Raw genomic sequence first — 144179 nt, forward strand, 5'->3', positions numbered from 1 at the left:
TTTACCTTGAACATGTAACCAATAAAATGGTAAACTAGGCATCAAAACCTGAGCATACCTGCACTTTGAGAAATCTATCTATCTCTACATCCTGCTGCTGCAACTCACGCTCAATGTCATCACCAATGAGCGACAACAAAGCTGAGTCTCCGGTGGATGTCAGGCGAGTATTGTCCAGTGACAAGCCTAACCCAGTTGAAACTGATCGTGGTTGGAGAAAATCAACAGAAGATATCTGAGAATTGTTCTCCAAAAAGTCCTGTTCTTTAAGTCTCTTCCTCTCTGGCTCCAAACCATAATTCCATTGCAATTGCAAATCAACTCCACCATCACTGCCATCAGCAGGAGGAACAGGACCCGGAGCAAACCCAACAACATGAACTAGATAACAACATAAGAAAAAAAAAGTCATGACACATGAAACCTACTACTTAACTTGCTATGTCAACCCCACAACTACACCATGAGAAATGTTTAGGAAAAACACACAAAAAAGACTTTAAAAAAATCTAAACTTTTCCAGCGGTTGAATCACCCCACAATACAAAAGAAACAACTTTGACTAAAAATGAACAAAAGAGGTGCCCCCAACAAGTCTAGCTAGGGTAATTTCCTAAAGGGTTAATATTTTTCAGAGCATTAAACATATGCAACTAAAAATACAAAGAAAAGAAAACTGAACAGAAAGAAAGGTAAAGGTAAAGATGAAGAATTTCATACAGGGAGGTATGTAGGGTGGATGCTGGGACTGATCTTGCAAATCAGTAGGGTTGTAAAACGCCACCTGCTGTGGCATCTGAGCATCGATTGCTTGCAGATTTCTGAAAGCAAAAGAAAACAATAAAGGGGAGAAATATAAAGAGGAAAAGCAGGTGAAATTGTAAATAGAAATTAAGAAAAAAGAAATGAAAAGGGTTGAAATGAAGGGAAATGGTTTCGATTTCATTAAAAATTGAGAGGAAATTTATAGTAAATACCTGAAGGGTTTGGTCTGTGGCTGTTGTTGCTGGGTTTGGTAGTGTCGTTGGAAGTGGTGCTGAGGGAAAGCCATGGGTGGGAATTGAAGAACACCACCGAGAAATGGAGATGGAAATGACGAGGTGTGGTCGATGCAGAAGTTTCTTTTAATTTCCACACTTGCCCCTGATCTTTTTTTTTTTATTCATTCATCTCATAAAATAAAATGTTTGGACTAACCCAAATGTGAGAATATGGCCCAAAAGTACAACTAGGAATTTCTTGTTCCACCTCAAATTTTCAACCTACACTTTCATAAATTTTAAAATTATAAATTTATATTTTGAACCATATTATTCAAAAGTATTCTGACCGTACAATATAAAACATTGAATATCAATATTTTTATATTTTATAACGTACAATATAAAATATAAATTTATGTTAGATATTAAAATTCATAATATAAATTTGTATTTTAAATTATAAATACCAGAATACAAAATAAAAAATTGATTTTAAATTATATAACTTAAAATGTATTTGTCAATGAGTAAAAATCTAAAGGAGATAATATTTGATTAGTGGAGCAGTGATTAAAAGAAGAGTTTGTTGACTATAGCGAATGAAGTATAGAAAATGAGGATAAATTAGTCATTTCATCACCTCTGGGGTGCATATTGAAGTCATGGGGGTACATGAAGAAATTCCCATACAACTAACATAATGGGTGACTTGTTCTTTTAGATCAAAATCTGGTGGCTGCTTGGACACATTTTGTTAAATAATTTAATTATATGTTCATTTAATAATTTTTAATAATAAGAGTTTAGTCATAAGTTAAAAATAATTTTCTATGATAAACTTTTTCTTAAAGCTTAGAGAACCTCTAAAGGTAAGGGGATAGTAGGGTTGCTTAACTTTTTTATTTATAATTTTATATCATTCTTAGTATAACACATCAATTGTTATACGGAACCTAAAAATAAAATAAATTAAATATATAAGTAGGTACAAACTTAATTTTATAAACCAATTTTATTGTATCGAATTAACCTACAAATCCACTTTAAGAAAAGCGTAAAGAGTTGCATCGAGTATTGTTAATTATAGAAAAAGAAGAATGTATAGTCAACATGTTTAAGGAAAGCTCAAATTTCCAAACATCTTAGAGACCACGTCTGAAGTTAGAGGTAGAAATGATGGAACATGATTAGTGATCATTCGTAGGTAGAAGGAATTTTGATGAACATGCATGTCTTAATCTTCATCTCATGCTCCAAGTCCTTTTCATTTTCGACACTCCACAAACTCCTTCTTAGCTAGGTAGACGGTTGGCTACTCATTGCATGTTTTTCTTCCATAACTATGCACTGCTAACGGTTCATGCTTTCCCCGTAAGTGCACATGCTTCTTCTCTTTCTCTTAATATTCTGTCTCTATTCCTTTAAGACAACTTTTTCCAATTTTGCAATCATTATCCACACTCTTCTAGACAATAGATTCCAACAAGCCCACCAACTTTAAGGACAAAACAAAATCATGTGTAGCTTGTTTGCTTCTGCATACACAATTCACGTTCCTAAGAGATTCACATCAAAAATAACGCAAAAAACAACTATATAGTGCTAAGGTGACGCATGTCCAAAGTACACATGGCAAATCCAAACATGCATTTGTGTTCTAATTTGATTAATGAAGCTTTGTGCAGTTGTTTCCACTTTAAATAGAACATTAACTGATATTACAAGGCATAGATTTAATAATGTTTTCTCTGCTCTAGCATATTGTAGATCGATATGTAGCCTATAGCATATATCCAATAATCCAAGAATGTAACAGATCCAAAAACATCACAAGTTGCAATGTTGCATAATGTTCATTTGCTTCATTTTGCAATTGATGAAGTTATAATATACTTGTTCATCTTTATGGTAGAGTCGATGAGGGCACAAAGATTCTGTCAAATGGTTACCAACAGCACCAAGATCAATCAACCCAATGGAGTGTTTGCAGTCAGAAGATTTAAATGTAGATTATAATTCCTGAACAAAGCTACCCTTTTACAAGGTGACTTGCCATCTCTAAAATAAATCCATTTATCCCTCGAACTGATCAAGACAAGTCTGAAGAAGGGTCCTTTCCGATCTTTGGTGCATCCATAAAGAGTTGGGGCATGTTGTCGTAGAGTGTTGTATCCTTCACATTGCACCAAGAGTTGTTAAGCTCAACATATATCAAAACAATAAAGTACTGAGCATGACGAGAAATTATTATATGATTCTGAATCATGACACGTCTATGATTCTTTCTGATTAATCTCCACATATATAACATATAGATAGAGTTTTGGAATTTGTACTATGAGCACATGATGATCTCAGAACACAATGATATCGAGGAGTTGAGGTATTAAGCATGAACCTTAATAGGAGGCTGAAAAGTGGATGGTGCATTCGAGGTGGCTAATCTTGTCACTGAGGGTACAACAAGGGACTGATCTGAGATGCTGCATTGCTTTGGGAAACTAAAAGCATGCCGAACCAAGCTTTCTTCATTTGAAGATGATGCAATTGCACTAGTAGAATTCTGAAGTCCATCATTCTCATCAAGGTTCAACCCAGTCTGAGGCATCATCACAGGTCTTAGTTCTCCTGGCAAAGACATTGGATGCAAGCTCAAACCATTTCTCATCATTAACATCTGCAGAATCAATCACAGGCACTAAAGTAACCATTAGTCAATGAATGAGTAATAGACTCAAATAACCTAAATCTGGCAACACCAACTTCCAAGCCTTCTCTTTTCTTTTTTCCCCCATCAATTAACTAAAGTGAGTCAATTAGTATTCAGCCACTTGGCCATTTTACATGTTCAAGATGTTGTACCTACTCTAAAACGTGTTAGAGGTGTGATATAAAAACAGGTATGTGTCTTAGCCTAAAAGTTTAAACTTTTTAGGATAGATGGTTTATAAACCAAAGCCTCTGGGGCCTAGTGGTCTAGAGTGTGATCATTGTTGTTCTTTTCTTATAATAGAAAGTTAAATTTCAGAAGGAGGTGGTAAACCTATGCATTGTTCGTGCTTCAATTGCAAGGGCTCTTGAGAAGGAAGTAATATAAAAACCATGTGTGTCTTCACCTAACCACCTAGGCTATGTCTGAATTGAAGTTAAGAAAATATTTTTATGAATTGTAATATATAGTAACAAATTCTAATGTACCATATGAAGAAGGACAAAGTAATTGCTTTGAAAGTAACAGTGCTTTTGGTTTTTCCAACTTTAATCAAAACAAACACTCTCAAGTTTTTTGAAAAAATTCAGTTTGTGAACAAAGGTACCTAAAAGAGTTGAAACAACTTTAAGAGGACATTTAGTCCTTTGTTCATCGACGGCACATGCTGTGGTTAAGGTCAATGTGTACAACAAGAATATTCAGGAGTTCACCGACCCTCTCAACTCTCAAGTTAGTACTGATGTAAAGTTTATCTTTTGGTGACTAACAAAAGAAACTCTCTATGTCAAATCATGCTTGAGCATGCGAACAAACAGTTATAATATCTGCTGGTTATTGATTCTGTGATTCAACTTAGCAGAATGATTGATTACACTGCCCAAAACAGGTTATGAAGTTCTCACTGTTCATCTCAAGTGAAAATGTAAAAGGAAAATTTGTCCTTTCATTGATCACAAAAATACAAGAAAAGAGTACTTGTAAGCAACACAATCTTAATAAGTTACTGTATGGTTCAGGACCACTATGTGTAAATGGTCCCATCCCAGCCAATCTCTGTGTGACTTAACCGGGGATCATACAATAACTTTTACTCCCTAACATACTCTTTAATTATTGGTGAAAATTCCATAGAAACTAGAAAATTATGAGTGAGCTAAGTAACAAAAGAATTTCACAAGAAGTATTCATGAAAAATATCATAAGCCCAGTGAAGGAAAACTCACTTGCACTTGAAGTTGAAGCTGCTTTAAATATTCTATGGCCTCATCTAGCATTGAAGCTTTGTCTGTCTGTTGACAACAAACACCAAGGACTCATCCAGAAGAAAATAATCCGTAAAAGCGGAGAGAAAAACCTTTGTAATATAAATTAGCTTAAAGAAAAGGAAAAGGATTAGATGAATATATGTAGAGATTAGAGAGACAGTACCTTGTTAGAATTTGGAATTAAATTCTGCAAGGCTTTCATTTTCTCGTTAATCCTACTCCTTCTTCTCTGCACACATCAAAATCATCAATAAAAACAAAGAAAATAGAAAAGTTTCTCATAAAGTTGAAGAATAAAAGAACCTTTTCAGACAAATTATGGAACTCTGCAGCTCTACTCCTCTTTGACGAAGAACGTGGTGGTGGGACAGGTTTCCTTGCCTCCACACTCTTCTATCAAAAACAAAAAGAAAGTTCCACTCAATAACAGAAAAAGACATCAAAAATGCAATTTTTAATTTTCGAAAGATCTACCCAACTGTGTTCCAAGTTTCTTCAAAGCTATGAGGGTAAAAAGGCATTAACTATCAGCAAAATTTTACAAAAACAAAAAACTTTGAAAGGCTTTTTTCTGTTTTCACAATCACAATTATGACCACATCAGTCATATTCATGTAAAATTTTTCATGATACCAATCATCCCACTGAAAACGCAACTGGGGGTGATCAGAATATAAAACCTCGACCAATATAGCATTAGAGAATTCAGATGTTGAGCAAGTTTGAATTTTGATATTTAAATTGAAGAGTTGGGTCCAAAGGGTGTGCGCAACGGATGACAGTTTTTTGTGGGGGGAGCCAAAAATAAACATTGGAGGGGAGGTACCTCAGCAGAAGTGAAATCAGGGTTGTGATTATGGTTGTGTTGTTTGAAGGTGTTGGCATCAGTTGCAGGGATGTAGTGATGGGGGTGAGAGAAATGAAAAGTTGAGGGAGGGGAAGGAACATGGATGTTGTTGTTGTTGTTGTTGAGGTTGTTTGGGGTGAAATCAGAAGCAGAATGATTAGGGTCCATTCCTAGTGTGGGAGGGTTGTGGAGGAGTTGGTTGAAGAAGGTTGAGAAATCTTCTGAATTAGGAGGGAAGGTTCTGCCATGAGAGGGTTGTGGTTGGTGCATGTCACCACCAGCCATTGAACTTGAAAGTTGAGAGATCAAAGAAATGAAAGAGGAGAGAGAAGGGAGAGAGAGAGAGAGAGAGAATGAGAATGTTGATGATGTTGTGTTCTGTTATGCCATGTTATGCTCTGCCCAGCAGGTTGGAAATAGTAGCAGATAGGACAAGAGGATTTGTTTAAGCGGGATTAACGTTTTAAACTGGTTTTATTAATACTGTTTGTTTGTACGAGGTCATTTATTAATAACTTTCCCTATTCAGTTATCACGACAAAAATATAAACAATTAAACTAATCAAGAAATCACTTGAGAAAAGATAGATAAATAGATTAAGTAATTAGTTATTTAATAGAGTGAGAATAAAAAAATGTAATTTAATTGATAAGAAAATAGATAAATAAATAAAATCATATGAAAAAAAAAACAATAACATCTATTTCTCTCAAAGTTTAATCATAATTTGTAATTAAGAGGGCTAAACATGTATGTAGTGTCTGATTAGTCAATCAAAAGGAATTTTAACTGAATTTTAAAATATTGAATGATTTTCGAAGCATAATAATTACTTATCTTTATTATTATTGTTTAGTATTTAATAATAATTGATGTTAAAACAAGCTAAACGTATTCTCCTTTTTATCTTGTTTGGACATTAAAATTCTATATTATTATTGTTTAGTATTTAATAATAATTGATGTTAAAACAAGCTAAACGTATTCTCCTTTTTATCTTGTTTGGACATTAAAATTCTATATTATTCACTATTTTTTTTACTTTATCTTAATTTATACTGAATTCTTTACTATAACTACAAAATTACTGACTCTTATATAATTTTATTTTAATTCATTTATTAGTTGATAAATAAATATATTTACACTAATAATGTGTGAAAAGTAGAATTTGTTTCCTTTTGGTTTTAAAACTAAATAAAAACACGTATTTTGGTTGTGATTTCTAATAACAAAAAATGAGATATTTAAATTATTTTGAAAAAATAAATAATAAACACATATAAATGATTGAGGACTAATTTATTTTGGTAGTCTGCTAAATATTTTTAACTAATTATTTATTGCAGTGTCTGAAAGAGTTTATTTTTTATTGTTATTTTATGTTTCCGTGTTGAATTTTATCAGCTGTTTAAATAGTTTGACCTGTGTGTTTTCAATCCTGGCCTTAACCTCTGAGACAGTTCAAAAATTGATGAGAATAAAGAAAGAGAATACAGTCATCATATCAAAAAATATTTAATGATTTTCGGAATGATTCATATTATAATTTTCCTTTGTAATAATTACACTGGTTATCTATACTTAAAAAACAACTACCACTCAATAATAATAATAATAATAATAATAATATTAGTAGTAGTAGTAGTAAAATATAACTGTCATGATTATGTAATTTTATAACTCTTTATTAATAAAGTTATATGTATTACTGTTTCTTATCTTTTGTAATTTTATTTATTATATACGCTATATTGAAGTTAAATTGTAATAAAACATTTGAATTGTATAGTAACTTTTTTTTGTTTACGAAGGATTTATTTCTAACAAATATGTTAGTGAGTTTCTTGTTTGTTTCATCTCTTTTCGCCTTATGTTTTTTAACTTTTCTCGTCTGTTTTCTGTTTTTTTAAATCGATATATTTATTGAAAATTTTGTGTTATTACTTAAAAATATTATTGAAAATAAAACTATCAGTATATATCAAATGGAAGTATTATTATTATTATATATTTTTTGTTATTATTATTATTATTATTAAAATTTATAATAATTGGTAGTAATTTATACAATAATTTTATTTTATTGCCTCTTATTACATATCAAAATAGTGAAGAAATAAAAACAGTGCCGTATAAATTACACTAGACATTTATCACATTTTATATCTTTTTATTTTTATCTAATCATTTTTAATCAATTTTAAAGAACAAAAAAATATATAATTTGAGCGTCTCTATTTTATTGAATTTGTAATCTTCATTTCCCATATATTTATCACATTTTTTTAGTTTTATTCATCTTTTGTCTATTATGCATAATTTTATTTATTTCTATATATCTACCATAAATTCGAATATGACTCAAATAAACATTTTTCTTAAATTTAAAACAAGTATAATTTAATCTCCCAAATTTACTCACTGTGTAAGTTTGACGGTTTATGTTTTACAATGTGTAATTTTTTATTCAAATGTTAATTTTATTTATATTTCAATCAATTGAAATTATGTTAATGGGTCTTAAATAAATACGTCATATTTACATTGAATTTAAAAAGTAAGAAATAAAATAAAAAAATATATAATTTTAAAATTAAAAGAGGAAAATGAGGAATAGAGAGAAAAAAAAAAAGAGAAAAGTCAAAAGACGTCATAGTAATCTTCACCGCTTATCCAACCAATTAATTAGAGATAGAAAATGTGGAATTCCCGAGGCTACTTTTTTGGTAACGTCTTCTCTCAATTTTCCAAATTCAACAACTCTACAACTAGACCTCACAAAATGTGTTTGCTACCAAGGACACAAAAAACTTGTACAAGGGTAAACATCAAATAAATTTAACTGCCTTACTTCTACTTTAATTCATTATTTAAATGACTTCTAATTGATTTTATAAAAAGATGTTATTATATATAATTATTTTTTAAATTTTTTAAAGTGGATCAAAATAATTTGTTAATATGGCATGAGATTTGAAAGAGTTTAAAAATTAAAAATTTTCTACAAATTGTAATAGATGGTATAATAGGAGGGTATATCATAAAAGTTGTGGCGGATTGTCATTTGTTAAGGAATGTCATAAAATATAAAATTTGTGATAAATATTAAATAGATATTTAATATATATATATATATATATATATATATATATATATGGTTAAAAATTTTATTTGAATTTAATTTTTATGTTAATTATTTAATTTGGTTTTTTTATTTTTTTATTTTTTAGTTAAATATGTTTAGTTTCTTAACTTTAAGTGAAAATTATAATTAGTCAATTTTAAAAACTTTAATTTAATATAGTTTTTCAACTCTTAAAATGTGTGAAATTATGTGAAATTAGTTATTTCAACCAAAATCACAGTATTCTTCATTTTGCACAAATATAAACATCTTGAGTGTTGAGAGAAGCGGTTAAGAATGTTGAAAAACTTTTCTTCTTTTTTTTGTGTATAGGAGTTTCATCCTCATTTTCATACAAAAACTCAAAGGATATTAAATTTTTATCTCATGCTCGCTCTCATCGAGTAATGATATATACTCATACCCGTTTTTTACTATTTTAATATCAATTAATTACTTTTACAAAAAATATTATGACAAATGAAACATGATATTATCAAATATTCAATATCAAAAGGAGAATACTCTCATTTATTTACTATCAAATATTTAAAAATAAATGATAATTATATACATTTCAAATTAGAGTTTCAAATAATATTTTATGAGAATCAAAATATTTATTAAATTTGAAAACGTCAATGAAACCTAATTGATAAAATTTAAAAATATTTTTTTAAAAATATAAAAGAAAAACAAATAATCAAATTAAAAAAATATTTTAAATATCTCTTTTATTTCAAATTTTTAAACTAATGAAATCTCTTTTTTATACACTACTAAAAATTATAATACACCACTTAATCAAAATCACACAAAGAACAAAGATTAAATTAATAATAATTAAAATTTAATATAGATATTTCATCATTGAAATTTCAATATATGTTGGATAATGATAAAAAATATTCATGTCAATTACATTAAATTATTATATTGTAGTAACAAAAATTATTTATAAAATTATAATAATAAATGATATTGAGTTAGAAAATAAAATCAGTTATATAAAAATATAAAAAAAGTATTATACATGATAAAAATAAATAACAACTAAAAATATTATCACCTCCGTCAAACCGTTAAAAGATAATGGAAATTATTTTAACAAAAAAAATATTCAATGAAATAAAGATTAATAATAAGAGAATAAACAAGATAAGTTTTTATATTACTTGGTAAATGATAGATTTATGTTATTTAAAACTTAAAATGGGAGTTAAGCATTCTCGTGTGAAAATAAAAATACACAATAAATAAATTTTTTAGAAATTTTAGAAAAAGAATAGAAATATTCAAGTGTGAGACATAACAAAACAAAAATGTAAATGAATATTTTTAACAAGACAAACAATTGAAGAAATAAAAATCCAAACTTGTAGTGTGTGTATATATATATATATATATATATATATATATATATATATATATATATATATATATATATAAAATGTTACTTAACAAATTGTTAGCACTTTAATAATTTAAACGAAGATGAGAATGAGTACTCGATGAGTATTATGACGACTATAGAGACAAAATATCATGATTATGTACATACTCATTCACCTCTCCATACCCAATTAAAAATATTGGATATTATACTCAATTAATGTAGGAATCGTCTATCAAATTAGAAACCGATTCGAAAAATACCGAAAAGAATATATTTATTTGTCATACCTGAGTGAGCTCAAATATTTAAATAATTCAATATTAAAATTTAGAATTTTCAAGTGATTTAGAAAATGAGATGTGTGAAATTCTTCACACAAGAAACATGGAACATGAGTTGAGATAAAATTCAGAAAGAATTACGTTAAACTTTGGAATATTCAAAATTAACTTAAATTTTACCATCAAAATGATTTTTATAAAAAGTTACTGAATTCTAATAGTGCCTGTACAATTCTTCTCACAAAATTGCTTGAATTGCTGTTTGTTTTTAATAATTATGAATGAAATTAAGAAAAAAGAAGGTTAAGTTATTGAAAAGGTCCTCTACTTTAATATTTGGTTCATCTGGTCGTTATATTTTACTTATATTTATAACTAATATTATAAACGTATTGTGATAATATATATTATCAATTTAATTAATTCAACAATATGTTTACGATATATCAAAATATTCCTTTGTTATAATTAATTTTAAATATGCATATATATATATATATATATATATATATATATATATATATATATATATTCCTAACTTAATCTATTTTAATTTCTACTAAGTTAAACAAAAAATCAGGATGTATTAAAAGTCCCACATATAAAAACATTCAAGGAAATCGAAATTGCAATTTGATGAGAATTTTACCATAAAAATTATTTTTGATAAAAAATTCCTGAATTCAAATGGTGCGTGTACAATTCTTCTCACAAAATTGTTAAAAAAGTTATGGATCGAAGCTTGAACTGCTTTATTTTAAACAATTATGAATCAAAATTAGAAAGAAAAAAAAAGTCTACTTTAATGTTTCGTTCATCCTGGTTGTTATATTTTAAGAAGTTCAATTTAATTATAATCTCATCTATAAAATTCTCTAAATATAGTTCCGTTTTTTTTTAAGTTTATTTGAATTTTAAAAAAAAAAATCACCTAAAAAATCTATTGTCCTTAAAATTTTAAAAATAATTTAAAAGTACCCTTCTATGAATTTAAAATCAACTCTGTTAATAATTTAAATACATCAACGATTTAGAAGTGTGAGTAGTAATTTGTAAACCTAAAAAACAACCTTCATATCTAAGTCCTTTTGTGAAGAACCAAGTTTCATGCTGTGATAGAAAATATAGTAAAATCTTGTATAGTTAAATCATTAAATTAAAATTATGCACTATGTGCATTTAGGTTTATATGTAAATAATATTTACTAGTACGAGAGATATTAAAAAAACGAATAATTGTATCATTGGTTGAGATTTCTCGCTAGTAAAATTATGATCAATAAATAAGTCTTCATAGGACTCTGATAAATCAATAAATATAATAAAAAATTTAAAGCATCATACTTCTCATTCTCACATAATCATGATAATGTAAATTTAAAATATATAATATATATAAAAAATATAAATGTACGGTTTAATAATTATATTCACACATACTACTCAAATAAATAGTAAAAAATAATATTTCATTCACTTATACACAAGTTCAATTTAGATTGGATTGGTACTCAACCAACTCCAAAATCAAGTCTATTCCAACAAAATATTTGTAATTTCTAATAAATCGATGTTTTTAGTTCCACAATTATAAAATAGATAATAAGATAAAACTATTTTTTTACAACCTATAATCTATTTTCATAAACCATTCTAACAAGATGAAAACATCTCATAAAGATAGAGTATTTTCCCAAAAACTCTTTCACTCGCATAACATAAAATGCAGATAAACTCTTCCAACCACAGATAAAATTTGATACTATTTCACATTGAATCATTTACCTTGAATCCATAGATCAATCACATGATAAACTGAAACAAAAGCAAAAGAATGAGCAATGTGTAAAAAATTTCATAAATGTATAGAAACAAGCCTTGTAAACTACAGTTAAGAAATGTTCCTTTATCCACACCAATCATCTCATGTGTCACTTTAACCGGAGATCATTGGCTTCTTCTACAAATAAACAAAAAATGATAATAAGAAATTTGGCTAAGGCTTAAGAAGATGGGTCATTTAGAAAGTAGCATAGCACCAGAAACTTCAGCTACAATTCAGCAGAAAATTCTGATTAATTGTGCCACTTTCCTTGACCTCAATGTTCATCTTCTAAGCTAAAATGTTTTGATACAGGTCTCATGTTTTCCAAGCCCTTCATACAAGTCTCATGTTGCCAACCCTGTTGTCTTACAAATGGGACACAAATTCTTATGCATTAGCCACTGCTTAATACATTCCGTATGGTAATCATGCCCACAATCCAGTGATCCTAAATCATCTCCATCTTTGTACTCCTCCTGCACATAACATAACACAACTTTTATTATGCATAGAACAAAAGTATCATAATTTATTAGGTTAAATATGTTTCTGACCCTTAAACTTCACGCAAAATTAAAATTCATCCATGTCTCAAATTTTGATACAATTTGATCTCCAAACATAAAAATAAATGAATATAGTCTTTTTAACCTAACAACGTTAACTTTTTCTTTTTTACGTGTTAAATGATGTTTTAGCTCACATTTGAGCTGAAATATGTCAAATGATATAAACAGCTCAAATGTTAGCCTAGAACACCGTTGAACATGTCAAAAACAGTTGAAGTCATTGGTTTAAAAAGACTATATTCATTTATTAATTTTAAAAGTTTGAAACCAAAATGTATCAAAGTTTGTGACAATGATAAATTCCAATTTTACATATAGGGACTAAAAATATAACTTAACCCTAATTTATAATATGAACATGCAAAGTTTACCTGACAAACACAACAGGGTTCTGCCTCATGCTGAGAACCTGGTTCAGCTGAATACTTCTTATTTTTCATGTGCTTCAATATTGTCTCCTCACTCAAGCCAGTGCTCACATTTCCAATGCGTTCTTCCAAAGCAAGTAGCTCCTGTTACATTCATAGATGTTACACAATAAGAAACTCTCATCAGCAAAGGGACTAAAAGGACACACAGGAGTACTTTGAAACAAGTGTTTATTACCTCATAAGACATGTTATCAACATCAAGTCGCATATCTCTGTGTCGATCATGCATATCAGCAATTCCAGCGAACACTGAATGGTCGAGGATCATAACATCCTGTCATGAAACCAAACCAAAACCTCTTACAACACTAGCTTAGTATCAGTTCAAAGAGCTCAAACACAACTTGTGGATGTTGGTTGCAGATGTGATTTCCACAAATCAAAACAAAATCCATTGAAATATATAAATTTCGAATACATCCTAAGCAGTTTCCATTTCCAGACTCCCCAACTCTTCGACAAAGAAACACAACACTAGATCTTTTATGTTTTGCAAGACACCTAACTCCACAACCAGATTTCATGGCCTCAACATCAGTTCAACATCCTAATATTTCTTGAATTCCAAGCAACATTCTAAAACAACATTAGCACACTGAGACCAATACAGATTACATAACAGAATTTCATATAGGAAAACTCAAGCTTATTTTGTATACAAGAACAAAGTATAAAATTTCTTTAGCTATAACCTTTCTTACAAACCCTCAAGCACTTGACGCCAGGATTCCATTCTGTTTGCATTCTGATAATATTCTTACATACAATAGTTTTTTCCCATTGTTATAAAAGTGTATTTGGTAATGTTTCATAGGATATGAACAGAAATATCCTTGGCAACTTAAGAATTACATGGTTATAGCTAAACAAAAAAAGAGGACAAGTAAACATATACAGAAATTGAACCAGTTAGAAGCAACTTTGCAACTTTTAACAGAAGTTAAAAAGGGAGCCAACAAAGCTTTACTCAATATCAGTGCATTTTCAACATATATCATTAATTTGAAACAAAACTAACCTCAAATCGTAGGTTTCCACCCCTACGCATGAGGCCCAATACATTGCGGAGCTGCACAAAAGCAAATGTAAGTCCAAGAGAACAATTATTCGTAAAAGAAAGTAAAATTACTGCAACTCAAAAGGGTAGCAATAACAGAGCTTGGAAATTGTCATCGTTTAGCCAAAGTGATTATTGAGAAACGTTAGGAGTAAAATCTGACATACTTTCTCTTAGACTTCATATTCTGCTTAATAGAAATGATTATAAATTGTTAAATTCAAAACCCTGCTCCATCCAGCATGGAGTTTTCTTCAAATATTCATTTAAATAAAAAAAAGAAGTAATTTTTTCAAATCAAAGAAAAAGAAGCTGATATCTGAGATGTCTCCATACATATATCAAAGACGCATAATAAAGAAAGAATCTTTTCCAGCAGTTAAAACTGCATGCATAATGATATGCAAGAGAAGAGCCGAATACATTGTTCATACCTCAGATACAAGTCTACTACTTCCTTCACCACCAGCAGCCAAAGAACGTAATGAATACTGAATTCCAAATTCACCATCACCTTGCCTCTCAAATGGGTTTACCCCAGATGAAGTAGAAGGACCACGGAAGGAAGCATAATTGTTGCTCGAACTTCCAGCAGCTTCCAAACCAGGAGAAAACAAGGACCGACGAACATACTCAGATAACCTGCGAGGATACTGCTGAGGATTAGGCCGAGAAACCCACGCCGCTGCCGCCGGAGCAGACGGAGGGTTGACAGCTGAATTTGAGGCTGCCCTCGATGAAGAACCAACATTTCCTGGAATACTTAAATTTGCACTATTTGAAGCTCTAGCTGGATTCCTAACCACATTTCTTAAATTGGTTGCAGGCACAAACATAGGGTATTCTACAATGTTTCTCGGCATACTTCTTGAACTCGGTTCCTCGTTTGGCAAATTATTTCTATCCGCACATATAACTGTGTTTGGTGGATGATTGTTTGTTGAGCTGGAACCTCCATTCCACCTGAATGGCTGCACATTCCTTGGTAAAGCTGGAACATGAATCACAAGAGGCTGCTGGCTTTGAGCAACCATGGTATCAACAACAGGTGGTGCTGACCTCAAGTCCAGAGAATTATCGACAGAATGAAACCGTTGCAACATCGGAGAGGATGAAGAAACACCAGAATTCCTAAGAACACCCCCACTTGGGATTGCAGGGGGTGGAACCGAAATTTGTTGACTTGAAGGATTTATCCTCACACGAAAATTTCTGTGGAAGCTTTCTGAGCCTCCTGCAACATTTGACCAAGTAATGCTCTCAGAGGCTCCATCCCCAGTACTCAAACCAAGTCTCGCATTCACCTGTTCTGTTGAGGCAGATCTGTTGAAACTGTTTCCACCATAATCCTGAGTAGGAAGAGTGTTCCAAGTACTACCATCTGTATGCTGACTATAGCTAGAACTTCCACCACCTGAAGATTGCCCAACACTTCGTTCAACAGCCTTTCTTTTACATGATACACGGCGTGTGTCTAGAGAACAACCAGGCCTAGCATCAGTAGTATCCTCAACCAAAAAACCATTAGTGCCAGAAGGAAGCAGAAAAGGACCAGAACCAAGTGAAGGTTGAATATGCTCATTCACCGGTCCACTAGACTTGTTCAAGTTAGGAGGATGTTCCACACGATAGCCATTATCAGTGCCACTATCTGCTAAGCTTGCATTCAGGTTGAGATTCTGAGGCACCAAGTGAGAATTGGAGCTGCGCATATACATTGAACTTGTATTGACATTGTCCAACGAAAAAGTACTGTTTGGTTCAAAGCGCCTTTCTTCAAGTCTTGGAGCAGCTATAGCACCAGAACTTATTGAAGATGATAATCCTAGCTCCCCTTTCTGCTCATTGTTCGTAACCTCGTTCTGAGTATTACTGGAACTTGGCTCACCTAAGCTCCATCCACTTAGGTTCTGCCATTCATGGTTTATAGGATTTGGGTAAGACGGGTTCAAATCACTTGGGGGAAGTGCAAAATGGTTTTCTGCAGGATTTCGCATATTGTTCCAGAAAATATGTTGATCAACTGCAGCAGTAGTTGATGTATCAAATTCTATGGTTTCTTGCAAGGAACCAATTGTACCTCTCTGCCCTTGCATTGAAGATATATCAAGTTTCCAAACACAAAAAAGGTTAACTGTATGAGAGGAATCCTCAATGAAAAAGCACGTCACACACTCAGCTTAGCAAATCTGTCCAACAAGAAAGAAGGTGAACATTAGGCACTGAAAATGGACATATCCAATTAGCTTCAAGTAAAATGCTGTAAAAATCACATCAAATGGTGATCATTGTTGGCAACTCAGGTTCAGATAATTAGTTCTAAATGCATAATGTCACTAGAACTCTAAAACCAACAGTTATTCTAAGCTTGAAAGCTCCCATTTCCTCTATAATGCACCACGGTCACAATTGCATGTCCACTAGTAAACTTAAAATTGTGGTGGCAGCAGCTTGAGCTCTGTGTTCATTCCCTTCATACACTAGCACTGAAATCCATTGGGTGGATAGCATACCAGATTCATATCAATCTACAGATACATTAGGTAGCATCTGTTGAAAGCTGAAGGGCTGAAACCATAATGGTGGAAGGTTGAAGTCACCATTAAGCAGAGAACCTACCCACCTAAGAGGCAATCATCTATATTTGTTTAAGAAGATTGTCATACATCAACAGCAATAGTTGACAACAGATTAGCTCATTTGTTGTGCACACAGATTTTACATCATGGCACAAACCAATGAAATGAAAACACCCTTTTATCATGTACACCAATGAATCAATGTAAAACTAAACTTCCAAAACACTAAGCCAGGGGTGGAGAACAAGGAGAGTATTTTTCGAAAACCACAGGCACCAACCATCACAACTCAAACACCTCCTTCATCAGCTAAGGAACCCTACAGTACAAAACCCAATAATGCAGCATTACCAATTGATTAACACCTTAGAAAATTATCCACCCAGCAGAGAAAGAAGACCATAACCCTCAAGAATAACAATAAAGTCAACTCCTTTTTTACAGAACATGATGAACAAGACAGAAAAGAAAAACAAAAAAAAATGAAAATTTTCGGAGATCAGCAAAACTTTTGCAACGTTTCAAACCAGGCTGGATTAAACATTTCAACACCCAGCAAAAAACCAATACAGTTTGTTAGAGGGGAGGAAAAGCAGTAAAATGTTAGGTGACCATTTACCCAGCCCAAAAACATTGGGGAAAAGCTGAATACTACAATCAAACCCCAAAAACATTTTAAAAAAACCCAGAAAAATTCAAACTTGATAGGTTTTGAATCCTGGAAAACCACAGAGTGATCAGACCAAAGGAGATTGAAGAAAAGGGTGCAGGAAACTTACAGAAGAAAATGAAACAACGCCGATCTAAGGGGAAAAAAATCACAGGATGACTAATTGAGAGAATAAGCAAAGAAAGCACCCCACCCCATGTTTTGTTGTGGATGCTTTTTTTTTCTTTTTTTATTGGATTTGTTTATTCTTTCCCGTTTCCACACTTGAGGTGAAAAAATAAAAAAACAAAGAGGGATAAGAACAAGAACTGGAAATGGAAAGGGGAAGAAGAAAGAAGAAGAGAAGAAACGGTGTTGTTGCTCTTGGTAGAGGATGAAGAAATGATATCAAAAAACTATGAGATAGGAAAAATGAAAATTTGTGAGGAGAGATTAAAGAGGAGCAGTAATCTTCAATTTAGGAAATAAAATAAAATAAAATAAAAGTTGCCCAATAGATGAGAGAGTGTATGCAAAAGTCATAGCCTTGGTGGTGGTGGAGACAGACACACAGCAGCTTCCATTCCAAAATCAATTTCACCATTTTACTATTATTCATCACTATTCACACACACACATAAAAAAAAAAAGCATTTTTTTTAGTATAAATAAATAAAACAGAAAATCTTAAATGAAATATTACCAGCACTTATTATATTATTTGATAGTCATGATTATAGATAATCTCAATAGCTACTGTTATAAAAGATCTCATCAAATAATACCTCTCCCCTTCTTCTTTATTGTTAACTAGTTTATTAAGATTAAAGAAAGTAGTAATTAATTTAGTTTATGATAATAAATTCATTCCAAATTTACATTTTTTTTTTCAAACCATCATCTTCTTCTGCAATGTCTGTTCAATGCATCCCCACACAGATTAAATAAAAAAGTCTTTACGGAAAACAAAAAAAATATCTTTTTTTTATTTACTAAGTAAATAATTAATTAAAGTTTATTACTTTCTTTTTCACTGGGTAATTGGTAATGTGACCACAGGCTGAAAGGGTGTGTCTGTTTGGCAGCTTACCAAATGGGTCCTTCTTTCTTCTGATTTTTCTTCATGAAATTAACAAATGCATCATCTTTTCCTCTGCCTTCTGTCTCCAAACCCAACAAAATAACATAATGCTAATAAATGAATAAATGGTGTTGTTGTTAATAAAAATTCAAACTTTAATTAATTTCATTATTATTGCACTGTTATTTTTAATTCAACTGTTTCAAAAAATATTTTTTTTTACAAATTCATAAAAGGGGCACAAAATAATAATAATAATAATCTTGGTTGTTGTTGTATTACATCTCCTTCACGCCAAGCACCCACTTCTCCATGACCATTTCTCTCTTACCATGTCTTTCACATTTATACTCTCTCACATGCTCTTTCTTTTTCCTTTTCTATTTATATGATTATTTTATTTTTTGGTTTATTAAATAAAAAATTGTGCACGTGGCTTTGGTAATAATAATATCTTGGGTCCACAAGGGGAGGACTTGCATTTTTTGCATTCTTTTCTGTATTTGTTGTGCCCAAAATCTTGGTGTTTGCTTGGATGAATTTTGACTAACTATTTATGGACTTATTTTTTTGTTGGTGTTGTTTTGTCTTTCTCCCCACACATGATAATGATATATGTTCATACCCCTCTTTTTGGTTGGGTGAAGAAATTGGGAGGGATGAATAGTAAATAAAAATGACCAAATGTGAAACATCCTAGGAGGCTCACTAAATTTTGTGTCGGTACAATTTTAGCTCAAACTTAGCCAAAGTGTTCATATGTTCTTCCCTAATGTGGTTCCATGGATTTTGATGATGTTTCAAGAACCAACAAATAAGGATGTTGTTAATTTATAGGAATATTTTTGAAAATATATATGAATTTTGGATTAAACAAATGGATTTCATAACTGATGACAAACATTAATATTTCACTTATGTTCACTGGTAATATTAATAATTTTACTGGGATTAATAATGGTAAAATTAAATTTTTGGAATCATGAATAAATTAATAATGGCGCGGTTAATTTTATAAAATTATAAATGAATTAGTAATGGCAAGGTTACTTCAATAAAATCATAAATGAAGTAATTATGATAATATTAAATTTGTAACATTATCACTCTTGTCATCAGTTAACTAATTTATATTGATACGTTTAAACAATTAATGTAACATTTATTATCCATTGATGAACTAATTGTGGCTTTATAATTCAAATATTTGAATTTTTATTTACTGTTGATAATTGCCTTTTGGTCCTCGTAATATTTTTTTTTCATGATTTAAAATTTGAAAATTATAACTGAGTTCTCATTGAATTTTAATTTAGTTTCGACAAAACATTCTTTTATTTGTATCCTAATGTTTGTTTGTGATACACATAATAATATATTTTGTTCATAGTTTTTTTTTAAGATATCACATATTAATATATGAGAATACTAGTAAATATTATTTAAGAGTAATAATGCATATGATAACATTATATCAAATATCATATTAACACTAAAGATTGAATGTGTGATTGTGGTACATAATACATAATTGCTCCTTTTCTGGGACATTTTATTTTATTCTTTTCTCAACTTCATCATCTTTCTCACTTTTTTTTTTCTCTTCTCATATGTGATTTTCAGATTACTATATAGTTTATCCTGTTACTAATTTCAGTTTGTGTTATTATATGCATGGTACCTACCTCAATTTTGTTCCACTAGAAAAAAAAATTGGAAATTAGTTGTTGTAGATTTCATTATACTTATCTTAATTTCTTATGTAAACATTTTTTTTCATCTTTTATATATATATATATATATATATATATATATATATATATATATATTCGTGTGTGTTTACATGTTTATATTTTGTAAAATGTTTATTAAATATTTTAATAAAAATAAAACTTATGAAAGGATATAATAAATTGTTGAGTTGTTTGAGAGTAAAGTGATAAAATTGAAAATGAAGTATTTATATTTTATTATTTAAGTATAAAGTCTATAAATAGAAAACATAATTATTCAAATTTCATTTAAAAAAATTGTCATTTTTTCAAAAATGATAATTTTTATTTGTGTGATATTATATGCATGGTGAATTAAGTTGTCAAAATTTACGTATAACCTGTGAACATTGTGTCTGACGCTTATAGATTAGACATAAATCTGTTAAAAGAAAATCTTAAAACGTTCCTTTTTCCTTCACTTTCATCACTCTGTCACGAACAAAAGTTTTATTTGTGTGATAAACATTGTTACGTGCCTACAAGTTGCATTTTTTGTTCATTGAGTTTGATTTTTCTCATCTTCTCCCTTGTATGTGACTGTTTTAGCCCAACTCATCTGATCATGATTTTGTAAAATTCACTAAAAATATATATAAAATCATTTTTGACTCAATTTTTGTTGTGTGATTACTTCTATCAGGTTGCATTCAAATGTTGGGGGTATGGAATTTTAAAATTTTCATCATTAATGTTATGTTTTTTATTTTCTTAGTATTTTTATCCACTTTCCTATAGTTTATATCTTTATTTGACACACATACTACTTACAAAATTTACAAAGGTATATTTTTATATTATATAAAGATTTTCCATGCTTATATATATATATATATATATATATATATATATATATATATATATTTGTTATATATGCACTTAACATAAATTTACTTCTTCCTACATGACCTAAGTCAGACACAAAAAGCCTAAATATTAAATTTACAAAGCATTTTTTTTGTTAGTGATATATACATGTTTAGCTTTCGTGTTATAATAAACAAGTCTATAACTTAAGTTTCAGCAAATAAGTCATGAAAATACAAGGAAAACTAGTTAAGTATCGATAATAACTTAGGGTGTGAATTTGATGGTGAAAATTACAAATTTTGAGTCTAATTCAATATATTTCAGAAATATAATAAAATATATGAAATGGTTGAAGTCCATAATATTTTTACATGAGATATAGTTAATAGACTAATTTGATTAGATACTTGATTTTAATGTTTATTAAGTAAATGAATTGAAATTGTATCTATTAGATTATATAAAGCTATGTGATCGTAATATGTATATAATTTAATATATACATAAGTGAAAGTTGTTTTTACAAAAAAATTAGTTTATTTTATTTCGTGTGATTATGTTATTTATCGACTATGATAATCATTTGTTAGATAGAAATGTTGAAAGATAACAATTTCAAAAGACGTTTGAGAAAAAATAATCATATTTTATGTAAGACCTTAGAAAATGGCGTTTTAAAAGTGATAGTGGTTTAAAAATAGTGAGACTCGATTATTTTAATATTAAAAGATTTTAGTATAAATAGAATTGTTATAAACGAGTTTCATTATTTTAAAACACACCATTTCTAGAAAGCACTTTTCTAGAGTTCTCTGACTTCTCTCTAGAGGTTCTGTCTCTTTGGTCGTCTGATTGAAGAACCGAGACCGTAGGATTGATCCTCTCGGCGAGCTCTTCAAATTGGACCGATCAGTTTCTTCGTTCGCGTAAGTTGAGTTTTTGCTATTTATTTTAGTCTTTTTCTATTTTCTGTTGCATGCAGGCCCTCTTACGCTTGCATGCGACGTTTTAATCATCAGTATGAGTCTCTGCTGATCAGTGATCATAACGGTATGTCCTGATCGTTCTTGTGATGTTTCTATGTGTAGATAGAACATCCTGTGGAGTTAGAGGTGTTGACGTTTTTAAGGCGTTGACATTTATAAAGTTGTCTAAACAGGATAACAGGTAAGGGAAGCTAACTGTTTTACTTGAATTTCATCTAGAAATCATTCTGATGACTTTGAATTGCATGATTGATTGTTGTATGAGTGCTTGAATTGTGTAATTGAGTGTATGCTTGGATTGTGCTAGATTTCTTTACTGTTGCATGTGAGAACAGATTGGGAATCTGGTATTTTCGCCTAAGCGAGCAGCTCTCGCCTGAGCGAAAACTCCAGAAACTCATCCCCTGTTTCTGCGCGAGATCTCGCCTAGACGAGTCAGTCTCGCTTGAGCGAGAGTCACTCTCGTCTAAGCGAGACAACTTAGCCTGAGCGAGAATTCGCCCAAAGTTTGGGTTGTTCTCTGTTTTGAGTCTCGCTCAGACGAGAATGACTCGCCTAAGCGAGAGAGCCTTTTTGCTTAGGCGAGACCTTCTAGCTTGGGCGAGAAACCCTGCAGTTGAGTGTTATTTCTTTGTTTCTAATGGATGAAGCTATGTTTGAATGTTAAAATATGAACTTAGTTATGATATGCATGAATTGTTATGACTGGTAATATGTGCGGTGAAATTGCATGAAGTTGGAATATGAGAAGAAGTGGTTGAACTAGGATTTCAAGGGAAATTCTAAGAGGAATGTTTTAGTATATGTAAGGATATAAGGACTCAGTTTTGGTTGGTATCCTGACGCTCCTAGTAACCATTAAGACTCATGTAGAGTATGATGGATTACGTCGGGGGGAGTAGCAGGAGGTCCTGGTCTATGGACCCGATCCGCCATAGAGGTGATGGGACTTACCCTGAGAGTGGTTGGGTGATAATCCCTTGTGTCCAAACTCTGCAGAGTTTGGGAACCATCGCAGGTGCAAGCCACCAAGAGATCCGATGTCGCTTACATAATCCAGATATTGAGTCTAGAGTCATGTAAATGTGTTGTGGTGGTCTATATGATTCTGGTGATAATGAGAAAGATTGCGTGGTTTCTGTTTATAATTGAACTGCATGATTCCTTAATCAGATTAGCTTACCCTTGCTTTTTGTGTTCCTGTCTTGTGTTGTATGTTTCCTTTTGCGATGATCACCTATTCGGTGGGAGCAGATGTGGTTGCAGTGTCAAAGGCACTTCTGGAGGATGAAGAGCCATCGTGTTAGTGTTGAAGAGGAGGTTTCCAGTGGGAGCTTTAGCAGTGATCAGTAGTACAGAATTTATTAGTTTAGTTTAAGTGTATAAGTAATATATTTTTATAGTCGTACCTTTTGTAAAACTGTATTAATATATTGGGTACACTGGATTATCTGTTTTGGAACTATGATGAAACTCCCTATTTTTATTAGTTTTAAGCTGCTGAAATTGGGATGTTACATTTTATGTTATTATTTCCTTCTCTTAAAAGTAAAGTGTAGATGTGTGTAGACAGGTTACATGTGGAAAAAAAACCTTATTTTGAAAAATTTGAAAGAAAAAAAAAAAATATATATATATATATATATATATATGTATATATATATATATATATATATATATATATATATATATATATATATTCTCATATGTTATTTTAGAAAAACAACTGTGATATATTATTTTTTACAGAAAAGGAAAACATTATGCGTTTAAAGTAAATAAAATGATACTTTGATAAACCCGAGCTTAGTTTTCCAGATTGGAAAGTAAAGTAATTTGTTTAAAATCGAAAATTTGTTAACTCACAAGTCAATAAATAAAAAATATATTAATATTTGTTATATTTTAAGAGATTATAATGTATTACTGGCGATAAATTATATATAAGTTTCAAGTATATTAGAACATTTAGTATTGAGTAAGTATTTCATATAATATTGTGATATTCTATAATTTCTTAGTAAGTTAAAAATATAAGATAAAAAATATTTATATATTATTGGAAATGGATTATTATAATATTTTACCTGATAAAACTTTCCATGTGTCACCAGTGGCACCAAGTAACTATTTTATTATATAATTATATAATTTGATTCTGACCATTTGGTTTATGATGGCATTAGAAAAACCTAACACAGCCATTAAGTAATTGAATGGAATATGGATATCCACAAAGGAATATCTAAAGTTTTTCATGATTCTGACATTTCTGGAACCTTATGCAGATTATTGGAATAAAAATGACAAATATAATGACATATGTCTATAACTATTTGCTTTTAAAATCACTATTTAAATTTTCACGTAATTGTTGCATACGTTTTCTTCTCAATAATTAATCTAAGGTCAGAACAAAAAAAGTTGTATATGCTTTGCCAATTGTTTTTTTTTTTTCTTTCGGATTTAATTTCCAATTGTTATGAAATATTTATAGCTTTGCTGTATATACAAATTATGTATGGTAAAAAAAGTAAGCCACATTAACAATTTTACCCCCGAGGTTTTGCTATTATTATTATTACGCAGAATTATAATTTTAGTTTTCATTAACTTATAATTCATAATTTTTCTTTGATTTTTGAATTTAGTTTCATTTTTTTAAAATCGCATTTTTTAATCTTTAATTTTTATACGCTTTTTTTTTTTTTTAGTTTAGTCTATATGGACTCTACAACAGTCAAATTCTTTTATGATATTACTAAAAAAATAATTTAAGTATTTGAATGTAAGGAAAACACAAGATTGAAGACAAATGGAAATTTCAGATTTTTAGAATTATGAGAAGGAATAACATACCACAATGTTTATCACAGACTAATGGAGAATAATAAAAAAGACAAATACGTCTCATTTTTACTAAATAAAGAAAAAGAAATTAAATTCTTAGAAAAGAAACTCAAATTCTCTTAATTTAGTTTGAACTTGAGGTAAGTATTTATAAAAAAAATTAAATGCGTTAATATGTAATTAACTTTTAAACCAGTTTTTTTTTATTTTTTTTACTTTTATTTTGTAAATTCAAAATTTTCAATAATTCCTTCAAAGTTAATTACATTCAATTCTTTTAATAAATATATATAACAATTTCAAAAGATCTCAAAATTATTTTTTTATTATACTAAAAATAAAATATATCAATATTGACTATATTGAATCCACTGTTTAATGTAATAATATGAAAAAATAATAATAATTTTGAATTAATTAAAAGTTGTGTCCATTTTGTTATGATTAGCCGTAATAAATAAAGGAAGGTTTTGTTGAAATTTGAAATGTGATGCCTTCAAACACGGTTTAGTGGTTTTCATCTTTTCATGCCTAACTTGCCCTCTCTCCCCACGTCTCACCCAAGAACAGGACAGAACATTTTCTATTTTTTTACGTCATATATTATTATAATCAAGGTTAAATATCTTCTTATCCCTTAATTTTTAGTAAATTTTGAAATTAGTTCATTTTGAAAATTTGGACTAATTTAACTTTTCATCTTTTAAAATATGTGGATTTAGTCTTTTTAATCAAATTTTGCTATTTTGTTAGGTTTATTTGATATTACATACGTATTTTAAAATTATATTTGAGTTGTTTATAATGTTTGACACATTGTTGCTTTAACGTTAAATTAAATATTATTATGAAACGCGTTTGAAATGTCATATAAATTTACCAAGATTTGATTAAAAAAACTAAATTCACATCTTTCGAATGATGAAGAACTGAATTGGTCTTTCGATGTAACTGTGTTTCAACTTCCTACAAACTTATTAAATGTGTCTTTTGCGATAAACATTTAATTCAAACATCTAATTTATTTCATAATTTTATCATCTCTTACATATGAACTTTTTAATTAATTTCATCTTTATGTAAAATAAACAATTGATTAAAACTTATTGCTTTATAATATTATGATACATGTACATGAACTAAATTAAGAATGTGTAGTAGGTAACAATGATAAAAATCAAACTGATAATGTTTTACTCTAAAAGGATCGTTTAATAAGTTTTTAAGTATAGAGATATCAAATTGATGGTTGACTATAAATGGAGTGACTAAATTAAATTTTAATTAAAAAAATAATTATTTTAATTATATTTGAGTTGGTTAGAATATACAGAAAAAAATGGATAATCTCCCATGTCTTCTTTTAAATTGACATTGACAAAAAAAATTAATTTAAGGAATTTTACTTTTTGTTTAAAGCGTATCATTTGATTTTTTAAAGAGTATCATTTGATTTTGATGTGTTTATAAATATAATTAAGACATTATAAAAAATGACAATCAAGAACTAACCTATTATATATATATATATATATATATATATATATATATATATATATATATATATATATATATATATATATATATATATATATATATATATATATATAAAGTATTATTGATTCAAACTCAAGTGGAAAATGTCGTATTATTTGTTTTAAAAAATATAAAACTCTTTTTCTAAAAAAATGATATATTTAAATTAATTTTAATCTGGATTCCTAATGTACATAAAACTATTGGATATATTAGAATAATGTTTATTCCAATTAAATTAAGTAAAATTATAAGAAGAATATATTTTAAAACTTCCAAAGATGATTAAATACTTATGTAAAGATGATTTTAATTTTTTTAAGAAATATATTCTAAAGTTAATCAACATCATTAAATTCGTATATTATAACTTAAATCTATATTTAATTACACATGTAATCTTAACACACCATCATTACATTAAGAAGCAGATGTTTCCATCAATGAAACTAAAAAATTTATGTATAGTTTATACTATCATTTAACACAATGAATAGAAAATTTCTATCAGGATAATTTCTAATACTATTACATGAAATGAACTTTAAAATCAGACTTAATCTCATATACTATAGTTAAATTCAGCTTAATTTCAGAAATCATATGATAAGATATAATTTGTACCTATTTATATATCTTATAATTTAATTACATTCATAATCCAAAACCACCAATGAAGTGTGGAAGATCCAGATGTAAATGAAAACATTGGACAGCTCACAGCACTATAAAGTTGATTTTGCGAAAGCATTCTTGCACCCAATAATTGAGCCACAGACTCCCAATAAAACAAAACTAAACAAAATTTCAAAGAAATGAACAAAAAATCAGCATCCAAAATTAGGGTTTTTATAGAAATTAAAAGCAGAGAGAAAGAGAGAGAGTAATTGAGGATGCAGCAGTAAGGAGAAGTTTGACCTTAATGTATGCACATGAATTATTAAAAGTGACACTAAACAACAAAAGAAGGATCAAAGTTGAGACAAAGGGTTAGGTGATGAATTCAAGATGTTGAGCCACCCACATAATTCTACATATACTACTCCTATACTATACGATTTACTTTTATGTCTTACTAACAAAACCATGTCACGCTCTGTGTATACGATTTTTTTAATATATATGATATTATATTAATAAAGATGATAATACAATGTTATTAAATTAATATATAAAATAAAATTATATTTATTAAAAATAAAATTAAATATATTAGAAAAGATGAGAGAATAATTGTTGATAAATAAAAAAAATAGAAATAAATAATTTTATAAAAACATTTGCAAAAATAATAATCAATTTTAAAAAAATTAATAATTTTCTTAAAGGTAAATTAATATTTTAAAATATAAACACAAATGAAAAAATCATGCTTATATATTATTATACATATCATCAAATTATACTCTAAAATACAAAATCATGTTACAATATTACATGTCTTTTCAATTTAATCTAGACAAGGTCGTGTTTAAAAGAATGTAACCAAGTATTAGATAAAAATATACTTAAAAGAGAAAATGAAACTCAAATTATGTATATAATTATGTTTATAAAATGAAATAGTTTTAGATAAATAATTATGTTTATAAAATGAAACTCAAATAATTGAGTTTTATAATTACAAATTCAACATTTGTTTTGATAAAATATTCATAGAGTTCACTTCTACTCTTGACTATTTATTTTGGATAATTTCTTAAATTATTGAAATTTTAAACAATTATACAATGTAGTTTGCAAAGTGTTAAAAAATAAGTTATATTAAAAATAAATTACTATTTTATAAGAAATCAATCTTTAAATTTCATTTGGATAAAAAAGGTTATTGTTTTACAGAAACTGTAATTAAAATTTTAATTTTTATAAAAATAAAGAAAATTCATTTACCATTTGAAATTTTAATACATTTTTTATTTTGTAAATGAAACTTAACCAAAGTTTTTGAAAAATGAAAATCGAATTACTTAAAAAATATAAATAAAAAATAATTAGTCATTATATAACTAATTTAATTATCAATTTATAAACTAAAAATTATTATATATAAAATAATTATTATTATAAATAAAATATTATAATTGGTTTATGACTCAGTATTTTAACAATTAAGAAATTAATCTAATTTTTTATTTAAAATAAAGACTATTTTAAATATTAATAATTTTTAGTTTATAAATTAAATATGTATTATATTCTATTTAAATACGATCTTTTCATCGAAATCGTTACCTTCATATGCTAAAATTAATTCATAAAATAGTAACTAATTTATTCTGAAACATCCAAACACCTCTCCACGGTTGAAGGACAAATCATACTTTGAAAATAATATTTTAACAAAAATAGTTTTTCATTCACCGTTGCAAGACAATCGTAAATAATTGTTGTAAAAGAGAGGGAAAATGAGACAGATAAAGGAACGGTGAATCATAGTGATAAGCTATTTCTGACTCTCTTTTTTTCTTGCATATCAATTTTATGACATGTCATTTAAAAGTGTAATGTTTCAGTTAAAAAAAAACCTCGTCTTAATTTTTTTGGTCGTAATTTTGTGTATATCTATCTAGACTAACCTAATCAAGGTTAACTATGAGTGACATGTCATTTAAAAATGAAATATCTAACTGAATCACGTTTTATTAAAATATGTATTAGAATACACTAAATTTAACTTAGCTCGACTATTTAAATCCACAGACCCAAGGATTTAAATGTGTGAAATGTGTATTATAAAGTGGAATTGACCCCAAACAAACATCACCATGCAAGATGCCAGTCTAACCTAATTTTTGAGATAAAGGCTCAAGGCTAACTTATTTACTTTATGCAAGTCTTTAAGACTTGACATAACTTTAAAGTTTTCCTTTTTTTGTTGGTGTTGTTAAAAGAAGTTAGATTAGGGAAAGAGGCACCCCTTTACATGTACTTTTTTTTTAAAATGTAATAAGACTAATTAAATATATTAAAAAATATTATTCTTGCAATAACTAATTAGCTTAAACTTATAGTGAAATATTTTCTCTTGTTTATATTATTTTTACTTGGATACAGAATCGTTATTACGATATTCGATCCAAATTTCATGGATACTAAGGCAACAGTCATACACATTTTGAATTCGACCAACATATAATCCCATAGTTTAATGATTGCATTATTTGTATTTATTTAAATTAATTTAATTATTAAGATTAATTTTTTTTATATGGCATATAACATTTTTAACTAAATTAAAAAAAGAAAAAAGTTTTGGCTTGACCTATTTCGTAAATCATAAAATATTAAATAAACTTGATGCAGCTCAAGCATGATACAAACCAGATTATAGACTTCTCGAAATTAACTAGTAACTTCTTATCCCCAATCATTGTACTAATATTACACAAGTTGCCGGAAAAGACCTTACAGAAAGAAAAAAAAATGTCATTCTTGTCTCCAAAGTTCTTACGTCCTCGTGAAACATTTGCTTCTCCAAAGTTTCTAACAAAAAGTAAGAGAACCTACTTTAAAGGTGCTTTTATTATTCTTATTTTTACAATAATATTTGTAAATCGCGAGTGATTATAGTTGATAATTTTAACATGAAACAGCATTGCCTCGAAAAAACATTTGAAGTAGGAAGAAAATGACACGGGAGGATGATCCCAAAAACTGAGTTGGGAGGCCAGCTAATTTTCTTGACTAAAAATACAAGAAAATACAAGGCAACCACCCTTATTTGTTGGCTTTCTTGGGAAACTAAATATACAAATATATGTTACTTTAATCACTCAAGTATGGGTTAAAAGCAATTCAATTTCTAACTAAATTTCAGGCAATCTATATAAGCTTTTCCTAGTGCGTTATTGTACTGCAATTATTATTTTTTGTTCTGGGGGAAGGGGTACTGCAAAAGCCTTGCATCTTCGCTACGAATTGGACCCGTGAACAACTTTGGCAGAACAAAATAGAATACACTACAATACAACCCTACAACCTTGCATTTCAACTCATGCACAAGATAAAAACTAGAATTCATTGGTTATCATTGGCAGTATTCACGCAAATAATCTCATCAATCTGTTCATACAATGATAGTTTTTTGGGATTAAGTCGACCCACCCAAAAAAAGTTATTTCTGCATAGGTGGTGCCAAACTTGGCAGGCGCACGCAACGCCCCATGCTTTGGGTAAAAGAAAGAATAACTGCTGCAAAAATATAATTCTTTGGTCCAACATTCAAAGTATGCCCAATTTTTTTGACATCTTTACTGAAGCTCAAAGATATATGTTTAGATGTTTAAATAACATCATGTTTACGGAGAAACGGGTCTCAGGAACCATGAACTTTCTGAAATCTTTGTATGAGTCTTAAAGTTAAAGCATAGCACACAGCACAACACAAACCAACTACTATGAACTTCCAAATGTCAGTATATTAAATGCACATAAAGCACAACAAATACAAATTACACTGTTCCTATATCGATGCAGCGAACAGCACACTCTTTACATTTACAATATAGAGTATTCTTTACTATTGGATAAATTTTATGTCAGACCCACCAAAAAGAGTCATGATTTTTAACGGGGACCATATTAAATCACCGAACGTGCATTGATCTCGCACACAATAATGTCATAGACACAGCAGAAAACAACATTCAATAGGTAAATGATCATTGATTCCTAGTTTTTGGAACTTTTTCATATCACATAGAAATCAAGTACAATTTAAACCAATTCACGTGCCTTTTAAGTGCTAAGCTCAAAGTTTTAGCCAGAAGAAGGGAATACAACTGGATTTCAAAAACAGAAGTACAAGTAGCGATAAAATGAAATCAGTCACATTAAGTACATATGAAAATGCAGTAAACAAAAGCAAATCCTCCCCCAAATACACAAAACATAAATTGATACCACTAGTGGCAGATCCACACAAAAAGGCACAAGCAGCATATTGCTATTCACAGAAACTACACAGATTCAATTGAAAAAAACCACGATATATATGGCATAGGACCAGATTGCACAGTACCAATTTAAATAAAGTCTCTATAAACACTTACAAAAGAAGAAAAATAAAAATGAAATAGGTTTCTTCATAAGCTAAAGTTGGCTTATACATAAGCTAATTTATAAAACTTTTCTTATATTAACTTCTATAATAGCTGCTTTTTCAATTAATGCATAAACTAATTTTAGCTTTATAGAAAAACTTATTTTCCTTATGTTTTTCCTCCTCTGAGTCTTTATAGAGAAATTTATCAAGACATAAAGACCCTGAAAATCATAAAATTAGTCAGCTTAACCACAGAAGTAAATAGAAGCTTAAGGCAATTCATAACTATCGTTATGCTGTAACACTTACAATTTGGAGTTCATCCGATTTGCCTCTTGAACAAGATAGGAAAAATAAAGTACCACAGACAGTTACGAATAGGCCCTGCTACTAAGGTGTAGATAGGAAATTCTGATGGTCCCAGGAATGCTAATATAATTTAAATATGAACAGGTCGTTCATTCAAGGTAGGAATGAAAGCATGAAGTACGGTGAAGTTGCTCATGGCATATTAGTGTAAATTGCATATTCCAATTACCAATACCAATATCTAACTCTAACTCTATCGCTCTGGAGCCAATTGCCATTCAGTAGGCAGAGGAAAAAAATCTGCATGCCCAAAACAAAGAAGATCCGCTGAATATTTCCTCAAGTAGGGCTCAAGAGTTTAACATACAAAGACTAAAGTAACTACCTTAACATGCGAAGAGATCATAATCCATGACATTCGCCCCAATCCCATCTGACGGTATGTATCTTCGTTTGAGCGGAACAACAGCTACTCAATATCATAAATCTCTCTCCTTTAGCCGAGTCAGTTATCCATTCTGAATACAATTGTTTCAGGTGACAAATACTCCTGATAGCTGGATTAGAATTCACATTATCTCTTACAACCAACCAATTCATATCAAATCATTCAATTCTATGAAATCCTCCTCTAGAATGGAAAGCATATGTTGCCGAGGTATCACAGCTTCAATTAACAATGCACCGTCACAGGGAAGTCCAGAAAGCCTTTCTTGAACCTGATTACCACAACAGCAAACAAAAGAATTTAATACTTTAAAATGAATTCTTTTCTCCACTATAAAAAGAAAAGGTACAAGGGAGAATATGCTAAAACTGAACGAATGAATAAAAAAATAAGACAAGTTTAAAGCAATAGCGTTAACTATCAATTGACACATGCAGAGCTTTCTGTTAACCATTACATGTCTTGTCCACCTTTAGAAGAGTAGACAGCTCAACTTTTACAGAGACATAAATGAAACAAAATACACGTATTTTCGAATATCCAAGAGCATAGTGACATATTTGTAGTTTTAGCGACATGCTGTGACAAAAGAATTAAAAACTTAAGATGTTACCTCTAATAGAAAAAGTTCTATTAATAGTAAAACATGGATGCAAATGCCATCTAAAAAGAACCATCACATGAATGAGTTGAAAATTTTTCAATTTTCTTTTAAAAAATAGTAGTTGCAACAAATATTTTGAGTGACTCCCTATACTAATAGCCTAATTCTGACTGCACTTTTCAGGCTACTGCCGATGTTCGCAACTGACAACTCCAAAACAAAAATAATTCAAATGAATCCAATGGAACTATCTAGCTCCACAAACAAACACTACCAACACACAAAGCCTTCCTGGTAGTAAGTCATACACTGTTGCATTATTGGATATCCTACATCAGCTAAAGGTATAACCAACTTATAGTATATACATGAATCCAAAACTCATCTTATAAGTCAGTTTTGTGAAGTTGAGGTACACTTAAATCCACCAAGATTGTATTAAGTCTACTTTAACAAAGTTTGTTGAGAACTATGATGTCACTTGCTATGAGAACACTATCTATCACCCACAAATATCTAGTCCCATATTTGAGATGTCTAGTTCTAGGCACGAAAGAATGTGTGGAAAATCTCACATATGATCATATTGTAATATATAAGTCAAACCTCACCTCATAACTTCATAAGCTACTTGTAAGATTGATTTAGGGCTAAATTTACTTTCTCAGATGCATGGTAACAAAAATGAAGCATAAATAAGCAGAACAATAATTTCTTATTAAGGTACTATTTAACATGGAGACTTAACACACATTAACACAAATTGTAATCGTTCAATTCTATTCTATAAAAAACAAAAGGTTCCACTTTATATATTCATGTTTTGCTATATTTTTACAATACGCCAAATGCTAAACAAATAACAAACATAAAACAGCCCCATAGATACTCTAGGTGTTTGTTCTCTTACCATATGTAAAGTTTAATGCCCGTAAAATATAAGTTTGCATAAAAAATTCAGTAAAGGTCAACAACTGAGGTAAAACTCCAATCTCTGATTAGATAATGCCAACACCACCTAAGAAGCTGTATTCAAGTTCTCCCTTGAAATAAAACCATATGTTACGTTCTTATGTGACATTCTAACATGTAGGTAAGTTTCCTAAGTCATGCAATTTGCGAAAGCACAAGACAGCTTATCAAATCAGTGTTAATTTCTCACCGGCTGACTTCCCTGAGCAACTGAAACAGTTGCAGCATGATCATGTTCACCACCACGCCTAATTGGATTCTCAACAGCCTCAATCTCTCTATTAACAAAGCCATCATCACAAACGTCATCACCTCCAACACATCCATCATGCTGAACACCGATGTGTCGCACCGCCACATCGGCACTCTCTTCAGCACAACAACTGCGACCAATTTCAGATGGACTATTCTTATGATGAGGCTTATTCACCACACGACAAAGCACGAACGAACCCTGCACACGCAAAAATCAAATTCATTACATTAATCAATAGCTTGTTTGGACTCACCTTGGATTATCAAAATCACGTTGAAGTATCAGTATAATCAATCAGACAATACTCTCCTATATAAATATATCCCTTTTCCTCCCCTTTTGTACGTTAAGACAATACTCTCTTTTTAGTTCAATAATACATGTTTTTCCCTTTCATGCTCTCGGTTTTCTCTGTTCAGTTTCTTTCCTTCATGTCTCCTATTGTTTACACTGAAGCGAACAACACCATGCATACTCTGTTGCGAATCCCCTGTTCTTGCTTTTCTCTCCTTTTTCAATACGAGCGCAGAGTGTTATTCAGTAAGGTGGCATTTTATCTCCCGACATAACTTGATTTAAATTGTTAAATTGAGGAATTTGTTACACGTTCTAATTTATGGAGCTGAAACAATTTAAGTAACTTCCAATACTAGTTTTTATTTTTAAGTAAATGCAAGCAAAAATCTAATTACATTAAAATCAGTTTTCAATTGCTCTTCCAAAAGCAAACTAACTATTTCAAGAATTGGTGTGATTTGAATTAATCGTGAAACCGTACCAGAATTTGGTCAACCAATGCGTACTCGTACAAAATCCAATCCGTTCTGATAGCGTTTTTCAGCGAATTCCCGACGTAGAAAACGAAACGCGACCTGGTGCCTAAAACAGCGTTCCCAATCCCACCGTTATCGCGAATGTCCCGAACCCTTCCTTTCCGGAGCCAGAACCCGCTTTTGACCTTTCTGCTTCGGCGTTTGGTCTCTTTAACGGTGTAACAGAACCAATGCTTCTTCCTCCCTCGGTAACCGTACGGGAAGCACGCAGCGTCCGGTAATTCGAACGGGTCGTGATCGTACAGGTTGAGTTCCTTGATCAAATCAGAACCGTTGAACCCCCCCTCCCGGTTCTCGTTCTTCTTGGTTAAGTAATAGCGGAGGAGAACCTCTTCGGACGGGTAGAACCGGTAACCAGGGGGTAGAGAATCTTGCGCTTGGTCTTCCATTAATCATAAGATTGAGATTGAGAGTGTTAGGGTTTAAGGAGGATTTAGGAAATGGGAGAAAAAACGAAGAGAAAGAGAGCGAGTGTGGTTTTGTAGTGAGAACGAGAATCGTGTTATGCAAGCTTTGTCACTCTCCCGCCGGTGACTGTGAGTGTGGGACAGGGCGCCTCTTGATTGGCTGTGACGACGCCATTTTATTTGCCCACGGTGGAGCCGGGTGATGGTATCATTAGTCGCAGCAGCCTCGGATTAGTGGCTCATGAGTGGCGCAACCATCATGCGTCGTGCGGCTGCGGAGCACCTGGTCACACATACTTCCTGGTTTTTACTTCGTTTTGCCCTTGGGGAGCAATCTGCTGCGGCCTGGGCTTAACGGGGTAGAGTAATAGCCAATGACGATGCAACACGTGTCATACGTACGGATAATGCCGCTTTTTCTGCGACATTGCTTGGCGTTTTGCGCTACGTTTCAACGCATATTCTCTTAATTAAGTATGTGAATTTTATTAATTAATGGTTAATGGTTAATAATTAATGTTTTTCATGTATGTCCACCAGTATTACCAACTTAATGGAAAATGATCATTTATTTTTAATTCTTTACTCATTATTCGTAGAAAACATGTGCTTATACAAGAAAATAAAAACTTTAAGAAAAATTAATTCTCAAATTCTTACATTTTTTTTTATATGTCCGTCGTTAAAGTTGAGCAACATTCATTTTTTCCCCAAATATATATCCTTAGTTTAATTAGTTTCGATATGTGTATTTATATTTATATTTATTGTGATATAGAAATGCAAAATGATACGATTAGGAAATTTCGTAGTTATTTTATTATATAAAAAATTTATTCTATTTTTTATAATTTTGACATGAGAACCTAAGTAATAGTGAAAGTTCTTTGTTTTTTTATATTGAATAAATTAGTTGTTTCTTTTGAATGTGTGGGTTTCACACTGTTGTATAAATTTAATAACTCTACCCAAAAATATTAATATAATGTTAAGATTAATAAACTGAATGTTTAATTGAAGTTATATTAAATGCTTATGAGTGAAAACTTGGTTTTTTTGTTGGTACATAGCAGGTAATAGCTTTTTTATTGAAGCAATTTCACGATACTTATTTGAAGGGGAAAAAGAATTAACCAATGTGACTTAAATTTAATAAACTCATCATATAAGTCTAGGTTTAGAGAATGTTCTCCAAAAGTTTGTTAATTTTTTTGGTACAATAAAAAAAATTGGTTACTTTAGTTAATAGTATTAAATGTGTAGTTAATAATTTTCAAAGAACCTAAAATTATTAGGACAAACCACATATATATATATATATATATATATATATATTACCATGACTTCCCAAGACTTTTTAATTTTTTTTAAATATTTTAAAAGTATTTTCTAAAATTTTTTGAATTTATTTTTATTTTTTATAAAATATAATATTTAATATTAATAAATAATAAAATAAAAATTAAACATAATATAAAATAATAAAATTCATTGGGATATTTTTTTTGTTCTCTTCTATTTTAAGTTTCTCAAGTATTGTATTCATTTATTAATCTTGCATCTCTTCTTTTGTTTCTTATTTTTTTTAAAAAGATATAAAATTAGATATAAATTCATTCTCTTATTCTTGGTTCTTATCATTCTCTTTTAAGATAAAAAAAAAAGTTAACTCTCTCTAGGAAAATATTAGTTTGATATTTAATTTTTTTATCTTATGATTTTTTTTGTATATTTATTTTTTTATCAATATAAAAAATTATGTACTGTATTTTTTGTTTCATAACTATTTCTTAAATGTGACTTGATTATCGTTTTTTTTTCTTTAATTATGTCTCTCAATTTTTTATTGAATTTTGATAAATTATTCTTTTTAGTCTTAATTTTTTTTAAATAGGTACATTGATGAAAAATAAAATAACATTTTCAAGCATGATATTAAGAATTTAATTGTTGAATAAGATAATCATTTCATATTATCTCTTTTGAATTATATACATAATGTTTCATATTGGTTTTTTTGGAACTTAGTATAAAAAAAAAATGCTCAAATATAAGAATATATGCGAAAAGATATGAAATTAGAAAAAATAATTTAAATTGAGTTTCATATCAAATACAATTTCAAAAATATAATTTTTTAAAGAAAAACATACAAAAATTGTAATACTAAATTTATATATACTTTTTTATATTAATAATAATAATTAAATATATAAAATTTGAGTATATTACTTTAACTCCTTTAAATTTTTTTACCAAGATCCACCAAATATATATATATATATATATATATATATATATATATATATATATATATATATATATATATTATTTCAATAAATCATAGAATGAAAAAGTTAAAGTTGCTTCAAGCATATTCGTCTGATAAATATTGTGATCGAAGAGTTTAGTTTAAATTCTTAAGTTGAATAAAAAATGTTGATAGCTTTAGTTTAGAAAGATATATTTTAATACCCTCCGAATGTTCAGTTCATTTTTTTAATATAAAATCATTGTTTTTTTAACTAGTATATAGTATAGCTCAATCTCTTTAATTTAGTAGTATAAAACTATAAATTTTTTTAACAAATAAATAACACGTTTCAATTTAAACTTTAAATTTTTATTCTATTTATATAGATATATTTATGTAGAACGAGAATTCTAATAAGATAATTAATATTAAAAATTCAAATATTTTATAAAAAAAATATACAATTTAGGAAAGATAATATAAAGGAAGTTAAAAATTTATAATTTGATAAGAATTTTTTTTAAAAAAAAATTAGAAATTTTCAAAATATACTTAAAAATAACAAGAATATGAAATTATTTATATTTTCAAATTTTTATATATTTTTTTTTCAAACTTTTTGTGATTTGATGAGAGTGTGTCATATTAATTAAAATGAGATATTGTTGATTTGGTTGAAGTTTAATTATTATAATTTCAATGTTACTTTTTTTTTATAAAATATCAATAAATGTTTCTTTTATATTAAAATTATGTTTTACTTTTTGGTCGACATTATCAAAATTATTTTATTCGTGTTTCGAAGTTGATAAAATGTTTTTAATTTTTTCAACTTACGAGACTTGAAGTTATTTTCATTTGACAAAGTTAAGTTTTTCTAAATCCAAAATTATTTTTTAAACAATATTGATCAAAAATATTTTTCAATTAATGTTAGTTGTAATTTTCTTAACCAACATCGGAAGTTTTTTAGTTTGTGCACTAGGCTTTTTATTATTGTAAAATTGAATTTTAAATTTATAGTTTTAAGAATTTTGAAATATTAAATAGTTTTCTTAATTAGTGCCAGTAAAGATTTCTTTTCTTTATTATGGATATAAATAAATTAGATTTTTACAATTGACATCACCTCTAACTTTTTGTGTCTAGTGACTTCTGTTATTAATGGCACATATCTTTCTCAAAACTATGTTTCAATTTTATTTTCTAATGTTCAAAGGAAAAAACTTCTAATTGAAATTAACTATTTTTTTTAATTAACGTTCGGAGAGGAAATTTGTGCTCACATTAATCTTGTTGATTATTGTAGTCTAAAATATTATGGTAAACAATAGCCGAAAATAATATATCAATGAAACAGAAAACGTTATTAATTTAATAAATATTTTTAAAAATAATATTCGATAACATTAATCGTTAATAAAAATTATAATAATGAACTTTTTGACATTACCTGTAACTTTTTTTATGTCCAGTGCCTCCTTTTATTAATGGAACAAATAATGCCAGAAGAGAAAATATGTAGTGAATATAATCTTTAATATTAATTATGGTAAATATAATCTTTATTATTAATGATTTAATCAAAATGGTAGTGAATATAATCTTTATTACTTGGTAAAGCAATAACCGAAAATAATATGAATTAAAGGGAAACCGTTATTAATTAAATAAACATAAACATTTAAAATACAATATTAATCTATTTGATTTACTAACAGGGAAATACTTGGAAAAAATACTCAATTTAAGTGGAAAAAAATACTTGAAAATTTTAAATTTATTTCATTCAAATAAAACATTGAAAAAGTAAAACAATTTTAAAAAGTTCAATTCAATTCTTATAAAAAAATAATTGTCTTGGTGTTCTTGGTTTTAATTCCAAGATTATTTAGCCTTTAATATCGAGGACAACAAATAGTGGATTAGAAGAATTAAAGAGTAAAGAAATTGACACAAAAAAGTGTAATGCAAACGAGCAAAAAAGCATAAATGCATAAACTAAGAAATCCAACAAGTTATTCTACTCCTAGCAATCGAGATGGTGGAAAAACAGAAACAAAAAGTAGCAGAGAAAACGACTAAAAGGAAATATCTAAAGAGCTGAAAATAAAGTGGCTGGCTAGGAATAAATGAAGTGCAGATTCCTGTCAAAGGACCAACGGAATCTAAGAGACAAGATTGTCATTGAGAGAGAGTGAGGCAAGTTGATCAGCAGGGTTGGTCTGCTGCTGAGTAACATTTCTCAACACATCCATGGCTTCAGCAACTTTCGCCTTCAGAGCATCCGGTGACTCGATCAGATGAAGCACTTCAGGCTGGTCCATCTCCAAAAGCATGCCAGTAACCTTTGCTGCAGCGTCATGTTCCAGCTGATCAACCAGAGGATATAAAGCTTCACCCAGCATCTACAGAACCATTATACATCGTAACAAAAATCAGTACAACATTAAAAACTCAGAATCAAAAATCAAAGATTTGCACCAAACATCTTCTTACAGTCCTCTGCTGTTCAGGTGGGGCATTTGCAAGGGCCGTAGCCAGAGCTTGAATAGGCATTGGCTGTCCCACAGCATCACGGATTGGAAGACCACCCATGTCGTAAGGGACAGACATCATCCCACCAGCAACACCTGGGAGTGGGACATCTTGCATGTTGCGGCCAGGAGGGTAACGATAGACTCGTCCCCTTGGAAGCATCTGTGAACGAATTGATCATCATGCATACATACCGATAATAAGGTACGTAAAAGAAGAAAAAAAGTTTGGGCAAGAGCAGACCTGCTGCTGCATCATTGGCACTGGCTGTTGAGGTTGTTGAACAGGACCTGCTCCACGGCGACCACCAGGGCGCTGGCCTTGCTGTCCCTGCTGAACCAGAGGAACAAAGAAGCTAGGCATTGGACCGCCACCAGGCCTCATTCCAGGAACTAGCTGCTGCTGGTAACCAAATCCAGCCTGTATTTATTTTAGGAGAGATTATTACAATTATTTCTCAGTCTAAATTTGATCAAATAAGCATCATGGCATGACAATCAGTAGCATACGTGGCATAATTAGAATACAAAGAGAAATACCTCCTCTGAGATAACTGAGATATTAAGTAAAAAAAAGTAACACTTGACTTCTAACATGAAAAGATATTTTCTAATGCATAAAAGAAACGAGAGAAGTAAAAAAGGAAATAATTACTTGGGGAGGAATCATGGCTGGTGGTCCTTGCCCATACAAAAATTGTTGTCCTAGTCCAGGAGCACCAGGAGGATAGAGAGGCATACGAGGTGCCACAGATGGCGTAATTGCAACAGGCCTCATCTGTGAAAATTGTGCCTGCACGAAAGGCAGTAATTATTATGAAACAATAATTTAAATTCTATTCCCATTTCCATTTCGATTTATCAAGCTTACGGTAATTCTAATTAAGTTGCTAATATTGATATACCCGTTTCTATATAATATTTAATGAATGTATGCATGGCTCAATAAAAACAAAAGAAAGCCCAAGTTGTATATGCTAAATATATACTCATACAAAAAACACATGCCTTAATAATGCGTAATACAACACAAGGGCAACAAAAGACCACAGTAAATTGTTTTTTATAAATAACAACAAAGCAGGTAATTAAATTAACTCAATCAACTGTACATCATAGTATACGTACAAAACGACTAATACAAGTTTCAAAAGGTAGCATTGAAACAGATGAACAGTTTTCTCGGATCTGCAGAAGACTAAATTTAATAAAAAGGGGATATAATTGCTAAAGAAAGTGTAACACGTATATAAGAAATATAAAATATAACTAAACACTTTCATCATTAACAGAGACACTGTTTATTTCAAGCCTTGGAATAAGGTCTAAAGTGAAACCAGGTGACTACAAGAGATGGGAATTGTAAAGACAATAACGTTCAATAAGGAACTTGCGTGCCACACCTAACCTATGAAGGGAAAAATGAAAAATACACTCAAGATCTGCAGATTATGTACACACAGTAAGGGTCTCAGCCAGTAAGTAGGATTTGCTTGCACCTTCTCTAACTTAGTCCTAAAACCTAAGGCCTGTGCCAAAATACTATCAACAACACAACCCAATAATATATTCATAAAAGAAGAATTTCAAGTTTCTACGGACAACTTTTGTTTATCATCAGAATTGCGGTAACCAAATTAAGTTCTTTCATTAAAGAAAACAAAAATACAGGCACAAATGCATACCGGATATGTATCATTCTCAAAGAACAAAATACAAGATATTCTTTGCTAAAAATTAACCAGTGTAATTGGGAAAAGAAAAAAAAAACTGCTGACACATTGTTACCTGTAACCTTGCTCTTCTCTCTTCTTTCCTCTGTGCCAGGGCAACATAGAGAGGCTTTCCAGCAATCATTTTACCATTCATCTCAGCAAGCTACAAGTAACAACACAACTATATAAGAAAACAATAGTTCATAGCAAAAAATTAGTACTAGCAAACTATATCTATATAGTATTAATTGTATAAAATTGGGTACTCACAGCACGAGATGCTTCTTCAGGAGTTGAAAATGCAACAAATCCGGATCCTCTACTAATTCCATTCGGGTCTCGCATTACCTAGGGAAGGATTGAATTACAAGCATTGTTCAAGTCTGCCACCAATAACGATATTTATACCATAACATTTGTCAACAAATCACATCTACAAACCTTGTATGAAGATATTGTCCCAAACTCAGAAAACATTTCTTTAAGATTTTCATCACTAATAGTATCATCCAAGTTCTTCAGATACAGGTTCACACCCTGAAATTTGTCAGCAGCTTCCTTTATACTCTGCTCAAACCTTCCTTTCAATTCAAGTTCACGCTCAGATTTTTTCTGGGCTTTTCCAACATACCAATCCTTCTCATCAAATTTCTTCCCATTAAGCCCCTCAACAGCTTTGGCAGCATCGTCTGGGTTTTCAAAATTGACGAAACCAAAACACTTAGATTTACCATCCGCATCTCTCATTACTACAGCACTAGTAATGGTACCATATTCTCCAAAAATTTTCTTCAACTCTTCATCTGTGGTTGAATCTGATAGGTTTTTCACATAGACATTATTGAATTTTGTCTTACTGAGAGCATTCTCTCTATCTTGCTTTCGCAGGAAAGGACCTACATAGACCTGCTTATCATTGATCAGCATGCCGTTTAACTTGTCAATAGCATTCTGTGCAGACTCTTCATTGTCAAATTGAACAAATCCATAACCTTTAGACAGGCCAGAACCATCAGTTGCTATTTTGCAAGAAAGAATGTGTCCAAAAGAAGAAAAAGTATCATGCAAGGCCTTGTGGTCAATAGCCTTATCCAAATTCTGCAGAACCAATAATGTAAATATCAGATTCAACATGTCAGGAGACAACAACAATAATTAACTCAAATACTCAGCCGATAATACACATACACATAATAAACAACGCTAATAAAAAAATCCAGGGCTGTTTTGTTGAAGAAAACAGCATTTACTTTTGCGTTTAAAAACAAAACGTCACGCTCACATAATCTCCTTGTGTATATATGGTACACAGTGAGAACAACTGTCTAATGCTGTGTGATTCCAGTATTTGTTTAAATAGACAAATTTAAAAACATTTCATCAAAACTAAACCATACAGTCCGGTAATCATTAAGCTAGTTTCTTAATCAAGCTATAAATTAAAATCAAAGAGGCTTATCCACAATCATGCATCTGACTTTCAACCAATTAAACGCAAAAAGGTGATTTAAAAGAATATTTACGGCGATAGAAATACAGGAATGTAATGATTTTCTCTTTCTCAATAAATGTTTTCTACTTTTAGATTGTTTCAAGTGCAATGCGAACTAATATCATCCAAACATCTAAAACACCCGCCAAGTATTAACACTTCACTGATGCTAATTCATTACAAATTTCGTGAATTTAAGAACTGAATGCGGACATTGACAAATTCAGAAGAATAATCCAACTAAGACGCGAAATGACACTGTCACTGCCATGCCAGATCATTTTTTTTAACATACCTTGATAAAAATATTCGCAGTACCACTCTTCCGAATACTAGGATCCCGATGAGAATACATGATCCTAATAGATTTGTTGTTCAGTGGAGTGAAATTCAGTACATCCAATGCCCTCGCCGCTGAGGTTTCCAAACACACAAACCAGATAATCAATGACAATTCCCATTTTCAAAATGAAAACAGAAGAAATTAAAAATTAAAAATTTAAACAAATGTGAAACTAACCATCCTGAGGACTACTGTAATTGACATAGCCATAGCCGAGTGAACGACGCGTTGTCAAGTCCCTGCAAACACGAACCGAAACGACTTGTCCGACCTGGTTGAACAGATCGTAGAGCTGCGAGTCGTTGACATTCTGGTCAAGATCGCCTACGTACAACGACGTCGTCACGAACTGGTTCGAGTTTGGCGCTGGTGCGACGCCGTTTGGGGGAGCCGAAACTGGACTCTGATGCTGCGGTGCCTGAATCTGCGCCATCTCACAAACAGACAAAATCGATACACGAAAAAAACTGATAGAAAACTAAACCCTAACCGCTTCAGAAATTTTTTTTTGGAATAGTTTTTTTCGTAATTCGCTTTGCTTCTTCTTCTTCCGTGTAAGTAAGGGATAGGAATAAAGGATAGTGATAGGGTCGCCGGAGAATAGAACGGTGGTAGTGGTGGTTGTTGACGGCGGAGAAACTGAAAAAAATATTATTTTTGGTTTTTTAGGTTTTTTTCAGTTTTAGGGGGGAGGGCAGAAGGGGCTGCACCGCACGTCACACAGGCAAGTGTGTGGGTTATATAGTGTGAAAGGAAACCCTAGTTAAATCCGTGGGTCAAAAGATGTTATGGGCTCGCACGTGCGAGAGACCCAGTCAGATATATTGTTGGGATTTTTGTTTTGAACAAACGTTGGACTCGGTGGTAACCGTTATTCGTGTGCTAGGTCAAATCTAAGTGCTTCGAAATGCAGAGAGGAAGAATGTTACAATTGGGCCGTGTAAGCAGATCTGGCCTTCTTGTTTCGTTTTTTTATTTTTCTTTTGGGACCTTCTTCCTTCAACCCCCCTCATCTTTTCAATACTCCAAATTTTTAAAATCACCTTTTATTTTATTTATTTAACTGGTATTTTAATCTGTACAATACACGAGATTATTTTTAATATTATTGTATTTTATTCCTATAATAATTAAAAGTAAATAAAAAATTTAAAAATAGATATATTTTAAACAATGATAAACATGATTCAAAAAAAAAAAATTAACTTAATGATTTTATCATTAACATTTTATTAATATTATGTTATCCCACTATTAGATAGTATTATTTGTTATAATATATTATTATATTCTTTAAGAACGGTCAAATCTTTTAAATTCTACTGCTAGACTTTGTTCTCATTTTATTTGCAATCTATTATGAAAATTGGAAATATGTGAAAATTATTTAGAGACATTAAAAAAATTGTTTAATGTTGTAATCTATTAAAAAAATCATAAGACTTCATTTTACAAATTTGTTTTTTTTATTTTGAACTTCAAATGAAAATATTTCTGTCATTGCAATATTTTGTAATATCAATATTCAAATTTAAACTTAGTTGTTTAGAGACATTAAAAAATTGTAAGGCTTCATTTTACATTTTTTTTTTTAATTTCAATTGCAAATATTTTTATCATTGCAGTATTTGAAAATATGATGAAAACATGTGAAAATTTTTAGAGACATTTTACAATTTTGCTTTTTTATTTTTAATTTCAAATGTAAATAGTTTTATCATTGCATTATTTTGTAATATTAATATTCAAATTTAAACTTAGTTACAATTAATATTACATGTACACATTGATTTTTTTAATCATATAAAATAATAATAAAAAATTGATAGAATTGATTAATTTTAAATATATTATATTTTGAATTAAAATAATAGTATTAATAATAATTAAAATATTAAATAAATAAAAAACAATGTTATATATATATATTAAAAAAATTTAAAGGAATCTTCTGATCTTAAATGTAAGAGATAAGACAGGAATAAACATGCATTTAATTGTACATATAAAGACTATTACAACTCTAACTTGTAAATATGTGTGGATGTGATAGGAAAGTGTAAAAGAAATGAGGGAAGAGTGATTACCTAAGAAAAAAAAGGAAAGATATAAGGTTTATCTCTTCATTAATTAAGAGAATATTTGCATTAATTACATGTTATCATAATTGTGCAGCACATGGTTTGATTATAAAAAAACGAAGTGAAAGAGAAAAAGAAAAAGAAATGAAGATAAGAAGGAATAATGTGCATTTAAGGCAAATGTGATCATGTAATTAATGCACATATATGAATCCTTCCATTTTGGCTCATAAATATAGGTAAAATAGGAAAGAGATAAAAGTTATGTGAGAAATGTGAGAAAAGAAAGGAGAGAGAGAGAATCATAGAAAATACACTGAGAAAGTCTTGGAACAACATATTGGAAGATATCCTAATCCTCTAAAATGTTGTTAGTGTGCCCCTTCAATAATTAAAGGTAAGAAGTGTGAGGTTGAGCTTTTTTTATATTAATCTTATAAACTCATGGGTGTTATATTAATATTTTATTTATTTTGAATTGTATATTATTTTATTTACTTTCATTTAACTTATTTTCATTTATTATCCTATTTATTTATATTTATATTATTTAGTTTATCTCTCGTTAAGTACGAGTCCTATTTATCTATATAAATTTATCTTCAGTCATGCACTGGTCATGTTTATCTATTTTATTTAATTTATCTTCAATTATGCACAAGTTTTGTTTTTCTATTTTATTTAATTTATCTCTAGTTATGCACGAGTCCTATTTATCTACTTTATTTAATTTATCTTCAATTACGCACGAGTCTTGTTTATCTATTTTATTTAATTTATCTTTAGTTATGCATGAGTCCTGTTTATTTATTTTATTTAATTTATCTTCAGTTATGTACTTGTACTGGTTTTGTTGATTTATTTTAGTAATTTATCTCTAGTTATGTATTGGTCCTATTCATTCATTTCATTTATCTATAGTTTTGCATGAATCTTTATATTAGTTTATAATTTATTATGTCTTATAACATTCTAATCCGTCTATAATAAATTATTTAAAGTTTTTGATTTGATTTTTATTTTGTTTTATCATTATTTTATACTTTGAAAAATATAAAAATAAAGTAAAAGCAAATATTATTTTATTTAGTGAGCTTGGATAAAAAAAAATAAAAGTTACCTATATGTTTTACTGTTATTTTGTACTATTTGTGCATGGTGTATATATATTATTGGTAAAAAAGGACATAACTTGATAGTGATTACATTTTATGTTCTTTGAATATGTCTAAGAGTAAGTCAGTTTAAGAAAGAATCTTAAGGTTGGTTTCAATAAGTTGAGATAAAACTAATGTCAGAGTGTTTGTATTTAGAAAGTCACAGTTTGGTATATTGCGGGATGAAAGGCAAGACCATGGTGGGGTCTAAGGAAGTTTTACCAAGTAGGTGAGTATCTGAATAGTTCATAATAGCTCCCTGAATTAGGAAATTCATAAGCCAAACTTGAAATTATCCGATACATGCTCGGCATCGCCAATGTTAGGTAGTGAATATGTGTATATATATATATATATATATATATATATATATATATATATATATATATATATCTTTTATTATGTTAACCCAATCTTAAATTTATTTTGGAGAATACAGTGGCTCCATGTAGTTGATCTATCAAATCGTGTATTCTTAATAACAGATACTTATTCTTAATGGTGAGTTTATTAAGTTGTGTGTAATCCATACACAATCTAGAACTTTCGTCCTTTTTCTTCACTAATAGTACTGTTGTTCCCCACAAAGATACAATGGGTCTAATAATTTGTTTTTCTAAAAATTCTTCTATATGCTTCTTTAATTCAACTAATTTTGATGGAGCCATCATGTATGGAGGCATTGATATTGGTTCAACGCCTGGCCCTAGGTCAACGAAAAATTCCAATTTTCTGTGTGGTGGTAATCCAAGTATTTATTCTAGAAAAACATCCATATATTCACTTACCACAGGTGTACTATTCGTTCTTCCATTATCCCAACATCTGAATGAGTTAACACTATATAACATTGTGGTCCTTCTTTCAACCCATTCCATACTCGTTGTGCATACACTACATTCAACTTTTTGGGCTTAGAAAATAACATTTTTTTCTTACTATAATCTAGGAGTATTCGATTAACAGACAACCAATCAATCCCCAAAATGACATCTAATTCTCATAATGGTAGACAGGTCAAGTTCACCTTGAATTTGTGTCTCTCAACCAATAATGAGCAATAAGCACATACCAAAGAGGTAGACATATACTAGAGGCTTGAGATGATACCAATTGTTTAAACTATGGCTCTCTAACTTGTAAACCTAACTCTTGCACACTCAAAGTTGACACAGAGCAGTGTGTCAATCCATAATCAAATAACATCTTCAAACATTTGCCAGCTACTATGCACTCCCCCAAATAGTTGTCGCTTCCTGCCGCTTGCGATCTATCTCCTCCTCTCTTTATCGGTTGTTGCTGAGATGTTGAGTGTGACGATTGTGGTGAAACTTGCCTAGTAGGAGCACTTTGAACTCCCACTTGAGGGCAATTTCTAACTATATGCCTTGGCTGGTTACATTGGTAGCACCTTCCATCTTTAGACAGTCTTGGACAATCTTTTCTCATATGTGGTCCATTGCAATAAAAACATTTAATACTCCCTTGTGATGATTGTTGAGATAAGGTTTTAAACCTCTTGAGTTAAGGCCTAGAATAAGGTTTTTATTGTTGCAATCTATACCTTCTACTTGAAGATCCATTAGGATGTGACCTCATCACTCTTCCAGATATTTGTTTCAATCTTTCGATCATCTCCACTTTCTCTACTAGGGTAAGGAACTCATGGATACACATAGGTTTTACTATCTTCTTCAACTCATACTTAAGCCCTTCCTCAAATTTTCTACATCTCCAATCTTCATAAGTGGTTTGAGTATAGAAACAAGTTTAGTACTCAAACCTTGCATCATAAGCATGTACAAACATATCTCCTTGTTCCAATCTTAGAAATTCAACCTCCTTAGCAAAATTGGCACTATTAGGGAAATATTTTCCTATAAATCTCAACTTGAACCTTTCTCAACTAATCTCTTATACTCTAGCCTTCATCATATGCTTTGCTCGTACCCATTAAAACTCTTGCTTCCCTAAATAATAAGTACACTCCATGCACTCCCATCATTATCAACTCACACCCTATTTTGTATGTGTTTATTTTTGGACTGGTTTTATTTCGGCACCCCATTGTTGTTCCCCGACCTCTATTAGTTTGTTATGTGTTATTGGATTGGATCATGTGTTTGCTTGTTGCACCCATGTTCTACACAACACATTTGTTTGTTTGTTTTATTTGGGCTTATTATTTGTTTTTGTTTCTTACACCTGCATGTTTCACTACACACTCCTCCTAACAATTACTTATTGCACCACTGATTTTACTATTATGCACCCTTGTCAGCTTTTCTTAAATACTGGGACTTTTATTTTATTTCCTTTTTAAACACTTATTTTAAAATTTTCGTACTTTTCACTCTCTCATACACTCACTTTTTGTAATTAATATAAAAATAATAAAATTAAAAATGAAAAAAATTATTAAATACGCTTTTAAAGGTATGTTTACACATGTGGTTGTCCACGTCGTCCTCATACTTGGTCCATTTCCTTTCTTCAATATATCAAAAATTGTTTTCTCCTTCAGTTTTTTGTATTTGTCTAGTCGCTTGCGTCGTGTGACACCCATTTTCAAGTAATTCAAAAAAGTACAAAAATATAAAATGTTTTGCTTTCTACCTTTCGTGTATGTCCGACCGTTCGCGTTGCGTGACACCTATTTTTAAAAATACTAAAAGATATAAATTTCCAAAAATTAAAAACATCAACCCTCTCTAACAAATAATTTATCTTAAGAATTACATAATCTTTGATTCTCCATTATGAACGAAGATACGTAAGAACAAGATCCGTCATTGTTAGGTTTACTTCCTAAAAAAATATCATTTTCCCAATTGCTTTTCAAATCGATTTTTAAATAACTACGTAACCATAATTTATCATTTTGAATGAGAATATGTCAATCCTTGTCGGACTAAAAAAACAAAAACAAAAATATTTTTGTCTATTCTTTTCTTATTCCATTTTTACAGAAAAATAAACATTTTGAAGACTACATCAAATTTGCATCTTTTATTAAAAATATCGCTTTCGGTTGAATACCGTAAAGTGCTAATAACTTCCCTGCTTAATTGAGTTATTTCTTGCAATTGACTCAGTCATATCAATCATAATGAGGAAGTTGTGCCATTATAGCTCACCACAATTTTGAAATTATCATTTATGTTAAAGTCTTGCAATCATACTATGTTTTTAGAATTTGGATTCTCTGCTGGGTTTTTTTGTGTTGTTCCTCTACTGTGTCTTTATAATACATTGATTATCATTAATTTTGACGTTTTAAAATATATTACAAAGATATTTAAAATATTAATACAGTGTATTTTTAATGCTCAGTAGATAACAGTACAAAAACACTAATAGAAAATATGGACTTATGATTTTAGCACAATCATACGACTTTGCCTTCAATAATTAAAAAAAAAAACAATGATTATTTTTAAACAAAATTGTGTTGATATGAGACGACTTTATATTATATAAAGAAATCGTGTGATATGTGATATTAGCACGACGTCATGTTAATTTAAATAAAATTATGTTTAATTAATACGACTTTTTCTTTATAAAGTCATATCAAGCACGACTTACCTGTTAGTTTGTTTGTTAGTTTGTAAACAGTATTAAGTCAAGTATTCTGTTATTTCTGTTTTTAACAGAACCCGTTATTCTTTTCTACTCTGTATAAAAGGCTTGCTCCTTTCATTCAATAAAACACAGTCTCACAATTTACTCTTACTCTCTCGTGTCTGCTCCAATAGAAGTGGCATTAGAGCCTAGTTTCATTTCTGGGACGTTTGGCTTCAAGATTTCAAGGTTGAAGAAAGCAGTGAAGAGCAGACAACACAGTAGGGGAATCAAGACTCATTTTCTTGATCAGTTGTGGGTGAAGAATGGCTGGTGACGACAATCATATTACCTCATCAAATCTTCCAATTCTTATAGAGAAAAATTGGGACAGATGGAGCACTCAAATGAAGGTGTTGTTCAGGTTTCAAGACGTCAGTGATGTGGTAGAAGGACAGTAAGGCATTGATGATAACCACTTTGAAAAGATTCAGAATGCGAATACTACAAAGGAAGCCTGGGATATCTTAATTCGAAGTCATGCGTGAGGGGAAAAGATCAAGAAAGTAAAACTCCAAACCCTGAGAAAGCAGTATGAGTTACTGTAGATGGGGGAAGGTGACAGAATCAGTGAATACTTTACCAAGGTACTCACGATCACTAATCAGATGAAGGGTCTTGGTGAGTCAATATCTGATCTTAAGATTGTTGAAAAGGTTATGAGATCGTTGCCACGAAAATTCAATTTTATTGCAGTGGCAATCGAAGAGTCTAAAGACTTATCACAAATGAAGATCGAGGAACTCCAAAGTTCCTTGGAAGCACATGAGATGCGGCTGCTGATTGACGCAGATAATGTTGAGCAGGCTTTGAAAACACACCATTCCACGAAAAATAAGAAGAAGTGGAAAGGTAAGCAAGCAAAAGGAGAAAATAAGTCTGGCAAGACTACTCAAGATTACTATGACAGGTCAGATACAACAAAAGGGAGTGCAAGAACAGAAAAGTATCAGAACCATCACAAGAAGAAAGATAAAAGAAGCCTCGAGTGCTTCAACTGTCACAAGATGGGTCACTATGCCTCTGAATGTTATGCTGACAAGAAGAAAAAGAAGCATCGAGATAAAGAAGCTCATATGGCACAGGAAGATTATGATTATGATTCTTCCGAAACCTTAACCTTGATGGTAACCACTACAACAAGAAGTGTGAATTCACAAGAGAAGTCATGGTACTTAGATTCAGGATGCTCGAATCATATGACTTGTCATAGAGAGTGGCTTATCAACTTTGATGCAGAGAAAAAGAGTAAGGTGACATTTGCTGACGACAATACCTTGAAAGTTGAGGGGGCTGAAGATGTAGTCATCTTAAGGATAGATGGTTCAAAAGCTGTGATATCAAATGTGTTGTTTGTATCAGAGATGAAATGTAATCTCCTTAGCATAGGTCAATTGGTGCAGAAGGGGTTTACTGTAGTAATGGGAAATTATGGCAAAATTGAGTTGTTTGATGTTAACAAGAATCTAATTTTGAGAAGCAAGATCTCAAAAAATAGAACCTTCCAAGTTAACATGAAGGCTGTTGATGCGCAATGCCTATCTGCAATCAAGAAGGATGACAAGAGTTGGCTATGGCATCTTAGGTATGGCCATTTGAATTTCAGAAGTCTAAAGCAATTCTGTGAGAAGAATATGGTTTCTGGGATTGGTGATATAGACTTACCAGAGAATGTCTGTGAGATTTGCTTGGCTGGAAAGCAAACCAGAAGACCATTCCAGACTAACATGAAGATGAGAGCCACAAAATGCTTGGCAGTGGTGTACTCAGATGTATGTGGACCTTTCGAGGTTCCCTCATTGGGTGGAAATAGGTATTTCATTACCTTCGTAGATGAGTATAGTAGAATGATTTGGTTGTATGTGATCAAAATGAAGAGTGAGGCGTTTGAAGTCTTCTTGAAGTTCAAAGCTAAAGTCGGCAGGGAGAGTGGAAAATTGTTGAAAACACTCAGAACAGATAGGGGAGGAGAATTCACCTCTAACAGATTTGAAAGTTATTGTTAAGCTAATGGGATTATGCATGAGGTTACAACACCCTACACACCACAACATAATGCTCTTGCGGAAAGAAGAAACCGGACAATCTTGAACATGGTAAGAATCTTGCTGAAAGAAAAAAAACTGCCACATAAATTGTGGGGTGAAGCAGCTTCCACTGCTGTTTACATCCTTAATAGATGTCCTACAAAGGTGTTGAAAAGTGAAGTACCTTTGAAGGTGTGGTCTGGAGTAAAACCTGCAGTTGGGCATCTTAAGGTTTTTGGGTCATTGGCTTTTAAGCACATACCTGACCAGAAGAGAACCAAGTTGCAGGATAAAAGTAAAGCAATGGTCTTCATTGGATATCATCCTATAGGAGCATATAAGCTCTTTGATCCAAACCAAGAGAAGATGGTCCTGAGCAGAGATATATTGGTACTAGAAGACCAAAGTTGGGACTGGGAGACCAAACAAACTAGCTTAAAGAAGTGCACAATTGATAGTGTAACACTGACAGAATCTGTAACAGGTGAAACTACACCAGAAGCAGTCACAACAGGAAATATCAGCAGGGCACAAGATGTTGTGACTCAAAGGTCACAAAGGGAGAGAGTAGTGCCACACAGGTTTGTTGACTTTGAAATGGTTTCCGACGAACAGGTTAATGATGATGGAGATTTAGTGCACATAGCACTAATGGCAGGAGCTGAACCAATTAATGAGAAAGAAGTTGTGACACAACCAGTCTGGAGAGATGCGATGCATGAGGAGCTCAAGTCAATAGAGAAAAATGAGACCTGGAAATTAGTGGATCTTCTAACCAAGAAGCATTGCATAGGTGTAAAGTGGGTGTTCAAACAGAAGTTGAACCCTGACAGGTCAATCTCCAAGCACAAGGCAAGGCTTGTTGCGAAGGGATTTCTCCAGTGGCAAGGAGTGGACTTTTCTAAAGTGTTTGCTCCAGTGGCTCGAACAGAGACTATAAGAGTGGTTGTAGCAGTTGCATGTGAGAGAAACTGGCCATTATTCCAGCCCGACGTTAAGTCCTCATTTTTGCATGGACCTTTAGAGGAGGAGGTTTATGTTCAGCAACCTCCCGGATTCATGGTAAAGGGGAAGGAGAATCAGGTCTACAAACTACAAAAGGCCTTGTATGGATTAAGACAAGCCCCTAGAGCTTGGAATAAAAGGATCGATTCTTTCTTGCTTGATCTTGGATTCACTAAGTGCATTGTTGAACATGGTGTGTACGTAAAAGAAAACACAGAAGGAGGTTTGATAATCATATGTCTTTATGTTGATGATCTACTCGTGACTGGGTCAAACATTAAAGACATTGAACAGTTCAAGAAGACAATGGAGGCCGAATTCGAGATTACGGATCTAGGAAGATTGAGCTATTTTCTTGGAATGGAGTTCACCTACACTGCTGCAGGAATGGTCATGCATCAAAAAAAATATGTTGGAAATATATTAAATAGATTTAATATGATCTCATGTAATGCGGTGATGAGCCTCATTGAGGTTAACTTGAGATTAACCAAGGATGAATCAGGAGATGTAGTGAATGAGACAAAGTTCAAACGTATTGTTGGTTCTTTGTGGTATTTGTGCAACAACAGACCAGATTTGACTTATAGTGTGGGATTGATAAGCAGATTCATGAGCAATCCAAAGAAGTCACACATGCTAGCAGCCAAGAGATTGTTGAGATACATCCAAGGCACAACAGATTATGGGATATTATTTCCTATCGGACAGTAGAAATCAGAACTGAAGCTAATAGGGTACGTTGATTTAGATTACAGTGGTGATTTGGTGGAAAAGGAAGAGCACCTCAGGGTATTTGTTTTCGCTGAACGATGCTCATGTCTCATGGTGTTCCAAGAAACAGTCGGTGGTAGCTCTGTCCAGTTGCGAGGCAGAATATATATCGGGAAGTCTTGCAGCATGCCAATGAGTTTGGCTTGGAGAATTATTAAAGGAACTAAAGATCAGTACAAAAGCACCTATGGAGCTGAGAATTGATAACGTATCTGCCATAAACTTGTCTAAAAATCCTGTGAGTCATGGCAGAAGCAAACACATAGAAGTAAAATATCACTTCTTGAGAGACATGGTGAATAAAGGGAGAATTTCTGTGAAATATTGCAAGTCAGAGTTACAATTAGTAGATGTTTTCACAAAAGCATTGAAGATTGAGAGATTTGAAGACTTAAAGAGGAGAGTTGGAGTTGTATCTATTAAACACTTGACTTAAGGAAGAGTGTTAGTTTGTTTGTTAGTTTGTAAACAATATTAAGTCAAGTATTCTGTTATTTCTGTTTTTAACAAAACCCGTTATTCTTTTCTACTCTGTATGAAAGGCTTGCTCCTTTCATTCAATAAAACACAGTCTCACAATTTACTCTTACTCTCTCGTGTCTGCTCCAATAGAAGACCTTATTCGAAATTTTAAAAATAGTTGCACCACTTTCGTAATTATGAATTCAAATTACACCACATTTTTGTAAAAAAGTCAACATGACTATAATTTTTCTTAATTTCAGCTCAGGTATTAATGGGCTCTTATTTTTGGTTGAATTTATTGTACAGGCATATTTGAGTTTAATATCAAACATTGATATTATAATAATCATTATTATGGTTGATAAGTGTGGATTGATTTATTTTATTTGATGATTAATTCTTCAAATTTAATTATGAATTGTATCATTAAATATGTTGCTAAAAACACTTATATATTTAAAAAACAAGAAAATTCAATTCAATTATTCTTCATTAAGATTGAATTAAATTAGATTTTAAAAATTAGAAAAATGCACTAAATTATATACGTTTGAAAATTTTGAAAATGAAATAAATATATTTTCACATAAAATAATTAATAGTTCATCTGAAAACTTTTAGTTAGTTTCCAAGTTATTATTATTATTATTATAAGTTGTGATGACCTTAAATTTAAAAGGGTTTAATTAAATGGCTTAAATAGTAGTTTGGTCCTAGTTTTCGTTCGGTTTTTTCAATGTGGTTCTACTCTTGTTTTTTTTTTTTTTCAATTTGATCCTAATATTGGTAATTTTTTTTCAATTTGGTCCTTTACGCTAACACCGTTAAAATAGTTAACGGATGTGAACAGTAACCGCCACGTGTCATTTTGTGTTTTTTTTTTTAATTTTTTTAATTTCTTTTTATTTTAAAAAAATGTACACGTGTCAAACTCATATCATGCCACGTGTCATTTTTGTGATTTTTTAATTTTTTTTAATTTTTTTTAATTTAAAAAAAAACACGTGTCAAACTAATATCTTGCCACGTGTCAGAGTCAGTTTTTTATATTCAATTTGGTCTCAATATTCGTTAATTGTTTTCAATTTGGTCCTATTTTTTTTTTTTTAAATTTAACAATTTTGTCCTCTCCAAATTGAGACAAAATTTAATATGTATATATTAAAATGCATAATTTTGTTAAGTATTTTTAATTTAGAATTAGAGTTAGTTTAAAATTAAAACGAAAAAAAAACAACAACACTATTAATTTAAAATTTTAAGAGGTTAAAAATATTTAATTTTAAACCAACTCTAATTTTAAATTAAAAATATTTAATAAAAATATGTATTTTGATGAGAATATCCATGTAACATTTATATACAAATTATATTTTGTCTTTGGAGAGAAACAAAAATATTAAATTAAAAAAAATTAAGACCAAATTGAAAACAAATAACGAATATTAGGATGAATATTAGGATCAAATCTATTATATATTAAGAAAAGAAGATACCACCAAAATTACTATATTACCTATTCTCTTTTATTGACAAGTGTCCTAAAAATCTCTGTTTTAGTCATTTTAAAACTTTGGGTTCAAATCCTACTAAAAGTATCTGGGTTCAAATCATACTAAAGCCAATTTATTTTTATTTTTTCATTTATTTATAATTTCAACTACAATATTAATTATTAATAGTATTATCATTACAAATAATATTTATAATAATATTTATTAAAATATATAATAGATTATTATTAAAATAATATTTATCATAATATTTATTAAAATATATAATAGGTTATAATATTTATAATAGATTATTAATATATAATTGATAATAAATATTATTATTATAATAATATTAATTAAAATATATAATAGATTATAATATTTATAATAGATTATTAATATATAATTGATAATAAATATTATTATTGTTATTATCAACTCTAACTATAATTATAATAATAACAATAATTATTAACTATAATAATAATTATTATTGATTATAATAATTATTTCTATTATTATTTTATTAATAATTTTCAATAAATATTATTTGTAATAATAATAAATATTATTATTGTTATTATCAACTTTAAATATAATTATAATAATAATAATTATTATTATTATTAACTATAATTATTATTATTATTGATTATAATATTATTTCTATTATTATTTTATTAATAATTTTCAATAAATATTATTTGTAATAATAATAAATATTATTATTGTTATTATCAACTCTAAATATAATAATTATTATTATTATTATTATTATTAACTATAATAATAATTATTATTGATTATAATATTATTTCTATTATTATTTTATTAATAATTTTCAATAAATATTATTTATAATAATAATAAATATTATTATTGTTATTATCAACTCTAAATATAATAATAATAATAAATTATTATTATTATTGATTATAATATTATTTCTATTATTATTTTATTAATAATTTTCCATAAATATTATTTGTAATGATAATAAATATTATTATTGTTATTATCAACTCTAATTATAATTATAATAATAATTATTATTATTAACTATAATTATTATTGTTAATTATAATAATTACTTCTATTATTATTTTAATAATAGATTTCCATTCGTTTTTATTGATACCTATACATAATTAGGCTTATTTGTATACATAATAGATTGTTTAATAATAGAATTGTTTAACTACCCAATACTCACACCCCAAGTAACTTATGGACTACAAAGTTCAACTGCCAAATTCACAAAAAATAACTTTTTTTTTAAAGCTTTCTAATTAATCTACCATCTCTAACACTATCAACTCAAATAACATAGAACAAAAATTTAGGCAAGCATTCTTTTTTTTTTTGTTTATTTATATTTTTGTGGATTGCTTAACTACCCAATACCCACACCCCACGTAACTTATGGACTACAAAGTTCAACCGCCAAATCCAAAAAAGAAATTGACTTTTTTTAAAGCTTTCCAATTAATCTACCTTCTCTAACACTTTCAACTCAGATAGCAGAGAATAAAAATTTAGGCAAGCATTCTTCTTCTTTTCTTTTGGGTAAGCATCGAAGCTGTTTCTTTGTTCTTTTATTATATACAATAATTTCCTTTTTTTGATGAGTAAGTTCAATGTACGTCGATTACTGCATCATATTTATTTTTTTATTAGCTATCACCTTAATTTGTTTGCACACTGAAATAGGACCAGAGTCATGCAACACTTCTGTATGGGAAGAATCCATTAGTATATCCTAAATAATATAGAAAAATTAATAGTTTGAAAAAAAATACAATGTCACATAAATAATTGCTAAAGTTTTACGGTTAGCTCTGAAGCTGTACCACAAGTTTACTCCTCCTCCATTGGAATAGGACCAGAGTCATGCAACACTTTTGTATGAGAAGAATCCTCATTAGTATAACCTAAATAATATAGAAAAATTAATAGTTTGAAAAGAAAAATACAATGTCACAGACTTACACAATTGTCTAAAGGGAACAAGACTGCACCTCACCAAATGATACAATCACTTAATAATCTGTTGTCAAAGGAATTCAATATGCACAATCAGATTTATTAATTATTAATGCACTATGTAATCATAAGCATGTTTATGCAAGCCAGTGGCACATGAAGAAGAAAAATGAATCAACATTCACGTTATACTTAAGGCAAAACCATGTAATCATAACATGTCATTGTAAGACAACAAAATATTAGTATTACATACAAATGTACAAGCCTGCATGCAGTAGATGCCATTCTTTTTTTCTATCCAGAGCAAGGGTTTCAAATTTGGATTTTATTTTTTGCTTATTAATTTTCATTTCATGTATGTTATATTTTCTTACTTTTTTAGAAGTTGTGTTTGACTTTCTAATAATATAGTGTTTGATTTGTTTATAGTACATGGCCAAGAAATTTGATCTAATAAATGATATTGATGGCAAGCGAGAAACGTTAAAACTTGGTGTTAGAATAACTGATTTATGGATTGTTCAAAATCGTGATTCTACTAAGCATATTCAGATGATTCTGGTAGACCATAAGGTATATCATTATGATGCATTTATATAATATGTATTATGTATTATTCACAATCACTATTATGATGTATGTAGGGTAATGTCATACCTGCTTTTGTTAAGAAGGAAGATGTAGGGCTGTGGGAGGATAAATTGATCGAGGGTCAAACTTATGTTATGCACAATTTCAAAATCCTAAAGAACCAAGGACAATATAGAGTGTGTGAACACCCCTATAAATTAATGTTCATTGGTGCAACAACTATTAAGCCGCAAGAAATTGCAAATGTGCCTATGAGAGTGTACAATTTCAAAAGTATAAAGGAAATTGTAGATGGAACCTACTCTACTACTGATATCTTGATTGGTAAGCCTATATTATATTTCTCTACTTATTACCCATTACTCTAAACACGGTTATGTTATGCTAACTAATGAGTTTGGTGTCATGATTCTAAGATATAATTGGGGCTGTGGACAATGTTAAAAATAAACTCAACTCAAACTGTGTGTTCTTTAATGTCATGGATCTAAGGTAATTAATATTAGGTTTTTCAGAAATTGGAGCTGCAACAATAATTATTTAATGTGGTTTACTTCATGAATTTGTAGTGGTAGTGTCATTGGATGCACCCTATGGGATAACTATGCAACCAAATTTTTAAGCCATTGGAACGAAAAACAAAATTCTGATACAACAATAGTCATTTTGACTCAAGCAAAGATCAAAGCACCATCAGGTAATTCAATGTTTCATTCACTTATATATGAACAATGTTTCAATTACTTAAATAATTATTGAATTATAACATATGTTTAGGAACATGGCCTGTTTCAATATCTAACTCATGGCATGGGTCTAAGTTGTTTACGGATGATGATATACCAGAGATAAGGGAATTCAAGGAGAAATATATAGAGTATGTATGAATTTGTATTCTTATATTTATATTTATTGTACATGGGTCAATTAACATAATGAAGGGTGATAATTATATATATATATATATATATATATATATATATATATATATATATATATATATGTTAATGTATAATTATTTGTATGATATTTGGTAGAATGCCTTTGTCCGAGATTAGTCAAAGTCAGGATCAAACTCAAATGCCTACATCTTCCCAGTATAGCAAACAAGAAAGATTTATGTTTAAAGCGACAGTGAAAAGTATCTCAGAGATCAATGCCATAAAAGAGGTGTGTATGAAGTACATATTAATTATGATACATGATTTCAAATAATTAAGATTATTCTGACTTTTCTGTTGGCTTATTTTAATAGGAGATGACTTGTGTTACCGTGGGTACTACAATTAAATTTAATTTAAGTGATGATGGTTGGATTTATTTTGCATGCACGCACTGTAACAAAAAAACTAATCAAGTAGGTGCTTTCAAGTGCAATAAATGTGACAAATACAATGACAATCTTGTTCTCAAGTTAGTACATTAATATATTATGACAATTACTTAATTTAAAATCATATTTAAATACTATCATGTGAAATTAAATGTTATTAATAAATTTTACTCTTTAGGTACAAGTTGGAAGTTCAAGTTTGTTATGGAAAGGATTATGCTAACTTTGTTCTTTGGGATCAAGATTGTGCATCGATTATCGGAATGTCAACAACAAATTTGAGAAAGTCTATGATTGAGGTTATTAGCCTACCTTTTAACTTTTGTTGTTTATATATAAATATTTACAATATACTAAAACTATTTCTATTTACTAACATCTTTATATTTTAACTTTAGGTTGGTGAGGATGATCCTAAATGCTTTCCAAATGATTTAGATGTAATTTTGGGGTGTACTTTGGCATTTAAGGTTAAAGTTCAATCACGGAGCAAATCTATGTCAGTTATGAAAGTTTCTAATGATGTTGAAATTATTGAGGAAATTAAAGGTCAACTCCAACCTGAACAGGTATAATGACTATCACATTTTTATCATAACATTTTATGAAATATATATCATATATAATATTATTTTAATTCTATACTGCCATTAGTATATGTATTATGAAAATCTAATATAATAATTTCTTCTTCTTATTTCAGCATAGTGGACAATTGAGTGAAATTTATGATTTAGGAGCTGATACAGAAACCTGTATTGTAAGTATATTGATATATCGTTTTTATTTCCTCTTTATTACATCATATAATAGGACCTTATATATATTCTTTACTTTTGTAGGAAAGTTTTTGTGGATCAACAAATCATGATCCAAATACATCATTTTCTGTAACTCCATGCAAGAGATTGTGTTCAGATATTGACAATGATAATCAATTATCACAAGAATTAAAAAATGCTCAAATGTCAACTACCAAGATGAGCAAGACAGTCAAAAAGGAGAAAAATTAAATTATGAGAAGGGTTATCTTTGTTATGGTTATGTTTTGTACTTTTTAAATTATGAGTAAGATTATCTTTGTTATGGTTGTGTTTTACTTTTTGAATGACCAACATATTATTTTAAATACAAGTATTTTGTGGATAAAATATTAGTCGTTTATTCTTGAATGGTAAAAATACAACAAGATTGATTTCAAGTATTAGTCATGAATAAAGTTTAAAATTAAAAAAAATAATTACCTTTTAGCAAGATATTTTATTTGACACAGAATGTATTCTTTTAGCAAGATATTTTATTTGACACGGAAGGAGATTTAATAATTAGCAAAGTAAATTTCCTTTCCAGCTAATAGGGGTGCAAAAAGATAATATTCATTCCAGTGTTGCATACAACAGTTGTTACTTAATCAATCATAATCTTAAGTATTAAACTGCACACATAATCTTAAGTATACCTGGAGCATAAGCTTCCTAATTCCCAAAACAAAACCAACGTCACTGTTTCCAATCCCAGTGGCAAATTCACCAAATGCTCCCGCAATACATGTTTAAGAATCAGTACATAAGAGAATCAATACACATCTCATGACAAAAACATGATATAAACTAGGCTAAATCAATACACATCTCACTCATAAAGAGAATCATCGATATAAAAAATGTTATAGGTGTTTATAAATTAAATGTAATTATCAACCATGTGTAAACGATCTATGCGTAATAGTCATAAAATTGTATACCAGTTCTGCATTCCTTAAACTCAATATTGGCCTCCAGAGTCACTTCTCATGAAATTAAATTGCAATTTAATATCAATATCATTAAGAAAGTGGAGAAAGATCACTTATTAGTAACTTAATAATAACCACCAACAAACTCGCTTCTTTGAATAAAATAATAATTATAGAAACACTAATCAAACGACAATAGTGACCTTCAACTGCCCATACTTATAAATTGCCCATTCCCATACTTATCAACTACCTATACTTTTAGCATCTTCTCACAAATTGGTCATATTATCAACTGCCATATTCAGTTATACAAGAGTGACCTCTACAAAAAGTTCACAATTCCTATATTCACTTTTTTTAATTAGTATTCAGTCCACTATCAACTATCATATGGAGAGAAGAAGAGTTACCTTTTTTCCTTTGTCCATTCAAAGAGTTTCAGATTTCAAATTCATCTTCTCTACCACTGTGAATTACAAAAATCAAAGAAAATTTGGGTAAGCATTTTTTCTCTCTTTGTTCAGAACAACAATTTCAAATTTTAGCTATCAATCAACATTGAATTATAAATTTATAATGCAAATATAACAATTTCAGACATTTTCAACTCTTTATGGACACCAGAAATAACATAAAGAAGCAATTATCTGCAAAGGCAAGGTTGAAAAGAAAGAATATTCTAATTGAAAAGAAAAATACAACTAAGAATGCGACAAAGTGTCCCAAACAACAAAAAATGAATTTGGACAGATCTCCTACAGAAAATGCATCTCAAGAAACAAAAACAGAAAACACTACAACATTTATTGGAGAAAGTCAATCAAATGCTTTTAATGGATTAGATGAAGTTCATAAATTTCAAAATTATCTTACTCCAACTGTCAGTGCTCAATCCCAAGGTAACTTACTCATATACATTAATTGTCATATGCATTATTGTTTCTATGATTACATTTATTATATATGTATAATTTTATCTCATGATGATGTTTTCACATATGAATAGATGAGACATTTGACAATAATTCTGGTGATGATGAAGAAGAAATACTTTCAAGAGAACAAATACAGAGCATAACAAATTCAAGTAAAAAATAAATCATTAGTTCATTACTTTGAAGTTAAGTTATATTCAATCATTTAATATAATTAGCTAAAACAAATTTCAAATCCTTTGAAGGTTATTCAGATATAGGCAATCCTATTTTCCAATGCCATCATTGCAAAGCTTATATGTGGTACCAGGAAAGAATAATGAAACATAGAAATGCTGCTAATCCAAAGTTTCAACTATGTTGTGGTAATGGCAAAGTTCAACTCCCACTCTTAAAAGAACCTCCATCTCTACTACAACATCTTCTATTTAGTAGTAACTTTGCAGATAGTAAGAATTACCAGCAAAACATCCGAGCATACAACATGATGTTTGCATTCACTTCCCCTGGGGCAAAGCTTGATAACTCATTCAACAATGGAAAAGGACCTCCAAATTTGAGAATACAAGGACAATCATGTCACATAATAGGAAGCTTATTACCACTGCCAGGACAACTACCTAAGTTTGCTCAACTATACATATATGACACTGAAAATGAAATACATAACAGAATGAAATTTTTAAGGTAAAATGCTCTTTTTAATTCTATACTTCTTCTAACCATTTCTCACTTTGTACATTATATGCTTAACACATAATGGTAAACAAAATAAAAGCATTAACTTTCGTCATAGTATGGTTGTTAACTATATTTTTATTTATGAATTCATATGTGTAATGGCAGGAACGAAAACAAGGTTGATGTTGAAATTGTAAGAAAGTTAAGAGATATGTTGGATGCTCATAATGTACATACAAAATCATTTCGGATGGCCAGAGATAGATATAAAGATCAACCATATCAAGATTTGAAACTAAGATTGATATCTGACAGGGCTAAAGATGGTCGTATATATAATATACCAAAGGTTTCAGAAGTAGCTGCACTGATAGTAGGTGATGTTGATACAACATCTCCTAGGGATATAATACTGGAAAATAGAAGTGGCAAGCTTCAAAGAATAAACGAATTGCATCCAAGTTACTTAGGATATCAATATCCCTTATTGTTTCCCTATGGAGAAGATGGCTATAGAGAAGATGTTGCCCATCGTGACCGCACACATAAAAAAAGAAATCGACTCACTATAAGAGAATGGTTTTATTTTCGAATTCAAACTAGACAATCAGAGGCAAGCACTGTGTTAAGATCTAAAAGGTTGTTCCAACAATTTGTGGTAGATGGATATATAATGGTAGAATCTGAGAGACTATCATTTGTCAGAAACAATCAATCTAAGTTGAGGGTTGATAAATATATTAATCTTTCCTAACCAACAACCAGTTCACATAATGAAGGAGCGGACAAAGGAAAAAGGGTTGTGCTTCCATCAACTTTTGTTGGTAGTAGAAGATTTATGGACCAACTGTATTTCGATGGAATGGCAATTTGTAGCCATGTTGGTTTTCCAGATCTATTTCTAACTTTTACTTGCAATCCAAATTGGCCAGAAATAACAAGATTATTGGAGGAATTGACTTTGACACCATCAGACCGTCCAGATATAATATCTAGAATTTTCAAAATTAAGTTTGATAAATTTCTGGAAGATTTGACTAAAAAACACGTGATGGGTAGAGTTATAGCATGTAAGTTTCAATGTTATATGTTATTCAAAGTAATTATTATAATGCATAATGTTTCTAACTAGAGCGTGTAATTTTCTTTGCAGACATGTATACCATTGAGTTCCAAAAACGTGGATTACCACATGCTCATCTACTTATTTTTTTGCATCCATCTAGCAAATATCCAAATCCAGAGGACATAGATAAAGTGATATCAGCTGAAATACCATGTTCCAAACAAAATCCCCAGTTGTATAATTGTGTGAAAGATCATATGCTTCACGGACCTTGTGGTATGTCTAATAAATCATCACCTTGCATGAAAAACGGAAGATGTTCTTGATTTTTTCCAAAAAAATTTCAAGAAATAACTGTCATAAACCAAGATGGTTTTGTTCATTATAGAAGAAGAGACAATGGTTGTAACATTGTTAAGAATGATATCACATTAGACAATCGTTTTGTAGTTCCTTATAATCCCATGTTGTTACTAAAGTATCAAGCACATATTAATGTTGAATGGTGTAATCAAAGTACTTCAATCAAGTACTTATTCAAATATATCAACAAAGGATATGACAGGATAACAGCTGCTATTGTTCCTAATGACACTCAAGCCAACTCATTATCTCAACCATTAGATGAGATCAAACAATATTTAGATTGTAGATACATCTCTCCATGTGAAGCATGTTGGCGAATATTTTCTTTTCCTATTCATGGAAGAAATCCAGCAGGAAAAACTTTTTTTCCATCTTGAAGGTGAGCACGGTGTATATTTTAAAGATGAAGATGACATTGATGACATAATTTCTAAACCAAGCGTTTCACAATCAATGTTTACAGCTTGGATGGAGTGCAACAAAACATTCCAAGAGGCAAGAAATTTAACATACACACAATTTGCTTCCAAGTTTGTTTATGTCAAGAAGAATAGATGTTGGAAACCTAGACAAAGAGGAAATACAATAGGAAGACTTATTTGGGTACCACCAAGTACTGGGGAGCTTTTTTATTTACGGAGGATGCTAACAGTCGTAAAGGGACCTTCGTCCTATGATGACATCAAAACTGTTGATAACATAACATATCCCACATTTAGAGAAGCTTGCTTTGTTTCAGGATTCTTAGCCGATGATAGAGAATATATTGAAGCTATTAAAGAAGCAAAGGACTGGGGTTCAGGACATTATCTTAGAAAGTTGTTTGTAACTATATTATTGTCTAATTGTGTCAATAATCCACAACTATTTTGGCAAAAGACTTGGGAATGGCTTTCAGATGACATTCAATATAATCAAAGAAAAATAGCGAGATTGCCAGGTACAAAAACTCTTATACTCTTGAGTTAAACATTTTTATATATTCCATGTACTAACCTATAACTTTTTTCTTTTATTTAGAATTGCATCTAACTGTTGACCAGCTACAAAATTTAACGTTGTTGGAGATAGAAAACCTTCTCCAAATAAACAGAAAGAGCTTGAAGGACTACCTATACATGCCTTATCCTAATGACTATGTTACAAGTCATTTAGGAAATAGATTAATTTATGTTGAACTTGATTATAACATTGAGGATCAAAAACATCAGTTTCAATCAAACTTCAACTTGCTTACTGGTAATAATAATACATTGCAAATATCCTATATTACCTACTAAATTACTTTATTATAGTAATATAGACTAATATTAATTTACTTTTCACAAACTATATAGATGAGCAACGACAAATTTTTGAGAAGATAATGCATGCAGTGACAAGTAAAAAAGGAGCTATATTCTTCCTATATGGCTATGGTGGGATAGGAAAAACATTCATGTGAAAAACATTGGCTTCAGCTTTGCGTAGTCAACGAAAAATTGTCTTAACAGTCGCATCAAGTGGAATTGCATCTCTATTGTTACTAGGAGGAAGAACGACGCATTCAAAATTTAAGATTCCAGTACCAACACTAGATACCTCAGTTTGTAATATCCAACAAGGAAGTGAGGTTTCTGAATTATTACAGAAGGCTGAGTTAATTATATGGGATGAGGCACCAATGGCACATAAATTCTGTTTCGAAGCACTAGACAGAACATTGAATGATATAATGAGAAAAGAAAATAAATCTAACTCTGTATTTGGTGGAAAAGTAATAGTTTCTGGAGGTGATTTCAGGCAAATTCTACATGTTATTCCTAGAGGAAACAAATCAGATATTGTTCATGCAACAATTAATGCTTCCTATCTTTGGGACCAATGTCAGATATTAACACTGACAAAGAATATGCGTTTATTGCAAAACGGGTTACAAAAATCCAATGCAAGACAAATTCAAGAATTCTCTGAATGGATAGTGAAACTCGGAGATGGTAAATTATTTGAACCTAATGATGGCATAGCTGAAATACAAATCCCGCCAGAATTGCTAATCACAAACTTTGTTGATCCTGTTGAAGCGATAGTTGCAAGTACTTATCCAGAATTAATTGAAAACTTCAGAGATCTTAATTTCTTACAATGCAGGGCAATATTGGCTAGCAGAATTGAAACAGTTGATCAAATCAATGACTATGTTTTATCATTAATACCTGGTACTTTTACATGACATATCCTAAAATTTATTTTATTTAATGATATACATATTTATAAAATAGTATTCCATATCAATCTTTTATTGACTATTTTTGCAGGAGAACAAAAGGAGTATCTTATCTCTGATATAATAGACAATTCTGAAGGAATAGAAGCCGATGCTTTTGATCAAATTACTCCAGAGTTTTTAAATTCATTAACCACATCAGGTATTCCAAACCATAAACTTAAGTTGAAAATTGGAACACCAATAATGCTCTTGAGGAACTTGGATCAAACTCAAGGTTTATGTAATGGAAGTAGATTGATAATAACAAGGCTAGCAAATCATGTTATTGGTGCAAAAGTTATCACAGGAAGCACAAGTGGTGATGAAATATATATTCCGCGAATGTCTATGTCTCCATCACAATCACCATGGCCTTTTAAACTTATTAGAAGACAATTTCCTATCATGGTATCATATGCTATGACAATAAACAAATCCCAAGGTCAATCTTTAGCTTCAGTGGGACTATATTTACCAACACCAGTTTTTAGCCATGGACAATTGTATGTTGCTGTGTCTAGGGTTCAAAGCAAATATGGATTAAAGATTCTTATTCATGACAACAACAAAAGGGCTTTGGACTCTACAACTAATGTGGTTTTCAAAGAAGTTCTCCAAAATTTATAGCAAGTAAGTACACACCAATAACTAAACTAATCTTGCATAGTGTAACACTAATATAACTTGATTGACATTTTCTGTTCTACAGGTACAGAATTTTAAACAACTTCAACATTTACCAACATCCAACAAACACTACATGATGCTCTTCTATTCAACCTTAGGTTATTTTATTCACATCATTAGACTATTTATGGCTGTCTTTCAAATCTCTTGCTCATGAATCTTTGTTTGGTTTATATATACTTACCATTTACCATGTCTTATGCCTATTCAAACTTAAAGATCCCCTTATTCTAATATGTGTAAAAATATTAAATAAAAATTAATATAATTATTGTCAATAAAATAACAGTAATATAGTAATAAAATAAAAATAAAATATATTAATAAGTGAAAATTATGTTTTTTATACCTACCAACATCTTAATATTTTCTGAAAATTTGGAAAAAGTAGATTGATCGAAGCATATAAAAAATATATGAAAAGAACTTTACCAAAAAGAAACGATAAGAAGAATCGAGTAAATCAGAAATCAAAACCTGAGAATCCAATATAATAGACTTGCTTCCATTTATGATGTGTTCCCAGTTGCTGAAATCCAGATTTTTTGGATTGGGTGATTCTTTCAGCGACGTTTATTCGAGCAAGATGGGGCGACGTTTATTCGAGCAAGATGGGGGGAGGTGTTTTTCTTTTCACCTTTTTGAAGGGAGACCAAAAGATACGCATGATACGCAATTTGAATCTTTCAATTTTAATAATGAGATTTGAAAGCTGTTTATATATATATATATATATATATATATATATATATATATATATATATATATATATTTAAATTTACTATTTCACTTTTAATACAATTACTTTTATATACTTATACACTTAAATGTTTATATACCGTGACTTATTTTTATACACTTACATATTATAATTCTTAATGTAATATAAACTAAATTTAACGTAGTGTTATACAGATTTTAAGCAATATGAAGATTATTATGTCACAAATTATTATTATTTTTTATTTCTTTCCAAAATCTCATTTAATAAACTATATATTATAAATAGAATTTAATATAATACAATACAAAATTTCATATAAATAATTATTTCTAAAATTACTAATACCAAATTAGTATTATTAAATTATAACAAATATTTACTATTAATATCAACTAAATTACTCTTAATAAAAACTAGCGAACACACAGTCGCTGTTGTGTTTGCATTTTTTAATTTTTAAGAAATTTAAGTTAAGATTAATAATAAATATATAATTAATTTTTAAAATAGTTGTTAAATATAAAATTAAAAAAGAATATATGTATAAAAAAATTAAAATAATGGTTTAAAACAAAAGAGTGTTTTAGAATAATAGTTAAAAGTAAATTATTTATAAAATAATTAATTTTTAAAGTAATTAAGGGTAAAACTGGTATTATAAAATGTAGACACAAAAGATGAAATCTTTTATATATTATTATAGATTATAACATACAAAGCCTATATCATACAACTAAAACTCACATATTAAAGTTATCAGCAGGATTGACTGTTCTAACTCCTCTTAAAAGGACTTTGATATTATATATTATATATTATCACAAAACCAAATCGATACAAAGAGTCAAAACTTAGTTGATGCTACAAAAATACAATACACAACAAAGCCTTAAGTGCTATAACCCGGTTTAAATACAATTAAGAAAAAATAGGCTTAACAAAAATTATAGAAATAAAACAATAAAGAATAAATCATCCATCAAACAAACAGGGTAAACGACTCTAACTCCTTCAGCGGAATTTGACATTATTGCATACTAAATTGATACCAAGACCCTAAATTCAGTTGAAGCTCTAAGACACAAATAGCAAAAGCCTTGCAACCCAATTAAAATAACTAAGCAGAATCAACAACCTCAACAGAACAAAAACCCAAAACCATGGATCAGAACAAATATTCTAGCAATGAAATTCATGCTGAAATTTACCAACAACAAGATCAAAGAATAGGATTCTTTTTTACCCCAAACGTTACAAGAAACCAAAACAAGATTGATTGTTCTAACTCCTTTTAAAAGGACTTTGATATTATATATTATATATTATCACAAAACCAAATCGATACAAAGAGTCAAAATTAGTTGATGATACAAAAATACAATACACAACAAAGCCTTAACTGCTATAACCCAGTTTAAATACAATTAACAAAAAATAGGCTTAACAAAAAATATAGAAATAAAACAATAAAGAAATCATCCATCAAACAAACAAGGTAAACGACTCTAACGCCTTCAATGGAATTTGGCATTATCGCATACCAAATTGATACCAAGACGCTAAATTCAGTTGAAGCTCTAAGGCACAAATAGCGAAAGCCTTGCGACCCAATTATCATAAAACTAAGCAGAACCAACAGCCTCAACAGAACCAAAAACCTAAAATTATGGATCACAACAAATATTCCAGCAACAAAATTCATGCCAAAATTTACCAACAACAAGATCAAAGAATAGGATTCTTTTTTACCCCAAACATCACAAGAAACCAAAACAAACACTAGGGCACGCACTCCATGAATCTAATTCAACCAAAAAACACCAAATCAAAGAAAGAAAAACGAAAAGGACATACTCTATTCTGGCCAATGACATCGACAATGACCACTAGCCTCCCATAGTCTTTGCCGTAGTTGATCTGAGCAACCCTTCCAATCTCAATGTACCTCTTGAAAATCTGCAACAAAGATCAAAAAAAAAACAAAAACAAATAAACATTATTTCATTAAAACTAGAAAATCCAGATGCAGAAACACACAAGGTAGATAGAAAGTGTTAAAGGGTTGATCAATGGAAACTCACCATTTTGGCTACCAGGATACTATGACGGCTGAAGTGATGAAAGAAGAAGTGAAGGTTTGAACTTAAGCTTTTGACGAGGATACAAATGACAAAACCCACATAATAATAATAATTATTATTCTAATTACTAGCGTCCACACATTAATATTATTAATATTATTATTATTATTCTAATTACTAGCCTCCACATATTAATAATAATAATAATTATTATTATTTTAATTACTAGCGACAGTGTCTGTATACACATTTTTTAAATATGCGTGATATTATATTAATAGGTATTTATAATATAATATTATTAAGTTAATATATAAAATAAAATTATATTTATTAAAAATAAAATGAAATATATAAAAAAATGAGAAAATAATTAATAATAAATAAATAATTTTTTTTATAAAAATAACGGTCAATTAAAATTATATTTATTAAAAATAAAATAAAATATATAAAAAAATATGAGAGAATAATTGTTGATAAATAAAGAAAAAAATTTATAAAAATAACAGTCAATTTTCAAAAATTTAATAAATAATTATATTTTAAAGAGTAAAATTGGTATTTTAAAATGTGGACACAAGAGAAAATCCTCTTTATTATTATTATAGATTATTATTATTATTATCATTATTATTCTAATTATTATTATTATTCTAATTATTATTATTATTATAATTATTATTGTTATTAATAGATTATAGATATCTTAATAATTACATGTAAAATATTTAAACAAAATCAATAAATAAAACATGAATGACTCGTGCGTAGGCACAGGTTCAAAACACTAGTTGAATATAAAAATCTGATTCTGACAAGTGGCATAATATTAGCTTGACACGTGCATTTTTTTTAATTAAAAAAATTAAAAAAACTTAAAAAATAAAAAAATGACACGTGACATAATATGAGTTTGACACCTTTACATTTTTTTAAAATAAAAATATTAAAAAAATTAAAATTAAAATTAAAAAAAACCACAAAATGACTAGTGGCGGTTCCTGTTCACATCCGCTAACTATTTTAAACAAAAAGGACCAAATTGAAAAAAATTATCCATATTAGGACCAAATTGAAAAAAAAAAACAAGAGTAGGATCACATTGAAAAAACCGAACGAAAACTAAGACCAAACTACTATTTAAGCCTAATTAAATTTTAAATATATTATAAATTTGAGTATTTTTAACCAAATCTTCATTAAAAAATGTGTACTCAAAATATTTACGTGCATATAGCTATTCTATTGAGGATTAAAAATAGACTATGATGATACTTTTTTAAAAAAAATAATATATTTTAAAATTTCAAAATTAATGTTCATCCCATCATTTCAAAAACATAATAGATGCAGAGAATCCAAATTCCCATACCAGTAACTAAGAAAGACAACTTACTGAAGACAAAATCACATAAATAATCATAACAAACCAGAATGTTAATTGTTAAGACTAACAAGATCTTCCAAAGCCAAGCATGCAGAATCTCAAACAAAGAATTCTGAAAACTATAATACGGATAACAAACTAGCTTCTCAAGGACACTATTTCTTGTCTTCCTTCTCTGCTTCAGCAGCTTTCTTTAAACGGGCACCATAGTGACGTTGGTTGGTGCGTTCAAGACGAAGCTTATAGTAAGCTTTGAACGCCTTCATTTCATCTGTTACCTTAACAAGGTCAACACTAGGCTTCTCCCTCACAATGGGCAAGAATGGACCCTGAACCTGGGTAGCATTTGCTAGTTCCTCAGCACTAGAATCACCGCTCTGCAAAAAATAAGGGCCTTAACAATCCCAAACTTTGCCAAGTTTCCTACTTCCATGGGAATAAAGTTCACATACTTAACAAATTAATCAAAGAATTTTTAGCATTACCTTGACCTTTTGTGCCCGTCTTGGGAAAACAACCAACTTGGCCTTGTATGTTTTGAGTCTCTGCACATTAGCCTGCAGACCCTCCAAAGAACGGTTCTTGCGACGATGATCAACAGCAATGCCAATAGTTGGAGCAAGTTTTTTGGGAATTCCAGCACTCTAAGATATATAAATGAATATTATTCGGTCAGAAAGAAAAGAGAAGAGGCAGAATTTTTAATGCTTTACACAGTTTTAGAGTAATTACACGCTTCTATTTTCTTTTTTTCCTTTCAACACGAATCATATATGTTTGAACGGAAAAGGGATAACTAAGAATTTTCCAAGAAATCAAAATTTCATACTTCTGACTAGCAATCAGCATGTTCAGTGATACAAACATTAAGAATCTATTGCAAGTCATAAATTACTCATAAAAAGGATCTTTTGGGAGGTGGGAGAAGAATTATTCATTTTACCTTCAATTCTTCAAGAGAAAATCCTCTTCCAGCTCTGACTTTCATGTTGTATTTCAAAGTCTGACCATGAACAACAGGCCTGAGAGGTCCAGCAGTTGGCCTGGGGAAAATTTTGACAGCCTTCTTCTGCCGAGCTGAAAAAACAAAATTAAAAGACAAACACAGCAATTATTATAAACTCAAACTAATTCTTGTTTAATGAATAATAAGAAATTAGGTAAAAATTACCTAATCGTCTTCTGGTCTTTCTGGCTGGTTGATTAAACCAAGTCTTAACATAGTTTTGCCAATGTTTTCGGAAATGTCCACTGGGGATGACGTTGTTATGCTTAACCATTGCTTACCTAAAATAACAAAGAAATAAAAGAACAACAAAAACAACAGAGTGAACAAAAGATCACATAAAAAAATAAAATAGACGAATCAGCTCCAAACTGCCATCAACATACTATGCCATTATAACCAAAATGATTCACATTTTGATATTCTTCATATGCAAACCATGCTATAATGACAACACAAGAAAAAACCTAATTCTACATTGGTTGTCTAAACCTATAGGATTCTATCAACCATGAACCATTATCACTTTTTCAAATAAAAATTCACATTTTTCAGTAGGGTTTTAGTAATCTGAGAAACTCGTGTAGATTTGCACAATTACGAATCTCCCACACTGTCACATCTTTCGAAACGAAAAGAAATTGTAAAGAAAGAGTTGAACACAGAAATGAAAATGTGAAAACCTGGTTTTCCGTTGAGACGCCGAAGGAGATTGTTGTGTGTAGCTGTGGCTGCAGCTGCGGAGGGACGAGAAGGATTAGTGTTATGTTTTGGAAGGGTTTCTCAGATGGGCCAGCCAGCCCAATCCGTTTAAGGTTTCACAGGCCCGACCAATTTGCTGATCATTCAAACCTTAAATTATAGGTTAAAATACTTTTTGTCTCAATTTTTGTCAATATTTTTAAATAAGACTTAATTTTGGTTTTGTGTTCAAATAAGTTTTAATTTGTGTCAATTTTGTTCAACGGCCATCAACAATGACTTTCACGTCTCACTTTGTGGTTTTTTGAATTTTTTTTATTTTTATTTTTATTTCTGAATTTTTTTTGAATTTTTAAAATTTTTTTAAAATTTTTTTTAAATGTACACGTGTCAACCCAAGAGTGTGCCACATGTCACTTGATGGTTTCTTTAAAAATTTTTTGAAATTCTTTTTCGAATTTTAATTTTTTTTTTTTGAATTTTTTTAAAATGTCCACATGTCAACCTAATAGAGTGCCACGTGTCAAAGTTAATGTTTTAAATTCAATTTGGTTCCTATATTTGTTATTTTTGTTCAATTAGGTCTCAATTTTGGTTAACATTAACCAATTTGGTTCCTCTCCAAATTAAAACCAAATTTAATTTTTATATTAAAATTCACATTTTTTATATAATATATTAAAATTCACATCATTATAACTTTGATAAAAAAATTAAATTTGGTCACATCTTCGATAGGGACCAAATTGGTTAATGTTAACAAAATTTGGGACCTAATTGAACAAAAATAACAAATATAGGGACCAAATTGAATATAGAATATTGATTTTGACACATGGCACACTACTGGGTTGACACGTGGATATTTTAAAAAATAATTCAAAAAAATTCAAAAAATTTAAAATAAAAAATTTTAAAAAAATCACGAAGTGACACGTGGCACGCTTATGGGTTGACACATGTACATTTAAAAAAAATTAAATTTTAAAAAAAAAATAAAAAAATAAAAAAAATTCAAAAAAAAAACACGAAGTGACACGTGGCAGTCACTGTTCATAGCCGTTAATGAGTTAAACGGTGTTAGAAAAAAGGACTCAATTGAACAAAATTGACGAAAATTATGACTTATTTAAACATAAAACAAAAATTATGACTTATTTAAAAAAAACTTGATGAAAATTGAGAACAAAAAGATATTTTAACCTAAATTATAATGTGCTATTTTATAAATAACAAAGTAAAAAAATATATCCACTTATTTTGAGATAAAACAAGAATTATGTTCTGAGAATTCTAAATTGTATATTTTAATCAGAGTCGAATTTTTGTCTTATTGATGAATTCTGGTTTTTAACACTAACATTTATCATGTGATTATTAAAGTGAAAGCTCCGTTTTAATTTTAAGCATATAAAATATTTCACTTAAGTTTTTTATTTTATATTTTTCAAGGTTTGAAGTTTTTAATAAAATGAAAAATGTACACCTCTTTTTTTTTTTTACTTTTGTATCTTTTAACTTTCAAAAATTAGAATACAGAAGTAAAATAAATTGAAAAAAAAAGTATATACCTTTTAATATTTTATTGGTTGAGAAGTATTAAACTGATATCATGGAGTACAATTAAAGTGATATTTTAATTTCATATTCTCAAATTAATATAAAAATTGATATTTTAAAAAACCAATAAACTATAACAAATTGTATTTTAGTACATCTCATTTAAACAGATTAAGAAACAAGAGTATTTTCACTGTCGCCTCAAAATAAATAAAACAATGACTGTGTTATCCTTTTTAATTTTTATTTACAAATTTATGATTTTCTTTATCCATAAATTTATAAATTCACATATAACAAGTTCAAAAGAATGTACTTAAAAAGGTAAATTGAATAAAAATAGTAACTAATAATTAAATCACTATTTTTAATATAGATCTATTATTCAACTTCATTGGATAGAGAGTCGAATACAAAAGTTAAATATTTTTTTTATTGTCAAACTATTACAAAGATAATAAAGCCATCATAATATTTGGAGTGGATCCCAAAGTATCGCAAGAATATTAAGCTTAAATCCTAAAAGTTGCTCCTTACTAATTGAAATTACTTCTAACTATTAGATTAGTCAAGGTTTAATTAATTAGTAAACTAGTTTTTATATTTTGGTATTTGATTCGTTTTTACTCGATTGAGATCATTGTAAAAAAGATCCAATGTGGTATTTTCTGTTTAAATGACTTTCATGTTGTTTGGAAGTGTCACTATGTCATTTAAAAATTGCATATTTCAAAATTGGATTTGTCATATATCAAAATTTATGTCATCTTTTACTTTAAAGGTGTCACATATCAAAATCAGAGTAGTTCCAAAATAAAAGAAGACCTAAATTTTGACATGTGGCAAACCTAGTTTGACATATGAAAAGTTTTCTGAGATCTCTTACGTATTTATGATTTTATCGTACTCTTAAGTATATATTTATTATTCTTTTTGCGATTTTATCAAATGGTGTATTAAAATTGTTTCAAAGACACTCATTTGATTATTTTTACTTCTTTTTAATATTTTATTTGTTTTTATTTTTGTCATGTAAAATACTGTTTTGATATTTTTTATATAATAATTTTTATTTTCTAACTCATTATCATAAATGTAATTATGTCACTACAATTGTTTAAAATAATTTCAGTTACTATAATATAATAATTCAATGTCATTATCATGAATCTTGTTTATCATTATATATTAAAGTTCAAGAAATGAAAGTCTATATTAAATTCCAATTATTATTAGTTTTTTTTTTGTTTGGGAGATTTCATTCAAGTGTTGTATTATTTTTTATTAGTCTATAACAAAAATATATTTCATTAGAATTTAAAGAACATGGGTAAAAAGACATTTAATTTTTTTTTAATTTACTAACGAAAATAAATTCATCTGTAAAACAATGGTGCAGTGACAACAATAGTGTCACAGTGGTAGCAAAACGACAACAGTAGTAGAGGTGGTGGTTACAACAAAGGAGAAAAAGAAAGATTGTGAAAATGAAGAGGAGAAAGAAGAGCCTACAATGACAGCGCCAGAGTTGGAGGAGCCAATGACGATGATAACAACTTTATCGAAGAAAGAAGGAGGAGGAGAGGATGAGTAAAAAGAAGAAAAAAAAAGGATAAATAAAAGAAATAAGAAAAAGGGAGGAAAAAAAAGAACTAAAATGCAAAATTTACCAATGAAAAAAGTATGTTGGTAATTATCGACAAATATTTACTAACAATTTTTTTCATTGATAATCACTGACTAAAAGTTTTTGAAAAACTTTTAGTCATTGGTAATTACTGATGAAATTTTTAATTCATTGGTAAAATTTATCATCTTGCATTTTTTCAAATGGACTTTAAATATTATTCACGAATCTTGATCATATATATCATAATTTTTTCTTGTAGTGTGAGACACTCCACTCCACTTGTATCCAATCGTTTGAATAAATTATTATTAACATAATCAATTATGAGACCATGGATGGAGATGATGCAATCTAAAGAGAGGATGAAAGCTTGGAAGGAAAAAAAACACCTCAAAGAGTCCTTAGGAATGATAATTCAATACTGAATACCTAAGTGTTTAACTAAGTTTTTGTATCTAAGAATCTCATTAGTGTGAGAGTTGTAACTTCTTTCATCTTCATTATGCAATAATTTTGTCAAGAGAAGATAATCTTTTTTTCTTTAGATTATTTTGCTCTCTTTATCTTTCTTTGAATATTTTTTTAAACCTTTTCCACCGTATAAATAAAGGGTCATTTATTTACAAGACACACTTTAATTAAATAAAATAAGATTTTTTTCTTTTGTTAAAATGTCTTAAGTAATGTAATGACTCTTATCATTGAATGATTATAAGATAATACATTCTCCATTTTCTTCTGTTAATATATATATATATATATATATAATTTTATTTTTATTTTATTTTATGTTTTTCTGTTTTAAACTTTTACCAAGAGCAAGTCTGTGGCATGAATTCCTCATATCAAATCTTTCTTGTTAATAAACTTTTATTCCATAAAATAAATTATATAATAATCAAGAGACAAGTTTCAACAACTCAGCTATCTTTATTATTATCTATTTTGTCATAATAATATGATATAACTTGTTAATATATAAATATACAAATAACTGGAAAATAACTCTTAATAATTTTGAAGTTATCTTCAATATAGTTAACCAACTCATATGATAAGAGTCAATATCTATACAACCTCACTTATCTCTTACTCACTTCAACACACACATAATATATACATACATAATAGTAATAGTAATAATGCTTAATATATTAAAATATATTTTTCAGCGAAGTAAAAATAATTAGAAAGCCGAAACATATGCGGTTTGATATCTTGTCCATTCACGACAAGTTTTAACAAGTTTATCATACAATCTTTCTTCTAAAACTTTACTCATTTTTTTCTCTACCAAAACAATAAAGTATACTATGTTTACCCTTATTTTCTTTCGTTCCTATCTCATTTCCCAGCAACCAAACAAAGCCTAAAAACATGGTCTTTTAATAATGGCACGCTTATCAGAACACAATCAATATATTTCGTATATAATCCGGTGAGAACACTTGAAAAAAAAAATTCAAAGAGACTTGAATTCATAACGCAATTTAATTTTGGTCAGAGCCCCTTTTGGCGAATTTTCACAAACTTTATGAAGATTTGAAAATGTGGATCTTCCATATTTCCCTCCCTCCCAAGTCATAATTCTAACGGTGCCTTTACCAGGTGACCCTACATGCAGTGTGTGATGGAAAGAAAATTTGCATGTCAATGATGGAAAAATAAATGGAAGCATGTACCTTATATAATATCCACATGTGCCTACTTTATCAAAGTCTGATCTGTGATGGTGAGTGGAGTATCAAGTGCTAATATTAATTAACATTCTTCATGGACTATTTTAAGTCTTAATTAAATGTAGTATTATGATAATTTTTGGGTCGAAAAGTTCTATTGTGAACATGTTAAGTAGTATGTGAATGAATCCCTGGGCTCAGCTGTAAAGTAGGGTTAAGATTGAAGAAGAAGTATAGAAGCAGTAGGTGCGTGGACTTCAGTGTCCGTAGCTCCTCCTTTTAACCTAAAAGCTTCGATTTATTCACACCCACTGCGCTGAAATCAACAAGTAAAGAGACAATTACGCAGGTTTGGTTAATTTGGTCTGAGAGCGCGCGGGAACAGTACAGGCTGCAGACAACTTTGTCTTTTTCTTCTTTCCCGACACAACCAAAGAAGAAAGTGAAAACTAAAAGCAAACTAAACAAAACAAAAAACCTAAAATTGTTTCTCGTTAAATGGTTAAACAATTGAACAAACAACCAACCAACCAAACAAACAAACCCCTTCATCTGCCTTCCGGGTGCAACGGGAAAAGCTCCAGAGTTCTCTGTTCCTCCTCTTTCCATGATGACCAACTTTGCTCTTCCAAGTACTCAAATGCCCAGCTCCTACACTTCTTCAAAGGACTATCTTCTTCATCTCTTTCTACTACCTCCCCCTGCACAAAATATCATTCATAAATCAAAAACCATGTCATATATTAACTATAACTCTCATAACATGTTAAGAAATTAGATTTTAAGTCTAACTCAATCTCACAAAACCGGTTTATAAGCTTAGATTTTCAGTCCACTTATATGCTTTGAAATTATTTTATCTCTAGTAAAGTAGATGAAACTAATATGTTCAAGAAATCTTGTTAGGATAAGTTTTTTAACTGTCTCTGATACTATATTAGGAAGTGAATTTTAAACCTAACTCAATCTCAAAACTGATTTGTAAGGTGAGGTTTGCACTCCACTTATATACTATAAAATTGTCAACGATCAATACCAAGTTTCCATCTCTCATGCACAACATTCTAATGAATATCAGCTAATACTTCACTTCTAGATCAAACCTAATAGTTTGTATGGTTGAATACAGAGTCTGAAACTTGAATTTTGAATACACAATCCTGTTATTTTAAGACATACCCGTTTTGTGGTGTCCAAAGAGGTTATTACACTACAACTAAAGGAAGGTGAGACTAGTGTGGTGGGAGTACGAGGACTATGAGCAAGACCGAGGTTGTTACGCTTCTGCTTCTGTCTCTCGCGTGCCTTGTGGTTTTGGAACCAATAAAATACGTTCTTCCCTTCGATCTTGCCGTACTTGCTAAGTTGGACTGTGATCTGCTCTATCTGTTGAGCATTCGGTGTTCGCATCCCTCCTCTATACAGCATCTCCAGTATCCCTATCTGTTCCTGCGTCGGATTCCACCGCGTCCCTCCCGGAATATGCGTTTCCACCTGCATCACAACACAAAAATAAACAAAAATCTGTTATAGTCAATTTTTATATACTGTGACACATTACAGACAAGTAAACTTAATGCAGTTATAGTCCAAAAATCTTTATGTATACTGTTTGATATGTGGTCTCTCAATATGATAACGTAGGATTAAGGTTTAAAACTAGCTTGTAAGATGAAGTTTGCATTTACTTATAAACTCGTCTTATCGAAAATTAGATAATAACCTGGCCTTGGCCTTGAGGTGAAGTTGGGTCTCTCTTATTGTCATCGGAGGATGCAAGTTTTCTGGAGGCACTTTCTGGTTTGATGAAGCTCTTGAGGTCGAAGGTTGTGACAGGAGATGAAGTGATGGAGGTAGTGGAGTCGGTGTTGGAGAGCTTGGGGGCAAGGGGGCGTAAGCGTTTGCAGCCAAGTGTGAGGGAGGGTTCGTGCTCCCAGAACCCACGTGCGAACTGATGCACCTTCATGGTTATGGTTAGTGAGTTACTAGTAGCTACCATATGGCGGAGAAGTTGGTGATTTTATATAGAGGAATATGCATATGGTGGTGGATGATGGTGGTAGTAGTACAAGTAGAACAAACAGTGATTAAAGTGAACCAAGTGGGAAATGAGGTGTTGCCTGCAACAACCAAGACCAAATCATGAGGTGCAGTTGACTTGGGAATTTACTTCTCTATATTAAACTAAAAGGTGATTTATTCTGATCAAAAGTAGAATTAACTATTTATTTTTTTTAAAGAAAAGAAAAGTCACAGTACGAAGTGACATTTACATATGCACATGTAATACAAATTTTAACCTAAAGTGACTTTTTTTTTTACTTGTTTTTGTAACAAAATAACATGACTATACTTACTAGAAAAGGAGATTGTGTTTGGATGAATATATACTTGGATGGTATATATTAAAGATGACCATAACCAAGAAGCAAAAGAGAGTAAGACATAGGAGAGGTTCTTTTCTTTTGTAAAACATGGTTGTTTTGAACACACAATTATAAAATAGGATGAATTGATTTTTTTTTAGAATAAAATGAAGTTGTCGAACTCATGACGACATTAAGACTAAAATCATTATGAGTGTGGCTGATATTTTTTTTTTAAAAGTGAAGTTATCAAGACTATTTTATACATTAGAAGAATGAGTCGATGACGACTTCAGTTTTGCATCTTTTTACAAAATACAGAAATTAGTAGGAGTTTAAACAATTTTCATTTTACAAAAAAATAATAAAATCAGTCACATTCATGACGATTTCGATCTGAATGTCATCATAAATCTTAAGAACTTCATCCTATTTTACAAAAAAAATTAACTAATCCTATTTTACAATTACAGGTTTAAAACAATCATGTTTTACAATCATGTTTCTCTTAAACAAAGAGAATGTTAGAATCAACTACTTATCACTAAATAAAAACTATAATCATTAATCAAAATATAACTTTTTAATAATGTAATAATCCAAATATCACGATCAAATACGCTTTGTCTCTATTTCTGAACAATTGATTTCATATGCATCGGAAGGGAAGGTAGGGACATGAGGATATCATGGGATGCGTACGTGGTATGTTTGTATGGTATATGTTGGTGTGTTGGCCCGTCAAATCGGGTCGTTTTTTTCTTGCTTTCATGATAAGGTGTCCTTGCTTTTCGGTGGCCTCTCTCTCTCTCTCTTTCAACCCCTTTGCTCATCAATTAAAGTGAGTGAAGTGAGGAATGCAAAAAGATTCCTCCAATCCCAAAACTTCAAAATCCAACCAACCCCTTTCACCATAAGGATTTTTTATACCATATTCATACTTATCCCATATAATATATATAGATTATACTGGGACAACTTTTTAAAATAAAAAATTTCATGCTCAAATTCTGCAAAACTGTAGAGAGTTTTCTTTATTTTTCCGCTTAACAAAAAGTAAAACGTGCGATTGAAAAATAAAATCTATTAAAAATAGTAAGTGAATTAGATTCTCTATACAATAATAATTAACTTGGTAGATGTGCATGCATCCATGAAATATAGGATTAGTATCTTAGATTTCCTGAACTTTGTTTACGACATGTAGATTCTGTTGGTGTATCATATTTTTCATAAATATACGTTGATGTGGGGCATGCATCATGCATGCATATTATATATATGAACATTTAGAGACATATATAAATATAAGTTAAATTATTCTCTCTTCCCGAGTAGGGAGTAGCTTATGATTGAGTCTTCGTAGTAGCTGTCAATTTTTGGCTATCACATATTTCTTTAAAACCAACGGAGATCGCGTGCTTAAACATTCAATTAATCATAACTTACTTTCATTATTTTAATTATCATAAATTTAACTCAAATGGATGACCACATGCTGATCTTGTCAGAACTAAGAAAATAATAAATCGTACAAAGTCAATATTATTTATTCAAAAATATTTAATAACAAATGCAAAAGAATTTTCAATGCATTATTTAGAAGTTGTTAGGTATATAGAAGGAGTTTCATTGACGAGATACAAATACCAACGAGATTTGAATCCAACTATATAGGGTATTGATACCACTCTCTACTGAAAACCTTAAAATAATGAGTTTATAAGTTTTTGTTTTTATATAGTGCTCTACTTTTCCATTTTTAACCAATTTGAGACTTAGACTCATACTTGAATTCCTAATGGAAGTTATGAAAAAGAAATTATGTATTATATAAAAAATGCAAGTGGGTTGATATTGAAAGATGGAAAGAAGAAAAGTGAGAAGAGATTGTGGAATTTTTGGCAAGTGATGATGGAATAAAATAAAGTAATGTATTTTGTTGTGATGTTTGATAATTTTTATGTTGTGAGAGTTTCATGAATTGGATAACAGGATTGGTAAGTAAGTGAATGAGTTATGGTGCATGAGTGAAAGTGGACACACGTGAGGGAGAGTGAGGGCACACGTGTTTTAGTCAAAATACATGATCACCAATCATCACAATCATGCACCTGCAAGTGAAGCGTGAAATATTCCATTTTTCACTCCAATGGTTATGATTATGAATATTCAGTGAGTAAGGTACTTCACTGACCAAACACAAACATTCCTCTTCTGTCCAATGCTGTCTTGTAGTAAACATGCTAATTTATTCACATTTTACCAAACACATTATCACCATGTTCCTCCCACTCATATCAATTTTATTTTTTTTAACCTAATGTTTAAAATTTAAGTGTTACAATAGAATAGTAAAATACAAACGTAAGATAAATTTCTATTACAAATAATCAACCATAATATTTACACGTGATATAGTCAAATGAAAAACAAATTCAAACGCATTTGCAAATAGACCACTAATCCCAATGTTAATGTTACATATACATCAATTACCTTGTAGCAAAGATCAAATGTTAGTTACTACTTAAAAAAACTTATATTTCCTTCCAATTTTGTTTTGAAGTTTTTTTTTTATAGAAAATACTTATAAATTTGTTATGAAAAAAAATTGCAAGAAACTGCTACCAATTTTTTTTTTCAAAATATTTTATATAAAATATTTTTCGCAACAAATTTTGTAGGAAATACTTGTGAATTTTATAATTTTGTAAGAAATAATTACTCCACGAAGAAAATACCTGTCAATTAAAATTTATAGAAAAAATTGACAGAAAAAAGTTTTTTTCTTACAAATTTTTTTAACAAATTTACAAGAAAAATTTCATGTAATATGATAATTTCTAGTAGTGAAAGTTACATATACATTTTTAAGATTTTGAGTATAAGATAATATATTTGTTTTTCTTATATTTATATTTGAGTTTTTGTTTCAATTTATTTTCTTAAATTTAAAATATTTTACTTTGATAACTCTTTGTTAAACTAAATGAGTCTTCTAAACGTTACTTTAACCAATAATTTGTGAGAAATCATATCAAATTCACTCTCTAAATCTAACACCATTAATAGAAAAAAAGGTAAAAATATTAATTTGGTCTATTAGATCTATTTTAAGACACTATGCAAACTTTTAAGTTTGGAAAACCAAACTCTAAAATATATAATGGACCCGAATATATTTTAACCTAGTTTTTTTCATTCTTACGAATAAATCGAATTGCCAGAAATACTCGCTACTTTTGCTTGGAATTCCGGAATGTATTCATTTTTATTTATGCAACCTTAATTAGATAAAATATATATTAATTAGTTGAATGTGTCAAACATTATAAACAACTCAAATACAATTTTAAAATGTGTACAAAACATCAAATAAACTTAAAAAATTGATTAAAAAGATTAAATTCACGTATTTCGAAAGATAAATGACTAAATTAGTCTAAAATTACGAAATGAACTAATTCCAAAATTCACTGAAAGTTAAAAGACAAAAACATATTTAACCTTATATATATTTCATAAACTACTAATCATGCATTTGAGGTAAGAAAGTTAGAGGAAAAAAAAAACTATTTTGGAAAATAGTCAACTCATCTAACGTTAAACAAGAGTACATTTGTGTTAGAACGTACACTGAATTTGACTGTAGAATGATTTATGTTGCTTTGTTAAGCTAAAAAAAATGAAAGAAGGTTGATTTTGATGTTCCTAGAAAAAGAATGAGAGGGGAAAAAAAACTTAAGCAGCACTAACTTTAATCTTTTTACCTTTATTTTCTTTAGAAGAATGTATTTGATTAGACAAGTTGTTATGATTGCAGAAGCTGGCTTTAATAAAAAAGTTAGATGGATGGTTCCCTTTCAAATATCAGATCCACGATAAACCCAAATTTTGAAGCTCACAAAAGGGAGGTTCTAAAAGTATATCATGCCACTATAATTTGACTTTCATGTGTATCTCAAAATATCAAATTTTTAACTTATTCAAAATTATTTTATCTTTCTTCTTCAAAAGCTTATGCTAAATACATGTCATATAGTTTTTTTTTTTTATAAGTGTCTAATTATACAAAAAATTTTACAAACTTTATTTATTTTTCCACTATTATTTGGATACTTCCCATTTATTTTAACTATTATTATTACTTACATATTTGTTTATTTTGTGGTATATAAACTTGAATACAAAATTATAATTTATTTATATAGTAAATTTTCATACACTTTAGTTTTTTAAAATTTTAAAATGCAATATAATTTTTTCGTTCAAAGATATTAAATTATGTTTACCTATTAGATATAGTTTTTACTGATATTTAAGTTCAAACATGTCCAACAAAATTTATTCAAACATGAAACTAAAATATTATTTTACATGTAAAAAAAATGTTAACTTAATTACATTAAAATTATTATATATATATATATATATATATATATATATTTTTTTTTTTAAAATTTAAAGATCAAATTGTATAAAAATTTAAAACAAATACGAATTCAAATTTTAAGTCAAAATTTAGGGACTAATAATGTATTTAACCCTATATTTTAATTATTTCAAAACTATATTTTTGTTGCTATTTATAGAAAATAAATATATTTTTTATTTTATTATTATTTTAAAATATTTTTGTATTACATTTTTTTTTGATAGAGTTTAAAACTAAAGATTAATTTTGACATACTCTTAAAACATATTTTATCAATAAAATAAAATTTAAGTTTATATAATAACATCTTTTAACATGTATCATATTACATTTATAAGTTAGATTAATAGATGACTTCACTAAACACTTTTAAAATACTTAAACAGTTTAACAGCTTTTAATTAGTGTTTACAAGGGAAGTAATTTGTTAATTTTGAGTTTTGGTTTTTCAACTAATTTTCTGTGCCTTTTTATAATGCCTTTACTTCTTTTACCATTGTTTTTAATTTCAAAAAATTAAATTAAATTAAAACTGCAAAATATGCATAAATGTAATTCTTACTAAATGTAATAATTTTAATAAAAAAAAATTAGTAGGGTTAGAAAATGAATATTTTATTGATATAGCTGTTTAAATCTGATCTTCTTAATGTAACACTTTTAGTCTAATTCATTTTCTGCTTAACAGCTCATTTTGAACAAAAGTTTCACAGCTGGAGTTTTCATACTATCTTCTTTTTCTAGTTTTTCAATTCTTCTATTATTTTACTTTAGACTCGACCTATTTTCTTTTAGTTTCGGTGTCTTTAAGCAGGTTAGTTTTTTTATATTTATAAAAATTAAACGTAATAATCAGGGTTTAACAACTCACCTACACTTCTTTTAAGTCTGTTAATCTGCACAAAAATATTTGTTTATTGTCTTTTTCTAACTATAACTTTTAAAGAGTTTTTTTTTTTCTTATCAGTAACTTAAAAAAGTTCACAATTATGCTGATATTTTACTCTCTTGTGTTGTGTGAGTAGACATATAAGAATGTGTTAAATATCTTTTTAGTCTCTTAATTTTCAGTGAAAATTAAAAATTTTTTTTTTAATTTTAGTGTAATTTGGTCTTTAACTTTAGAACTGTGTGAATTTATTTTTTTAACCATTTTTTAAAAATTTATTTGATATTTCAAACACATTCATGATAACATTTAAATTGTTTATAACATTTAATATATTTTCGATTCAATGTTAACTAAGATACACACATTTAAATTATTAAATAAACCTAACAAAAATTTAATTAAAATGACAAAATTCACACAATTATAAAATTGAGAATGAGTCAAAATTTTAGAAAGATAATAATTCTATTTTTTATTAAAAATTAAAAGACTAAAAATATATTTAAACTATAAAAGAAATAGTAAATATATGATATGAAAGTTTGTAGACTAAATAAATCTCTAGATCTAATCATGAATACATTCGTTAGTCTTACTTTTTTATTTATTTATTGTATCTTATTTATCTTTATCAAATATTATTTGATATTTTAATCTTCATATCTTTCTTACTATTGTTACTATTTTCACCTCACCAAATAATTGGAAGTACATGTTCTTACATTTTACTTATTTTTATTTAATAAGAGAATTTTATTCTTTTAAATGTTTCGCTTTAAAAGAGGACTAAATTTCAGTTGTTAAAGTCCCATACGCTATTCTGAAAAATTCAAACTGGGAATTAATCAAACATATTTGATCGATTTTTATTACATGTGAAAAACGTAATATCAAAAGAAAATAGTTATTTTAAAATAATAAGTTAAACTTGGTAAAATGCTACATTAAATATAACAAGAATAAATAAAAAAACACTGTGTATAAATATAAAACAGTATCACAGACCTCCATTTACAAGCTATTATACAAAACAATTAAATGGTTTTTATAATGACTATTTTATATGTATATCATAAATGTTAAACTCTGTAAAGTAATATAGAAGACAATAATGTAAATTAAAGTTAAAAAAAAAAAAATGTAACTTTGGAGAGTTGATTTGATAAGCTGGGTCACGTAACATAAGTAATTGTAGAGATAAAAGTTTGGTTTTCCCTCCTTTTTTTTCTCGATCTTGTGAGAAATGTGTAATTTTGAGCGTAAAACATGGTTTCATAATGATATCAAAGTTGACAAATAAGTGATTATGAGATTGAGACCATATTTTTTGGCCTCACATAACACGGATCTGCCTTCTGATTGCACCACATTTATATCATTTCCCTTCAATCACGACATCACAGTGTTTTTTCTTCTCTCATCTACCTATCACAAAATCTCCTACCTAATTTTTTTTAATTTATTTTATTTACGTCTATAAGACAATATATAAAGGATGTCTTGTTTCACCTACATATTTATAGATTTTGTTTTACTACTATAACTATTACCATAAATTAGCGTATATACATGAGCGACAACGTTTATGTATACGTATTTTTTAAATATACATGATATTATATTAGTAAGTGATGGAAATTTAATATTTTTAAGTTAATATATAAAATAAAAATATATTTATTAAAAATAAAGTGAAATATATCAGAAAAGATGAGAGAATAACCATTGATAAATAGAGAAAAAGAGAATAAGTAGAAATAAATGATTTAAAAAAAACGTGTAAAAATAACGGTCAATTTTAAAATGTAATAAATAATTATATTTTAAAAGGGTAAAATTGGTATTTTGAAATGTGGACACAAAAGAGGGAATCTTTTTATATATTGTTATAGATTATTATTTTTCTCTTACATTTTTACATCCACTAACATCTTTCAACAACACCTTACATTCACAATAAAAAATAATTACTAATACATAAGAGGTTTTTTACGCGTATATTTATGCCAAATAAGTTCAACATAAATGCAAGAGAGATGAAAATTTATGTCAATCATAATATTTGGCATAAATTTACGTTAGATTATGCATGTGTTAGTGTAAATTTATGTTTGACTTAGTGAAATTTGTTGTAAATTTTTTTTTTTTTTTTATTTTTTCTCTCCTCATCTCCATTATTCCTTTATTCACAATGGTTCAACAAGACATTTAAAATATGCTATTGTCGTGGTATTTTTTTTCTTAGCATGATCAACACTTGTCAAAGCCCCTTAAGCGAACAAAGCCCCCACCATTTTTTATCGTTGACCTCCATTCTTTACTGGGAATGATGGGTGGAAACAATGTCATTTAGTGTATGAAGATCTCCAAACCTTGCACCTAAAAATATCATAGGCTCAACTTTAGTAGTACAATAGGATCTTGAGTATTTACCTCAATGACACACTTAGACCTACAAATACTCTAATGTAATTAGAGAAAAGCTTTCATCACCACAAAACACGCACAACCTCAATTTCAAACAACAAAAATGACCTTTAAAACCTTATAAAAAACACACAAAATTTGTCATCGAAGAAGAAAACAAGAAAGGCGAGAATTGCATGACAAAAGTGCGAGGAAGAAGAAACACAGTATCTTAATATAATAATATTTACATTAGAATCCATAATTTCCAATGTAAAAATATTTATATACAAAAATGCCACCACACATTATTGTCATAAACTTTGTAAGTATTTTTTTACTTGTTAATGATTATTATTTACTTATAAAATAACTATTTTGAATCATGAGTAATTCATTATCGGTAACAAGAGCAATAACTAGTATTGTTGGAAATCTTGGTTGTATACTAAATAAGTATTTCATATAAAAATAGTTGGAAATCTTAATTATGTACTAGATGAATATTTTATCACTATATAAGTTTTAAACCAAGAGAACTTAATATAGATTTTGAAATCTCCGTTAAATACAAAAGGATATAAGACCCTAACTATTGATTGACATTTCTTGGAGTTCGCTAAAATCTCAACGAACACATCCCCAAGAAATAGTTTAATTAGCAAGGGAAATTGGAACTCTAGGTAAATAACTTAGCGGAGGTTTTAACTATGGATAATGTAAAAACAAATTTTCGTTAAAATCATTTTCTTTTGTAGTGAATTGTGAATGAATTAGAGAATCCATCTCCATTTCTAATTGTTTTTGTCTCACTTTTTTAACATTATCTATATCAACAACTCCTCCATTTACTTTACTATTCTTTCTAATTTTTTACATTTATAAAAACCTTTGAAATCTAATTTATTAAGATTGAAATTGAATTAATTAGGAGACGACTTTGGATAGACTAAACTTATATACTTTGTTTATGATGAATTTATTTTTCGTAGACAATTTTGAACTTCACATTAGACTGTTTATTTTCTTATTAGACAATATATTCTCTCATTGGATGAGCCATTATTGCACTGGACAATCCATCACTACATTAAATGTTTATTCTTTGATTTGATTATGGAAACAACAACGATCAATACATAAACAAATATTAACATTACAAAAATCTTAATATTCATAAACCAATAAATATTGTATGAGCTATACAAATCTAAAGTTATCACAAATAAAACTAAAGACATAGGAATGTTTTTTTTATGACTTTGTCCTTCATCCTAGATGACTTGATGTATATCTATAGTTTCAAAATATAATCTAATCAATTAGAACTTCCCATTTTACTAATTAAAGAATTTTAGCTAATTTATTGTAGATTAAAGAACTTCCCATATAATCTAATCAATTGGAGAAATAACTTATAATGGATGCAACATATTGTAGATTCTTCCTTATAAAGACAGACACGGTTGTAACCTCAAATGAGTTTCCATAACTTCATAGAAAATGTAAGCAATTTCCTCTCAATGTATATGCAATGTAAATACCTTGAAAAAAAAAAACCTATTGAATATATTAAAGTTTGTTTAAAATTAATGAAAGTATACTTACATCAATCATAAATTATATATTGTTCTAATAAGAAAAAGAAAACATCCCTTTGACGTAAAAAAATGTAAATGTTTTTAATTAAATAAATTATCTCCTCGTGTAAACAGCATCATTGCACTTAGTTGTTGCATGAAAGATAACTCTAATTATAAGGAACACAATTTTGATTTATCTCTTATAATCATTCTAAACAAAAATAACTTTAAATAACATTAATAAAATCAATTCAATTCATCATAATATACAAAAAATATATAATTAAAATAAGTTAAAAGAATTACTCTCATTTCAATCAACTCTATCGATCTATTTCATCGTAAGATAAAATTTTCAATATTTGTCATATTATCTCAACATTATTAACAAAAAGAAAAACCGACTCAAAAAACATCATCTCAAATTGAACTTATTAATTGAATGGTATAAAAAATATTTTTTAAACAAAGTATAGTTTTAGTTTGGTTTCAAACAAAAAATGACTTCTAGATAAAATTATATTACACCGAATTGAAGTATAACTCATTATACAATTGACAAATATGTTTTAAAATAAAATATTTATTAATCAAAGTTAATTTACAATTCTACATTGAAGTGCTTTTAAAATTAAGTTGAACTTTATTATAGTTGAGTGAAATTTCAACAATTTCTGTACACGTGACGTGAAAATATATGAAAAACTTCACTGAAATATCAACTGAAAAGTTGAATTTCTGAATATGAATTTGATTACTCCTTATTCACGTGGTATTATAGAGGAAAATGATTTTTTTAGTGCCACATTTCGATAATTTTATTTTACAATCTTAAATATCATTTTTAAGTTATTTTTTTATTTTTTTTTATTTTTAATATTTCAAAATCATTTAAAAAATAATATTTTTTATTATAAAAAAAATTATCAAAATTTAATAATCAAAATATTATTGTTTAATTATATATATGGTTGAATTTATATTTTTTTTTGGAAAAGATAAAAAGTAGTAAAAAGACATTTGAAGGACACTTGGTGAGGTGATATAAGGTTGCTGTGGGACTGCATGTGGTTGCGCTGGTACGACTTGTCGTTTAGGGAAATGGTCGATCTGAGAAACGTTTCGGCTTTGGGTTCTGAAACGGTCAAAGATAAAGCGTCGCATGATAGGACATGGGTCCCACACAGTGGAAGAAGCGGTGCAAAACCCCATCATTACGCCTAACACACTGCCATCATTCGCACGTGTCCATGGACCATACATCAACACACTCTCACACTCCACACATCAATTTTTTTTTACAACATTCTTTCCCCCAATCACTTTAATCATTATATGTATATAACCACATAATCACCACCATAGCTACGTAATTCACTAACATCATTACATTTACATGGTTGTTGCTCAATAGGTTACACCACATATATATCAAACTATAATAAAAAATATATATACATGCATGCATATAAGATTAAGACATGCATTATATGCATTATATAGATATTTTAATATAATATATGATATTAAAAAGTAGGGTTAAATATGTTTTTGGTATCTCAAGTTTCATTGAATTTTGAAATTAGTCCCTTTTCAAAATTTTATATAAATTTAGTTCTTTATCTTTAGAAATACGTGGATTTACTCATTCTTACTAAATTTTGTTAAGTTTATTTGACATTTTAAACGTATTTTATGATAATATTTGAATTTACATTGAAGCGAAAATGTGTCAAACGGAGTAAACAATTCAAATACTATCATGAAATGCGCTTGAAACGTCAAATAAACTTAACAAAATTTGATTAAAAGAACTAGAAATTCACACATTTTTAAATATGAAGGACTAAATTGGTTAAAAATTTTAAAAATGTACTAATTTCACATTTCACTGAAACTTTAGAAATCAAAAATATATTTAACCTAAAAAGTATAACACACGCATGCATACGAAAATAGTGACGAAAATGTTGAGAAAAAGTAGGGAAAATGATAATTAGTTTGTGGCTATTATTTAGTGTTGCGGAAAGTAGGTTTTGATATGTATAAGGTGATTTTGTTTGGAAGGGTTTGTAGCTTGGAATTTGATGGAAAGTGATTGTGAATATGCTGAAATATCAGACTTTAACGTATAATGCCAAATAAAGTGAATGTGGGCAACATCATTTTTTGGATTGAAATATATTCCCAACTAGATCTCAATGGGACATACTTTTATATACTTAACTCATCATTTTATGTCCTACAATGTCAATTCCCTTTTCCTTTTTGTTGAAGAAAGAGAAAACCAATTTATAAGAGAAGATAGAAATTAAATTTCAATTATTGTCTAATATTTTTATACCTTAACTTTTATGTTGTATTTTTTTTAGGATGAATTAGAGGGAGAGAGGAAGACATCAAAATGATTAGATGGTGAGATTGATGTTGTTTCTTTTAAGGGATTCGAAGGTGATTTTAGAATGAATTAGATAATGAAGTTTGTGATTGAATTGACTTATGTGACATATTAAAACAAATTAATAAATGATTATTTGGGTTACTAATTTTTATTATGTTGTTTTTTCATAATAAAGAAAATGAATAAAAGTAAAGTCATTGTAATAGTCACAAAGACATTGTCTTTTAACAAAATACACTGAACATAGAATTAAAAAAGTGAACTGAAACCATGTGTATTGGTTTTATCAGCTAAACCACATGTAACAAAAATTAAATGATGAAGGGATAATTTGGTAAATTTGGCAGTGTCACCTTCTAATCTTACTTTGAATATTGAAATTGAATTTTCAGTAAATCCCTTAATCATCTCCTCTCATCATCTTGTATCACTTTTAAAAGAACACGTTGCATATTTTCTAATCATCACTTATCATTCTTTGTGAATAGTACATCAACCAAAAAGAATACGATATTAAAAAAAATATTAAGAGGTAATTATACTTATCATCTTATAACACACTATCAAAAATTTTGTTAAAAGTTAATCTTTAAAGAAATTTCAACATCTTAAGATATTAGTTTTGATCTTGATGGGAAAATGCCATAGTTTTTGACAAGTGTAGAAAAAAGAGAGAGAGAATTGTGATTTGATGCAATGAAAAGGGGACACAAATGTAGGAAAAGAGATTTTGTTTTTTGAGAGTAATGTGTGGTTGAATGGATGACAGTCCAAAGACACTTATCTGAGTTGATGGCAAGGAATGATGATTCCCTGTAAAAACTTTTTCTTCTTCTTTACCTATTCTTCTTCCACTTTTACTTATTACTGTTATTACTTTAAATTTCTTCTAAGATTTTCATTCTTGTGTTGTTTGCACAAACTCCAAGAGTTGAAACTTCTCACTAATTTTCCTCCACATCTTCATCCTCATCTTTTCTTTTACTTTCAGTGTAAAATAAACACAAAAGCTTCACTTTTTCTTTTGTAAGTTTTTCAAAGGAGTGGTGAGGTCAACATCATCGATGAAAAATAGACTGAATGTAAGCCATCACAAAAACCTAACCTTAATATTTTTTTTTTCTTTTGCTGTTTAAGAAAGTAAAAGATGTGTTTGAAACAATGTTTTCGTTTATCTTAAGTTTAGCATATGGAAGAAAGTGATTAGGAATAATGTATCTTTAGGTTATTGATGAAAAAAAAATGAAAAGAGTTTTTTTTTCTTTTTTCTTTTGTTGCTTAATTGTGTAAAACTTTTGAATAGAAAAAATTGTTCATTCTCATTGCTACTATAATATAGTTATTTTGTCCAACTAATAATTGATGCATAATTATTTCACCTTATCTAGTAATTTCAATTTGAATTCTAGATAAACATAATTAGGTCATAACAAATGTTTGTGGTCCACATAAAAAACAAAAAAAGTTAGTTATTTCTCCTAAAATTTGGTCAACCTTTATTATATTAGAATTATTACTGTCATAATTGATGAATATTTAATTTACAAAATCTAGAGAATTAGTTTAGGAAATTAAAGATAAAAACAATAAAAAATCACACACAAAAAAGGTTAAAAGTTTATTAGAACGGTGTAAACATTAAAATATTATTAGGAGTTGGAAATACCGTATATAATTATGAAATTTGTTTCGGTATCTACATCATTTTAGGAAAATATCTTATCTTATACTTCAAAATAAATTATACAGGAAGAGTTTATAATTATCAAAAAGTGATATTTTGTAGGGAAATTTGGTTCAGTTTTTGATTAAAATATATCTGAATTAAATATAAAATTTGTATGTGATTTAGTTTGAATATAAAAAAAATCAAACCAAATCAGATTAATTTGTATATTTTATTTAGAGGTATTAATTTGGTCAATAGTCTAGGCCTATGGTATACTTCATTAAGCTTCTTTTTAGGAATTTTTAAATAAATGGGTAGAGGAAAGTCTTGATCCTAAAACTCCGTTTCAACTGGGTTAGACTAAGGGTTAATGTGGATTTGGTCCTACCAAAATATTTTAATTAACTCCAAAAAATAATACTCTGGATATGAGTCAAAGATCGAGCTAAGTAGAGGTGATTATAGATTGAATTTTTAATGATTCAATCCACATCTATTTTATATCCAAATAATTGGATTAGATTTTCGATCCAAATCCATTTTTTCAAAAAAAGTAGATTGAATTTTTTTTAAATCTAGATCCAAATATTTAGATCAAGTTTAAATCCATATCTAAATATTTGGATCAAGTTCAAAATCCAAAATCCATTTTTCATAAAATAAATTCAAATTAAATTTTTTAAAACTTGTGTCCATAAAGCTGAAACCATAGAATTTGACAGATTTTTTGTCGGGACCAACGAGGCCAAATTTTAGCATGTGATGAACTTGGATGACTTTCGAACGAATTTCGATCAGGGACGACGTGACCAAATTTGGGCCAAGGTTGACTTGACAAAATTTCAGTCGAGATCGACTTGACTGGATTCGACTGAATATCGGCCATGGCCAATTTTGCCTAATACGACCAAATTTTGGCTAATACAACCAAATTTTGGCCAAAGCCGACTTGGCCAAATATAGCCACATTTGGGCTAGGGCCTGATCAGTCAAATTTCGGTCAGGGTTGACTCCACTAAATTCGTCGGCCGGGACCGACTTGACTGAATATGACCAATTTTCGATCACAGCCGACTAAGTTGAATATAGTCAAATTTCGTTCGGGACTTACTTGACCGAATACGGCTAAATTTGGGCTATTGTCGACTCAACCAAATTTTGGTCATGACCAACTCGACTGAATTTAGCCAAATTTAGGTCAGGACCAAATCGCCTAAATATGACCAAATTTCGGTCGCGATCGACTCTGCCGAATACGACCAAATTCAGGTTAGGACCAACTCAGTCAAATTTTGATTGAGCCCAACACGATCGAATTTTGACCGGAGCCGACTCGATTGAATTCGACTGAATTTCGGTCGTGGTCGACTCAGTTGAATACGACCAAATTTCGATCTTGACCAACTCATTTGAATACGGCCAAATTTCATCCTAGGTCGTCTCAGCCGAATATGACCAAATTTGGGCCAGGGCCGACTCGGCCAAATCTCAATCGGGGCCAACTCGATTGAATTCGATCGACTTTTGACTGGAGACAACTAGGCTAAATACAGCCAAATTTTGGTCGCGGTTGTCTTGACCGAATACGGTCAGATTTTGTCTGGGTCGACTTAGCCCAATGCAGTCAAATTTGGGTCTGGATGAACTCAACTGAATACTTCCAAATTTTGTCCAGGACCAAATGGACCAAATTTTGATCGAGATCGACTTGACAGAATTTGGCCTAATTAAGCCAAATTTTGTATAGGGTCACGCCAACTCAATCAAATACGACTAAATTTGGGCTAGTCCGTCTCAACCTTTTGTCTAACCTAACTAAAAATATAAACTGAAAATTTGGATTGGATATTTTGGATTATCCATTTTGAAAATCTAGATTTAGAGTATGAATATACAATCCATAAAATATATAAAATGTAGATCAGATTGATATCCAGATCCAATAAAATAGATTGGATTTTTAATAAAATGAATATTAAATGGATTGAATCATAGCAAAAATGGATTAGATCATGAAAATTATATATTTTGTCCATCCTTAGTTTAACTTTTCAGATCATCCTCTGCTTCCTTCCGCTCATTTAAGAGTTCAATAAATATAAATTATTGTTGTTATCCTCATAATTTTTATTTTTAGATGTTAAATAAATATTAATTATTACTTTTACCCCATATTTTTATTCTTTCACTTTTATATGTATTTAATCTCTTTTTATTAATACATTTTTTTACAAGAGTATAATTTAAATTTGTTAGTACAAATTTATGGATACATTAACAATTCTTTTATTAAACTTCTAAAATTTTTAATTAAATTGTAAGGTTTAAAGTTTATGAATATAAATTTCAAGGTTTAGTGTTTCTCACGTCTCACGTCGCACGTCTCTCACGTCACACGTCTCTCACGTATCACGTCCCACGTTTCATGTCCCATGTCCCACGTCCCATGTCCCACGTCCCACGTTCCACGTTCCACGTCCCACGTCTCACGTCTCACGTTGTACGTTCCACGTCTCACGTCCCACGTCTCACGTCCCACGTCCCACGTCCCACGTCCCACGTCCCACGTCCCACGTCCCACGTCCTACGTCTCACATCTCACGTTTCACGTCCTATGTCTCCCACGTCCCACATTCCACGTTCTACGTCTCACGTCTCACGTTCCACCTTCCACGTATCACATATCACGCCCACGTCTCACCTTCCACGTAGCACGTCTCACCTAAATTGGGTCATATTTAGGCGAGTTGGTCCTAATCTAAATTTGGCCAAATTCAGTCGAGTTGGTCATGACCAAAACTTGGTCAAGTCGACACTTGCCCAAATTTAGCTGTATTCGGTCGACTAAGTCCCGAACGAAATTTGACTATATTCAACTTAGTCGGCTGTGATCGAAAATTGGTCATATTCAGTCGAGTTGGTCACGACCGACGAATTTAGTGGAGTCAACCCTGACCGAAATTTGACTGATCAGACCTTGACCCAAATGTGGTCATATTTGGCCAAGTCTGCTCTGGCCAAAATTTGGTCGTATTAGGCAAAATTGACCTTGGCCAAAATTCAGTCGAATCCAGTCAAGTCAATCTCGCTTGAAATTTTGTCGAGTTGACCTTAACCCAAATTTGGTCACGTCGTCCCCGACCGAAATTCGTTCGAAAGTCATCCAAGTTCATCCCATGCTGAAATTTGGCCTCGACAAAAAATCTGTCAAAATTCTATGCTGTCAACCCTATCGAAAATTTAATCCACATTCATTTTGGATCCAAATAATGGATGTGGATCCAAATTTGTGTCCATAGGGCTGACACCAAAGAATTTGACAGATTTGTCCGAATACTTCCAAATTTTGTCTAGGATCAACTGGGTCAAATCTCGATCGGGACCGACTTGACCAAATTTGGCCTAATTCGGTCAAATTTTGTGTAGGATCACGCAACTCAATCATATACGACTAAATTTGGGCTAGTCCATCTCAACCTTTAGCCTAACCTAACAAAAAAATGTAAACTGAAAATTTAGATTGGATATTTTGGATTATCCATTTTGAAAATCTAGATTTCGAGAACGGATATCCAATCCATAAAATATATAAAATGTAGATTAGATTGATATTCAGATCCAATAAAATGGATTTTAAATGGATTGAATTTTTAATAGAATGGATCATAGAAAAAATGGATTGGATCATAAAAATTGGATTTTTTGCCTACCCTTAGAGCCAAGACGTCTCGGGGCGGTCAGTCTCTATCATTGACCCAGATTGAGAGTCAAGATGGGTCGACTCGGGCCAAGGGTTGGCTTAGAACGAAAGTCGAGACGTGTAAGTCATGGTCGAAGGGTAATATTGGCCTATTTGGGTTGAATGTTGAGATAAGCCTGTAATAGTTGAAGACTGAAACAAGTCAACCCAGGTCGAAAGTCAAGACGGACCATCGAAAATCAAGACAAGTCAGGCCAAGCCAATGATTAAGACTGGTCAATTCAATCCTAAGGTCTAGAAGGGTCGATCCATACCAAAAGTAGAAGAAACAATTCAAAAATGCCAAAGGACTAAACAGGCCGGCCCAAAGTTAATGAAATTGAATAATCTAGTTTTGTTTATACTCATATTATAGTGTTGTTGTATAATTGTTTTATTTGTACATTTATCTAATATTTTCTTTTTTATACGATAATGTAATGTCATATTACATGAAAGATTGTTTTCTACTTCATTATAAATATTTGTTTTTTTAACAATATGTCTAGTATTATAAATTTTTTTACAGGTTAATAAATTCTTTTATAAAAAAGAAGAAATATAAAAGCAAAAATGTACTCAACCTTTCGAAACAAATAACAAAACTTGTTATATTAGTAATTATTCATTATGACATAAATACTACATATAACTCTCTTGGTCTACATCCGATAAACATAATACACCTCTGCATGCATTTATATAATATTAGACGAAATTTAAAATAAAAATATTATTTAGTTGCATAAGTTGTTTTTAAGTCATTTTGAAATGATTGATACTTTGTTCTAAAATCATTTAGTTGTATTATCCGTTATTATTTCGACTCCAAAATCAAATCTATTGAAATAATATTGTTAAAGTTAATTTATTGTATTATCTCGACAAATCAGAAGGAATTATATATTTAAATTATTTTTTGCGTTAATTCCTAAATAATGTGACTATTGAGTATATTATGACATTGAATTATTTATTAAATATTTTTAAATATAATTTTGTTAAAGGGTAGCAAATTTGTACGATCAGTAAAATATATTTATAATAATTTTATCTACTCACACAAGTGTTTTTCTTGTGAAAAGTATCCGTTTCTTATAGTAGTAATTTCATATCTATGTAAAAAAAAAAAACTAAATTACCTTATTATTTCTACGTACCTTATGTATTTTTTCCTACTTTTCAAAAACAATTTTCTCCCTCCTTAGAACAGTAAAGTACTTTTTCATCACTTTTGCTTTCAGAACTTTGTTTCTTACACCCCATAAGCGTAATGAAATGCAATTTTATCCTTCCTTCTCCCACGTATTAGGGGTATAATGGATATTTCAAAGATTATGAAATGTTGTAAGAAAACATAGGAGTTCAGGAAGCAATAGCCTTGCTTTCAAAAGCTAATTTGGTTAACAACCCATTAGCCCATTAACATATGTTAAGTGAGCACTCGGCTTTACTGCAATTTTAAAAAAAAATTACATTAAAATATAAGTTAACATGTTTTTAAATAAGCTTTTACATGTTTGATTTTATATTGAAACATTGATTTTAAGTCCAGAATAAATTCCGAATCAAGACAGATATTTTTTTCGTCGGATAAAAAAATTATACGAATTTTACTATCGACTTAGTCTTTTAATGAAGTAGATAAACATAAATCTGATAATGTCAAAATTAATTTAAACTAAACTTATATTCATTAAAAAATAATCCTTTTTATTCACCTAAACACACTAGATAATAATTTCAGTGAATCCAAATACACTATAAGTTTTATCAAAATAAATTGTCACTTCTTAGCAAATTTTAATTAAGTTGTGCATTATTTTTTTCTATACATTCCAACCATTTGGGTCACTTGTAAAACAATTCGAATTTTGAGTGTTCACAAATCAATTCCATTATTTGCAATTTGATGAAGGAAAGGGATATAGAAGAATAAGCAAGGAAGATAATAAAATAAAATAATATTTTCACAACTAAAATAAGTATTTGAAAACCACATGAATATTATAATAATATGAATAGATCATTGATGAGTTGATTGGAATTTATATAATTGTATGTTTAGATGAAGTTGCTTATACATTATTACACTAATTAAAACCCTTAGAAAGAAGACTAAATAAGAGAAACAAAATCACCAAAATCATTGTTTTGGTTTTATGGTTCAAAGCAACATTGTCAAACTCTAACATAGTTGATAGATTTAAATATGGGTAAAAGATTATAAGTTGAGGTTCAATATCGATAGTAAAATACTTCCAAAATTGTATAATGAGTTTTATATACATCTTTAATCATTACAAAATAGACAAATAAAAATGTAGTAACTCTTAATAAGTTATTAATAACTAGGCAACTTCTTACTAAACCTTCATAATTTCAACCTACATTCATACAATTTTTCTTATTTTAAATTATACAATTTAAAATATATTTTTCATTTTTTATTCTAGAACGTACAATAAAAAAATACAAATCTATCTTTTTTAATTGTATAATTTAAAATAATTATTTTATTTTATTTTTAAAATATATAATTAAAAATATAAAAAAATATATTCTAAATTATACATTTTGAAACACAAAATTATTTTTTGGTAAGTAGGAATTATGGAGGTGGAGTAAGAACATAAATAATGAACCCAAACAAACAATAAACAAGATACTTAAAGGGAATTTTGTCCAACACCCCCATATTTTCTTACTGTACCCCATCAGCAAAGTGAAGAGTCTAATTTGCCCTCATCTTCTCCCTTTTTCTCCCTCGATGCACCTCCATTCTTTCCTCCACCTCCACCCCATACTCCACATCCACGTCAACCTCTATCCCATATTTTTCTTCCACCTCCTCCTCCACCCCATATTTTTCTTCTTCCACCTCCCCTAAAAAACATTCATAAATATCAGTTAAAATAAATGAAAAGATCACAACAATATTTAGTGGAATGAAGGAGATAGGAATCAACAATGAAATACGTGAAATAATTTATGAATTATACGATTTGTGTACAATCCAGATTTCACAATATGTGTACATTCCGAATTATACAATTCGTAATACAAAATATTACATTGTAAATCGTACAATTCGGCATATAATTCATATTTCGTAATGGTTTCCATATTTGCATAAGGAATTATACAATTTAAAATAAAAATTTGAATTACAAATTATATAATTCGAAAAGTAAATTTTGATTGCAAATTATATAATCTAAAATGTAAATCTGTACTATAAATTATACAATTCGATATGTAAATTTATATTAAAGATTATACGATCTATAATATAAATTTACATTAAGTATCGTGTAAATTGGAATGTATAATTCAAAATATTTATGGTTTACACAATAAGGAATCTAATTATAGTAAGAATATAATTGAAATTTAAAAAAATATGGAGGTGCAGGGATAACATATGGGGTGCAGGAAAAAATACCTACTCAAATATATAAAGCCTGGAGGTAAGGCCCATTTAGCATGTTGACCAGCTAGCCCAAATCCCAACTTCGTAACACAAGACCAGTTGCAAACAGGAGAAGAAAAAAAAACAAAATGAATAACTTTTAATTGATAACTTTCTTTTAGTATTTTATATTTGATTTGAAATAGTTATTACTATATTGTAATATTAAATTATAGAATAACTTTTTTAATAAAACGTAGATAGAGATTTTATCTCTGAAAGATAAAAATAATAACACTATTTTTATAAATAATTATCATAATTTGTTAAAATTATATTGATATAAAAAATAATCACTACTCTCTTTCTTTTACCCTTACACAATTTAAAACTAATATAAAGCAAATAATTAGATACAATTAAAATTGTCGAAAAAATTACCTTTGTCTTATTTTATTCTAGTTAAACTTGTAATTATTTTCGGTATTTGTAGTCCCTGATACTAATTGTAATTAATATGTTATAAAAATTAAAAATTTAACTACAATAGTTAAATTAATTTTAATTGCATAGTTCAATATAGATGGTTGATATATTTTCCTTCCCCATTCACAGTACAATTTTTGATATATTTTGGTGTTCAAATCTTTAAAATTATTATTTTAACTTATTAAAGCTTTTTTCTTTTATATATCAAACACAATTGTAGTTAACATTAAAGTGAAAATTGTAAGATTCACTTTTATGCTTTTATGTTTAAGTGTCTGGCCTTAACTTTTGGACCTATGGACTGACCCATAGGGTGTTCAAAATCCCTAAACCAGCCTTAACCCCCTCATTCTTACATTTTCCAAAAATGTTTCCAGCCCTCCTTTTTGCTGCTACGTGAGCTTTATTAGGGTTTGATTCTCGCTCTTCGTTGAGCTATAAGAAACTCCATTCTTACTTCACCTCTCAAATCTGCTCTTGGAGCTGTAGTGCTTGTTGGCTTAGGTGTCAGTGTTTGTGGCTAGCATTTTTCAGGTAAGGGAAGTTAGGGTTCTCTGTTTTTGGATTATTTATGCTTGTTTCATCTGCTTTAAGTTGTGAAAGCTTGATTTATGTTGTTGGTCGTGTATTAATTCCATGCTTGTACTGTTGGAGTGGCTTGTATCTGGCCTGGCATGCAAGGAAACATGTGGGTTCTACTAAATTTGCATAGACGAGTGGGTTGGTCGCTCAAAACGAAAGCTCTCGCCTGAGCGAGAACAACAGTGACTCACCCATTCCCTATTTCGAGGGCTCGCCTAAGCGAAGGTCACTCGCCTGAGCGAGAGTAGTCTCACCTGAGCGAGAGTAGTCTCGCCTGAGCGAGATCTCGACGTGCCCTTTGAATGCAGTCTCGCCCAGGCGAGAGCTGGTAGCTTGAGCAAGGGACCCCTCTCGCCTGAGCGAGATCGACAGGGTTGGTTGGATACATGTATGTTTCCCATGATGTAATGATTTGTTGCTTTAAACAAGTTTCAGTATGATGCCTTGTATGATCTACATGATATATTGGGATTTGAATTAACGAGCTTAGTATGATTACACATATGAAACATGTTTGGATGGTTGGTTATATATATTGACATGAGATTGGTATGCATGATTATTCGTATGAAATATGATTGGATGGTTGGTTGAATAGGAGCATGAGGTTTGGTATGCATGATAATTCTATGTTTGGTTAGCGGGACATGATTATGGTATGGTTTAGGACATAATCCCATGAATCTCTTAGTGAGATCTCATGGTGGTGCCTCATGGTTTAGGACATAATTCCATGAATCTCTAAGTGAGATCTCATGGTGGTGTCTCATGGTTTAGGACGTAATTCCATGAATCTCTTAGTGAGATATCATGGTAGTGCCTCATGGTTTAGGACATAATTCCATGACCCTCTTGGTAAGGTTTCGTGGTGATGTCTCATTATATGTATCCGAATAAATGGGTCTTAGAGTCTTGTTGGTTGCTATCACATGGTTGAGTGATTTATGTGTTCTCAACTTTTAAATTCATATGTTCAATTGTATGATAAAACCTTTTTACTTTAGCTTACCCTTTCTGTTTGCTTGTGTGTCTCGTGTGTGATTTTCTCCTTTTACAATGATCATCAATCTATTGATGTGAGCAAATGTGGAAACTCCTGATGATCGCAGTGATGACGGAGATGCTGCAACTTAGTTGGACATGGTTTAGTGTTGGGCCGCTGTTGAGCCCATGTTGAAGAGTTATTATTATATTGTAATCTTTTGCTATTGAACAAGCTTCTGGCCATCTGTCAAATCTTTCTGTTTTGTCCGTAGTATGCCTTAGTTTTTCTTTATTGAATACTTGGATAGATGCGAAATTCTTATACCTTAAGTTTCGTACTCTTGGATATTATAATATGTAAAATAAATTTATCTATTAAAATGAGACGTTACAAAAATATATCAAACTAAATTAGGTAAACACAAAATATTTATCGAAAAATCTATATACACTTTAATCAACCACAATTAAGAAAAAATGATAATTTCTATATAACTTTTTCATTTCAATTTATATACCTAACTCTCTAGATGATGAAATGATATCCAGTCTCCCCATTTCTCAATGAAAAGAAACACACTTTCATTTTCTCTCTTTGTTTTAGCCTTAAAAATAAATTAAACAACGAAACAATGTAAACTTTTAAACGTGTGTTACACATTTTCAGGGTTTTCATTGTTTTGAAACACATGGAGGAAGAGTGTGAAATAAGTTTGAAAACATGGAGGAAGTGTGTTAAATAGGAAAGAAATAGTTTAAAGTTTATAATACACTTAATAAAGAAAAATTATTAAGTAATAGTTTTGTTTAATCAATGTTCTAAACCGTATTAATAGAGTGGTTGACAAGTTGTTTAATCAGTGTTCTTGTAAGTTAATTATGGAGGGGTCACTCACTATATCTTAGTGGTTGGAGATGGTGACATGTTTATGCTTTTCATTTTCATTTGCACCGTCATTACCCATTAATTAATTATTATCATGATATTGAGTTTTATTTTTCATAATAATAATAAAAAAATTATGTGTATAATATATGGTTATAAATCCAACTCCTAATTTCATGTTTAAAATATTCAGTTAACTCTTATCAACCGTGTTGCCAATAAGATCGTTATAGTTCAATTTGTATATAAATTGATTATGAATTATAGGAAAAAAATAATTTTTATTTACTTCATTTAAAAGGTATTTATGAGAAAAGAAAAATATTCAATAGTTTATGAATTGTTGTGAGATATTTATTCCATATTAAAGTTACTATAATTTAATACATTTTTTACACGAATCATGTATAACAATAAATACCGTTGATTAAATCATAATAAAGATTTTTTTTTTATTTCTTGTAGGGACCAATACCTATGTCATTACTTTCACATTACAATTTTTTTCAATAGGTTTAACATAAATGCATGTAAATCATGGTTTTCTTTTAAGATGGTAGTTCCTATACCAAAGAAAAATTGACCAAGCTTACATTTATTAAAAATGATGACTAAAATTATATATAAGTATATCTTCAAAATAATAATATTAAATACAAATTTGAAATTTAAGATTTATTCACATGTAAATTCACTGAATACAGTCGTTTTTTTTTTTAATTATTTTCTATTGAGATCATTTATTCCAAAACGTCGAGTGAAAAAAATTCAATCAAAGTACCACTACTTATTCTAATAATTTTTTCTAAATGATATTATTTATAATATTTACTCAAATAGTATAGTTTAATATTCATGATTTGTGAAATTCCTTTTGAAGTAATACAAATTTTAATAAAAAATTTCTAGTTCATATATTATTTACAATATTTATTAAAATAACACTGGTTCCTGTTTATAATTAGAATTTGGTTGAGAATTAAATACTGACACATTTTATAACACATTATTACAGAAAAATGGGTTAGAATTGAGTTCTTTTTTTTTTAACCATGACTTATTTTTTCAATTTAAAAAAAAAATATGAAATCATTAATTTTTTAAGCTACTATTTTATTGATAAATTTTACATAGAATATTAAATAATTAATATTAATTACATAATTATATGTGTTGTATTATTACTTAAATTTAATATTAATTTTATATTTCAATTTAAACTATTTCAAAACAAAATTTCTAATACATTTAAATAAAATTATATTTACAATATTAACTTAAATAATTCATTTAAATTATAACTTAAATTTTGAACTTTTATTATCAAGCAATTCTAACATTTCTTTTTTTGTTAACATGTCTTAAACTGAAGTTCAGAATTTAGTTTTCTGTAAATCAAATTTTAACCTTCAATAATAAATATAAATATTGTGAATAATATATAACATTTGGAATCACATATATCGGAAACTCTTCTGCTACGAAAATTTTTTTGAAAAAAAATATTCTCCTCAATATTTAATGCAATTTATATCTAGAATTTGAAGTAGATATATAAAGTAAAAGCAATCATATTAACTGATTTATACATACTTAATTACATTCTTTATCATTCAATTTTGAAATATTTACGATTTTCGTTTGGTGATTTTTTTTTCCAGTTACTATAAGTTATTAGATTTAAACAAATTAAATATATTTTACTAATCCATTAATTAACAAATAATAAGACTAATAAAAATATAGGCTAAATTGCACGTTGACAAGTGGGATAGAAGATGACGTGTTCATTATTGTTGTGTTTTTTTTTTCTTCGTTATCCTTTTCTTCTCATTTTGTCGTTTTGTTTCCCTCGTATCCACTCTCTCACTAATTACATCATGTTTCTTCTCCTTCTCATGTTTCTGTCTTCCTATTTTAGTCTTCCATGTGCAATGTTATCCTCAACGTTTCATGTAATCACTTTTAAATAATAACAATAATCAATATTGACATAAAAGTTTAACTGTACATGTGCCTTAAAAACGAAAAATAATGTCATTAATTTGTATCCAGAGTTATAATAATAATAATAATAATAATAATAATAATAATAATAATAATTGTTAAATATGTTTTTGTCTCTCAACTTTCAGTGAATTTTGGAATTAGTCCATTTCGAAACTTTAGATCAATATAATCTTTTATATTTTGAAAAACGTGAATTTAGTCATTTTAATAATTTTTTTTAAGTTTATTTGGTATTTCAAGCGTATTTCATAATAGTATTTGATTTAACATTAAAACAAAAATATGTCAAATAATATAAACAACTCAAATACAATCCTGAAATGTGTACGAAACATCAAATAAACATAATAAAATTGGATTAAAATGACTAAATTTACGTATTTTAAGAAATGAAGGATTAAATTGGTTCAAAATTTTAAAATAAACTAATTTTAAAATTTACTAAAAATTAACTGACCAAAAGCATATTTAATAATAATAAAAAAATATTATTTATTATTTTTGTGTCTGTGACGTGAACCTTTTACAAAAGAGTCTCGTGACTGAAATGAAAGAATTAGTATGAATTAATGGTGAGTGATTGAAAAGTCAACTTTTACGAATGAGCATATAGATATGGAAGGTTGAAGATGACTTGAAAGACACTATAAAAAAACCTTCGTGGTACAACGTAGGCACTAGCCTTTTTCTTGGTCTCTCTTTTTAAGCTAAGCTCAATATATAAGTCAATGGAATCTTAATTATAGGGGTGCCCCTAACTTACCATTAAATTAATATATTAATTTATCTAATTATTTATACAATGTTATTAATTAATTCCTTCAAAACTCAGCATCCCCTCAAATGATTTTCACTTTGGACCTTCCTAATTAATACACCATTGGCTTTTTCCTCAGCTACCACCATGCATGCATCCTAAATTATTATTCCTTTCTTCTTCCCCACACCCATCACTCTTCAACTTTCTCAACACTCACTGCTACTAGGGTTTTATCAGGTTCCATATTTATCAATTCTTACATCATATGAAACTCTTTTTTTTTTCTTTACCAAACAAGTTTGATTTAGTGTTTTTTTTCTTCTAATAATACCAATATCTGATATTATTAGGATCTCATTTTTTTTTAAGTATATCTCACTTTACTGTTCAATTTATAATTCACTTTCCTAGGTTTTTAAAAATGTTTATAAATCATTATTATTATAATATATATTTCAGTGGATTATGTTCACGCAAAATTACAGAGTTATTTGAATGTTTCGGAATCATTCAACAATGGTAGGAAGGTAGTTAGGCATCAACTCACACAGATAATTGAATTCAAGTGAAAAGTATGTAACATTATACACAGACATTATTCTTATGCTGAAATACATGTATCAAATTTAACTTTTTGACAGTAAATTTAGAATCATATTCACACAAATATTATAGTTTTTTCTATAAACGAAATGAAAGATGGAAGTAAAATTCTGATATAAGCAACACAAAGAAGGAAGAAGCAAAATTCCACTCTATACCAACGGTGTATATCGAAACTTAAAAGAAGCTCAACTTTTTCCATGACAATGACCAACGACAATATACCCTCTCTGAGAAAAAAAAAATGAGATATATAAAAAATTCATAAAAATGATAATTTTATCATGAAACTCTGATAGAAGAAAAAACATGAAAAGAAATACTAATTATACAAGAAATAAAATTCTTTTATTTATTTTTCTGATTGTTTAATGTGGTGTCCACCACCTAGTCACAGACAACTTCTTCTTCTTCTTCTCTTGGAGCTTCTCCTACTACCTTAAACCTTATCACTTTATCCACTTCAGCAAACACAACATTTGTATTTGCCTGGTTATTTTAATGTTCCACCGTCCCATCTTTAATTTCCCACACTCACGAATTCCACACCTTCACATATTTAATTTCATCCACCGAATCATCAAGATAACGTACCATATATAATAATTAATGCACCGAATCATAATCTTCACACGAAACCAAGAACAAACATCAAATTAACATTTCAACAAAAGATAGATTCATTCTCATCATCAACAACAACAACACCAATATTATTGAACCATGGAAACCATCTTTATATGATAAGAAAACGTATTCATGTAAGAAAACCCTAAAAAATAATAATGGTAATATTGTGATTGAAGATGCGAATTGAAAAACAAGAACTATATATATGTATAAATTAAGGAAAAGGTGTTAATTAGTTTGAATACCCAACTATAATATTTACATAACAAAACTATATATAATGATATAAAGGACTTAGGGAAATGAAATATCGTTGATTGAAATAGATTAATTAATATCAATCTTGAAGGTCTTCGAGTTTTGGGAACTCGTTCAAGTCGGGTTTGAGAGAGATTGGAGTGGGGTTGTGCGAGGGCGCGTGATGGTGAAGCGCGGTTTGGAGCGCGTCGACTCTGGCGCCGACTTGCGTGGCTTTGCGGCGAATGGAATCAGCCGACATGTTCACGGAATCGTCATCGTTGTTGGCGCCGTCGACCTCGTCCTGGAACAAAAGTTCGGGGAAATTGAGGCGGGCGGAGGGACCTCGGAGGTAGAAAACGGCGGTGTCGTAGGCGCGTGCGGCGGCGACGGGCGTGGTGTAGGAACCCAACCAAATCCTTGACCTCTTGTTCGGTTCTCTGATCTCCGCCACCCACTTTCCCCACTTCCTCATCCTTATTCCTCGGTACGGTTTCATCGGTTTCTCGCGGTGCTGCTTCTTCGATTTCTCCAAGGTTGTTGTCGTGGGGCTTCTGCTTCTGCTTCTCCTTCTTCTTCTGTTGGTGGTGATGATGGTTGAATCGTTGGAACAACAGTGTTCCCTGTCTTCCATGACTAACATACCTACCAACCTATGTCTGTATCTATATATTTATATAACTATAAGTCTAGCTATGAGGTTGCTGATCAAATTTAACAAAAAAAAGAAAAAAAAAAACTATATGCTATAGCTTGTGCCTATCTTATCTTCTTGACAATCATTTAGAAGTGTGTGAATAATATATATTGAGAGAAAAATGATGCAGAAACATGAGAAAATATATAAGAGTTGGGGAGTGAGATTCCGTTCAGACCCAGAAAACACTTGCCCACAGAACTATGGTGGTGGGGGTGCTATCTGTCCTATTTATATCAAGATGGAAAATGACCATTGACCACTGTTACGAGGGAAAACAAAATCATAAGAATATAATTCCTGAAAGTTTTTAAGTAAAAAAAAAATTACACCTATTAAAACTCTTAATGAAATAATGCATGAATTATATTTTAAAAGTATAAAATAGTATTTTATTTTTCACTATCTGTTTTAATGGTGAAGTTTTGGAAGAGGAAAAATGTTGTTAATATTTAATGTTAGGGCTAAGTGAGAATGAGTGTTGGATGTGTCGTGTAACAGTGGCGCCACGCTGAGAGGCAGATCCCTTGAAGATAAATTCGAAGGTGGCCGACACGCCCTCTCTCTCTCTCACCATCTCTGTCTTTGAATCTCAAAACCCAAACATCAACAAAATATACACTTTTCAAAATTAAACCTAATTAACACCCAACACACGTTCCTTAATTGTGTGCCAAACCTTCTCACTCGCTCATTAATAACTTCAAAATCTCATTCAAACATTTTAATAACATCATATTTATTTTTTTTATTTACCATTAATAGCTCTAAAAAGGTCAAAGTATCCTACTTTTATATATATATATATATATATATATATATATATATATATATATATATATATATATATATAATACATTACTAAAATATTTATATTTTTTGTTAATTTTATTTTAAAAAATTTTTCGTAGAAAATATTTATATTGTTGTGAAAAAGAAAATTAGAAGAAATTGTTATATTTTTTTTGCAAAATATTTTGTATAAATATTTTTCATAACAAATTTTGTAAAAAATATTTATAAAATTTAAAATTTTATAAAAAATAATTATCTATAAAAAAATTATCTGTCAATAAAATTTTTTTTAAAAATAGCATAATTTTTTTTATACTTCTCTTTTTAAATTTGTAAGAAAAAATTTATGTAGTATGACGATTTCTATAAAGATTAAATCATTTATTAAAGAAGCAAGTTTGGTGGTGTGAAATATGGGATTTAGGGCAAGAAAGTTAATGGGGTGATTTTATTTTATTTTTTGATAATTATGATAATGGGTGTGTTGTGCGATTGGTAATGGGTGGGGAGAGAATGGACAGGTGGAGGAAATCGAATGGGTGTGAAAAGTCGGTGGTGAATGGAGGGATGGATGAGAATAGAAAATGAGTTTCCGTCCACGCAAAAATAACAGACTCCACGTGTACCTTCAACGTCTCATTTTGTAGTGCTTTGTTTCCCACACAACCCACAACAATAAGCCGCGTTTCTCTTTACTTCACACAATAAATTCTTTTCATGTTTTTAATGTTCAAAATTATCACTCATCTCATTTTTGTTTTTTAAATTACAATTCTAGTATTCAATGTATTGTTTATTTTGGTATGGATAATCCTTTTTTTCCCACAAATTTAGCTTCAAAATGTATATTAAACTACTTTTCATTTTTATTAGGGTTGAATATGTTTTTTTTTCCTTAACTTTCAATGAATTTCATAATTAGTCTATTTCGAATTTTTGAACTAATTTAGTCTTTTATCTTTGGAAATACGTAAATTTAGTCATTTTAATCAAATTTTGTTAAGTTTATTTGATGTTTTGTACGCATCTTCGGACTGTATTTAAGTTGTTTATACTGCTCGACACATTTTTTCTTTAATGTTAAGTCAAATACTATTATAAAACGTGCTTGAAATGTCAAATAAACTTAACAAAATTTAATTAAAAGATTAAATTTACGTATTTTAAAAAAATAAAATATTAAATTAGTTTAAAATTTTGAAATTAACTAATTTCAAAATTTATTAAAAATTAAGAGCCAAAAATATATTAAATCCTTCGTTATCACGATTTCGAATATGTCATAAATAAATCTTTTGGATAGTTACGTAGAAGAGTGTTGATATCAACTTTATTCTAATACTTTTTTTCTATTATTTGGTATAATGCATTGTATTGTAGGATTTACAAAGTTTTGTAATATCTGTAAATTTTAACCAATAAAAGTATGTTTTAATAAGTATTTATTTTGATACCATCTTCTTTGTAATGAATTTAATGTTCATTAATTTTATTACGAACAATTTGAAACAAATTTATTAAACCAGATTATTCTTTTAATAAATATTTTACTTTAGATAATAATAGAGAATAACTAATTTGAAAATAAAAAATTATGAATATTATAATTTAATGAAAAGTTACATGACTGTAGAATTGCTGTTATTTTCAGATGAAAGAAATAAAAATATTCTAGAGTTTGGGAGATACGATAATGATATTAAAGACTCAGTACCCAATAGCTTCTTCATACAGGACATTTTATTTCTTTTTGTCTTCAATATTGATAAAATAATTCACTTAACATATTATGTCATTTCAATTTGCAAATATATTATAAGAGATTTTTTCTTTTACTATCTTTAGGATATGATAAGTTATATAGTGTGTAAATACAAGAGATTGAAGGGGATTGGTCTTCAATTTTATTTTAAAATACTCACAAAAATATTAAAGTGGGTAGTTTTACATTTTTATTTTGCATTAAAAAAGTATAGATTTAAACTTTCCATTGGATCTCGTTTTTGTTTGTAAATTTTAATTTGGTCATTAGATTTTGACTTGTCTAAATTAGGTCCATGTATTTAAAAGCGTGTCATAATTATGCCATTCTGTTAATAATGTGTTAACAATGTTAAATATATGTTATAGTATGTATCAATTCGTGATTTTTTTATTTTAATTTTTTTATATATTTTTAAATAATTTGTTAAGTTTTAAAACAGTATTGTGTCACGTAATAGTATCAGTGTGACGTGATAATGATAATGTCACATATCATTGTCAGTGTCACATAATTGATTTAGTCTCAAATCGGTCCATATATGTAATATAATATTTAAATATAATAATATATTATATGATATATGTACATAATTAGATGAACCTATTAGACTAAACTGGTGTTTTAAGGTCAAAAGTATGATCTTTGTGTCTGGAAGGATACACTTTTGTAAAAGTTTAAATTTAACCTTTTATGCTAAACAAGTTAGAAAATTAGTCTTTCACAGATCAATATTTTTTTTCCATCATTACACGGATTAGGAAAAAAAAAATTAAGATCAAAAGTGTTTTAGCACTCACCATGTGCAACTGTTGGGGTAAGCTTAGGAAGTTTTTAAGAAACTTCATAAATTTTTTAAATTTTAAATAAAGTCTACTTTAAATGTTATATATTTTTATTGAAATTATAATTAGAACTTTTATTTATTTTTTATCTATTTATTCAAAAGAGAATACACCAATATTCCCATCTTCATCGATTATATTAACATTTGTTTACCTTTGTAATTATTATAATATACTCACATCTAATTTTTACTATATAATGACAATAATAAAATTAAACTTACAATTTCATGTAAATCAACTAAAAATTTCATGCTACGCCTACTTAATAATATATATTTTTCTTTGGTGACAAGTGTATATGAAATATTTAATAATTAAATAAAACCGCAAACACGTGTAAAGATGAGATAAAGTATTTTTGTCAACTAGATGACCAAATATATAAAATGCTAATAAAAAAATATTTTTTATATTGGTTAAAATTCTCGATCCTACAGTTGAATGAAACTTTTTTTTAATTATTTTTTAAATATCAACCACTTTATTCCTATACATAATAGAGCATTTTAAATATAAAGATCAAAAAGTAAAGTTTGTGTAATATAAACCGATATTTTAAGTTTATAAGTTTTATTATTACATATATGGTAAGAGGTAGGGGTTGCTTAATTTAGAATAATCACTTTTATTAATGGATAGCAACACAAATATTTGCAAGTTTGGCAATAGAATATATCTAAACATAAAAAATGTTGATACCTTATAAATCAAGAATTTTGCATTAGAAAACAAAGAAAAATAAAAGGTAGACCATGGCCCCTTGGAGCTAGGTCTAGGTTATCTAATATAAATATAGCCAAAACTTTCTTTATCTTAATTATTTGAAATGAAATATTAAATTTAAAATAAGAAATAAAAATATTTAAAAATTAAACTATTGAACGAATTAGATCTCATGATAATAACTAATAATTAATCCAAAATATTATCATATAAACAAAAATCAGATACTACAAAAAAATATGAGAGGTGATGGGGCAACCACTCACCAAACAAAATCACCAATATCTCATGAAGCGATTGTACCCTCCATGCATCAGTGTTCACATCAATTAAATTTATAATAAAGGTAAAATATGTTTTGGTCCGATCAATTTTGGAATTAGTTTATTTTAAAATTTTGAATTAATTTAATTTTTTAATTTTTAAAATATGTGAATTTAATTTTTATTATCAAATTTTATTAAGTTTATTTGATATTTTAAGCACGTTTCATAATAGTATTTGATTTAATATTTAAGTAAAAATGTGTGAAACCATATGAACAAGTAAAATACAATCATGAGATACGTACGAAACATCAAATAAATCTAATAAAATTTAATTAAAAACACTAAATCAACATATTTCGAAAGATAAAAAACTAAATTGGTCCAAAATTTTGAAACAGACTAATTTCAAAATTTACTAAAAATTAAGAGATAAAAACATATTTAACTTTTATAAAAAATAATATTGATATTAATATTATTAATGTCAATATTAATAATAATTGAGATTAATAAGATAAGGTGAATAATAATAAGACCAAAAGAGGATCATGAGTCAAATTGCACGGATAATGGGTCTTCATCAGCATGACTTGATGATGATAAGGATTCAGCAAGTCTCACACCATTTTCTCTTTTTTTCAATCATCACACAATAAGTGAACCTTTTTTGTCTTTAAAATAATAACATTGATTTTAAAAGAAAGGGTTTGCAAAAATATTTTTATTCCTTGTGAGAACTCCCAAACTTATATTTTTTTAGTTTTTTTTTTGCTCAAATTATTGTCAACTGAGCATAACTAGAGTTATTTTTTATATATGGGTTGCATTTAACTTGCATATTGAACCATTAAGTGTAAAAAACTGTTTTTTTTTTCTCTCAAGAACTTGAATATGAATACGTTTTAACAAATAACTTTAAAGAATCAGGAAAATTAAATTGTAGCTCACAAAATTTCTATACAATTGAAAACATAGATTAGCTATAGTATAAACGAATGGATTATTATTATTATTATTATTAGTTGTTATTATTATTATTATTATTAAACACAACAAATTAAGTTCAAACAGTTGTATGTAGTACAATAATAAGTTTGATTAAATGATTTCCTTATGTAACTATTGCTACGAATATTGAATTAAATAATTGAAATGAATGATTTGTAACTAAAAGACAAGATTTTAAAGAAGCAAAATTGAAATAGAAAAGATAAAAAGATGTGTCTTTTTCAAAATAGTTACTTACTTCAGTTGGAAGCTTGTTTACCATTTAATCTTAATTAAACATTAAGGATGAAAATGTCTAAAAATATCTTATATATTAAAAGTTAAAATGAGTCTATATTATAAGAGATTATATGTTGCCAAGATATTTAACACATAATGAAAGTTGAAATGAGTCTAACTCATAATTAAAGTGAATAAATTGTTATAATTTATTAAAGAAAATGTTGAAAGTAAGGAAAAGAAAAATGAGGTGGTGGGGTCCACCGGAGTTTTGAAGAGACACGGAGGAGTTTGAGTCGGCAATGGAATTGGGAAATAATGTTGACATAACATCATCATGGCTTTGAAAATACAATCTACCTATAAATCTATAATTATTATTCTAACTATAATAACAATGATACTGTTTTTGGAGTACCACTCTTTAACAAAGATTAAGACATATTCAATAAAAACAAAACCCTCCCTTCCTTCATCCTTCATTCATCAATTGCCAAATAATCAAGTCATTCAATTCTATACAAGAGAAAAATTAACTTTGGGACAATATTATAATTATTGTTTTTATTGTCTTATATATATTTCGTTTCATTAAGTGTAGGATTATTTTAATAAATCTTAAATATGTTTTTTTTATTAAACTTTCATTAAAAATTATAATTATTTTTTCTCAAAATTTTTATCCAATTTAGTCTATTGACGATGTGTGAATTTAATTATTTAATCAAAATTTGTTAAATTTATTTGACGTTTCAAATACGATACGTTTTGGGAGGGATAATATTTGAGTTGTTTATACAATTTGATATATCTCTATTTCAATGCTAGCTGAGAAATAAACTTGAAACGTTAAATAAATTTAATAAAATTCTATTAAAAATACCAAATCTATAATTAGAAAGACTAAATTCTAAATTGATACATTTATAAAGTTAAAAGACCGAATTTGATAAAAATTTTAACAAAAATTAAGAGACAAACATATATTTAATATTTTAATAATTAGTTAGTTTTTACAACATTGTTAATAAAACATATTTTGATTTTACAAAATTCATTTTATCTGTGTAGGAATATTTTGATGTCACATAATATTACCAAGAATAATTTGAAAGTTTAGAGGAGTTGAGAAGAGAAGAAAACAACTTTTGACGCAGCAATGGAAGTCCATAGTTGAAATGAAACCGGAAAGTGCATAGTATACTGCGCGACAAGACAAATGTGTGACGCAATCAAAGTTCAGAAATCTAGTAACTTCCTACGTTTTGTTGGACGAAACGCTTGTTATTAGATAAAAAAAAAAAATTATAATTATTAGTCTTGACGAATTATTAGTTAATGGTGATTTAACTTTTTTAACTCATGTCATGGGATAATTAATCTCAACTTACAACAATTTCAGATTGATTGCCCCTTATTTATATTTTCTATCACTCGTAAAGTGTTCTTTTGTTTAGTCAACGAATGTAAAAATTTTTAATAGAAAGAATAAGTTATATATCAAATTTGTAAAGAGAAACAAATAAAATATTAAAATAATATGACGAATATAAATAAATTAAAATTTGAAAAGTTTAACAAAATAGAAAACATTCATTCATTATCAAAATTATATAATACAAAAATATGATCATAACATAGTATAACAAAAATAAAATAAACATTAAGTATATATATCATTCGTATGTGTAATATAATTAAAACCAAGAAAATTAATAATTGTAAATCGATGTTCTACGATTGAACCTCTATAAAAGCAGTTAATGCAATAGTTAAGGTGAGATAAAAGTCCATCGTAAAAGTTTCACTTTATATTCATATTTTTTGTTTTTTTTATGGATTTTTAATTAGGATCGACTTAATCATAATCCATTTTTCTTAATTTTTATTATTGAATTTTTATGTTAATTAGATAATTAGCTATCTTGATCATTAGATCTTTAGTAGTTGGACCAATTGATATGATCAACCGACCATACAATACAATGGTGTATCTTTACGATCCTTTCATTTCATCCAATTTAAATTTTGAGTAATTATATGAGTACTATAATTAAAACCAAGAAAAATAAGAATAGGAAGGAAACTTAATTAGACAGAATTCAAATTTTTATTCCATGACTGATCAATATAAACATCAACAGAACTCTTTATGTATTCTATTTATATCCCTTTAAAATATTATTGGAGATGAAAAGATGAACAGTTAATTTAAGTAAATAAATACAATTTTAAAAAAATATTATTTTAATATCTATTGTAAATACAAGTGTTTAATAATCTTCTTTTATTATACACAAGCGCTATCGCACATGTGTTTATGTATTTTTTAAATATACGTGATATTATATTAGTAGGTGATAATATTGTAATGTTATTAAGTTAATATATAAACTAAAATTATATTTATTAAAAAAAAAGTAAAATATATCAGAACATATTAAAGAATAATATAAATAAAAAAGAAGAGAAAAAACATAACCAATTTTATAAAAAGTTTGTAAAAGTAACATCAATTTTTAAAAATTTAATAAATTATTATATTTAAAAAGTAAAATTAATATTTTAAAATGTGAAACAAAAAAGAGAATTATTTTTATATATTGTTATAGAGTATAAAATATTATTTTGTACTTTTGTACGAAGAGTGTACACAGAATATATAACAAAATATAAAAAATGATTTTTAACATATAAATTTTCGAAAAATAGCTTAAATATATATATATATTTAACTTATAAATTTAAGTTAAAAAACCAAAATTTTGATATATTTTTATATTTAAATTTCAATAAATAAATATTTTAAAATTAAATATTATTATTTTTTGTGTATCAATTGATATTTAAGTTAAATAACTCTATCTTTATCTCGAAATATATTTTAACACTTAAAAAAATTTAATTAAAAGAATTATATTTGTTTATTAAATTTAAAAAATAATTAACCTAAAAATAAAAAAAATAAAAGAAACAAATGACGGTAATATAATTAAAAATAAAAACAGGAAAAAAAAAAAGTTCTTCACTTTCATTTTTCCAGCCACTGAATTATCTCTACAATCACATTTTTCATTTCCTCACTAAATTATCCATTTCATTCTTAGCATCTCCACAGCACCAACACAATCTAAACCCTTTATTCCCAATTTTCCGCCGTTCCCCGCGCGAACACAATCAACCCACCGATGAATAGAAGCTTCTCTCTCCGGTAAGGTAAGACCTTCTGAATTTCATCCTTTTCTAATCACTGTTTTTCATTCACTCCTTTTCTTTACCAGTTATTCCTACTGAAATTGTAGTATCAATGCTAGTTCAAAATTTGGAATACAATAATAACTAGTCATTGGAATTGTATCAAATTTCCCATGGGCTGTTTAAGAGTTTTGAACTCTTTACCAGCTTAGTTATTCACTTTTGCAACTGGGACATAGAAACATTGTTTAAGCTGCAACTTTATGATGAAAGTTAGAATTTAGGAAGAAGAAAATGTGTCTTGAAGACCACAGTAAGAAACAATTAGTAAAACAAAATGAGTTCTATCTAGAGACCAATTGCTGCTAAGGCCAAATGAAGGTTTGTGTTAATTTTCTCTGAACAAACTGGTTATTCAACTTGGATTTTATGAGTTCCAGGTTGATTGTTGTTTCTCCTTTTTGTTGTTGGTTAACAAACAGCGATGGCGAGACTCGCTCACCCTCTCAGTATCTTCACACAACCCCATTACTGGCGCCCACTTCTGTGTTGCCACTACTTCAAACGTACCCTAACTGCTGGTACTAACTTCTCCTCCCTCACTACATTAGCTCGAACGGACAAATCACAAGAGGGAGGAACAACCACGGTTAAGCTTTCAATCAAAGCGAGAAGAAAGGCTTTCTATGAATCTCCTGAAGGGGTCTTATTGTGTAAGTTAAACCAGTGCTCAAACGAGGGAGATGTTGTTCAAGCCCTTTGCCACTATGATGAGGCTAGAAAATTGGGGGTTGTACTCAACCTTGATCACTATAACAATTTGCTATACTTATGTTCTATTGAAAATGCTGATGTTGCCCAAATGGGCCTCAAAAGGGGGTTTGAGATATTCCAGCAGATGTTGAATGATCGAGTTCAGCCCAATGAAGCCACCTTTACCAATGCTGCTAGGCTTGCTGCTGCCAAGGAAGATCCCGATATGGCTTTCGAATTACTAAAGCAGATGAAGAATGTTGCTATTGCTCCCAGGCTAAGATCGTATGAACCAGCTTTGTTTGGATTTTGCAAGAGGGGTGATGCTGAGAAAGCTTATCTAGTTGATGCTGACATGATTGAGTCTGGTATTGTGGCTGAAGAGCCTGAGCTTTCTGCTCTTTTGGAAGTCAGTGTCAAAACAAAGAAGGAAGACAGGGTATATGAGATTTTGCACCGTTTGCGTGCTACTGTGAGACAAGTATCTGAATCAACTTCACTGATAGTTCAGGACTGGTTCAACTCAGAATATGCTGCAAAAATTGGAAAGGAGAAGTGGGATGTGAATAAAGTGAGGGAAGGGATTCTTCAGGGAGGTGGAGGATGGCATGGTCAAGGGTGGCTTGGGAGTGGGCGATGGAAGATGGTGGAGACTCAGGTGAACGAGGATGGTGTGTGTGTCTCGTGTGGCGAGAAGCTTGTGAGCATTGATATTGATCCAAAAGAGACCGAAACCTTTGCTGCCTCATTATCTAAATTAGCTTGCCAAAAAGAAGCCAAGGAAAACTTTGTTCATTTTCAGGTAGAACAAGATTTACTGTTTTGCTTAAAATTTGTTTGGGTACTTAAAAGCTGAATTTGGCGAAGGACCATCCTTTTTTTCCTGTAGGCTACCTTTGACAGTTTGTATATTGTAGTGTCTTTATTTTCAATTCTGTCTTCAATATAAAAAATTAGCAATGAAATAGTGATTGATATAGATGTTTGACTTCTGCAGAAGTGGCTTGAGCGGCATGGCCCATTTGATGCTGTTGTAGATGGTGCAAATGTAGGCCTTTCCAATGGGCATAATTTCAGCTTTTCGAGGGTGAGCATGACATTATTTAATTTATTTAGCCCATTGCAAAAGTAACTACTTAGTAATGGTTATTTGCCCTTGGTTGTAGCTTAATACTGTTGTTAAACAATTACGTCAAATAAGCCCTTCCAAGAGGTTGCCCCTTATAATTTTGCATGCAAGCCGGGTATATGGTGGTCCTGCTCAAAATCCAAAAAACAGGAGACTTATAGAAAATTGGAAAAAAAATGGTGCTCTTTATGCTACACCTCAAGGTTCAAATGATGACTGGTAATGTAGTGCTTCCATAATATTAAAGTTAGATGGAGTTGCCTAATTAATTTCCTTTCATTTTTTTCCTATTTTACATTTCCAAAGAATCTGATGGTGTTGATTGATCCATGTACCTGACTCCATCTAGTTGGATTGGAGTTGCATGTTGTTAATTTGTTGTATCACACATTTACAACATTGACATGAATAGAAGTTCAAAAGTGTACATAATGTCTCTATGGTCTTACAATTCAGTTGTAATAAAATGGTGTTGTTTTATTTGACACAGGTACTGGTTATATGCTGCTGTTAGTTGTAAATGCTTACTGTTAACAAATGATGAGATGAGGGACCACTTGTTTCAGCTACTTGGTTCTAGTTTTTTCCCGAGATGGAAGGAAAAGCATCAGGTATTCTAAACTATCCAAGTTCCTTATACCATTATATGGTATAGCTCTGCGACATTCCAGACGCATTCTTTATAACACTATTTTGAATTATGCCTGACTTTTGTATCCATGACTATTGACTACCCAAGGCCAGCAGCAAATATCATAAAAGCACCCGCTTGGGAAAAAAGAATTTATTAAATGATCCATTCCTTGCTGTTATCACTTAATTGCCAGATGTCTATATATCTTTGCATATCAATATTTGCTTAACTGTAATTCATGGCAATCTAAATGGAACTAGGAGGCTTTGTCTAGAACAAACTGATGATTCCTGCTACTAGATCTTGAAAAGAACTTGCATATATAGGATAATTCGTTGTGCTTCTAATCCAAAAAACTGCATTTTTTATGTATGATATAGTTTTGATTGAGAAACCGAGAAAAGAAGATAGCTCTAAACTTGACTTTTGGATTCAAAGTTTGGAACCCGTGGGTTTTCTTTTGAGTAGGAGTAAACCAAAGTATATGTATTGTAATTTGATCAAGATATGAGAAGAAAATTATTTGGAACATTGAAGTAAAATTGGAAAAAAGATACCATACTGTAGGTTTTGAAGTTTAAATTTTGGAATCAATATTACAAAATGGTGGTCAAATCAATGAAATGTCACACAAAAGATGTAACCTAGATGGTTAAAATGAAGAAAAACAGCAAGGGTTAATTGTGACGGAAATACCTACCAAACTCAAAGGAAAGAGTTATTGTACTACTACATGTCTAGGTGTTGGGTATCCTTCATTGAGTAGTGGTATGGATAAAATAGATATGTGGATGTGAATCTCATTTTATAATCCGGTTTTATGAGGTTGAGTTAGATTTAAATTTACATTTTAATATGGTATCATAGTCTTTCTTAGTGATTTTTGTTGGGTCTACCATGCCATTCACAAACATCTAGTTCTACACTAGAGATGTCCAATCCTCAGAATGAGAAGATTTTGGAGATCTCATATCAGCTAGAATATGGTTATGATAAATCCTATAAGTGGGATGCAATAATTTCGTACCAGCTATACCATGGTAGTGAATGTTGGATTTTAAAGAGACAACAAAAGGAAATTGTGGCAAATATACCAGAAAGGATAAGACACGACATGATTTTCTATGATATATTGCTGTACTGCTTGATGATGGATTTAAAAAGTTTTAAATTTTGCGAACAATTGTCGTGTATGATTTTGTGAGGGTAGTGCTCATATTATAGATTGTGATAGGAATGGATGCTTAAGTTCCATATCGAATAGTATGAGATTCTTCTCCCTTAGTAACTAGTTTTCGAGGGTGGATTCCCAAAGTGTTAGTTCTTATCAGTTGATATAATAGCTAATTGTCAATGCCTCAAAAAGGGCTACTGATAATGGGTTTTGACAATGAGGAGGTGAAGTGAAGTGTTGCTAATAAGTGCTATAGAGTAAAAACCGCCATTCTTAGGGACGGTGCTGTTGTGATAGGGACTTTGGGTACTAATTGAGTGTTTTAGTCAGGTAGAGTATTATAAGATGCTTAGTAGAATATTTAAGTGTTTGGTCATCCTCCCTTAGTAGCTAACTTTGAGGGAGTTCCCTAAGTGCATGGGGTGATTATTAGGTTGACATTTTTTGCTACATTTTATATTATGACTAGTATATTATATTAAGGAATATAACACATTTTTGTGTTTGGTGACACCAATTAAGGAAAAAAGAAGTGCTAAGAACATTCTTTCTAACGAACTCTCTTCTACTGGTTGGAATATATTAGAAGGTATACGATGAGAATCCTGTACAATTTTGTGATTTTCCAATAAATTATACTAATAAAGAGAGTGTATGAAAGAGTGTGTAAGAATGAATATTCCTAGTATGTTTCATGAAAATTGGTTACAATGGTTTGGACATGAGTAAAGAAAGTATTAGGAAGCATCTGTGAGGATAATAGATTGCATTGTATTTAGCCTTGCGAAAAGGGAGAGAGGTTGATCATGAAGGACATTGGAGGAACTTTGAAGAGGGATCTCGTGATAAATAATGTTGTTGAGAATTTGGCCTTAGTAGCATCACGAGATCCATGTAGTTGATCTCACCCAATGGGATAGGATTTTCGTTGTCTTAAGTTTGCTAGAGTTTATGTTTCTGTGTTAGAATCAGTTCTCAAGAATTTTAGCCTTTCTGGATGCTGAATTACTAATGTGCATTTGTCTGTTGATCATGACTTTTAGTCAAGTTTTTTACTCCAACAGTGAAAGGATTGACGATGTGTTTTTTGGTTTACAGGTTCGAGCATTAACCTCAACTTCTGGAGGCTCCCTAATAATGCCTCCATGTTATTCTATAGTTATTCAGGTGAGATGACATCCTCACTACTTTTTCACTGGCTATATAATTGTTCTTGCTCTGCATCAAGGTATACTTCATACCTGTGTATTGAATGAATTGAGCTTGTTTTGTCCAATTCTGAGTGTCCGAGGGTTGTCTACTTCCACTTGTATGTATTTTTTGTAACCCTTTTATTGAAAGGGGAAAAAAATGATTGACAGAGAAAACTGAGCTTTCCAATTTTCTTATTCATGCTAAATATAATATAACTGCAGGAATCAGCCAATGGTAGCTGGCACGTGCCAACTGTAACTAGTGATGATCCTGAGATCCCAAGGAAATGGTTGTGTGCCACAAGATCCAAAAACAATTCATTGCATAGATATGGACATCCTCCTCCAAGTCTGACTGATTGCACATGAGGGAGGCATATCTTCATCTTCTTGGTTTGTTTTCAGTATTCATTCCAGTTTTTTCTCATCTTGAGTTGTTGTTCCTAGCAGCTGTGATGAACTTAATGCATAGGATGTAGAGCTGCTACCATTTTCCCTTCTTTATTCTGTAATTTATATATATATTTTTGGCTCAATTGTTTTTCCTTTAGTTCCAGGCTGCCCAAAAAGGAAGAAAGCTTCTCCATCCTTTTAAAATATTTTTAAAATTTCCTTAATAGCTGATAGCCACCAGTATTCACAATTATTGTCGGTGAAGCTGATTTGTCCCATGTATTTTTTTTCAAGATCCTTAGGTCAAGTAGCATTTAGTTACTTTAGGAACCGATTCAGTCTAATACATCCGGAACAAAGGATAACTTCTGCTGTGGTAGCATATTTTTGCCTGAAAAAACATACTGGTATATTTGGTGTTAGTAATCACTATTTGGGTCATTGGGTTCAAGAAAAGAATGTATGACGAGATTTATACTAATCCTTGCTTTTTATGCATGACGAAACATTGAGAAAATATTGTTTCATACAATTTTGGGACAGTTGTTGTCCCTTTGAACTTTCATGAAATATTTTTTACATTTGATATTCATTTACCCTTTGGCTTGTTAAGTACTTTTGATGTGTGGATATTAAGATAATGAAATTTAATCACTAATTATTGAGTTAAGTTTTGATTCAAAATTTTAATTTGTATCAAATCATAACATTCGGAGACAATAAAAATATTACTGTAATTGTAGAAACTATTAAATTATTAATGATTGTATAAGTGATATACAGTGTTTTTGTGTAAAACTGTGAATTAGAAATAAATAGTGAAAACTGTAATAAATATGAAATGAAATTATATTCAGATCCCTTATAGTTTTGGAATAGAGATTTACTTTTCTTATTCTTAATAAATGATATCATATTTTTTATATTTTTTTCTTAGATGTTTACTTTGTTTATGTTTCTAATAAGTGATATTTGTTTTTTAATGATTTTAATGAAGTGACATTTACATGTCTTATTTTATTTATTGAAAATAAAATGTTGTAATTTTATTTATAAAAAACATTCCTTAGTTTTATATTTTATTTTTTTTATTTAAATTTTAGTTAATATAATTTTAAATAAATAATGCAAATAAATTTTTTTTACTAAAAATACAAAACGTCTTTCATTTATTTAAAATATAAAAGAGACCAATGTTTATTCTAAAGTTAGAATGAAGGAGTGTGAATAATATCATCTTATTAAATATATAAGGAATATTAACATTAGAAAAGATACTTATGTCATTTAACATAACTTTTAAAAATAGATAAGTGTAATTTATCCCAATAAATAAAACAACATACTCGTAAGTCTTGTAAAACAAAATTATTATCTACACCAAAAAATCCTGTCAATATTTTGTTTTTAGAAAAAATGAAAATAAATCAATTGAATAACTTAATAAAGTCTTAGTATTGAATAAGTAACAAGTAATTTTTGGGAATAATTAAATTGGGTATGTTTTAAAGGGATTCTTCAAGTTCTTATCAAATTACAGTTTATGTTTATATTTTTCATTAGAATTCATAAAAAGAGTAAAAAGGAAAAGAAAAAAACATTTGTTGAATATAATTTGTAGCCATGATGCAAAGTTGTATGATTCATTAGTGTAAGATTCAAAGCCGTTTTAAGATTTGCCTTTTCATATAAATAGCTTAGGTAGCAGTCCATTTGTATGAAATTGTAAATTGTAAGATTATGAAAGTATATATATATATATATATATATATATATATATATATATATATATATATATATATATACGTTGGAATTTAAAGTTCAAATAATTCTTTTTTTTATCTTGCATCTTGGAACTATGACCTGTCAAATAAATTTAAGTGACAGATTTCATTAAAGTAGCTGCTAAAACTATGGACGAAGGAGATTCATCTCTCTCTACGAAAAAATCATTCAATTTCTGTGCATGCAAGGATATAACCTTTTCTTGAATTGGTTGTTCATATTTTATGATGATAAAAGGACAATGAGAAAAGTGTTTGCTTCGATAGAAAAGTATGTGCTTTGTCATGTAAAAATTTCAGCAGGATCAAAACGTTTTATGCTGTACTTCAAACAACAACTTCAGTTAATTGTTTTTCTTCTATTATCTATCTTCAATATGAAAATTTAGTTGATCTATGTTTCATTTTTGCAGAACCTGCATATTAACAAAGCTATATTCACCAAGCCTAGATCATTGAACTTACAGTACTCATCAACAGCTATGGAAAAAAACACACTTTTCTCAGACTTACATTAGCTTTAGCAGGAATGTAAAGAAACTTATATCAGAAGCACCTGTTAGAAAAACAGACTTTATTCTTCCATGGGAGCAATCAATTGATGCAACCCTCTATAATCCAATAGAGATCAAAAGGATGCTACATATAACATAACATACATACATACATTAACACATCATATCTTCAATTCAACCTCTATTGTGTATAACGAAACAGTCTTGGCCAAGCTTTCAAATTCCAGATCCTGTCACAGTTTTGTACCATTTTCTTGATATTGCAAGAAATGATAAACAAAAACAGCAGCATTCCCACAGTTCCTCACATTGCAAGAAATTACAAACAAATGAGATAGACGCAGTGACAATTGCAGCCTCAAAAACCAAAAAATCCTTGACATTGCAGCCGAAATTGCGGTGGCAAATTGTTTCTCAAAACCTTGGTCTTAAGCTCCATCCAAAAAAGAATCAAAAAATATACAACCCATCTTCCTCTTCTTCTTCTTCATCATCATCATCATCATCATCATAATAATAATAGTTCCCCACATCTTCATCCTCGTCCTCACTATGCAGCAACCTAAACTCTTGCCCCAATTCCTCATCCTCATTCAAACCACCCCAATCACCACGATCATGGTCATCATCATCATCATTCTGAAAACCATGTTCTCTTCTCTTCTTCCTCTTGGGCACTAACTCCACTTCACCATTCTCAACCGCATTCCATGGCACCCACAAATCCGCATGCCTCCCCAAAGCCCTATCCCAATCCCCCACCACCACGGTTCCCAAATCCGCTTCCCTCGCCCTCCTCAACATCTCCGAAAAATCCGAATCATCCGAAACCAAAAACAGCCAATCAATCCCTCTACTCATCGAATGCACCATCTGCCTCTTCAACGCCCAATCCGCCGCCTGCGGCTTATCCTGCACCGTCTTAACAAACACCCCCGCCCGCCGCAGCTCCGCCGCCAGCCCGTACCCCACCTTCGGAACCAGCAGCGTCCTCGCTGCCTCATTATACTTATGATTCCCGCGCAAAAATCGTTCCTTGAAACGGTCCCGTTTCTTCTTCCCCTTCAGCGACTTCAAGCGGTTCAGCTTCTTCTCTCGCTCGCGCTGGTGCAGCTGCTTGAAGTGCTTCTTCAGGTCCATGTGGGTCTTGCACTTGCGCCCACACACCCCGCACGTGTAGGGCTCCGAGGGTGTGACCACACCCTTCCGTTCGAGGATGTCGAGGTTCCTGCGTTCCCGGCGCTCTTCTAGGACCCACTGGGGAAGGTGGACGAAGGCGTGGCGGTTGGCGTAGGCGGAGAAGTCAGTCACCTCGCCGAAGCGGGAGGCGAGGGTTTTTAGCGAAACGGCGGCGTCGTATGGAGGCCCGCGTGGGGGCTTGTTGTCGAGGTCCCAGAGAACAACGACCTTGTCGCTTTTGGGGGCGTAGATTCCTTGGGAGTTCTTCACCATGTCGATTTCGATGCAGCAGCATTGGATGCGTGGGTAACGTTGAGATAAGAACTTGTTGGAAGCAACGTGCCTGCGTTGTGTTTGTGAAAATGCGGAGTGGAAAGTGAAGTGGATTGGGTTTGCATTGTGGAGAAAAAGCGAATTGTTCATCGTCGATGCTCTGTGGATAAGAGTCACTCTGTGTTCAGTTTAGATTGCAGAAAAAAAAGGAAACTCTTTTGCTTCTTTCACTTCATCTTCACTCACTCTTCTTTCAGAACACCAAATTTTTGTTTGGTTCTTTGTGGGCTACTTAATTATTTTTTAAGGGCTTTGCTTAATGCACTCCATCATTACTAAATACACTACGTACCAATAACAAAAATATCAAAATATCCTCCCATTGCACTGCAACATTGCCGCTGCATAGGAAGTATAGTAAGGGAAAATACCGAGAGAAAAGGACGTTGCGAAAAAAAAATTCATTTCAAAAACACTTTTTAAAATATATTCTGAAAAATTTATTTCAAAAAATTAGTTCTGAAAAGTATTATATATAAAATTTGTTTCAAAAATATTATTCTAAAAATCTAGTTATAACTATTAGGATTAATTATATTTTGGTGCAAAATTGGAATTAGATATCTGTTCAAATCATTGATATATTTTATTTTTCAAAATTTAAAATTGAATAAATTAATGTAGTTTTTTTAATTTAATTACGTTAATATTTGATATGTTAAACATGTCTTTCAACTAGATTAAGTTAGAACGTGTCAAATACCGTAAACAATTCAAAAAATAACTTAATTTGATAAAAAAGAACTATAAATCTTTCTTTTTTAAAGTTTGAAGATCATAAGATATTAAAGTTTCAGACGAAAATGAATTCTAATTTTTCATCAAAATTCGAAGACTAAAACCATATTTATTCCTATATTAACCATTAAAATCCTATTATAAATCCATTTTTTTATTATATGAAAGAAAAGGTGGGTCTATGTTTTGAATTTATTTATACGAGTGAGACAAGCAGGATTAAACATACTAAGTTTGGTCATGGAAGCATATTGTAATATTTTATTGAAGAGTCAATTATGAATATAAGTTATTATTGAAGTTATTTATTTAGCAATATTATAAAAGTTTGTGATAAGTTGAGTGTTTAGAATAATGTAAGATGTTGTTGTTAGTTTATTATTATAGTTGAAAGCGAGGAGACATTATCTTACACTGCAATTTACAATTATGAAGTTCATATCACATGCTAATTCAACAACTCATAAGAAAAAAAAAGTAGCTATCTTTAACTTATCATTGAATTAAAAGCGTGAAACAAATTCTCATTGGCCAACCCATTACCATCTTACCAAATATATTAACACTATAAAACCATCAATTAGTTATAATTTAAACAATGATGTTCACTTTTCTCTGCTGCATCCATTTCAAAAACCAACTCAATTATGTTTAATCATCGGATTAATTGGTCAGAGGATCATTATTAATTATTCCTTTCACAGCTGCTTTATGGCATATCTTTTGAATGAACTACACTCAAAAATATTAAACTACCTAACACTAATTTTACTTTTAACACAAAATGATGATATAATTTTAAAATCACTTCTAATTCAAAATCCTAGAATAATAAATTTAGCACCAAATGTTTTGTTATTTTCTATCGTAACTTTTTTGTATTTTAACGTGTCATGTAAGTAAAAGTAGAACACTGTATAAGAATAAAAATTCATAAACTCATTGACCTAAGGTTTTGGGTTGAGAGTGGTGTTAATGCCTTATGTGATTAGACTCAAGTTTCATGGATGGTGTATCTCTCCAGTGAAACCCCTCTGTAAACCTAACAAGTGGTATCAGAGTTTCACTAGTGTTTGTTCTCCCTAGTAAAATTTCCTCTATAGACCTAACATATACAACTTTTTTCTTGTGAACTGTGGATCATAAAGACACATTTAGAGTATTTTGAAATGCTTTACCTCTGTGATGCATATAATTGTTTCATTTAAATACGATGATTATTTTATTTTGTTGTGGTCATGATGCCAAACTTTTGTATTTATTTGCATTTATAGGTACAGATTTTGTATATTTTGTAAAAGAGTTAAAAATCTCAAAAGTGTTCTTTTTTTAATTTATTTATTCTTTATTGATGAAAAAAAATTAATAAAATATAAATATAAATTCATGAGTTTTAATCTCAAAAATGCAATTACTGTAAAAGTATGTTGCTGTCTGAGGTAATTTGCATCAAATAATGTGTCGGTTTCATCTTTTTGAATTCTATTTTACCTAAGTGATACATTGCATTTGATATTGAATCTGCATCTTCAGTATCCAACATGTTAACATGCATTATTTGCTTTTTTGTTTTTGTTGCTATATTTTTTAATATGATTTGGTAATTTGTTCTTATTTTGGGGCATTTGGTTTGGCTCCACTGTGGCCATATTCAAGTGTCTCACTCAACTCAACAATGAGTTTGGAATCTGGAATGAGACAAAGTTTACATGTGGAAATGTTTTTTCACAGTCAACAGTACAAACATAGAACATTGAATTATGATGTTTAAGAGGTTGCACTCAGTGGCAGAGCACACTATACTTCAAATTCTTTTCCAACAATGGAATCTTCGTAATCCACTTCTAAATTCAGAGTATATATATTTCCATGAACTTTTTACAGCAAATTGTACAAAAATTTGGAGAACTTGTATTTTTCTTGAAAAAAATCTATTAATATATTCCTTATTATGTCTTTTAGTATGTATACCTCTAGCATATAGTTCAATACAAATGTTCCATTTACTAAAAATTTTAGCTAGTTTTTCTAGAATATTGATTAACAAAACATAATTTTTAAGAAAAAAATTACAAAGACTCTTTTTTAAGTGAAATAGAAATTTAATTACCTAGAAATCACATCAAGTAAATCCTTCAATATTAAAAGATAAAAAAGACTTATTAAATAGAAACAAAGACTCTTTTATAGTATTATCTAGTCATAAATGATTAAATTTATCTTTTGTAATGTCGATTTCAAAATTCCCTAAACTGAATACAATTGGAATTCATAATTGATAAAAAACATTGTAAAGCTACTTTCCAAAGACAAAACTTTATTAGTTTATTCGAGGATTAATTTTGGTGTCTTAAATTTCAGTTAATTTTGGAATTAATCTATTTGGAAACTTTGAACTAATTTAATCTTTCATCTTTTGAAATACGTTGATTTAGTCCTTTTAATCAAATTTTGCTAAGTTTATTTAACATTTCAACCGCATTTCATAATTGTATTTGACTTAATATTAAAGCAAAAATGTGTCAATCAGTATAAACAACTTAAATACAATCTTAAAATGTGTACGAAACATCAAATAAACTTAACAAACTTTGATTAAAATAACTAAATCCACGTATTTCGAAAGATAAAAAACTAAATTAATCTAAAATTTCGAAATAAACTAATTTCAAAATTCACTTAAAATTAATAGGCAAAAACGTATTTATCCTTTATTGAAAACATTTATTCATTCATTCATTCTCCAATGAGTATCCATCTTTATTTATTTATTTTATTTGGAAGTGCTATGAACACCTGTGATCTTTGACAACCTTAATTGTTTTGAATTACTTTTTGGGATGCTGATTATGAGAGAAGCCAGTTTGCGTTTGGAAGTTTGCTCTGATTCAGAAACTGCAAGAACAAGATTATCTAGGAAGCATCATACATACTATTCTTTTTTCTTTATGATATCATATGATTTGGCCACCACTAGTCAAGTGCATCAAATATGGAAAGCACAACAACTCATGTTACTTACTTTTTTCTTTTCTTTGAAAACTACACAAAACAAAACAAAATAAACTACACAAATGAGAAGTGTTTGTCGGTTCCCATAAAATTAAATAAAAGACACTGAAAGAATTCATACTCCAAGGAAAAATCAACCTTATGTCACACTTTACCTTCACCGTTTCATCACATTAAAAAAAAAAACGCTTAAATATGTCACACTTTAATCAAAAGTAGAATTAGTCTTTTCTTAAAATTTTAAATTAATTTAATCTTTCATCTTCATAACGTGTAAATTTAGTTTTTTTAGTCAAATTTTGTTAATTTTATTTGTTTCAAATACGTTTTTGAGTTAATATAACTTTTAATGAAAATTAGAATTACTATCTCTTCAAAATTTTGAACTAATTTAATCTTTTATATTTCAGAACACATGGATTTAGTTCTTTTAATTAAATTGTGTTAAGTTTATTTGATATTTCAAACACATCTTTGAGTTAATGTTAAAGTGGAGATGTGTGAAACGGTTTAAACAACTCAAATGTTCTTATAAAATAACGTTTGAAATATAAATAAATTTAATCAAATTTAATTAAAATAACTAAATTTACGATATCTAAAATTTTGAAGACTAAATTAAACCTAAATTTTAACTTAAAAAATAATTTATGTATTTAACCCCAAAAAATACACAAACATAGCATTGTAAGTCAAAACATCTTACTGTTATATTCTGCTGAAGATTTGAAATATACTAATATTAATATATTAATATTTTATTATTATACCAATGTTAATATATTAATTATTTTTTAATATTTTAAAATATTAAAATCAGTTTGGATCGATATATATATTTTAAAAAGACCCAGAAAAACACCGCTGAAAAAGCAGCATTTAATCCAAATTGTAACGCCTCTGACTGCATGCTTATGATTGAACAAGTCTTAGTCCATGCTCACCATACCTCATTGCCCCCTTATCATTTTCTCCTCCTTCCTTCCTTTTCTTCCCAACTCACAATATTATTCTATGCATAATAAAGAAAAAGAAGGAAGATCATAGATGGCTGAACTCATACATGTTGCAGTGGTGGCAGCCTCCTTGGGATGTGTTTCAACCCTTTTGCTGCTTTTCATGTGGCGTTGGTGTCATCACAACAAACACCACACAAACTTTGTTCAACCCAATAGCTTGACCAGAATGGAGACTCTCCAAGCAGGAATTGCAAAACTTCATCAACACCAACCTGCACTCTATCACCAATTTGACCAGAAGAACAATCACAATCACAAAAAACAAAACTTTTATGTTTTTCACAATGGGCTATCTAGAAGGGGCCATTTGTTCAACTGGGATGATCATCCCTACCTTCTGGTTGATGCTGTGGAAAATGGGTGGTCTGGATTTGCTTTCACCAAGACCAACATGCCATCTCCTTCAAAAAGATCAAGTCTTTTTGGAGCATGTGCTGCTGCTGAGAATGGGAGAGAAACTGAGGCTGAGATAACTTGGGAAGTGTGTAATGGATCAGCTGAATGTATGCAGAAGGTTAGACTCAATCCTGAGTTGAAAAAGGTTCTTCATTCAAACAACTCTTCCAATATGAGTGTTGCTTCTGTCATTAGAACGGCTCTACCTCTTCCTGGTCCTCCTTTGGGAAACTATGCATTCCCACAAGAAGCTTATTTTGAAATCACCATACTGTGTTCTGGTGTTGGGAATCATGAATCTGTTGTTGGAAAGAAAGAAGGGGAGAAGACAAAACTCTTAATTGAAGATGGTTCCAATGGTGTATGTGATTTGAATGTGGTTGAAGAAGTGAAATTTGAGCAGAAAGAGAGTGGTAGAAAGATTGGATCTGTGATGTTCTCATTGGGGTTGACAGCAGGAGGAGCTGTTCCTTTGAGAGTTCCAGGTAGCTATCCTAGGAGCATTGGATTCAACTCCAATGGTTCTGTCTTTCTTGAAGGTAACTTGTCTTTTTGCTTGCAATCTTCTTTCTGTTTTACACCATTTGAGGAAACAAAGGTTCCATGGCCATTCATTTTCTATGGATCAAATTTTGTGGACAAAAGTACAGGGTCATTATTCATGAGGTGTAGTGATAAGTGCAATACAGATTCAAGATTCATTAGGCACAAAGTTTTGGCTTTTTGCTATTGTTTCAGAAAGAGAACAGCTTGACCCAATTTAATACACGTTTCTCAGAGGCCCACAACATCAAATGTTAACACTTCACATTCCTCAATATAACAACTTCAATGCCCAACTTTAGAGTAGAATGAAACAGACATGGTTATGGTAAATAAGGCAGCACTCTGTTAGTCGTATTACAATGATTTTAAGTAAAAACTTGGATGCAATGTTTTAGATATATTTAACATCACTTTTCAATGTAATTTTTTTTTAACCCAACTGAAGTATCTATTGAATTTCTTTAAAAATAATTGTACTATTTTTCAGTCTTTCAAATGCTGTCTGAAATACCTTTTTTTTCTCTATAAAACGTTATTTACATACTTACTAGGATCAAAAAGTGATGCATTTTAAAACTAGAAGAACTAAAAATGTACAAATTATATTTAGAAAGATTACAGCCAATCAAAAGGTTAAGTTAACATTCAAATAACTTCTGCAGTGTCTTCATAGTTCTTGTGTTATATGCAAGAATTGATGGGATTATTTCATATATCGGAGACATTACATATATAACTTGAGTCCAGTCCACATAAGGAATTAACACTACCTTTTAACTTAAAATCCGGCTTTAACTTAAAATCCGGAGATATTGTGTTTATAGGTTTTTCATCTTATATGGTGTATAACTTTGTCATATCTACTCGACATAGGACTTACACTGATACTTAGATTATTCCAAACAAGAATCACCAATTTCTATGGCTCCGGTTTCAACTTGTGCTGAATTACTTATGTTATTTTGGAACTTGTGACAGGAATGAAACTTGTGATGGAGTCTGAGAAGGCACAGTGGATAGGAAGTGAAAGGGTAATTGGATGCGGGTATGATCCAAGGCAGAAGAAGGTTTTCTTCACATTGGACTCAGAATTGGTGCATGTAATCCACTGTCAGTCAGAGGAATTTGGCACTCCACTCTCTCCAACTTTGGCTGCAAACATAGACATTCAGGTTTTGGTTAATTTTGGACAAAGTGCATTCAAATATGCACCTGCAAATGCACAAAGAACACCAAATCCATGCTTCATAGCCCCACTTGTAAATTCCCCTGGTGCTACCCTCGGTTATGATGACAGCAAGGAACTCTTTTCCATGGGTAGGATTGATTCTCAGTGGCATAACAGATCTTCAAACAAACCAAATCAACCCAATGGAAATAATAGCCAAGTCTTAGATTTTGATGACTCTGAGGCTGATCTATTTGAAATAGTCTTGGATGGTTCATAAAAGTCTAAAATCAAAACATTATTTCATAGCTCACCACTGTATAGGAGGCATAATTGAATGCAGTTATCATGTCTCAGTCAATTAACTTAATTTCTCCTTCTGCACATACCCTTTGGTTTCATCTTTCTCCTTCAACCATAGCTAGTCATGTAACAGCCTTTTGTCTCTTCTTTTACCCTCCTGAACTTTTTTCTTCTTTGGTAAACAAACACTAAGTTTTGCTTTTTGGAATACAACATTTTTCTCCCCTCTGTAAATACTGAATTAGTGATTATACTTTCTGGCCAATCTTCCCATAATATTATATTATGCTTTCTGCCTTTCTCATCAAACTTTCTGCAAACATTTTATTTGCTGGTCCATGTGTAAGGTTAATGCAAAGCGGCACCACCATGATGAAAAAGGTTATAAAAACCAAAAGTTTTTCTTTCATATTATGGTTATTTGCAAGAGCAACATTTCACAAACATTAAACGATGCTTAAATATAAGTGTAAGTTAAAGTCTAATATTGAATAAAGATGAAAAAGATATAAGCATAAAAATCCATGAAAAAGCTAAGCAAGATATAAGCATAAAAATTCATAAATTTATTGTTTTAAAATTTTAGTTTGAAAATAATATCAATCTCTTATATATAAATTAGATTTATGTCTCATTGATTTTGTACATCTCTGATGATCTCTTCTAAGAAAACCATTACCATCAAATCATAAATTGTCATTTATAATAAGTTTATCATTTCTTATAATTATTTAGAATAGTGACATAAAAGTAAGTTATAAGTCGGTTATGTAATAAGATCGAATTAGACTTAAAATTCACTTCTTAACTAATAATTTTTATCTCAAAAACTACAATAATAATATCTTTTTCATTTCTTGACTGTGGGAAACTGTTTATTTATTTACACGTATATACAAACAAGAATCCTGAATCGTGGATTCGAACTGAAGATTTATGCAGTCTCCAGTTACAGATGATTTAGCATCATTCATGAAGCCTTTTTGTAAGAGATGAGTATTTCTTTTGTTATTGTTGACAAGGTTTGGTTGCAACAAGGAAAGTTTAAAAATGTAGAACCAATAATTGCATTTAGTTTGATAAGTATTTGGCATTTGACAACTGATATAAAACAACATTATCAAAATGTAATTGCGTGTCAATCCTGGTCTTGAGGTCAGAATAAAGAAAGCACTTGCATAGTTCATAGCCACATGTCATCAAACCTTTTAGGTCAACATGTATGTATGGGTGTGTGTGCCACGCTAACTCCCCATAATCATTCTTTATACCATTCTCTATGCATAATTTGTTTTTACTCTTTTCAATTTAGCCATCTTTAACAACACTTCTTTCAAATTTCGCATTTTTCTTCTGAATTCTGGAGATGACCTGTATAATTTATGCAAGAATCAGTTTTAGTCATAAATGTTTTAAAAAACCTATAAGTCAAAATTAATAGGTTAAAAATAAGCATTCTTGAAAATTAGTATCAGAAGTTTTCTTAAAATTGTTCTCATTATATCATTACAGAAAGGAATGAGAAAGTTGTTGTGTGGTGCATTTAAATAAATCAAAGATCATGATCTCCACTATGTATGACTTTCTAGGAACCACGCCACAGCACTGAAGAAGTGAAAGTAATTAAGAAATAGTTGAGAAAACAAAATGTGTGTCGTGAGAGTCACACATGTTAAGCATTGAGAATAAGGGGGTTATGTTTGAAATTAAAAATTGTAGGTATAATCTTCTAAAAATAAAAATCATATATCTGAAACGTGAAAAATCACAATCCAAAACGTTTGTATACCATAAAATTCAGGAACTTAGTCATTGCACCGACAACTTGAAAATCTTAATAAGATGAATTTACAATATATAAATTGAATTTTATAAAATTAAATTAAGTTTAAGTCTATTTTAATACAATATAAAGTCATCTTATACCTAGATTTTGTAAAGTTAAATAAGCGTTAAATTCCACTTCTCATAAATATCTACGTGGCTGCCATGTTTTTTCAGCTCCTACCTTAGCCAACAATGATTGGTCGTAAGTGGAAGTTAACTATGATGTGTCGATGGTCAGTGTCTCACAAATGTGTCTGCGGGATAACCAATCAAATCACAAAAAATTCGCTACCTTAATTGTGTGTATGACTCTTGTATTGTATCAACTTATTGGGGCATATTATTATACAAACTAGAAGCTAAGGAAATATGAAGCTCCACTACCATTCCTAGGACCAGGACACATGATCAAGAAATCATTAAAGACCTTGCTTCGCATTTTTCATTTCAGTTTATCTGTTGTTTTTCCCGCAACCTTACTCTTGGTGCCGAGCACAAACAATGAAGGTCATTGTTGCTCCACTTGCTGTAACTGCAAAATGCTCAAAATTAGTATTTATCCCAATAGAATACTAGTATATGGTTATATCATACCTTGTGTAGCTTAAGCGGCTTATTTATTAGACTTTCCTGCGAATAACTTTGGTGAAAGCATAATCCCCGAAATGTACTTTACACAGTACGTTGCAATCTTGTGTAAAGATGTGGCTGATGCTGTATTAGCATATAGTCACTCCAAACATTCAACTCACAAGTATCCTTCACTCAAACCGGTAGAACTTTCAATACCATATTCTTCCAGTTTGTTAGGTAGCTAACTTCAGTTTATTAGGTTGTTAAAGATTTGAATTCGTTACCATACCCCTCTAGATAGAATTTCCACTGTACTCATTTTCAACATTTTACAGTATATTATGTTTTAAATCTTGTATAATAGTTATTATAGCCTCAATCTCAATAATAAATACGTTTACATTGGTTAAGCGCAATTAGAAATATAAGCAGATTGAATTGGAGTTCAGACATTACCAATAGAACAAAAGTTTAACTACTATAAAAGGAAAACAATTTTGACTTCGTATGCAATGATAAGAACCTGCACCAAGGTTTACTGTTAAACCATTAACTAGTTGAAAAATGTAATAGTGATACTTTTGATATCGGAATGAAATTCATATTCCAAGGGTAATATTGAAATATTAAATCCTTATTCTACCACTTTAGACAACCAATGAGAACAAGAGCAAAAGACTGTTACCCTAAATTAAATCACAGAATATACTACACAAATTACGAACTACAGGACGACTTCTATCGCCTGGATTTCAAAATTGCTCATCTAATCATGGGAAATAGAACTTATGTTTTGGTACATAAGATGCAGAAGAAAGTTGTAGAGTGTTCAATTATAACCACCCAGCACTGATTCTGTAACTCTCTTTAATGATTCGGATGCCTTGAGCAAATCAAACTCCGAATGCCCTGCAGAGACAAACAATCTAATCCCTACAGGCAAACGACACTTATCCAGTGTTGATCTTTTGGAAACCACCACAAATACAGATTCTTCCCTCAAAACCTGCCAATGCACAACATTAAGGACAATTAAAATCGAAACCAAGAAATTTAACATTACCAAGCATCATTCCTCACCCGTTCTGCGATAGTTTCAAGCAGACGCAGGTCATCTTTCACGGAACCTGTTGATTGCTCTAATCTCAGATAAACAATAGGTGACTCTGGATTACTTGCAATTGTGATGCCCGATACTTTTGACAATTCTGCATTGGCCATTGTACGTAAAATCATTAGTGCTTAACCAAAATAAATAAATAAAATCCTTTTTTTTTAATGGGTGAAACCAAATGAATGCAAATAAAAAGCAATTCAATCTGTCAGGTATCGTGCACTAGCCAAATAGGAACTACACTACACTCGGTGAAATCAAATCCCCACCTTTCCTTAACAAAGAAATATTGCTCTTCAGCTTTGTTATTAGATTGGGATTTTCCTCCAGGATATCAATAGCTGTAATTGCAGCGCTTGCAAGATAAGGAGGCAAAGAAGCAGAAAAGACGTAACCAGAGCTACTCAATCGCTGCCAAGGTAGAAAACAGGCATATTAGAGCATGAAATGCAGATGAAAAACAATTGTCATCAACAAGCAATAAATAGTGACTGCATGCCTCTCCATTTTGCAACTTCTACAGTTCACGCCTAAAAATTCAGGAATAAATGATGAAAAGTAAACAAAAAAATCCTTGAGAATAAATTCTTAAATTTCCACATTTACAATTTCTTTGTTTTCTCTTTGTATACTAAGAAACCTAACATATTACTTGTAGATGGTTATTGGTTATATATCACATGACACTTCCATACTTGGTGATCTATAACTCTTGCACTTCCAGTGCAGAATCCTCCTTCTGTGGCCAATGCATGTCCCATAGCAGCAGTGACAATGTCTATCTTCTCAACCTGGAGCATGTAACCACAAATCACAAACAGCAACAAAATTTTGAATAAATGCACACTTGCATCTAGGGTGAGCACATGCCCCCACCTCTCAAAACAAAGAATTCAAAACATACCGGAACTCCATAGTATTCAGTGAGACCTCTTCCTGAACTTCCAAGCACACCCAATGAGTTGCTTTCATCCAGCAGAACACGAAATAGATATTTTTCCTTCAATTTAATGATCTCGTCCAAGGGTGCTATTTGGCCAGAATTCTGAAAAACATTACAATGAAAAGGATAGAAACAGATATCAGTTGAGCAATTTCTTGTTTATACAAAAGGTAAGGCCTATTTGTATAGACAGATGTTAATACAGAAAAAGTAACTCTTTGACGTTGGGCCTTAAGGCCCAACTCAATGACATTCACCAGATTTGAAAGGTGAAAAATCCCTAAGCTTTACAAGCACTAGTACAACTGGCTCTTATAGAAACAATCTGAATAACCAAAAGTCAAGCAAAGAAATGAGAAAAAAAAAATGCAGAAAGGTTGATTAGCCACAACTACAAGATTATTTATTAGAGATATTAATCAACCATTACCCTTCACATGAACAACTTAAGTATTTAAGAGTAGGTCACCATGCCTTCTATTAACAGTTCTACATCGAATAGAGATAAGTCCAGTTCACAATATATAAGTAGCTGCAAATCTTACCTTATAAGTTGGTTTTGTGGGATTGAGTTGAATTTAAAGTCCACTTCTTATCATGGTATCAAGTCATGATTTAGAGTCTATCGTAGCGAAGTTTGTCGTTGGTTGGGTTTATTGTTCCACCGGACCATCCATTAATGCCTAGTCTCATGCTCGAGATTTATATATCTTGGCGTGAGGGAGTATTGGAAGTCTCGTATCGACTACAGATAAAGCTAATTCACAATATATATAAGTGGGTGCAAACCTCACCTTACAAGCCGGTTTTGTGGAGTTGAGTTAGGCTTAAAATCCACCTCTTAACACCTTCTATAGAATTGATATAAGGAATTCCAAGTACTAGACCGCACATGATTCTCTGTCTACAATCATTAGTAGCGCCTTCTATAGAATTGACAAAAGGAACTATGTGTATTGGACCGCACATATGATTAATAATTAGTAATAAGAAATTATACAGCTCGGGAAAGAAATAAAGAAAAACCAATGTAATCCCTAAATTACAACTATACACTATTTCCCGATTTTCATATTTACATAATCATATCTTTACCACTCCTCCCAAGTCGAAGGAAGTATGCCATATGTACGGAGTTTGATAGAAATACAATCTACACAAAAGCCCTTGAAGATATATGCCAATTGGTCAATGGAGCAACAAAGTTGGTGGTGATTTCTCATGAGATCTCTTTTTCTCTAACAAAAATAACAATCTATCTCTATGTGTTCAGTTTGCTCTAGGAAGATTGGATTAGAAGAAATGTGAAGAGCAACTTGAGTGTCACATATAAGCTTGATGCCTTCCAAATTATAACTGCTAGAGAAGTTTCCATTTTTTAATTTATCTGTGCTTAGTTGTTTTTGCATACCTTCTAAATTCAATGTCAGTGCTTTATGTGAAATTCACATCCCATATAAATTCAATGTTAATGCTTTACGTGAAATTCCCAGCGCAGGCTTCATCTTACCATCCCTGACACACCAACCAAACTCAACTCAACTTGTCCTTCTCAACCGACTCTCCAACTGTACTTTGTGGTAGTTGTTGTGACCACTTCGGCAGCGCACACACATGACAGCATGGGTTTGAAGAAGAAACATTGCCCAACATGATTTTCGAGGATTTGAAAGGACGGCGATGAGCATAAACAAATTCAAAAAAGGAAACAGCTATCTTGCGAAAGGGAAATCATAGTATATGCGATGTAAATAAGAAAATCAACTGAAATTCAACCCTTCATTTTAATCCAATGGCCATGAATTTATCCTCTAACAATAAACTTTTTTCTCCTAATATGTTCCCCTAAACACACATATACTTCTAATGCATAACTACCAATAATTATTTTCTACACATAACTTTCTTCTTACCTATATGTTTCCTATATATTTATACTGCTAATAAAATGCTACCAACAATTATTTTCTACACATTTGTCATCCTCTAGTTTCTAGTACAGAACTAACTACCAACAGTTATTCCATATACATAATTGTCAGAACAACCACTAACTATTAGTTCCCATCCTTACTACCAGCTGAACTCAACCATATCCCCAAGACTGATTATCCTTAACCACTTGGCTAGCAATTACTTCTTCATCTTCAATTAGGGCCACATGGCAGGCCTCATGCTTTTCACGCCACAATTATGCCCATCTCCACCCTTTTTTTGGTAAAAAAGACACTAAACTTGAAAGAGTTATGTTACTTGAATTTCACTTCCGCTTATGTTGCTCTTCAATGACCTATTTGTACTGCTGAAATTGCTATCACCATTCCCCCCCACCAGTAACTAACTACCCACAAGTGCAAGCAAATCTAAAGTTTCTGCTTGTATACTTTATGCATATTGCATTGTTAAAAATTTTGTTTTTCGTTGAAATGCTCACTCCCGATGCTTAATTTCAGGTTGCAACCCACCCAAAGAATAACCCAACTTTTGTTTTTGGGTAAACAGTTCACTAGCCTTTGGTTATCTGTCCCCCGCAGACTAGAGAGATGTGATGATAGATTAAACCAATGAATAGTAGAACTATGCTTGCTTAACTATGTTAATTTAATCTTCACGTCTTCACTAATATTCTGAACTTCAAAACAAGTTTCTGCCCTAGCAATTCACCCAATATGGTCACCTCCACTGAAAGATATCAATTCCACCTTAACTGTCAAAAGTGCTCACCCATGTCATGATTGGTTGAGCACTTGAATCTGATACTTCCTTATTCTCTTCACTGTCCGATGACCTGCCTTTCTCCTCTTCTTCAGACTTTCCCATAATTCTCTCATCTCCAACAAAACCTTCTAAGAAAATTTGCCAATCTTTTTGCCCAAACTCACCTCTAACATGCGCCTCAATACTGGCTTTCAGCTTCTAGTTTCTCTTGTTTCAATTCATCTATCCTCTCGGTCACACATCACAGTCTTCTTAACAGGTCACACAAATTTTCTCCTTTTAATATGTTGGATTGAACCAACATACAAAAAAAAATTGGTAAAAGAAATAAAATATAATATTGAACAGTGAAATCAAACACAATACAGCACTACATTCGTTGTCCCACAGACGAAAGTCTCATAGCTCATACAATACAACATTACTCTTGTCGCTTGTCCCAAAGACAAAAGTATCCTGCATAGTATTCTCTGTCAACAAACTACAAATAACTTCAGACTCCTAACTACACAACCTATACTCCAAATACATAACAGCCAGACACCAAGTTATTTTCTACACATACCTACACTGCCAACAGTTATTTCTACACTTAACTGTCATCCTAGGGTTTCTAATCCATAACTGTTTTCTAAAACAGTTAATTCTACACATGAAATAACTTCCATAACTGCCTTTAACTATCAGTTCCCATCAGACTACCACTCTAAGGCTGGAATTTGTTTCCAAATTTCAATCCTTCATAATTATATTTAATTTGCATTTGTTGATTACACCTACTATCTTAGCAGCACTGGCAGTTCATACAGAAAAAGTTACCAATATCATCAGTTGCAAGAAGCAGCAAGCAATTCAAAGTTTCAAACGGCTATTTGTTTTAAAGCTAAAGGTTGTGAATCTTGTGATGTGGGAACTTCATTGAAAACACGATGTAAAAGTCTAAAGCTAATCTACTGAACAGATGATAGACAAGTCTACCTGGTAGACAGCTTCAACAACAATATATCGCCTCAAATTCTTCGTCCGCTTATATTTGACAGTAATGTTTTCTAGCGTTTCTCTTAAAGAGTCCATGTCATTGTGCTTAAAATACACTACTGTGCTTCGAGAAAGATGAAGGCCATTCTGTATTCCCCAGTGAACTCCCTCATCTCTGTAAAACACAAAAACTTACAAAACATAATGTACAGTAACACAGCCTACATTAATCAGCCATACCAAGTGAGCAACTGAATAGACAAGTGCCTTAGTTTGTTCTTTACACCATTCTAATACACAAACAAAAGCAATGAGATAAAGCCAAAGAAAACAATTCTATGTTATGTCAATGCCTACTAAAAGTATAAATAAATGTCATGAGTCCAGAAAATAGACGAAAAACAAAAATATTACAGCACAGAATCTTTTCAAAGACAAACTTTGGCACACTTACGCTACAATTATATCTCCTTTTTTAGAGAAAGCAGGAATTGCACTGAACATTGTGGAAAGTCCGTAGGAGTAGAGAATTGAATCAGGGGTTCCTAAAAATTTTGCTATTCTTGCTTCACAATCAAGGTGGACATCTAGGCAAAGAAAAATTATCATAAGAACAGAAGCATGTCATCAAAGAAAAAAACATTAAGATTGAGTCTTACCAATTGTCCCATAAAACCCACGGGGACCACAAGAACCAACACCATATTTTGCTAAAGCAGAAGAACATGAGTCCTACAAGAAAAAGTAAATATAAATTAACTATGTCAACCAAGCGCCCCAAAAAAAAGGAATTATTATGGATATGGAAACCATTTCCTTACAAGTAGCTTTGGATGACCTATAAACCCAAGATAGTTTGCTGAAGCAAAATTGACAACTTCTTTGCCATTGATTATGGTATGCGGGCCAGCAGCACTGCATAAAAAACAACACTATTTTATCATAGACTTTGAAAAGTAGAAGGCACACATTTGAAATATCATTAAATCATAAGGGAGAACTTGTTAATATACACTCCTTTTTTTTTCAAAATAAAATGGCAAGAACTTAAAAATATAGAGGGGTTATCCAGTGCACAAGGTTCCCATTATGGTTGAGTTTGGGTACGGTTGTTTCTGTTTCTATTACCCAAAATCACCATGTCACAACT

The 144179-nt window shown here is 29.8% G+C and overlaps 13 protein-coding genes and 1 long non-coding RNA gene across 20 annotated transcripts in view; 3 read left to right on the forward strand and 11 right to left on the reverse strand.

The window, feature by feature from the left end:
- Positions 1 to 1149, reverse strand: part of SBP1 (S-ribonuclease binding protein 1) — a 2864-nt gene extending 1715 nt beyond the window's left edge. The window contains exons 1-3 of the mRNA XM_028085861.2: positions 978 to 1149; positions 721 to 821; positions 59 to 381 (exon numbers count right to left, since the gene is read on the reverse strand). Of these exons, the coding sequence (XP_027941662.1) occupies positions 59 to 381; positions 721 to 821; positions 978 to 1051 (498 nt within the window). The 5' untranslated portion in view covers positions 1052 to 1149. The remainder of the gene's footprint in view (positions 1 to 58; positions 382 to 720; positions 822 to 977) is intronic.
- A 1464-nt stretch (positions 1150 to 2613) lies between these two features.
- On the reverse strand, positions 2614 to 6200 carry LOC114193965 (uncharacterized). Of its 2 annotated transcripts, none has more exons than XM_028083977.2 (6): positions 5788 to 6200; positions 5265 to 5351; positions 5125 to 5190; positions 4920 to 4985; positions 3382 to 3660; positions 2614 to 3156 (listed from the first exon to the last, which is right to left on the reverse strand). In XM_028083977.2, the coding sequence occupies exons 1-6, from the start codon at positions 6091 to 6093 to the stop codon at positions 3073 to 3075; spliced, it is 888 nt and encodes a 295-aa protein (XP_027939778.1). In that variant the 5' UTR covers positions 6094 to 6200; the 3' UTR covers positions 2614 to 3072. The 2 variants fall into 2 exon arrangements, with proteins under 2 accessions (XP_027939778.1, XP_027939777.1); XM_028083976.2 differs by having other exon boundaries at positions 5265 to 5354.
- A 6248-nt stretch (positions 6201 to 12448) lies between these two features.
- On the reverse strand, positions 12449 to 18249 carry LOC114193852 (putative E3 ubiquitin-protein ligase RHG1A). 2 transcript variants are annotated; one of them, XM_028083812.2, is made up of 7 exons: positions 17854 to 18249; positions 17355 to 17393; positions 14930 to 16684; positions 14457 to 14507; positions 13614 to 13712; positions 13379 to 13519; positions 12449 to 12914 (listed from the first exon to the last, which is right to left on the reverse strand). In XM_028083812.2, the coding sequence occupies exons 3-7, from the start codon at positions 16589 to 16591 to the stop codon at positions 12783 to 12785; spliced, it is 2085 nt and encodes a 694-aa protein (XP_027939613.2). In that variant the 5' UTR covers positions 16592 to 16684; positions 17355 to 17393; positions 17854 to 18249; the 3' UTR covers positions 12449 to 12782. The 2 variants fall into 2 exon arrangements, with proteins under 2 accessions (XP_027939613.2, XP_027939612.2); XM_028083811.2 differs by lacking the exon at positions 17355 to 17393 and having other exon boundaries at positions 17854 to 18247.
- A 13811-nt stretch (positions 18250 to 32060) lies between these two features.
- On the reverse strand, positions 32061 to 35932 carry LOC114193558 (NAC domain-containing protein 96-like). Of its 2 annotated transcripts, XR_014984062.1 has the most exons (4): positions 35170 to 35932; positions 34326 to 34589; positions 32497 to 32830; positions 32061 to 32411 (listed from the first exon to the last, which is right to left on the reverse strand). XR_014984062.1 is itself a non-coding variant. In XM_085665437.1 (3 exons), exons 1-3 carry the CDS (start codon positions 35611 to 35613, stop codon positions 32708 to 32710), a joined length of 831 nt encoding a protein of 276 aa, XP_085521563.1. In that variant the 5' UTR covers positions 35614 to 35932; the 3' UTR covers positions 32061 to 32707. The 2 variants fall into 2 exon arrangements, 1 of the variants encoding a protein (XP_085521563.1); XM_085665437.1 differs by having other exon boundaries at positions 32061 to 32830.
- A 3917-nt stretch (positions 35933 to 39849) lies between these two features.
- Positions 39850 to 44680, reverse strand: LOC114193900 (polyadenylate-binding protein 2-like). Of its 2 annotated transcripts, none has more exons than XM_028083883.2 (9): positions 44150 to 44680; positions 43925 to 44043; positions 42579 to 43235; positions 42408 to 42485; positions 42211 to 42300; positions 41078 to 41200; positions 40667 to 40843; positions 40385 to 40585; positions 39850 to 40293 (listed from the first exon to the last, which is right to left on the reverse strand). In XM_028083883.2, exons 1-9 carry the CDS (start codon positions 44403 to 44405, stop codon positions 40054 to 40056), a joined length of 1941 nt encoding a protein of 646 aa, XP_027939684.1. In that variant the 5' UTR covers positions 44406 to 44680; the 3' UTR covers positions 39850 to 40053. The 2 variants fall into 2 exon arrangements, with proteins under 2 accessions (XP_027939684.1, XP_027939683.1); XM_028083882.2 differs by having other exon boundaries at positions 41078 to 41215.
- A 13650-nt stretch (positions 44681 to 58330) lies between these two features.
- LOC114188229 (uncharacterized) lies at positions 58331 to 71127 on the reverse strand. The gene is made up of 4 exons (XR_014984222.1): positions 71038 to 71127; positions 70811 to 70912; positions 61971 to 62715; positions 58331 to 58532 (listed from the first exon to the last, which is right to left on the reverse strand). It is a non-coding gene; the product is annotated as an uncharacterized LOC114188229 (long non-coding RNA).
- Positions 59020 to 61524, forward strand: LOC146884025 (replication protein A 70 kDa DNA-binding subunit C-like). Its single transcript, XM_085665324.1, has 11 exons — positions 59020 to 59160; positions 59232 to 59502; positions 59595 to 59670; positions 59748 to 59875; positions 59956 to 60055; positions 60216 to 60348; positions 60434 to 60591; positions 60690 to 60810; positions 60910 to 61080; positions 61215 to 61271; positions 61354 to 61524. Exons 1-11 carry the CDS (start codon positions 59020 to 59022, stop codon positions 61522 to 61524), a joined length of 1527 nt encoding a protein of 508 aa, XP_085521450.1.
- A 1305-nt stretch (positions 71128 to 72432) lies between the features above and the next one.
- LOC114193536 (large ribosomal subunit protein eL13z-like) lies at positions 72433 to 74255 on the reverse strand. The gene is made up of 5 exons (XM_028083370.2): positions 74117 to 74255; positions 73599 to 73714; positions 73371 to 73504; positions 72913 to 73071; positions 72433 to 72804 (listed from the first exon to the last, which is right to left on the reverse strand). The coding sequence occupies exons 2-5, from the start codon at positions 73705 to 73707 to the stop codon at positions 72583 to 72585; spliced, it is 624 nt and encodes a 207-aa protein (XP_027939171.1). The 5' UTR covers positions 73708 to 73714; positions 74117 to 74255; the 3' UTR covers positions 72433 to 72582.
- A 4969-nt stretch (positions 74256 to 79224) lies between these two features.
- Positions 79225 to 81071, reverse strand: LOC114193729 (WUSCHEL-related homeobox 4-like). The gene is made up of 3 exons (XM_028083639.2): positions 80728 to 81071; positions 80184 to 80498; positions 79225 to 79705 (listed from the first exon to the last, which is right to left on the reverse strand). Exons 1-3 carry the CDS (start codon positions 81001 to 81003, stop codon positions 79553 to 79555), a joined length of 744 nt encoding a protein of 247 aa, XP_027939440.1. The 5' UTR covers positions 81004 to 81071; the 3' UTR covers positions 79225 to 79552.
- A 27966-nt stretch (positions 81072 to 109037) lies between these two features.
- Positions 109038 to 110012, reverse strand: LOC114193302 (ethylene-responsive transcription factor RAP2-1-like). The gene has a single exon (XM_028083036.2). It carries the CDS (start codon positions 109732 to 109734, stop codon positions 109192 to 109194), a length of 543 nt encoding a protein of 180 aa, XP_027938837.1. The 5' UTR covers positions 109735 to 110012; the 3' UTR covers positions 109038 to 109191.
- An 8442-nt stretch (positions 110013 to 118454) lies between these two features.
- Positions 118455 to 124342, forward strand: LOC114194311 (proteinaceous RNase P 1, chloroplastic/mitochondrial-like). 2 transcript variants are annotated; one of them, XM_028084444.2, is made up of 7 exons: positions 118455 to 118628; positions 119090 to 120162; positions 120358 to 120447; positions 120527 to 120708; positions 120980 to 121100; positions 123396 to 123464; positions 123713 to 124342. In XM_028084444.2, the coding sequence occupies exons 2-7, from the start codon at positions 119092 to 119094 to the stop codon at positions 123857 to 123859; spliced, it is 1680 nt and encodes a 559-aa protein (XP_027940245.2). In that variant the 5' UTR covers positions 118455 to 118628; positions 119090 to 119091; the 3' UTR covers positions 123860 to 124342. The 2 variants fall into 2 exon arrangements, with proteins under 2 accessions (XP_027940245.2, XP_027940247.2); XM_028084446.2 differs by having other exon boundaries at positions 118467 to 118623.
- A 1884-nt stretch (positions 124343 to 126226) lies between these two features.
- On the reverse strand, positions 126227 to 127902 carry LOC114194312 (C2H2-like zinc finger protein). Its single transcript, XM_085665438.1, has one exon. The coding sequence runs from the start codon at positions 127782 to 127784 to the stop codon at positions 126633 to 126635; it is 1152 nt and encodes a 383-aa protein (XP_085521564.1). The 5' UTR covers positions 127785 to 127902; the 3' UTR covers positions 126227 to 126632.
- A 4232-nt stretch (positions 127903 to 132134) lies between these two features.
- Positions 132135 to 135110, forward strand: LOC114193876 (uncharacterized). Its single transcript, XM_028083845.2, has 2 exons — positions 132135 to 133398; positions 134384 to 135110. The coding sequence occupies exons 1-2, from the start codon at positions 132492 to 132494 to the stop codon at positions 134851 to 134853; spliced, it is 1377 nt and encodes a 458-aa protein (XP_027939646.1). The 5' UTR covers positions 132135 to 132491; the 3' UTR covers positions 134854 to 135110.
- A 2723-nt stretch (positions 135111 to 137833) lies between these two features.
- The window catches only part of LCB1 (long-chain base1), an 8643-nt gene continuing 2297 nt past the window's right edge, over positions 137834 to 144179 (reverse strand). For both annotated transcript variants that reach the window (XM_028084556.2, XM_028084555.2), the window contains exons 5-13: positions 143851 to 143944; positions 143689 to 143761; positions 143484 to 143616; positions 143030 to 143204; positions 139295 to 139435; positions 139086 to 139181; positions 138660 to 138801; positions 138357 to 138484; positions 137834 to 138282 (exon numbers count right to left, since the gene is read on the reverse strand). In XM_028084556.2, the coding sequence (XP_027940357.1) occupies positions 138106 to 138282; positions 138357 to 138484; positions 138660 to 138801; positions 139086 to 139181; positions 139295 to 139435; positions 143030 to 143204; positions 143484 to 143616; positions 143689 to 143761; positions 143851 to 143944 (1159 nt within the window). In that variant the 3' untranslated portion in view covers positions 137834 to 138105. The remainder of the gene's footprint in view (positions 138283 to 138356; positions 138485 to 138659; positions 138802 to 139085; positions 139182 to 139294; positions 139436 to 143029; positions 143205 to 143483; positions 143617 to 143688; positions 143762 to 143850; positions 143945 to 144179) is intronic.

The sequence above is a fragment of the Vigna unguiculata genome, chromosome 8 (assembly GCF_037176805.1).
Source record: "Vigna unguiculata cultivar grain cowpea cultivar isolate G323 ecotype 2 chromosome 8, ASM3717680v1, whole genome shotgun sequence".
Lineage (NCBI taxonomy): Eukaryota > Viridiplantae > Streptophyta > Magnoliopsida > Fabales > Fabaceae > Vigna > Vigna unguiculata.

What these genes read in the sequence shown, in the direction of transcription:
- LOC114193965 (XM_028083976.2), bottom strand. Translation starts at nt 6,093, where the DNA reads ATGGCTGGTGGTGACATGCACCAACCACAACCCTCTCATGGCAGAACC. An exon ending in TAATTCCAAATTCTAACAAG is followed by an intron (nt 4,986 to 5,124) that starts GTACTGTCTCTC and finishes TGTTGTCAACAG; the next exon opens with ACAGACAAAGCTTCAATGCT. An exon ending in AGCTTCAACTTCAAGTGCAA is followed by an intron (nt 3,661 to 4,919) that starts GTGAGTTTTCCT and finishes TTGATTCTGCAG; the next exon opens with ATGTTAATGATGAGAAATGG.
- LOC114193536 (XM_028083370.2), bottom strand. Translation starts at nt 73,707, where the DNA reads ATGGTTAAGCATAACAACGTCATCCCCAGTGGACATTTCCGAAAACAT. An exon ending in AAAGACCAGAAGACGATTAG is followed by an intron (nt 73,505 to 73,598) that starts GTAATTTTTACC and finishes TTGTTTTTTCAG; the next exon opens with CTCGGCAGAAGAAGGCTGTC. An exon ending in TTTCTCTTGAAGAATTGAAG is followed by an intron (nt 73,072 to 73,370) that starts GTAAAATGAATA and finishes TATATATCTTAG; the next exon opens with AGTGCTGGAATTCCCAAAAA.
- LOC114193876 (XM_028083845.2), top strand. Translation starts at nt 132,492, where the DNA reads ATGGCTGAACTCATACATGTTGCAGTGGTGGCAGCCTCCTTGGGATGT. An exon ending in TGGTTCTGTCTTTCTTGAAG is followed by an intron (nt 133,399 to 134,383) that starts GTAACTTGTCTT and finishes AACTTGTGACAG; the next exon opens with GAATGAAACTTGTGATGGAG.
- LOC114193900 (XM_028083882.2), bottom strand. Translation starts at nt 44,405, where the DNA reads ATGGCGCAGATTCAGGCACCGCAGCATCAGAGTCCAGTTTCGGCTCCC. An exon ending in CTGCGAATATTTTTATCAAG is followed by an intron (nt 43,236 to 43,924) that starts GTATGTTAAAAA and finishes TTGGTTCTGCAG; the next exon opens with AATTTGGATAAGGCTATTGA. An exon ending in CACCTGAACAGCAGAGGACT is followed by an intron (nt 40,294 to 40,384) that starts GTAAGAAGATGT and finishes ATGGTTCTGTAG; the next exon opens with ATGCTGGGTGAAGCTTTATA.
- LOC114193558 (XM_085665437.1), bottom strand. Translation starts at nt 35,613, where the DNA reads ATGGAAGACCAAGCGCAAGATTCTCTACCCCCTGGTTACCGGTTCTAC. An exon ending in CATTGGTTGACCAAATTCTG is followed by an intron (nt 34,590 to 35,169) that starts GTACGGTTTCAC and finishes TTGCGTGTGCAG; the next exon opens with GGTTCGTTCGTGCTTTGTCG. An exon ending in TTGCTCAGGGAAGTCAGCCG is followed by an intron (nt 32,831 to 34,325) that starts GTGAGAAATTAA and finishes TGTGGTAATCAG; the next exon opens with GTTCAAGAAAGGCTTTCTGG.
- LOC114194312 (XM_085665438.1), bottom strand. Translation starts at nt 127,784, where the DNA reads ATGAACAATTCGCTTTTTCTCCACAATGCAAACCCAATCCACTTCACT.
- LOC114194311 (XM_028084444.2), top strand. Translation starts at nt 119,092, where the DNA reads ATGGCGAGACTCGCTCACCCTCTCAGTATCTTCACACAACCCCATTAC. An exon ending in AAAACTTTGTTCATTTTCAG is followed by an intron (nt 120,163 to 120,357) that starts GTAGAACAAGAT and finishes TGACTTCTGCAG; the next exon opens with AAGTGGCTTGAGCGGCATGG. An exon ending in CAAGGTTCAAATGATGACTG is followed by an intron (nt 120,709 to 120,979) that starts GTAATGTAGTGC and finishes TATTTGACACAG; the next exon opens with GTACTGGTTATATGCTGCTG.
- LOC114193729 (XM_028083639.2), bottom strand. Translation starts at nt 81,003, where the DNA reads ATGGTAGCTACTAGTAACTCACTAACCATAACCATGAAGGTGCATCAG. An exon ending in CACCTCAAGGCCAAGGCCAG is followed by an intron (nt 80,499 to 80,727) that starts GTTATTATCTAA and finishes GTTGTGATGCAG; the next exon opens with GTGGAAACGCATATTCCGGG. An exon ending in CTTTGGACACCACAAAACGG is followed by an intron (nt 79,706 to 80,183) that starts GTATGTCTTAAA and finishes TATTTTGTGCAG; the next exon opens with GGGGAGGTAGTAGAAAGAGA.
- LOC114193852 (XM_028083812.2), bottom strand. Translation starts at nt 16,591, where the DNA reads ATGCAAGGGCAGAGAGGTACAATTGGTTCCTTGCAAGAAACCATAGAA. An exon ending in GTAGTAGACTTGTATCTGAG is followed by an intron (nt 14,508 to 14,929) that starts GTATGAACAATG and finishes GCTTTTGTGCAG; the next exon opens with CTCCGCAATGTATTGGGCCT. An exon ending in TTGATAACATGTCTTATGAG is followed by an intron (nt 13,520 to 13,613) that starts GTAATAAACACT and finishes TGAATGTAACAG; the next exon opens with GAGCTACTTGCTTTGGAAGA.
- LOC114193302 (XM_028083036.2), bottom strand. Translation starts at nt 109,734, where the DNA reads ATGTTAGTCATGGAAGACAGGGAACACTGTTGTTCCAACGATTCAACC.
- LOC146884025 (XM_085665324.1), top strand. Translation starts at nt 59,020, where the DNA reads ATGGCCAAGAAATTTGATCTAATAAATGATATTGATGGCAAGCGAGAA. An exon ending in AAAGATCAAAGCACCATCAG is followed by an intron (nt 59,876 to 59,955) that starts GTAATTCAATGT and finishes ACATATGTTTAG; the next exon opens with GAACATGGCCTGTTTCAATA. An exon ending in CTGATACAGAAACCTGTATT is followed by an intron (nt 61,272 to 61,353) that starts GTAAGTATATTG and finishes TTACTTTTGTAG; the next exon opens with GAAAGTTTTTGTGGATCAAC.